The sequence below is a fragment of the Erpetoichthys calabaricus genome, chromosome 17 (assembly GCF_900747795.2).
Source record: "Erpetoichthys calabaricus chromosome 17, fErpCal1.3, whole genome shotgun sequence".
NCBI classification, from domain to species: Eukaryota; Metazoa; Chordata; class Cladistia; order Polypteriformes; family Polypteridae; genus Erpetoichthys; species Erpetoichthys calabaricus.
The window spans coordinates 78,482,542-78,626,720 of NC_041410.2; the positions used below are offsets into that span (position 1 = coordinate 78,482,542).

The window sequence follows — 144,179 nt, forward strand, 5'->3', positions numbered from 1 at the left end:
CACCCTTAGAGAAAAGGTTAATTTGGGGACTAGTGGTGAACAGTAACATAGTGATATTGGAGGTTACTGATATAGTCCAGTCCAAGGCCATTTAAAGGTTTTTAGGTTAGTGATCAAATTTTATTTTCAATCCTATAAGACACAGGGAATCAGTAAAGGCATGGCAAGATGGATGTTATTTGCTCGCTGTTGCAGATCTGGATAAGAACTCTTGCAGCCAACCCAACGTAATAATTATGTAACTATTTCAAACAACTAGGCTATTGTGGCTTTCTGTCTTCGTTAAAATTATCATTAAACTTCACTTGAAAGGCACTCAACCAAAACACTTGGTGTTCTCAAACTGAGCTTTGCAGTGACCATGCCTAGTAATTATCTTTCTTAAGTTTTTTTTTCTCTGTAAGTCATGCACACCAGATATTTAAACGGAGCTCAAATACTTTTTTTATTTTGTTATCATTACAGAATTAAAGATGTAAGTCTTCATTTTAACTTTGGGTTTTTACCATTGACATAGATCCCTGATGACATTTACTGTTAAAGTTAATTTTGCTATTTCTGCACAATCTATCTATCTATCTATCTATCTATCTATCTATCTATCTATCTATCTATCTATCTATCTATCTATCTATCTATTGATTAATTCTTTTATTTGTCCTGTGAGTATTACATAGAATTACCTTGTTTGATGCAGCTTGAAATCTAATGAATTGCTTTGTTAAGTTGTCTTCCACCATATATGGCATATAAAACTCAATGTGTGACTCTGAGCTAGTCACTAAATATGTCTGTTCTTTAACTTTAAACATATACAGTAAACAATTGTAACATAGCTCTGTACAAAGCTGTATGGGACAGTGTTCACTATGAAAGGGATTCTTTATAAAATCAAGTGTTTTGTTTGGTAATTACATTGAACCATATCAGTGTTTCTTTACCAAAAAAAAATCAATGTAATATTCTCACACCTGCCCAATCCAAGTCATGGTTGCAGAAAGCCAGAGCATATCCTGGTAACAGGCTAATTTAGAATTGCATATTTACCAAAATTCTTGTCTTTGACACATTAGCAAAAAAAAAAAAAAAACATAGACACAGGGAGAATGTACAAAAAAAAAAAAAACATAAAACACAAACTGGCACAGAATTTGAACCCAGGACAGCAGCAGTAACTACCATGATGCTGTAACTTCAGGAAGCAATGTAGAAAAATCAGTTCCTAAATAAAAAAATGAGCATACTTTTTCTTTAGTTGAGGCTTTCACACACCTGATGAGGGCTTAATAATATAATAAATATAATTAATGACATTTGTATAGTTCTTTTTCTGACTGCTCAAAATGCTTTACATAGACAATGGGCAGTCTCTGTATCGATGATGTCATGACAGCCATTCTTGCTCCAGTACACTCACAACTCATAGCCAGTAAGGGACAGAGGATAATTACAAGGGCCAGAATGGACAAAGCCATAATGGATAGTTTAGTCAGGACCTTAACAGCATTTATCTGATGTTTCTAGAATCCCTTTAATTTTTTTTAATGGAATTAACTTTATTGTTGTGCTGAGTAAAATGCACAGTAAGTGTCCACATATTTTCAAAGTTACTATATATTTTATGAAACAAATAAAACCATACACTGTGAAAAGTGTCAATATTCTTTGTATAAGGTAGCCTGTAATACACATTAGGACCTTGTTATATTTTGTCAATGACAAATGGAGATCAAATTATAGATCCAGCGTATTAGTGCACGCTCCTAAACTCTCTCTCTCTGTTCTGATAGCTGTGCATAATTTAGGTTTCATCTGCGCCAAATAACTTCTGAACCAGAGCATAAGTTAACTGTAAAGAAGGTGCATCGATAATGAGCTAATATCATTTATTCTGAACCCATATTTAAAGTACTTTACTACTGAACTTAAAATATAGTAAAATACTCAGCTTTCTTCAAGGTGAAATTCTACACAAGTGTTTTAATGTCTTTAATTCTCACATTAACTGTAACTTGACCATTTACAGGCAAGACTTGCTTAGACTGCTGCATAAGACTCGATATACTGTGATCTGTTACAAAAGATAAAAAGGTTTCTATTATTTCTGTTTCAGTACAAGATATCACAATATCATATGGGGAATTGTTTATATAGTTAAACCACTTGGTCTTTTTATTTACCAGTTTAAAAGTTTATGCTACTTGGGTCTGCTACAAGCTTTTTATGAATGTATGTTAAATGCCCTGTGTTATTAGTAAACTATACACTTAAGTGATTAGCATGTAGAATGACACAGAGTGAACTAACATAGACTGAATAATTCAATACAAACATTGAACCTTTATTTGTATGCCACATTTCTATAGAGAACACAATTTCAGAATACAATTGTTTACATCGGGCGGCACGGTGGCGCAGTGGGTAGCGCTGCTGACTCGCAGTTGGGAGACCTGGGGACCTGGGTTCACTTCCCGGGTCCTCCCTGCGTGGAGTTTGCATGTTCTCCCCATGTCTGTGTGGGTTTCCTCTGGGCGCTCCGGTTTCCTCCCACAGTCCAAAGACATGCAGGTTAGGTGGATTGGCAATTCTACATTGGCCCTAGTGTGTGCTTGGTGTGTGGGTGTGTTTGTGTGTGTCCTGCAGTGGATTGGCACCCTGCCCGGGATTGGTTCCTGCCTTGTGCCCTGTGTTGGCTGGGATTGGCTCCAGCAGACCCTCGTAACCCTGTGTTCGGATTCAGCGGGTTGGAAAATGGATGGATGGATGGATGGAATTGTTTACATATATTTCCTATGTTACGGTAAAGCACTGGTAGATTAAGTTACTTGTCCAGGATCACACAGTGAGTCAGAGGTGGGAAACATTTCAAAAAAGTTGGTAACATTGCAACAAATAATAGCATTTAAACTAGAATTTGTTTTATGCAAGATAGATGTTTTGATTGTTAAATAACAACAAAATCTAGATAAAGCCTTAAAGCACATATTCTTTTCATACACATACTGTATGTGGAGTTAGTGGGGGGCTGCATTGTTTATCTGCATAAGGAAACATTAGGTAATGGTTATTTACAAGCTGAAAAACTAGAAAAGAAGTTTAGAGTCATGAAGCACTGGTTGTATAGCTTTCAACTCATGAAAATTATAAAACGGAAACATTACGTCTTTAATTTTCGTATAGCTTTCAACTCATGAAAATTATAAAACGGAAACATTACGTCTTTAATTTTCTTTTGAAACTCATTCATAAAATATAAAGAGGCTACCTAATATATTTAGTTATTATGTATACTCAGCTGGATGCAAAATAATACGTATACACTGTATCAGTGACTTAAAATGTTTTATTACAGTTCAATGCATAATACACATGCTCAAAGATCTGAACTTAAAAAAACGGACAAGTGTGTGCACTGTCCAAACGAGTAATTCAGGCATTATTTACAGGTGTTTACTTCATTTCCCAGAAATCTGTAGCAACAGCAACAGTAGTAGAGGTAATTTCTTCAATGGTTTCTGGACGTTTGGGTTTTTTAATTAGGTTTTATAATGAGTTGCAAAAGCTACTATTCCCGATTACCCCCCTATTATAGAAAAGCGAGTTGTTCTTCGAATGATCACGGGAAATGTAGTTTTATTTTGAAAACCTCACTTCTTTTTAGCCGATAGGCGGGGGAACGCTATGCCGCGGGACTTCATTTCCCAGACTACATTGCATGGGAGGGGTGACGTCGCGCTGCTCCCTGAATCCAGACGAGACAGAGTTCCCCGTCGAGAGAGTCTGAATGCCGGCTCAGGGCACCTGGACTAGCTGAGGATTTGTATTCATCTACTGAGCTACTTCTGAGATCGGTTTTACCTCGCAGTACCGTTTCCAGTAGATATGAGCGGCACCGGGCGGCAAAGGACTAGCTCGTTCGCCGAGCCGCCGGGGGGACCTGGAGTTAACGGCGGATCTAGTACTGCCGCCGTTGGGGGCGCTGCAGGAAAGGCCGGCGCATCGCAGGCCGCAGCTGGTAGCTCGTCCGGCTCCGGCTTTGGAAACCTAAAGTTGGGAAGTGAGTGTTCGAATGATCTTCGGGGTCTGTAAATTATGATTTCCATAGGAATGGCGAAAATTACGTAGGTCTGTTAGAGGCCGACAAGGAAAGCAACAAGCTCTCTTTCCCATTACAGTCACTGTGGTTTACCGTAACATCCTGGCTAACTGGCCTTTAAGGCATAAGGAGGGCGTTTTAGTGTTGGGTCCCGATGTATAAAAAAGAAATTGCAGAGTTTAACTTTTACAAGACGAGTGCAGAATCTAAAGTATTAGTTACGTGGTAGGTTCAAGGAGATCGTGATAGTTGCCTTAAATGTAATGTGATCTGTCCATTATGAGGAGGCAAAAGTGCTAACCCGTATTCTCAATCGTAAGGCAACCTGTCTTGAAAGGGGTAATGTATCTGGCCTGCACGTGACCCGTGGTTGAGGAAAGTTTAACAGATTGGATAGAAATAGGTATAAATTGGTAACGACCAAAGTTACAGAAATGTTATAAAAATGTAATCTTGTTACGTATTAATGTTCAAGATTAGGCTTATTTTAGAAAATAAAAGAACAATACTGTATTTGCTACTCAGTTTTTAGAGATTCTGGCAATATTTAAATAATTATAAACATTATTTAATTTGCAAATATTTATTAACACCTTTCTGAAATGCTCTCAGTAAAGTGAATTGTATGAGGAAACTTGACCAACTAAGAACCTTATGAAGAGTAATTTTAACATAACATAATCATAATTTTAACAAGCTACACACCATTTAGTATGTTATAGTGTTATTTGCCTGCAAACATTTTTATTTCTTAATTTGCTGCTGAGGTGGATGAAATATCGCCATGAAGGAGAGTTTCCCAGAGAAAAAATATAATGTCTTTTACAAAGATGTAAAAAGACCTGTTTTATATCCCCTGCAGCAGTTACATGCAGTTTATAAAGTGGAGGTTTAGTGAATCCAAAAAAAGTACTTATAGGGTTAGTTTGTTCATTTTCTTGGGGTGTTACTGCAAATAATTTTACATGCAGATTTATTAATCAGCTATACAATTATGTGCACAGAATTCTTCCGGAAAAGGCTTGTATATCAATATCACAAATTATCTCATGAGATCCATCTTTTGGTAAATGTGGTTTACTGACATTTAATGTTAAAGATTTAGCTAGTGGACTTTTATCTTCATAATTTTTTGATAATGTATTCCTTTTTCATACAGTTTTTTAAGAGAAGATAAATATCAATGATTTGCCGGCACAGATTTAAATTAGTTTTGTAAATTTATTAATTGTAAACAGGAAAATTTGGATACGGATATTTCATAATGTTAAGGTACTTAAAACAAACAATCTGCTTTTTTATTTTGTATTTAATGCTCACTTTTACATGTTTTAAGTACCGGTTTGACTCTGATATATGTGACGGTTATTTTTGTGATTAGTACACTGATTTGATAATTTTATTACTGGAGATCTGGGATGTACCGTTTGCAGGGTTAAATAGTACAGTTAGTATTTGAAGCAAGGTATTCATATAAAGATATTAAATTAGTCTGCATTGCATTTTACAGGACAATGGTATAGTGTGTATGATTTCTAATGTTTGCTATTGTTAAATTATGTTAACAGTGAGCCCTCGGATTAGTATTATTTCAAAGTCATTTAAGAAAAACAACAGGCATACATCTGAGAGAAAATATAGTTGGGGGGTGTGTGTGTGTGTATATGTATAATTTATTAATAATGGAACAACTGATTTTATATTTTTTTTAGAATTAGTTTTGATATTTCGATCATTTCCTAAATTTCTATATCTCTAATTCAGTCAATGTTGATATGTGTATTTTCTTGTTATCTTTTGTTTACTGAGTTAGTTCATTAAGTTAATCAGATGATTTTGTTCTCTGGTGAGATTTGTTTTTGTTTAATTCAGTGATTGGTAAATATTAGACAACTTAATAACTACATTTAGATATTGTTTTGTGTTTTCTCCTGTTCAGGTCTTGATCAGAATGCTGTTTTATGGTGGTGATCTATTATTACCTTAAGTTTTATAATATATTTTCAATTTTCAGTGGTGTAACATTTTGACAGAGAGAGAAACAGTGCTAAAAATGGGCTGACATCTCATTTATGGGTTGGTTTCTGCTTTGTGGGTTGTGGCTGCCCATAACTATCTTAGATCTTGTAGTGAAGCAAGTTCAAAATTTAATTAATGAAAGCTTATGTGTAACATTTAGGTTACTTTATGTCTACATTCAGAAATTAATATGAAAATATTGTAGTTCTACCTTTGTGGTTTTTATATTGATTTGACTTTATTAGTGATGAACATTCTTCTGTTTCATTGGTCCCTGTCATCTAAAGTCATTAAATATCACTTGCAAGTCTGTCCACTATGGCAAAATGAAAAACTGTCTGTAAAGCAGGTGTTTTGCTAGGAGGAGCATTCCTTCTGAACTTGGATCATATGTAGAAGGCAAAGAATTGAATACATGAATAAACTTGTTAAGGCGTTTTGCAATCAATCTATAGAAAAAAAAAATCCTTTGCTGCTTACTGAGTACAGAAGGTGGTGGTGTTTTATGGATGGTTTCTAAACTTTTGGATTTAGTTTTAAATATAAATTTAAACAAAAAACGCTGCTCAGTTGGCACAGGGGAAAATGCTCTCTGATATGATGCTTTTCCTCTTTTATTAATGTCTGTTTCTGAGCCCAAAACCATTTATACAGTTTGTGTTTTCTATGTTTGCTTGTAGAAATGATATTTTGTAGTTAATTTATGCTTCACACATTTTTAGAAATTGTGTCAGATGCCTTCATTGTGAAAGTACTATTGGAAAAGGTAGTGCTTCCCCTTTTTTCAGATCTAAGTGAAAAGAATGCACCATGGTATTCTTTTTGAGCTTTTTTTTTAAGCTGGTGCATCAGTGGATCCCTTTAACAATAAATTAACGTATATTGCAGTAATACTTTTTTTTATTGTAACTGCTTTATCTAATATAAAATATCAGGAAAATGCATTAGTGTTAGCCATTTTCATTCTCATGCTTCTTATCCTAGTCCAACAAAACTTAAAACCATATCTGTAAACCTGTCAGCTTGTGAAAATGTTCAGCCAAAAATTGTAAATATTTTTATTTTAACCTATACAGTGTGTATTGTGCATTGTTTTTATAATTTTGTTAATTCTGAATATTTCTTACTTGCACTGCTCAACCAGAGTTGGCGAGTTTTCATCTCCTTTCAGAAAAGTTAAAGTTCTGTTTGCCTAAAGTTGCTCAGAAAAAGTAAAGTGCAGGATTACTCTGCCATACCCAATCTGTTATGTTTTCTTGTGTTTAACCACTATGGAATGTATTCCAACATAATTGTGTATAATTGTGCACACTTGCATGCATATGCTGATAGTCCCTTGTACCAGGCCGGTTTTGAGTTGTCAGTTAAGCCAGCAAGCAAGTCTTTAGGATGTAGAAGGAGAAGCAGAGCTCTTACAGAAAATCCATGCAGTGGAGATTGTGAAAGCTCCAGTAGTAAAAATGAGTAAATTGTATCCACTATTATAAAAAAAAAAAACAATAGTCTATCTGTTGTGTTTTCTCATAGTACACAGTAGCTGTTTATTTATTTTTACATTTTGCAGTTTTGTCTTGTTTACCTAGGCATTTTAAGTTATGCTACTGACAAAATATTGATTGTCAGCTAAATATACAGTAAATATGGAAATGCAAAGGTATACACAGGTAACCATTTTACTAGTGAACACATATCAAATAATGTATTGCACCTGTTTTGGCCTTTAGAACAATATGATTTCAACGGGGCATAGATTCTACAAGATGCTGGATGCATTGTTCAGGAATATTGTACCATTCAGAAATGTCTGTCTTGTAAAGTTTCTGCGAATTGGATGTCTTCATATGAACACCTCATCTCAAAAATGTACAATACGCTTGAGGACCAGGAACTTTGCATGTCACAGAACCAGTGAAAACTTAATGACCTGTTCCTTGGTTCGAATACTTGCATTATGATATGTTGTCTTACAGTGTCTGCCCTAGGGTGGATAAACTGTAGCCATGAATTGATGTGCTTGATCAGCAGTGATGATGCCTTTCAGACATAGTTCAGCTGGTATCTGGGGTCCTAGTATGTGCCCAAAAAAAATTCCCCACACCATCATACTGTCACAGTCTGCCAGTACTGTTGACATCTAATAGAATGGCACAAGTACTCATGTTGTTTCTGTCACCACCATGATGCGGAAGAAAACGGAATTTTTCAGTTTTTTGATGCAACATTTTGAAAGAGAGAGAGAAACTGTGCTTTTTTGCTGACAACATTGGTATCCAATTTAAGACAAAGTATTACATGATGCATTCTGAAATAACTTTATGCACATCAGTTTGAAGTCAGATGAGATTTGTCTGGTTAAGGCCCATCTGTTTGCTTTTATGATTCAAACCATTCTCCTTTAACAGTCCACAAATAAACATGCAGTTTTCATTTACAGGATTTCTGATCACTGGTAATTTTTTGCATTTCACACTAAATTTGTTAAACCCTAATAAAAGGGTATGCATAAAAAGCTTATGATGTCAACCGTTTGGGAGATGTTCCCTAGATCCTACATGCTTGTGCCAGCGATCATGCTTCGTTCACATTTAGTAAGGTCATTTATTTTGTGAATTCCAGCGCTCGGTTGAACACTACTGATAGCTAGAAATGCTGTTTTCTCAGATTTATGCCTTACCATCTCATATGACTGAAAGTTTGGAATGTAAAAATTGTGTAAACGTTGAAAGTGTATCGAATAAACTGTCAGCTCAATGTACCACAAGTATATTGCGTTCATTTCTTTCTTCTTAAAACTCTTAAGTTTTGCTGCAGCTGTATTATTGACATTTTGGAAGCTGTGAAGATTTTCCATATAGTAGTACAGTGATCCCAGTACAGTGATTATTACTAGGGGGCTTTGCTCGCCCACCCCCCGGGTTTGGTTTACCGGATAAACAATTTAAAGAGATTATTTTCATGGGAATTGTTAAATGGGCATTATTTTCAATTTTACTTTAAAACTTTTGTAAAAACAATATTTGTCCATCATTTCCTGCCCTGGACGTGGTTAAATTTCTTTCTCGCTTTGGGGGTCTGAGCACTTGCTAAAGAGATGCGATTGGTTCAGCTGCTGTCTTGCTGCTGGTGCTGGCCAGCTGTGTGTTTTGCTTGTCGCGTTTTGCGTCAATCACTTAAAAGCCTGTACAGCAGCTGTCCTTTTGCCACTTCACATCTCTGCCGAAATTGTTTCCCGGGGGTGGGTGAGGGCTGAACGCACAGCAAGGAAATGTGCTCTGATCATCTGCTAGCTAGCTGCGTGTTCTGCTTATCGTTGTTTTAAGAGCTGGGAGTGTGTCTGCCAAAAGCATTCCAACAACTGCTAGGTTAGATGTCAGTGAACTTGTTTTAAATTGTTTGTAAGTAGGGCGTGACGTGCAAAAATCACCGTCTCATGGGTTTAGCTTCCTAAGGTTGTAATGTCTAGTCTTGCGTGTTGTCAAAGTGTCTCTCCGAGATGATCTGGTCTCGATCGCTGCACTCAACCCCCCCAGAGGTGCGCTACGCTCCTGCCACTTCGCGTCTCTCCCGCTTGTGTTGTGAGGAGGGGGTGGGGGTAGCTGAGCACACACTAAGGAGAAGTGGTCGGATCAACTACTGGCTTTGTGCTGCTTCTGCCAAGATGCCTGTTCTGCGTGTCGATCATTTAAAAGCCTGTACAGCAGCTGTCCTTCTATCTCACTGCCTTGTCTTGCGTGACGTTAAAATGTCTCCTGCGGGATGTCAAATTGTCTTCCGAAAAGATCAAGCGTCGTCTCCCTGGTGTCTCTGCCAAGATTTTTTTTATAATAGAGAGATGTTACTCATATCCTTAGCCCGACATCCATATATCATATGTGTGTACAAAGAGTGTTTTAATAAGTTTACATGTGTTTAAAGCGTGTGGGAGGGGTATTTTAAGGCTTAAACTATATTAAAAAAAAAAAAAAAAAAGTTTATTTATATGGTCTTTCTATATCGCGAATTTTCACCTATCTCTGATAGGTCTGGAACGTAACTTCCACGATAGGCGGGGGATCACTGTAGTATTTTCACTTATGTGGAATATAGTTAAATTCATACTTGCATGTCTGACCAACGTGTATCACGTTGTCACCCTCCTATGCCATGATACGAGTGTATTAAAAATGCAGAACTTTATTGTGAGTTAAGCTGTAACAATATTCAGTGCATTTACATGCACCTCAATAACCCCATTGTTCACAGAAACCTGATTTCTAACATGCCATTTAAAATCATCAGGCTATCGTCTTTTCAGAAACCTGGTTCATATAGTTAGACTGCTCTGGGAATAACCTAATGTGGCCATGTAAACCCTTAACTGGGTTACTGTTAAGGATTTTGTAGTCTGCGCCTGTCCATTGCAGCTTGTCAGCCTGCATATATAGTTGCTTTGCACATGCGTTCAGCTGCCACATACAGAAGCGATTGGCTGAACATTTGCCTTTGGAAATTTGTTTTATGGATGCAATTTTACATCTCCTGGCTGAAATAATCAGTCTCAGTATTTCAGAAATTGCTAAATTTGTGTCATTGGGCTGAACAAATATACAGTGCTAAACTCTGAAACACAATCTTAAGAGCAGTTGGTTAATGTTAAAAGTATTTTGCATTATGTATTCCAATGCATTTATTGATCAGCTTTTCTTTCATACTTTGTTTTTCCTTTTCTAATTTGCAATATATACAGATTATGCAGAATTTAAATGTTGGTTAAAAAAAATTTTTTTTTTACTTTCCAAGGTTGCAATGTAGTATACTTTTTAAAATTTTCCTTTAATAAATTATTCATTGGATATTAAATTGAATACATTTTCACTAAGAGGACTGTCATAGGTCAATTCATGTCTAATTTTTAACATGGTTTTGATCTTTCAGAGAGCATTTAAATATAATATTTAATACAAATTTAAATTGAAAACTGTTCTTTTAATAAACTACCCATTTAAATTACACCAGTGTTCAGTTTTATGCTTATAATCAACATTAAGAGCTAATGTCAATTTTATATTTTAACAAATTCATTTAAGTGTTAATAGTAGGAATTGGCACACTTTGAATAGCCATTTGTGATTTTATTTATATATATATATATATATATATATATATATATATATATATATATATATATATATATATTATATAAAACATTTATATTAAAACAAAATCACTGCTTTAAGAGTGCTGTGCAGACTCATTAATATATTTTTAAAAAGTAGCTAGCCATCATCACAGGTATATTCTTGCTTGAACTTAAAGACCAAAAGCTATCTCCTCTGGCTAGTCAAACACAAATGCATTCTGCACAACCCCATTTGGATGAAATGGTGAAAAAGTGGTCTGGTCACATCTGCCTTTAGCTGGACCACTTTGCTCACATCCTGTTTCATAAGTATATTAAAATTCAAAATTGGTATACAGATTATATTAAGTATGTAGTTTCACAATAAGGGACAATGTGAAATTTACTTCTGGCAATTCTTGAGTTTTTCATCAATGTATCGTGAGACAACACAACATCCTCACAGGTGGCGCAGTGGTAGTGCTGCTGCTTTGCAGTAAGGAGACTGTGGAAGATTGTGGGTTCCCTTCCCAGTTCCTCCCTGTGTGGACAGTGCTTTGAGTACTGAGAAAAGCGCTATATAAATGTAATGAATTATTATTATTATTTATTATTATTAATACTTTAAGTAGTCTCCAATGTGGTGTAAAATGCTAATAGCAGACTCTTACAGTGGGTACGGAAAGTATTCAGACCCCCTTCAATTTTTCACTCTTTGTTATATTGAAGACATTTGCTAAAATCATTTAAATTAATTTTTTTCCTCATTAATGTACACACAGCACCCCATATTGACAGACAAAAAAAAGAATTTTTGAAATTGTTGCAGATTTATTAAAAAAGAAAAACAGAAATATCACATGGTCCTAAGTATTCAGACCCTTTGCTCAGTATTTAGTAGAAGCACCCTTTTGAGCTAATACAGCCATGAGTCTTCTTGGGAAAGATGCAACAAGTTTTTCACACCTGGATTTGGGGATCCTCTGCCATTCCTCCTTGCAGATCCTCTCCCGTTCTGTCAGGTTGGATGGTAAACGTTGGTGGACAGCCATTTTTAGGTCTCTCCAGAGATGCTCAATTGGGTTTAAGTCAGGGCTCTGGCTGGGCCATTCAAGAACAGTCACAGAGTTGTTGTGAAGCCACTCCGTCGTTATTTTAGCTGTGTGCTTAGGGTTATTGTCTTGTTGGAAGGTAAACCTTCGGCCCAGTCTGAGGTCCTTAGCACTCTGGAGAAGGTTTTTGTCCAGGATATCCCTGTACTTGGCCGCATTCATCTTTCCCTCGATTGCAACCAGTCGTCCTGTCCCTGCAGCTGAAAAACACCCCCATGGCATGATGCTGTCACCGCCATGCTTCACTGTGGGGACTGTATTGGACAAGTGATGAGCAGTGCCTGGTTGTCTCCACACATACCGCTTAGAGTTAAGGCCAAAAAGTTCTATCTTGGTCTCATCAGACCAGAGAAGCTTATTTCTCACCATCTCAGAGTCCTTCAGGTGTCTTTTAGCAAACTCCATGCGGGCTGTCATGTGTCTTGCACTGAGGAGAGGCTTCCGACAGGCCACTCTGCCATAAAGCCCTGACTGGTGGAGGGCTGCAGTGATGGTTGACTTTCTACAACTTTCTCCCATCTCCTGACTGCATCTCTGGAGCTCAGCCAAAGTGATCTTTGGGTTCTTCTTTACCTCTCTCACCAAGGCTCTTCTCCCCCGGTAGCTCTGCTTGGCCAGACGGCCAGCTGTAGGAAGGGTTCTGGTCGTCCCAAACGTCTTCCATTTAAGGATTATGGAGGCCACTGTGCTCTTGGGAACCTTAAGTGCAGCAGAAATTTTTTTGTAACCTTGGCCAGATCTGTGCCTTGCCACAATTCTGTCTCTGAGCTCTTCAGGCAGTTCCTTTGACCTCATGATTCTCATTTGCTCTGACATGCATTGTGAGCTGTAAGGTCTTATACAGACAGGTGTGTGGCTTTCCTAATCAAGTCCAATCAGTATAATCAAACACAGCTGGACTCAAATGAAGGTGATCTCAAGGATGATCAGAAGAAATGGAAAGCACCGGAGTTAAATAAATGAGTGTGACAGCAAAGGGTCTGAATACTTAGGACCATGTGATATTTCAGTTTTTCTTTTTTAATAAATCTGCAACAATTTCAAAAATTCTTTTTTTGTCTGTCAATATGGGGTGCTGTGTGTACATTAATGAGGAAAAAAATTAATTTAAATGATTTTAGCAAATGGCTGCAATATAACAAAGAGTGAAAAATTGAAGGGGGTCTGAATACTTTCCGTACCCACTGTAATTAGATACAGCATGTAAAGGAGGGAGCACATATTGTTTTGGATTTTGCAACAACCTTTAGCCATATCTTTGCTAAAGATCTTGGCTCTGATATTTTCAGAATGGGTAGCTGCATCTCTTCTTTGAATACTGAAGTCAATTTAACACTTTTGTCTTGCCAGACATGTCCTTAGGTCTAATGTTTGGTATATTTTGCAATACCAGTTGCTGTATACCCTCCAAAGTCCGTGTGTCATATTTGAACACCAGCCATTCATAATCTGCTTGTGTGAGACAGGTTTGGAGGGAACTGAACAGCACATACTATGTCTACATATGTATTAGTTAATTTTATAATTATTCATTGCAACAGAACTGTGGTTTGACAATATTCGTATTATTAATCTCTTCTTCATACTTTTCTAGTGTAATATTATCTCTGGTACAGTGCATTTAATGCAGTGAGAACGTTTGTGTCAGGGTGTCCTGCAGTAGAATTAAGTGTACAAATGTACCATACTTTTATAGTATTATGGAATTCATTACCTGTGAAGGTTCCATGTTAATGTAAATGTAAACAAGGTTTTTCATGTAATGCATTTACTTTCATAAAGAATATTTTTACATTTTTATGTTCATGCTTCAAGTCTAACCAGTGAAAATCATGCAACTTTTTTAACAAACCTTTGCCCATTCACCAAAGGTTTTCAGTGTAAACATAAAAAATAATTCATGACAATTTTACCTTTACAACCAAAGGAGCTGTTCACAGTAGTACAATCATCCAAACAAGCAAGAAAAAAGCATTTATAGGACCATTGTATATTTATTGGATTAATTTTGTCACATTTAAACAGTACATTGAAGTTCTTATTTACATGTGCTAGTTGCCACTGTCCCATGCCATGATTAGTAAGTATAACTTACCTTACCTTGAAACTTCTGTTCTTCTTACCTTAAATAACTGTTTCAATTTAATACACCTGTTCTCATTACTTTAAATAAGCCTTTTGTACATTCCTCACTTTGACATAGAGATCTACATGTCAAATATATTTCATAGATGCACTTACTTTAAAGAGAAGAAAATGGAATAAACAGAAAAGGAGACTTATCGAGGAAGAATCTAGCTACTTGAGTTATATTAAAGAGCCTTTTCAGTATTAAGGAGCCATTTCCAAAGTGTGACATGGTGGTTCATAGGTTACAGCTACTACGAGGAAGCGCTGGAGTATCATTTGTACCATGTATTTGCTGAAGTTTGCATAAAAATTTTTGTCACAAAATGTCTGCAGAGATCAAAAATGTTTAGAAAGAGAACTTTATAGAGAATTGACAATAATAGTCTTACTTATTTGGTGTATTATGTCAAGACATGGGTACAGATTTTAGCTTCTTTATACATCATTCCTGAGACAGTGTGCTTGCACACCTTTGAACTACCAAAAACGATCTATTGACAACTCATCAAAATTGATGTTGTCACGCAATAAATTTCTCAATATATCACAACCTACACGAAATCGCAAATTTCAGGAAAGATTAACTGCCTAACAAGCTTTGTTATGTGGTGAAAACAATTGTATTGTAAGTAAAATGACTGCATTTTTATGTAGAAACAATGAATTTTATCAATCTTCTTCTATAATACGCCTACCGTGGCTGTTCATTTGTCTGTCCAGGATTTTAAATCACCTGTAGCTCGCAAACCATTTCACCTTTTGACTTGAAGTTTGGTACACATACAGTATACTACATGACGTCTACTATCCTCTTTCGGGGTGATGATTTGTATTACTCTTTATTTTTATTTTATTTTATTGTTGAATCAACTCTCGGCAGTGCGCAGCAGGGCGGCGCATGCGTATGGGAGCCGTTCTCATTCCCCACCACCTTCGCTAATCATTCTTGGGGCAGATTGAAGACTTAAGTGCCAGTTTAAGTGAAAAATTAAAGAAAACGTATTAAGTAATTGCAACACAAAAACTAACTTAATCAGTTTTAACGCGAAAAGATGCCAACGAAAGAAGAGAAGCAGCGGGCCGCTACGGTTGGGAAAAGAAGAGCTGCTCAGGAAGCAGCAAGCACATCAACCTCTGAGCAAATGAATGCTAAACATACAGAGAAAGAGAATGAAAACTATGAATGCTCAAGTCAAGTGTATTTATTCACTGCATGTTATTGTGCAGTACGCCGTTACTGGTGATATATAAAAGTTATTGATTATAATGAAAAATCATCAGATTACATCGTAATGTCGGCATGAAAAAAATGACCGCATCTCCAGGCGTGCAAGTATTAGGTTAAAATACTTATGTAAGACCGTAAGAGTGCTTCCCCTTTGAAAAATCAGCCGTCATTTTGTAAACAATATTGAAGACCAATTTGAGACATGAAGGACATGCCTAAGTAGACTGTTTCCGCACAAAGTACGTACCCAATGTGAAAGTAGTGGTAAAATGTGCCCTGCACAGCACATATAATATTTTTCTCCAGAAAATTGCACTTGTCCGCGGACAATTGAAACAGAAAAACACGCTTGTCTGACGGTCAATTTACCCGTGTCGGACGAGTCGGGCGTTGGATTTCCGCACCCCTGGACATGAAGTCATGATTTTTTTTTTTTTTTTGATTCAACTCTAAATTGACTCCATTTAATAGTTTGTGTACATATGGACCACAGTGTACTGGGATCCAGTCCAAGGCTGCATTCTACCAATTGCTGTATGGGTAGGTTCTGACCCCACACACACACCTGAACTCAATTGAGTAATGATGACCTGTTTAAATTAGCTTATCAGACTGCTACTTTTAGGTACCTTAAATATATTTAGCTCCAGTCTTCAATAGGAAACATTGACTGTTTTTTCAAGTTCAGAACGAAATCAAAGCAGTGTTATAGAAATGGGAAACATCAACTAGGTGCATTGATCATTATTTTATGACTGTTTTGTCAATCCGTTTCATTGCAATGACACATAAAAAAATCTGCCTTTCTTTCACAAAGATTGGGGGCATGCAGGAGGAGAAGTAGAAGTAAATAAAGAATTCCACAGGCATGATTATGTCTAATTGACACCCCTAACTAAACAATATTACATTCATACACTCATCATCCACTTTATTAGGTACACTACTTGTAGTGTAGATATCTAATCAACCAATCACATGGCAGCAACTCAATGCATTTAGGCATGTGAACATTGTCAAGACGACCTGCTGAAGTTCAAACCAAGCATCCGAATGGGGAAGAAAAGTGATTCAAGTGACTTTGAACATGGCATGGTTGTTGGTGCCAGACGAGCTTGGCCGAGTATTTTGGAGACTGCTGATCTACTTGGATTTTCACACACAACCACCTCTAGGGTTTACAGTGAATGGTCCCAAGTTCTGTGGGCGAAAATGCCTCGTTGATGACAGAGGTCAGAGGAGAATGACCAGACTGGTTTGAGCTGATAGAAAGGCAACAGTAACTCAAATGACCACTCATTACAACTAAGGTATGCAGAAGAGCGTCTCTGAATGCACAATATGTCAAATATTGAAACAGATGGTCTACAGCAGCAGGAGACCACACCAGGTGCCATTCCTGTCAGCTAAGAACAGGCAACTGAGGCTACAATTCACATGGACTCTCTGAAATTGGACAATAGAAGATTGGAAAAATGTTGTCTGGTCTAATGAGGCTTGATTTCTGCTGCAACATTCAGATGGTAGGGTCAGAATTTGGCATCAACAACAAGAAAGCATCCTGCCTTATTTATCGACGTTTCAGGGTGGTCGTATAGTAATGGTGTAAGGGATATGTTCTTGGCACATCTAATATAGTTTGACACTCTGAGCATTATTGGGAACAGCAGCTGCAAGAATAATGTCTTTTTGTAATATCAGATTCAGTATTTGAGTATTTAATGTATTGTGCAAAAATATTAATAAATTATAGTTTTACTTTGAAAAAATTAAATGAAGTGTAAAGCTCACACACAAATTACCCATAAGCTTAATATCAGAATCACATTTATTAGCCAAGTATGCACGCATACAAGGAATTGGACTCCGGTTTTAGTGACTCTCCAAGTGTATGTTGCAAAGTCAGCATATACATAACTGTTAATCACACTCCTGAGATAAAAAAAAAAAACAGCCAGAGAATATTAATATATTTTTGCATACAATGTGCAGAGAGCAATTCAGTGCAGGAAATGCTGAAATAAACACTGAAAAACAAGTATTAATATGTAACCAGTATTGCCAGACCATGGGAGACCTGGGGAGTGTGGTGTGCAGTCTGATTAAGCAGAATTGACCGTTTGTGAGCTTGATGGCCTGTGGGGGCAAAAAACAGTTATTATATCTGCTTGTTTTGGTGTATATTAACCTAGTACGCATGGCCAATGGAAGAAGTTCAAATAAGTTGTGGCCTAGATGTGAGGGGTCAGTGATGATTTGCCCTGCGTGTTTCATGACACTATATGTCCTATAAGGTGGGCAGACAGGCACCAATGAAATTTTTGACAGACCTGACTATTCTGCAAGTTCTTTGTGTAAACTGCGTGTAGATTTGCAGACTTGGGTGTGACTGTTGATCTTAATTGAGAAGGACGACTACAAGGGCTCTGAGGGCAGATAAGGAGGCGCTTGTTAGAGGAATTTGTGAGCAAGTGACACACCGTCTATGGTCTAGCAACCCACAACCTGCTTACACAGGAATCAAAGCATTACATACATCCAAATCCGTTCCTCAGAGAGTCTCATTCAGGGCAGATAATGGAACAGTCCTTACGAATGACTCTGCAGTTGTGACCTACTGGGTTGGCTACTTTAACAGCTATGTAAAGATGATTCTTAGGCTAAGACGTTGGACATCTCTGGGTCAACAGTTCTTGAGGCTGGTCCTCCAGTTAAATGTGAAGCACCGAATCTTACGGAGATTGCACAGGTGGTGAATTAGCTGAGGTTAGGGAAGGCTGCAGGGATCTGTGTTATCTGAGGTGACCTACTCCAGGTTGGTGGTAAGGCTGCCCTCCTTGCATTGCAAACAATCTTAGCTTCCATTTGGAAGACGGGCGTCACTCCAACTGACTGGAAGAACGGGATTTGTCGTCCCTATCTGGAAAGGGAAGGGGGATCGCCTGGATTGCAGCAGCTACAGAAGGATAACACTGCTGTCAGTGTTGGGTAAGGCCCTTGTTAAGGTCATCCTTAATAGGATTCGTGATGACTTGTTCACATTTCAGCGACTGGAAGCAGTCTGGTTTTAATAATAATAATAATAATAATAATACACTTTATTTATATAGCGCATTTCCCATGCTCAAGGCACTTACTGAATATAATAAAGAACGGCAGTGTATACAGTATATAGCATTGTACAAACCAGATAAATAAATAAAGAAGATTAAGACAGTGAATTCTGGAAAAAAAAAAAACAGACAACATAATTGATCGTCTTGCACACACACACAGGTTACATTAGCAACTTGACAGAGAGGTAAACTGAGAGAAGGGTAATAAAGTCAAGTAGAGCTAAAAGCCTTCCTGAACAGATGAGTTTTGAGTTGTTTTTTAAAAGAATTCGTGGAGTCAGCTGACCTGATTAATTTCGGTAGGTCATTCCAGAGTCTGGGTGCTATATAGCTGAATGCCCTGTCACCCATGGAGTGTAGATTAGTGTGGGGCACAACAAGATTGCATCACTGCACTGAGAGTTCTCATCAGGCACAAATGTGTATGTCAGCAGTTTCTTTGCAGCCTTTGTTGATTTTCATAAAGAGTTCGACTCAGTTGATCGAGCTGCCCTGTGGGACATTCTTAGACTTCACGGGATCTCCCCCGAAGTTGCTAGATGCCATGGCAGACCTGTACACTGATACTGTGAGTGTCATGCAGTGGAGGCAGAACCTCTACATTTTTCCCAGTTGATTCAAGAATTTGTCAGGGGTGTGTTCTTGCTCCTACCTTGTTCAGTGCTTGCATGGGCTGTTGGGCAGAGTCTGGGTTCCAGTGGTTGTACAGCCTCTGTTGGTGAAGAAAGATTCACTGATCATGACTTTACCAATGATTCTCTGATCTTCGTGGAGTGAATGGAGGCTCTGATTGGGAGTCCAAGTGTCTGGGTTTGGGTCTGTCCTGGATTAAAACCCAGATCCGGGCCTTTAATGACCTCCTGGGCATAGCCATCAGCAGTGTATCTGTTTGTGGAGAGAGTGTAATTTGCATCGGGAGGTTTACTTACCTCGACAGTAACATTCTTGTCTCTAGTGACTCTTCATATGAAGTCAGATTGGGAGAGCATTGTTGAGGACCCAAACGGCTGAACCAGGCCAAGGGGAACGCCCACGTAACACCTGGCTGTTGCAGATAGCATCAAGTTCCACTCTCTGGAAGATATCATCTGTGTCTGCTTGGGGGTTTGCCAACTGGGGTCCCAAGCTGTTTCTTTGTGTGGTGGGTACAGCAACGCACTGTACCAGTACTTGCTCCCTGAACTGACCTACCCTGACTATTCCTTGTAGCCTGTTTTTTCATATTTAGTCACTGATCTGAACCACACTGTTATGGATGAGCTGAGAACAGACTTGGTGACTACTGCGTAGAACTGAATCAGCAGCTCCTGCGGAAGGTTGAACTTCCTCAGCTGTTACAGGAAGTATATTTGCTGTTGTACATTTTTTATTATGGACCCCACATTCGTCTCCCATTTCAAGTCCTGGGAGATTATGGATCCCAGAAATGTGAAGGTTTCCACAACTGGCATGGCAGTAATGAGTATGGAGAAGGGGGATACTATTGTGGGACCTCTCAAGTCCACTTGCATCTCCACAGTTTTGAGAATGTTTAGCTCCAGATGCTTCTGACTACTCCAAAGAGGCAGCTGCTCAACCTCCTGTCTGTAGGCAGACTCATCACCATCCCTAATGAGCCCAATGATTATTGTGTCATCCTCATATTTGATTAAGTTTGACAGAGGGGTTCTTAAAGGTGCAGTCATTAGTGTAGGGGGACCAGAGCAGAGGGGAGAGCACACATCCCTGGGGGTGCCCATGTTGATTGTGCGATAGCTAGATGCGAGTTTAAACCTACTGTTTCCTGTTGGTCAGGAAATTGGTGATCCTTTGAGAGGTGGAGGCAGGGACGGAAAGCTGGGTGAGTTTCGAGTGGAGGAATTTCTGTATTATTGTTTAAATAAAATGAAGAGTATCTACATTTAAAAGTAAAATGGAGCACACCCTAGGGCAGGGGTAGGCAACGTCGGTCCTGGTGAGCCGCAGTATGTGCAGGTTTTTGTTCCAACCCAGTTCCTTAACGAGAACTCAATTATTGCTGATGAAGCACATATTGCTTAAGTGACATTTTGATGCTTCATTTTAGTGGTCTCGCTTGTTAAGGTTCTCCAACCTTAATTGCTTATTTCAATCTTAAACTGCTGCATTCGGTGTTTTAATTGCTCCTTATTAGCAATAAGATGTAAAAGACAAAGCAGCCAGCAGTTCTCCAGCTAGCTTTTTTCCAATTACATCTGTGTGTGTTGTTCATGCACTGTTTGATTTAATAAAACACTTAATAGAAAAATGTGACAGACTGAAAATGATCTGTTTTAGGCTTCATATCATTTGGATGATATCTTTGGAAAGGAAAAAAATCTACGATATAAGAGCCTTACATTGCACAGACTAACAAGCCATAAAATTAAATAAGGTCTGAAATTGGCAATGATTGGTTTCTAATTAAGCAATTGGGTTGGAATGAAAACCTGTAGCCACTGCGGCTCACCAGGACCGATGTTGCCTACCCCTGCCCTAGGGCTATGCCAGTAGATAGATACCTGGCTCACCACATAGACTTACTCTTCATACTTGTGTTTATTATTTCTTTAGGTCAGAATTTTAACAATGAATCTGCTCATCCACCACTGGTAAAATGTCATTAGTATGTTGGACCTTTGAAATATAAGTAAACCTGTAGTAGACGATCTATAGATTATCTTGCTAACCATCATTTCACTTTCAAAGCAAACAATAAAGAAAATTCTATCCATCCATCCATTATCCAACCCGCTATATCCTAACTACATGGTCACGGGGGTCATAAACCTTAAAAGAGGTCATTTGCTAGTGCTGCTTTAAAAAAATATTTGTTAAATTGTTAAATGCAAGCCATTTGAAAATAGCACTCAAAATATCCCCTTTGCTTTTTTGAGGTGTGCCTCACCTTCCACAGTTGGGGGCAACATTTATGATAATTGATAAAAGCAGTTATAACTTGTTGCCTTTTATTAATGTTATTTTTGGGTCACTGCTTCCAGTGAAGTGTGTTTTAAATATAGATTTGCACAATTGGTAAAAAAATATATCGCTGTTTCTTGAAATAGAAAAATATGTATACTTCTTTATATTCTGTTGGTAATGAAATGATTTATACTGTGTAATTAAGAAAATGCACCTTTTGGTTAAATAAATAAAAATCATACCTTTTTAAAGAAAAAGAGAGCAAATATAATCTACAGATATGCACCACTTAATGTCCAAGATACGTTCTGTAAATAGGGTGATATGCGATATGGACGTTGTATAAACACCGTATTATATACAGTATACAGGTGTATCTGTTTTGGCTAAATATAGAGAAATGCAACAATGCTCCTGATATGCACAATACACAAAATTAGGTGCCACTGCCTATGAGTCGAAGCATGCACTGTTATACAGTAAACGTTTTAAAATAACAATAGCAAGTACAGTACAGTACAGTACTGACACACCACAATCTCTTTATGGTATATAAAAGACATGATATACACATGTTGCATGCGGGTAGCAGTTTGCATTTGCTATGTCTGTTTATGTCCACTACATCACATTCTCCGATTTTGCTTTCAGAACTCTATTAAAACCTTATGGAACCACAGATGTATATGCATTCAGATGTTGCCCAAACAGATGTTATGTGGAACATAGCTGCATTTGTTTTAATGAAACAAAAACATTACTTTATCCACACAGACATTGCATTCTCAGTTTAAATGTCTGTGTTAATTTTGATAGCATTACCCCTTTATCCATTCCAAATCATGCATTTCCTCCATAATATTACTAGACTCCACCCCTCAGTGTCCCAATCTACTGTTCAAACACTATTGCACATATGTTCAGAATATTTGATTCTTATACAGTAATACTGATTCATCTCCAAATGCTAATAAGTTCATACATAAGATTATAGTTGGCACAGAATTGTGCTGTTCACATTATAAGTTGAAATCAGTCTTACTATGACCATATCATTCTCCTTTCCTGTGCAAATGTCATTTACTATCTGGGTTGATTAGATTCTTTTGCTAACATGTAAAACAGTCTTAAAATCTTTCAACCCCACTTAATTACATCTAATTACATGATTACATCTTGCCTGAAGAAGGGGCCTGAGTTGCCTCGAAAGCTTGCATATTGTAATCTTTTTAGTTAGCCAATAAAAGGTGTCATTTTGCTTGGCTTTTCTCTAAACCCCACTTAATGGAATATTATGTTCCATCTCATTCTGTTTATTACAGTTTTGTATGGCCACTAGGTAGTTTGATTTCGACTCTCCGGCATATTGGATTTGGGCTTCCATTACCACTGTACCCCATATCTGAAATTCACTTGTTTATCACATCATATTCACTCGATTCCACTTCATTAAAAAAGGAATGAAAGTGTACATTTTTAAGATAGGCTTCTCCCTTTCCAAAGCCCATTGTTCCCATTTCAATTTATTTTTGTATTTTGTTTATTTTGAGTTCAGTTTTTTTTTTGTACTATGAAGTTTACTAAGTTCAGGCTGAGATTGCTTATACAAATGAACAGATATATCTAAAAAATGAAAAACATATTTTTGCAACATTTACGTGCAATACGTAACTAATTCTATTTAATCATGTTTGGTCTCCAGGTAAATAAAAACAAATTAATGCTAATATAAATTCATGTTAATGCAGAAAGTGAGATATGACTAATTGACAACAGAAAAGACAAAACCAAAAATTTCAGGGACTATGTTATTAGAAAAATAATCTCCGCTTTGGGCAGTCTTTAAATTCCTAATTTTACTGATCTAGGCCAACTGTCCATCATATTTTGAATAGCACAGTAAAGTACAATTATAGGGGTGGTCATTATGGCCAAAAATGTATATAGCGATAATAATTAAAATGATCACAGTTACAGTATATCATGGTTTTAATCAGATGATGTAATTCCAATATATCTGCACTGTGGAAAATAATGAAATAAGAACTGAACAAGAAATTAACATATATTGTATGTGCATTTTAAAACACAGAATCTTGGAAAATGTTTACTGTATAGACTACACAGCAAAAATAAATAAACAAGATTGACAATAAAAAGTATTCAAAGAACTATTCTGCCTGGTTCCTTTTGTTTTCCATTGAGCGAAAACAAGCAAGCCTAACTAGACTTTAACATTGCCTTTCAAACCATCTTTTCATCTGCATTGCCTGAATTCTCCCTCAGCAGAGGCTATCAAACCAATTCCTACAATACTACGGAAAGCTTTCACACTTCTCACACTATGGTAATTAAGTGATCTCAAGCATATGTTTCAGTTTTCACAATCCTCTTTCTACTAAAGTCTATGTTGGTAAACAGTTTAAAAAAAGACTTTCTGATAAATATCAATTTCTGTACCAAATAAAACCTCTTCCATTCCATTACTTTGTCACATTTAAGATGTATAGCATTTCAACATACATGGATCAACAGATATATAAATAATGTTGCTTGATGCTTACTTAAATTTTTCTCCTACTTTTGTAAAAAGTCTGTTGTCTCCTTTCTCTAGTTGCCTTAACCATTTGCTCATTTTGCTTAATGATTTGTGCTGGGCTTCCTAATTATCAGTATAGGCTGTGGAAAGAATCTTCATGCATACATTTAATCGCATCACAAATTTGAGGGAGGGAGAACTGACACACAGACATAAGAAGCTTTTTTTTTATTATTATTATTTTTTTTTAATATTCCTTGAAAGGACTGTATATTGGATCTTTAAGAAATGACCTTGATCAGCTCCCTCCATTAGCCTCAGGAGGGGCAGCTCTTGCTCTTCTTGGGGAATCTCTGTCCTAGCACTCCTTCTTGTCTCACAGGCTGCCCTCTTCCCTTTGCAGGGACTGAGTCAAACAGTCTGACATGCCTTGCTTTTCATCGCACCTCCTTTTAAGCTTCTTCACCGTATACGGCTCTGCCCTTCCTGCTGCAGTCTGCCATTTGAAATTTGCTGTCCATGATAATCATTATGGCATCCATTTACTGCAATACATATGTTTATATAAACTCAGTTACTGAAAGAAACACAGTTTCAGTTTTAGGATATGTGCACTAAGCGCTTCTTAATTGCATGTGAACATTCAAATTTATCTATAGCATGTTTGGACTTTCATCTCCACAGTTGTACAGGCATATGCTGCACTGTGTTACAAGGACAAGTAACAAATGTGGCTTCCTGGTGTACTCAACTGCAGAAAAAAAATGATGTATGAAGATTTCTACCGGTTGACTAATTTCTGTCACACTCGTCTTTTGCTTTTCATTCTGGGGTCACTGAATGTGATGTCATTATTAAAAGTGGAGGCCTGATTTCTCAATTTTTCATTGTTGCATATTAAAAAATGTGTTTGAGAAAGGCAGTTCCATTGTGTGTTAAGCTGCATGTGAAGAACAATTTGCTGTAGTGAAGACTAAATCTCTTCATGTCTGTAACAATGAAGGGATACTATGTGCAAGTCATCTACAGCAGGGGTCCCCAACCCCCGGTCCGCGGCCCACTGCCGGTCCGCAGCCGTCTGACAGCTGGGCCGCGAGAGAACTGCCGGCAACGGCGACTCACTCAGACTTTTCAGAACGCTTGGCGGGCGGGGCTTTGCAGCGGTGCAGAGAGAGGAGAGAGGCCGAGGTGAGAGACTATTACAACAAAGTATTTTTATGGTCCCGACAGTTTCCCCATATGACATGAGTCTATAGAAATCACGTTACTACGAAGTACATTCAACAGATGCTTTCATTACAACAAAGTGACCTTGAAATGCTTGAACGAATCATCCACAGAGCAGTTAGATCTGTGGTCGCATGCTCAGTTGTGCACGTTTGCACAACGATCCCCAAACAGAAACATTGAAAAAAAAATCTCTTTCTTCGAACTTTCCTCGTACTGTTTTTTTTTTTTTTTGCTGTTTTTGTTGTCTGTGGTTTTCAGTGATTCATTTTGCTTATTACTTGTCAACATTTGAAAAACATCCATTGGAATTTAACTCATTGTCACCCTCCTATAGAAACGGCAGACACGAAAAAAAGATAGCAGTGTTAATGTTTGTGATGTGCAATCTGTTGGATTGGCAAATGTAAAGCATATGTCTTTGTTATATGCAAAAAAAGAAGAAAAATCTCAGATTGCAACGTATGCGAACTGCTTAATAACTTTAATAATAATAGAAATGTTATGTAAACTGTGTATAAAACTGCCCCCCCCAACCAACCCCCCCGACCGGTCCGTGGAAAAATTTGCATCTAATAAAGTGATCCTTGCTGTCAAAAAGGTTGGGGACCACTGATCTACAGTATAGGTAAAAAGTACTTTTAAGAGGTAAAACTGCCAAACAAAGGTAATTTGAAAAGCAATTATTTCTCATCCTACAACTGAATTGTATCATATATTCAATATAAATTTTTTAAAATGAAAGTTTTTGATGTCACAAGGAAAGTTTACACTGGATTTACACAGTTGCATTAATTTCAGAGTTATAACACATTTAAAAGTAAAAAAGATTTACAACAAATAATTACATTTAAGGATGAAGATGTCCAGTGTGAAAGTAAATAATGTGTTTTCTGCAGTAATAAATACAGGATGAGTGAACACATAATAAAACCAGAAGTGGATCTTTTCTATTAGCTCAAACAAGGGGGTTTTAAGCCAAAATTCATATCATTTTTTTGATTCAGTTGTTGCTCTTAATTTGACTTTGATAAAATCTGAATAAAATGTGTACATACAGTATATAACTGTAATTTCAAGCAGATTTACATTTAAAACATTGAATCAAACATTCCAGTTAGAAGTATGAAAAAACAATCGTGAAATATTGTGGATTGAGAGTGTTCAGTTTTGCATCAACAGGCGACATGCATTGAGTAGGTGGGTCATTAGACTCTTTGAAATGTATCAAAACAGTCCCTTTAATTATGAGGCTTGTGAAAGCTGGTCTGCTAAGGCACTACATGGTGGTTTCTTTTGGAAATGTGTGTGTGATGTTGATAGTGAAGTTGTGGTGGCAAAGGGTAATTTTTCTTGATAAAAAGTCTGGAGTCTGACATGCATCCTCATGTGATAAGGCAGAAAATATACTTCTTAATTGATATTTTTTTTCCTGCTGTGTCTGCTTAACAGTAGAGTGTCATTAAATAATACATAGTTATAATTGTTGGTAGCATCTTAAACTTGTAGTTAAAAAATTATTTAATGTGGAGAGTTGGTCTCGTCCGTTATATTAGATGGATGTCTGAAGCAGAGCTCCGCTAAAAGCTGCTTCAAAGTCTGGACAGACATCCGGCCCAAGTGCAAGGTATGGCCTCTCGGAGACTGACCTGGAACAGGCAGATGAATGCGCAGATCTCCTTGGATCCCGCTCCATTGTATCGTCTCCAGTCGAGAGTGAAAACAGGAGCGAAGGTACAAGTGATACAGGTCGCGCTGGATCGCCGATTTCTGAGGATCATTCGAGACTAGAAAAGGCCCTGCAGGATGTGCTCTCATCTACTCATTGCGAGCCCGCAGCACCTGCTGTAACAGGAGCTGCATTTCCACTCGCGGAGCACGAAATCCGAAGCGAACTGTCCGAACTGAAAGAGATGATTGCTACACTGGCTGCTGCCATGGCTACGGCCATAAATGAGCTTAGGAAGGATAACAAGAATGAGCTTAAGAAATCTAACATTGAGCTTAAGAAGGATATCATCGAGATTAAAAAGGATAACAAAGAACGAGAAACGTGTCTATTTAAATGTTTTGATGTGAACTTTAAAGGCATGTTGGAGAAATTAGAGGAACACATCGAAGAAAATAGATCCAAACTGAAAATGCTTGCCGACCAGATTAATGACGTTACAGATCAGCTGGACGACGTTAAGCAGGCATTCACGGCTCGAGTTGAAACAGCGGAACAATTGGTGTCTAATGCCGATGAAAAAGCCACAGCTGCGAATTCCGAATGTAAAAAACTTGGAGACAGACTTGCGGCCCTGGAAGATGGGTGCAGAAGAAATAATATAAGAATTGAGGGTATACCTGAGAAACAAGAAAGCGCAAGCCCAGTGAAATTTGCAGTAGAATTACTGTCTAAAATAATTGGAGATGATTTTAAACACGACATTGAGATAGCAGCTGCTTATCGCACATACAGGTGAAGTACCTTTAAACCTATGTCTTTTATTGTCCGCTTCAAGCGACTACGATGTAAGCTTGATGTGATGGCACTTCTCAGACACAAGCAAGAGATTATATTTGAAAATAATCTTATTCGTATTTTCCCCGACTTCTCACCATCAACAGCTGCAAAACTTGCAGCCTACTTTGACATTAAAAAGTTGCTACGGAAAGCCGATATCAAATACAGCCTCTTGTATCCCGCCAAACTGAAAGTGGAAGTTCAAGATCAATATTATATTTTTTCAAGCAAGGAAGAAGCTGAAAAGGAATTAAAGAAGCTGTTTCCGACACTATTTTGAAAGTTAATAAGGAGCCGTATTCTATCAAGGCATGGGAAGGACCTATCACCTGCTCTTGGATCCAGTTTTAAAGAGACTGGTATTATAATTATACATCCTTTTCTTTATCTGGACATTATATATTTATGTCTTAATTAGAGTTATAGACGTGAGTGTGGAAGTAATTAAAGTAGGATTTGTTTTTTTTTTTGTTTTACTACCTTAAAGTAGACTGTTTAACATCATACTCTTGGTTTATTGCTATTTCTACTATTACATTTAAACTATTACTATTATACTATTACAGTAGGAATTACCATATTTATCCTAGACTACTTTTTAAAATCATTCCCAGGGTTCATTCTTTTTTTATCTTAATATCTTAAAATTGCTGAAGATTATTTTAAGTTTAAAGACTGTTAATGATTAAATTTTCGGCAGATAGTATTAAGAATTCAGCTGCAATAGATATCTCTTTGTTTTAATTCCTTAACGCCGCTGCGGGGTGGGGTTTGTTTTGTTTTGGACGTGCTCTGTCAGAGGACCGGGACATCGCGAAGTGGGATCAAGCCTCATGTGGGGAGGCAAAATGGGGGTGGGGGGATAAAGGGGGGAGAGAAGGAGAGCAGGCTATATCTAATCTATTCTTCTAATCCCTATAACTATAAATATCAATGCAACAGTAGGCTAAAATGCAATATCTCGTGGGGAATTTTGAAACTAAGATTAAAATTGCCTCATTACCAGTTAAGACTATAAAATGACATTAAAAAATCAGAATCAATGTCTCCATGATGGTACAGTTAACTTTGTGAGCTGGAATGTTAAAGTTCCGAATCACGATTTAAAGAGAAAGAAAGTATGCTCTCACCTAACAGGCTTAAACGCTAAAATAGTATTTTTACAAGAGACCCACTTACTAAGCAAGGATCAGTTCAGACTACAAAAAGACTGGACTGGCCAAATGTTCCATTCTAGCTTTATAAAGAAAACTAGAGGGGTGGGAATTCTCATATATAGAACAGTTCCATTTGTAGCATCAGATGTAGTATCGGACCCTGAAGGGAGATATGTGATCGTCATGGGCAACTTATATAACCGTAAAATGATTTTGATAAATGTTTATGCACCCAATGTCGATGATAAGGAACTCATGCAAAATCTATTTGCATCCATTCTCAATGTGAACACTCATAAAATTATAATGGCTGGGGACTTTAATTGTGTTTTAAATCCACTCTTAGATAGGACTCCAATGACAGGGGGGACGACATCTAATACTGCAAAGACAATTACACAGTTTTTAAATGATCACAACTTATCAGACCCCTGGAGGTTTCTTAACCAAAACTCAAGAACATATTCGTTCTACTCACCAGTGCATTATAGCTACTCAAGAATTGATTATTTTTTTATAGATAATAATTTCCTGCCTACAATTAAATCATGCAAATACAAAACAATTGTTATCTCCGACCATGCCCCTCTAGTCTTGGAGCTAAAATCATTAAGCCCCTCACACTCACCTCGCAGATGGCGCCTTACCCATCTTCTATTGTCAGACGAGAACTGCACAGAATTTATATCCAAACAAATCGGCTTCTTCCTAGAGACAAACACCCCCACAGAGGTTTCTGCAGGAACACTCTGGGGAAACTCTAAAGGCCTTCTTAAGAGGACAGATTATTTTATTTCTTTCCCACAGAAATAAATTAGAAACCAAGAAAGTGTCAGAGCTAAGAAGCGAAATTACTAGAATAGATGAAGAACAAGCCAGGCGTCCAAGTGAAGCTCTCCACAGGAAAAGGCAGGCCCTGCATACAGAACTTAACATCTTAACAACTAAAGAAACTGAACAACTTATTTATAAGTCTAGACATCATTACTATGAACACGAAGAAAAAGCTAATAAGCTTTTAGCTCAACAAATTCACAAACAAGAAGTTCGCAATGCAATACAAGTAATCACCAACACGAATGGAGAAGGAATTATTGACCATAAAAATATAATGCACGCATTTAGAGATTATTATAAATCCTTATATTCTACTGAGCTCAAAGAAGACAACACACAATCTAATGCATTTCTGGATACATTACAGACGCCACAAATAGATGCTTTAAGTGCTGAGGAACTGGATAAACCTCTAACGCTAACAGAATTACTAAATGCTATAAAGTCACTACAAAGCGGGAAATCAGCAGGCTCTGATGGTTACCCCGTAGAATTTTATAAGAAATTCTCCACTTAGCTAGCTCCCCTCTTATTGGCAACATTTACAGAAGCTAGAGACAACCAAATACTACCTCAAACATTTCGTCAAGCATTAATCACTGTCTTTCCTAAACAAAATAAGGACTTGTTACAATGTGCATCATACAGACCAATTTCACTCCTGAATAATGATGTTAAGATACTCTCAAAACTTCTAGCTAGAAGGATGGAGAAAGTGCTGCCCTCGGTAATATCACAGGATCAAACTGGATTTATTAAAGGCCGACATCTATCTTCCAATCTCCGACACTTGTTTAATATTATCTTTATATATAATCTTCATTTGGATCTTGATCTTTGTTTGTCCGTGAATTCCACGCATGCGTAGACCACCTTCCAGTTTAGTATGTTGTTGTTACTCGCAGATGTCAACAATGTGCCGGAATAACGAAAGGGGTGGTGGATAGTGTTACGCTGGTTAGCTCCTGAGGCCTTGTTAGAGAATGAGATTGCCGAAGATAAAAGGTACGTGCCTAAGTAACATATGAATGAAAGAAAGACAGTGGGTAAAATTAATGACAACGTAACAGCACGTTCCGGAAATTATTGTTACGTTGTAGCCGGTGAGTGCTGCGTGTCTCACAGTTGTACCCTGGCTTGCTCACATGTCAGTGAAGTGATCCCTATTTATGCTTTAAAGAGCCTGGATACCTATGTGTCCCCCTTTTATAACCATTGCTCCGTGTATATTGCCTTACTCTTTGGATTGCCACAAAGCACCCTGCGAGATTGGAGAAAGGTTGAGAAGAGATCGTGAGAGGAAACGACAACGTCGTGAAAACGAGACGGACTGTGAACGGAGAGAAGCAGAAATGCTCCTATACCACCACATAATTACTATTCGGACAGTGATTCCGAGTAGGCCGTTCCTATCGAATCAATGTCCAAGGGTTTTGTTTTATAATTTTGTTTTCCTTATAAAAAATCATAATGCTGTACGACGAAGGGCCCAGTTCACGACTGGCAGCCGCGTTTAAACAGGGAGCCCTTCACTGACAACTTTAACACGCGCAATGTCGTTGGGCGCACATGGCTAGTATACCTGTATTCATCAGCAAAATCAAACACCCCAGAGATATTACTATCATTAGATGCAGAAAAAGCATTTGATATGATTGAATGGAACTACCTTTTCACTGCATTGGAGAAATTTGGGTTTGACCCAAATATTTGTGCATGGATCAAACTACTGTATACCAATCCAGAAGCTTCAGTTTGTATTAATAACATTTGCTCAGACTACTTTAAGCTAGAACGTGGTACCAGACAAGGATGTCCCTTGTCGCCACTGCTGTTTGCAATCGCCATTGAACCACTGGCCATTCACTGCCGAAATTCTTATCAGATAAAGGGGATTGTCAGAGAAGGACTGGAACAGAAAATTTCTCTATATGCAGATGATATGGTTTTATATATATCAGACCCAGAAAACACTGTCCCTGCAGTTTTAACAGCACTAACAATTTCAAAAGATATCTGGTCTTAAAATTAATCTGAATAAAAGTATACTCTTTCCAGTGAATTCACAAGCACATAATATTAGATTGGACACCCTACCTTTTTTTTACCATAGCAGATCAGTTTAAATACCTAGGGGTAAATATCACAAGTAAACATAAAGCTCTTTATCAACAAAATTTTGCTGTCTGTATGGAAAAAATGAAGCAAGACTTGCATAGATGGTGAACCCTTCATCTCACTCTAGCCGGAAGAATTAACGTTGTTAAGATGAATATCCTTCCTAAACTTCTTTTTTATTTCAAAACATTCCAATATATATCAATAAGTCGTTTTTTAAACAGTTAGATTCAACAATAACCTCATTCATTTGGAACTCCTAACATCCACGTATCCGAAGAGCAACCCTACAAAGACCTCAGGCAGAAGGTGGCATGGCTTTACCTAATTTTCAGTTTTATTACTGGGCAGCAAACATACAAGCCATAAAAACCTGGACACAAATAAATGAACATACACAGGCTTGGTCTGCAATAGAAGTAAAATTCTGCAGTACTTCTTTATACTCCCTGCTCTGCTCTCCAATAAATGCAAGTTATCGCAAATATACTAATAACCCAATTGTGCTTTACTCACTCAGAATATGGAACCAACTTAGAAAGCATTTTAAGGTGGAAAACATTTATCAGTGGCACCTCTTTCAACCCTCGCAAACATATCCAGTTTTTAATACCTGGAAAAGTTTTGGGATTAAAATGCTCAGAGATCTTTATATTGACAACATATTTACATCTTTTGAACAATTACGTTCAAAATTCAACCTCCCAGCTACACATTTCTTTCACTATCTTCAAATTAGAAATTTTGTTAAACAGAAATTGCCCTATTTCCCCACCTCGCACACCCCACAATGCTGGAAAAAATACTGCTCAAATTCGAGGAATTAAACACCATTTCCGCATTATATAAAATCCTATTAGAGTCCCTACCTTTCAAAGATCCAAGAGGACATTGGGAAGAAGATCTCTTAATCAATATATCAGAAAAGGAGTGGAAGGTAGCAAAACAGAGAATTCACTCGAGCTCCATATGTGCAAAGCATAGAATTATTCAATTAAAAATTATATATCGAGCTCATCTGTCTCGCTTAAAACTGTCCAAAATGTTTCCAGGGCAGGATCCAACCTGCGAATGCTGCAACCAAGCTCCTGCCTCACTGGGTCACATGTTCTGGGCCTGCTCCAAACTAACATCATTTTGGACCAAAATATTTAAGTGCCTTTCAGACAGCCTTGGTATCACAATCCCTCCTAACCCATTAATCGCTGTGTTCAGTGTTCTTCCAGACGGACTTGAAGTGGAGAAGGACAAGCAAACGGTGATTGCATTCACTACACTTTTGGCACGCAGACTTATTCTGTTAAATTGGAAGAATCCTAACTCTCCTCTGATAAGTCAATGAGAAACAGATGTTTTATATTATTTGAAATTGGAAAAAGTCAAATTCTCAGTTAGAGGATCTATACAAAATTTTTTCAAAACCTGGCAGGATCTAATCAATATTATTTTAGAATAAGAGAAATAACTATCACCGCATTTAATTCCCTTCTCCATCTCTTATTTACATATTTATTTATTTCTCCCTTTCTTTTGTTTATTGTTGCCTTATTAAAAAGTCCTAAGCAATTCTCCTTTGGCTAAGCTCTCCTTCTCAGGGGTGGGGTTTGATTTGTCTTCAATTTTGTTTGGTTATAAATTGATCTATTTGTATGGAATGATTACAATAAAAATTAATAAATATAAAAAAATAATAATTTAATGTTTGTGAAATAATTATTCTACAGTAACCTGAATGCATAGTTAGAAGTTTGTTATATAAATTATTTTATTAATCTGAGTAAACAAATAATTTAGTTTAAACAAATAATGTTTTATAGTAGTACAACAATGCTTAAAGGAAAATATGACTCCATTATTAAATGTAATTATAGAATAAGTACTTTGGAAGTTGTAAGATCTAATACTAAGTTCAATATTCTTTAGCTAACAACATTTATATGTTTATACCTAATATAGTTAAATGATGTCGCTGGTGCCTGCATATAACTGTAAACTAATGTTCAAACTACTATACAATAGCAAATATTTTAGTTTCAGTGTCATAATTGTTCATTTTTTTTTTGAAAATTTTTAAATTGATTGATTCATTCCTGTTCATGTCACCTACATTGCAGAAAATAAAACAGAATGCTAAGTTTCAGCTAAAGGTCACATCACATTACATGACTTTTCTCATGATTATCAGTCATAGACATCATTTACGTAATCTTATTGTGTTGGTGACAGTCACATCTTGCTCCCATGAACCACCCCCACCCCCTAGTCGTGCAGTGTAACATACCTAGTGACTTGGTCCAACTACCCTGTAACTTACCCTGACAAAATTAGATATGCAGGATTTTGTTTCAAGTCATAGGGAACATGAGAAATGACAACCAATGAGCATTCAGCAATGCAGCAACGAGGAATAAGTAGCATGGATGTTTTAAACTTCACACACAGAAGACAGTATTATCTGTTTTTTGTCTTGTGTCTTACGTACCACAACAAAAGTTCATAGAAAGGATAGAGACTGTAGTTGAACTTACTGTATCTGTACAGCACCAGCTCAGTCAGGCAGCACTTTATTAACTGCCCTAAAATGGGGGAAGCTTATGAATCTTTAGAAATGTGAAACCGTGCAAGAAAGTTGTCTTACATGTGGGTGATTTGACGCCCCCAGCGATTTCTAGTCATATAAATTCATATACTCGGATAACTAGATTTACATTTGCAATTGTCAGATTTCAAATATCCTCTAGGTAAAAGTCATGTAATGTGACATTGGCTTAACTAGGGCTTTTTAGTTCTTATAAGTCTGTCCCAAATATTTCTCACAGTGTGCCAGTTCAGATGAGTCTGTTTCCCCAGGAAAGATGGTTTAAATGCCTCTCCCCCTAATTCATTAGTCAACAGGGCTGTCTTTAATTTAAAGAGCAAGCCCATCTGTAGGTTGTTGTATGTGAAGTGCTTTCATTTTCCAGAGTTGTTTATTTACAATATTTTAGGAAAAAATGTGTTTGACAAGTTGTATGCATTTGACTGGATGACTCAATATGTGGATTATGCAACACGAGTTAAAATTAGATTTTTTTCCTCAATGTTTTTGATATCGTTTGCTGTTGTCCATTGTTTGTCACCTTTAATGTCTATCAGAAAATGCATGTCTTTTCTCCACAAAAACGTGATCAAAATTTTTTTCTTGGGCATCACTAGAAATTACATGGTACAAGTACATATAAAAAATGCCATTTTATGCATTCACAGTCTAGTTTGGGTAAGGTACACTTGTATTTAGTAACAAGTAATCCCCCTCTAGCCACAGTGACTTCTGAACTGCTGATCACAACAGGAGATTGATCTTCCTCACAGAACTGTAATGTAACTGTAATAAAATAGTTTATTGCTATTTCTGGTATTTCTTGTGTGTATAGTACTGTTCATGTAATGTCACAAAATCTCAGTTGGTTGGGGTCTGACAACCATTCCAGATCACATATCATCTTCTGTTTAAGTGATCTTATTGTTCATTTACTGCTGCATTTTTGTTTTTTTTGTCATTCAAGTTCTGTTAAGTTTCGGGTGAAAAAAAAATATATATATATATAAAAAAGTCTTGTCTTTAGTTATACAAATTTTAATACGTATTCAGTGAAAGATTTATTGCAATAAACAGAAAATCTGATCTTTGACAAGTCAAAAAAGTTGAATGGAAATTTATATATAATTTTCGTAATTTTTCTAAACCATGTGTCTGGTAGCTCCATGCCACAGCATCTTAAATATGGAGGAAGAGCATATGATCTGATAGTAAGGTCTTTCACGAATCACTGTATCTCCTAACCACTTTGAGATACAGATCACAAGTCATGAAATAGGGAAAGAAAGAGAACAGAAGTGGGTTAGTAGCTGATAACTGCAACTGACCATATATCAGGAAAAAGATGATTTGGGTGTTGAAAGCTGTAGCTAAATGTTTTATCCGTGGCAGTATTGTTTAAGGTGATAATTATAAGAGGTCCTGCATTTAGAATGTGTATTGTGGTGTATAATGAGATATGTAAGGTAAAGAAAAACAATCTCGGGGAGGGGGGAATGCTACTTGTCTAATTTTCTCTTTCTTCTCTCCATATATTTCATTGAAACATCATAAGTACCCACAGATGCTAGATGGACAAAATTAGCTTTTGGTTCATCTGTTATCAAGATATCCCTTTTAATTGGTGAAAGAAATACATATATAATATACTCGCATCCTCTTAATCTAGTTCAGGGTCACCAGGGCCCCAGCCATATCCCAGCTGTACTAGGCATAAGGCAAGAAATGGCTACTCACACACATACACACACACCTACATTTAGCCAAGTTGAAATCACCCAGATCTTGAAGATTGAGTGTTTCTGGGTATGGGAAAAGCAAACTGGAATGACTTTAGGAAGACTCCTGCAAACACAAAGACTGCCTAGTCTCCATGTGGTCTCCAACCAGGCATGAGTTTCAACCTTGCGGCAGCAGTGCTAACTCCTGCAATATAATGACACAAATAAAAATAAAGAGACTGCAGCTTTTTAGTGTAAAAAAGTGTATTTTTGATTATAAATGCAAATACACATTTCACATTCTCTGTATATGTAATGATAAACTAAATAAAATTTAGAAAAAATGTATGCTGCTTTAGCAGTACCAATCAAATTTGATTTAAGAAACAAAGAAAAAAAACAAACAGCCATGGAAGAGGGGCAATTATGTTGCAGAGCACATTCAGGCTTAGTTTTCATATGTTATAAGCGCCTTCATGAAGAGAAATAATGTTTATTATGAGTTCTTTTTGTGGTTTGAGCAGTTGGTTTTAAATGTATACAAAGTATGAAGATGCATTAGACATCCAGAATCTGGAATGTAACAAGCTTATAAATATGGTCCTTTTTTTTTTTTTTTTTTTTAACCAGAGATCTATTTGTCAATTTAAAAATTTTGTTTTGCTAAGGTCCATTTCAGTAAAAATGGTTAATAACTAGAGAGAGCACAGTGAGAGATTACATTCTGACATTTGTTTATATTTCTAGGAGACAGTGGAAAGGTAACAACAGTAGTGGCCACCCCTGGCCAGGGCCCTGATCGCCCTCAAGAAGTATCCTACACTGATATAAAAGTGATCGGGAATGGCTCATTTGGAGTGGTCTACCAAGCTCGGCTTGTTGATTCTGGAGAGATGGTAGCTATTAAAAAAGTGTTACAGGATAAAAGGTTTAAGGTAGGTCTTTTAATACATTATTTTATTTATCAAAAGACCTTTAGAAGTGTGTCATGATAGAATGTTTAAATCCTTTTTGAAAGCATGTCACCTAAGGCCTTTTCACATTAACACTTAAGCTTTCCTTGTGGCACTGATCATATGAAGTGTAAGGATGCATACAATGATTGTTTAGCTTTTGCATAATGGCATATATTTAAATAGGGGCCAAAAACTAATCAAGCAATAAAACAAAACCACAGCAAAGGCCCGTTAAAACACTACAATCCCCGAAGCCTACTAAAAAGTTGTAATCTTGGGCCACCTCAAATTCCTTCACACATCTTCATTAACCTCTTTTGTTTTGCAAATGTGTTGATCAGCAAACAGCCTGCTATCCCATCCCACTCACCGCCGCAGCTCAAGTTGGACAAAAAGTCCTCCCAGCTCAAGTCAGTTTATCTGGGTGTGAGGTATCTGGAGTTGTATAGGGTAGATAATATATCGTTATTTGGAACACGTGCATTTCATGTGTGTTCCATGTCTACAATGATCTGGGTAAATGTAGGATGACAGGAAAGTTCCTTCATGTTATAGTACTAATGACAAAATTTTGACATGAAGTGCATAATGTGTGAAGACTGAAGTCCAAATATCAAATAAACACTTTAACAAAAGGTACAAAAATAACAAAACAAGTGCACTTTTAGGCCGGGTTTATACTTCACACGACGCATGCTGCAGCGGGCGCTCCTGCTACACAGGAGTTTTACTGTTTATACTTGAGCGCGTACTTTCTGGTGGAATCCACCAGGTGGCAGTGCGAGATATCACGGTGAGAACAGGTTCGGCTTTGCTGTGTTGTGAATTGCCTGGAGCACCCATTAAATCCCGATGACACCTTACTGCAATATCTCTGAAAAGGATGTTTAATGATTAAATCCATCAATCCAGGGATGTGTCCATTCCAGCTAACATTGGGCACGAGGCAGAAACAATCCCTGGACGAGGCATCAGCTCATCCCAAGGTGAATACAAGCACTCACATACACTAGCGTCATTTTAGTGTCACCAAATCTGCATATCTTTGGAAGGAAACTGGAGCACACTGTGGAAACCCAGCAGGAAAACATGTAAACTCCAGGCAGGGAATATCAGCGACGTGACTCCCTGCAAGACAGCAGCACTACCGCTCCACCACCGTGTCACCCCCATGTGTGTAATTATTAACAGTGTTCATTATTTAAACGAAATTAATGATTTATCTGTAAAATGTAACATACATGCTTTAATGCATTTCATCATGAAAGTGATATCAAGTATAAATCTAAGGATTCTAAATGTGCAGAGACTTGGAATATCATACATTTAATGTGTTCAGTGTGGCGATCTATTGCTGTTTCCCGCTGCTGTCAGGTCAGGAGGAAGCCACAGGAAAAAAATACGGCACAAAAGATGTATGTGAGGTATGTGAGTCTTTTAAAATGTATTGTATCATTATGATCGGGAATATGCGATGCTTGAATATAAAAGCACCACGAATGCATCTGTATGTCAGCATTTTACTTCACCACATCGAACCATTCATTAAACATCGAAGCACGTACATTGAACCTACTAGGATCCGCATAGCAGCTTTCTGTGACATATAGATAGTAAACAGAGACTCTGATGTCATGTTCTGACTTTTATCACACTGCACCCTAAACCCCTACACTCCCAACCCAAATTTTGCTGGTACTGCAACTCGAACTGTTAATTCCTGAGGACCTGCTCAGAGGATGCGTCAAATGAACGCTGAGAACACGTGGCAGCCATGATGCGTGTGTGTACGCGTTCTGAGCGTGAAGTATAAACGAGCCCTTATTCAAGAATGTAGCCGAAGAAAAAGAAATCAGTTTAGGGTACGATGCTAACACAGTTGACAAGCAGTTTATTTTTCTTTGGTTATATTGTTGAATAAAGGCACACTTGTTTTGTTACATGTGTACCTTTTGTGAAAGTGTTTATTTGATTTTTGGACTTCAGTCTTCACACATTATACACTTCATGTCAAAATTTTGTCATTAGTACTATAACATGAACAAGTTTCTGTTTTAGCTATGTGTTCAACATTTCTTGCCTCATATTTCCTGTCATCCTATATTTAGCCATATCGTTGTAGACACGAAGCACACATGAAATGCATGTGTTCCAAATAATGATACAGTAATCCCTCCTCCATCGCGGGGGTTGCGTTCCAGAGCCACCCGCGAAATAAGAAAATCCGCGAAGTAGAAACCATATGTTTATATGGTTATTTTTATATTGTTATGCTTGGGTCACAGATTTGCGCAGAAACACAGGAGGTTGTAGAGAGACAGGAACGTTATTCAAACACTGCAAACAAAACATTTGTCTCTTTTTCAAAAGTTTAAACTGTGCTCCATGACAAGACAGAGATGACAGTTTAGTCTCACAATTAAAAGAGTGCAAACATATCTTCCTCTTCAAAGGAGCAAACAAATCAATAGTGCTGTTTGGCTTTTAAGTATGCGAAGCACCACGGCACAAAGCTGTTGAAGGCGGCAGCTCACACCCCCTCCGTCAGGAGCAGAGATAGAGAGAGACAGATAAAAAAATCAATACGTGCCCTTCGTGCTTTTAAGTATGCGAAGCACAGTTCAGCATGTCGTTTCAGGAAGCAGCTGCAGCTGCACAAAAGATAGCCAACGTGAAGATAATCTTTCAGCATTTTTAGACGAGCGTCCGTATCGTCTAGGTGTGCGAACAGCCCCCCTGCTCACACCCCCCTACGTCAACGCGAGAGAGAGAGAGAGTAAGTTGGGTAGCTTCTCAGCCATCTGCCAATAGCGTCCCTTGTATGAAATCAACTGGGCAAACCAACTGAGGAAGCATGTACCAGAAATTAAAAGACCCATTGTCCGCAGAAACCCGCGAAGCAGCGAAAAATCCGCGATATATATTTAAATATGCTTACATATAAAATCCGCGATGGATTGAAGCCGCAAAAGGCGAAGCGCGATATAGCGAGGGATTACTGTATATTATTTACCCTATACAACTCCAGGCACCTCACACCCAGATAAACAGACTTGAGCTGGGAGACCTTTTTGTCTGACTTGAGCTGCAGCGGTGGGTAGGATGGGATAGCAGGCTTCTTGTACTGAGCGACTCATTTGTAAAACCAAAGATGTTAATGGAGAGATGCGAAGGAATTTGAGGTGGCCCAGGATTAAGACTTTTTTTTTTTTGTAGACTTCAGGGATTCTAGTGTTAACTGTCCACTAAGTTCTGTCTGTCAGTGTTTGTGTAAACTTCAGCACAGGTTTTCAAAATGTTTTCTCAGTATGTGGTGTTATTTTTGTGGTTTTAGCAATGAAGGTGAAATGTTTTATTTTAAAAATCCATTGCTAAACTGATAGTCAGTTCCAGTCTACAGTATATAAGTAGGCTTGGTTTTTCTTTATCACATAATTGTAAAATAATTTGGCCTCCTATCTTGGTTTTCCTTATTCTGAATTATTTTTTAGCAATAAATTACTTGTTTAGATGCACGTTAACATTTTTTAATGTTTTTAATGGCAACTGAAAATCACTTGATGACTGGTATTAATATTAAACAGCATTTCATGGTATCGCTTAAACTCAGATTATAAACCTTTTTTTTTTTATTGATCCTAAAATTTAGTACCTTAGTTTAGTTTAGCCTTTTATTTGTGGCGTGCCATTAAATTGTTTAAAACATTTCCGTTTTTTTTTTTTTAAATGCAAGTCAGCATAATGGACTATGAATTTCTTGCAAAGCGAAGTCAATGTTAGTGTTGCACATTTATTTCATTTTAGAAAGAAAAAAACATAAAAAGGTACCCTTTATTTACTGCTTCAGAAATGTTATTCAAATTCATATTTTTTATTTGCTTTGTTTTTGTGTGTATTTTTCTTATGTTCACATTTTAAATCTGTCCTGCTACATTTTGTTTTCTTAATGACCTGCTGCTTTATTTATTGTAAACTTTTGTTTTACTCTTGTTTGCATCTTCATTTGTCTGAATGGAAAAAAAGATTTCTTCACCTATTTGACTTTTCTTTTTGTCAACTGTGATGTTTTTATTAATTTGTCTTTCTCATTAGATACTCTCTTTAATTTATTCCTTGTTTAAATTGATTTTCTTATTGTACTTTGAGCCTGTAAATCATAGCTTACTTTTCTCATGAATCCTTGCACTGACTAATGACTTAATTGTCATCTAACTTTATGTACCCTAGGTTCTTGTCTATAAGCCGGACTCGTGGATAAGCCGGAGACCAAAAATCATACGAATTTTTAAAATAAAATCGTATCATAGATAAGCCGGACTCATGGATAAGCCGAACGTACTATAACCTATAACTAATAGAATGGAGGGAGGTCAGTGGTCTCACTCGCATCCATTTAATTTCTTTAAGTGGGGAGAGAGTGTGAGATATTGGCGTCTCTCTCACTCCCTGCATGGCGCGGTTAATTGGAGCGGCCGGAGCGCGTTCTTTCTGCTCTGGGCGTCAACACGCGCGCGTAGCGGTCATTTAAATTGTGATTTTGTTAAATTTGTTAAAATGGATAATGTAAAGAAGACTCGAAAATCTTATCCCAGTCATCGAAAACTTGAAGCGGTGAGCTATGCCGAAAAGTATGGCAATGCGGCGGCAGCTAAAGAGTTCAGAACAGACGAGTCAAACATCTGGCGATGGAAAAAACAAAAGCCTGTTATAAAAGCAATGCATCCGAAGAAGCGCTGCCGTCGGTCCCGAAAAGAGTTTTGGCCGGAATTGGAGTCACAATTGAAGACATGGTTTATCTCCAGACGCAATGAAAATAGAAGAGTGTCGACCACTGGAATTCGTTTGAAAGCGAAAGAATTGGCAAAACATTTAAAAATCAATGACTTCAAAGGCAGCAAATGTTGGTGTTTTCTGTTCATGAAAAGACACAACTTATCTGTAAGAGCCATTACATCTATTGGACAGAAGTTACCACAGGATTGGGAAGAGAAAATTGCTGTCTTTGGGGTTTTTGTCAAAAATGCGATCAATGGAGTCAATTTCGAACACATCGGGAATATGGATGAGGTCTCCATCAGTTTCGATATGCCCAGTGGTTTCACAGTTGAGACAAAGGGATCAACTGATGTCAGAATCACTACCACTGGCAATGAAAAGTGCAATTTTACTGTTGTCTTGTGTGCTACAGCTGATGGTGGAAAATGCAAACCTTTAGTGATTTTCAAACGAAAAACTATTCCTAAAGATGTCTTCCCTAAAGGTGTTGTTGTCACAGCAAATGAAAAGGGATGGGTTGACGCGGATATGGTCAGCTATTGGTTAGAAAACATTTGGCGTAAACGCAAGAATTCATTTTTTTTGCCAGAAATCAGTTTTAATATACGATTCGGCTCGACCTCACATCACAGAAGAAGTCAAAGAAAAGGTGAAAAAGTATTCACAATTGGCTGTTATTCCTGGAGGACTGACATCTAAATTACAGCCACTGGATCTAAGCGTTAATAAATCTTTTAAAATCAAAATGCGTGAGAAATGGGAGGACTGGATGGTCAATGGTTACCATTCATTCACTAAGTCTGGATCAATGAAAAGGGCCTCTTATGCTGAAGTATGTCAATGGATCGACGAATGTTGGAGTGAAGTAACCGCGGATTGCATTAAAAATGGATTTAAAGCCGCGAATATCTGCGAATATCCAACCGAAGTGCTAACAGCTGTGATATCTCGTGCCACTGATAGTGAAGAAGAATCCGAAGATCAAATCGAATCTGAAATTCCAGAATCTTTTAACGAGCTGTTTGATCTCTTTAATACTGAATCTGATGAAGAATTTGATGGCTTTGATTAATAAAAATTAATTTTAAAAAATGTATAACTGTTTTTAATAAATTGATTTTGTGTACGCGCTTCGCCTTTTGCGGATTTTATATGTAAGCATATTTAAATATATATCGCGGATTTTTGCGGACAATGGGTCTTTTAATTTCTGGTACACGCTTCCTCAGTTGGTTTGCCCAGTTGATTTCATACAAGGGACGCTATTGGCAGATGGCTGAGAAGCTAGATTGCTTATTTTTCTCTCTCAGTTGCGCTGCCTATCTGTGATCCTGACGTATGGGGATTGAGCAGGGGGTCTCTCTCTCTCTCTCTCTCTCTCTCTCTCTCTCTCTCTCTCCCCCTCTCTCCCTCTGACGGAGGGGGTGTGAGCTGCCGCCTTCAACAGCTTTGTGCCGCGGTGCTTTGCATACTTAGAAGCCAAACAGCACCATTGAATTGTTTGCTCCTTTGAAGAGGAAGATATGTTTGCATTCTTTTAATTGTGAGACTGAACTGTCATCTCTGTCTTGTCATGGAGCACAGTTTAAACTTTTGAAAAAGAGACAAATGTTTGTTTGCAGTGTTTGAATAACGTTCCTGTCTCTCTACAACCTCCTGTGTTTCTGCGCAAATCTGTGACCCAAGCATGACAATATAAAAATAACCATATAAACATATGGTTTCTACTTCGCGGATTTTCTTATTTCGCGGGTGGCTCTGGAATGCAACCCCCGCGATGGATGTATAAGCCGGACTTATGTATAAGCCGATATTCTATTTTTTCATTTTCACAACTTTTTTCCTTAGATAAGCCGCGGCTTATAGACAAGAACTTAGGGTACTTCAGTATGCAACTACCTGTGATTAGAGCTTTCTCTGTATCTTCCTTTGCTTTGATTATACTTTTCGAATTAATAGTTTTTTAATGTATGCAATGAGTAGTATTTGTGATGCAATGTAAGACCCTTAGGGAGTCACTTAACCCACCTCTGTTCAAAGAATTTGAGAGGGACCGAAAAATTCATGGAATTGTTTTTTGTTTTTTTTTTTTTAAATAAAAAAAAAAGTTACAAATTCCCTTTTTAGTCGCCTTCAAAATACTCTCCTTCAGATGTAATAGACTAGTCCCAGCGCTTGTTCCTTGAGAAGCAATAAACTTCAGCTTTATTGTCAATGAAAATCTTATGCTGCATATCCTCCAGTAATTAACAAGAACACACAACAATAGACCTCGGGTACAAAAAAAATGTGCAAATAAGTAAATGATATTCTCCAGGAATATTGTCTCAAGAAGGCCTTCCATCTTCCAGACACAAGCCATACTGCTAGGGGAGATGGGAGGGTCAGTGGATGGGTTTTATTTATTTATTCAAGCCTAATGGAACAAGGGAAAAAATTATCTTTCAGTCTTGTTGTCTTAGCTGCTATGCTCATGTAGCATCCCCCTGATGGTAGCAGTATGAACACTTAATGTTGTGGGTGGGTTTTGTCCTTAATAATTTTATGGGCCCTACTGAGAACTCTGGTGTTATAGATGTCCTCCAGTACAGGGAGTGCTGTTCCAATGATATTTTGTGCCAGTTTTATCACTTGCTGTGAAGCATTTGTGGTCCTGTGCTGTATTGTTCCCAAACCAGACTGTGATGGAGTGGGTGAGGATACTTTCAATTGTTCATCTGTAGAAGTTTCTGAGGATAGTATTTGGTATCCCAAACTTCCTCAGCATTTTCAGAAAATACAAATTCTGCCGGGCTTTCCCCATCAGGTCTGTGATGTTATAGGTCCAAGTGAGATCGTCAGAGATGTTAATGTCAAGAAATTTATAATTGGCCACTTTCTCCAATGTGCAGTGGTGCCTGCTGTTCTCTTTTCCACTGTGTGTCAACAATCATCTCCCTCATTTTGCTGGTGTTAAGAGAGAGATTACTATCCTGACACAACTTCACAAGGCCAGCCACCTCCCTCCTGACTCGTTTCACATTGTTTTTGACCAAAAACTCTTTGACTGAAATGCAATATATGTGCAGGTGCGGTGTCATGGTGTAAAATGCAGTTTTGTGTATGCCACAGCTCCACACATTTTTTTCCTGATGCTTTCTTGTGGAAACTTCAGCAGTTCAGTGTAACTGTAATGTCACTGATTAACAGTGAGGAACAAACTCATTATCAACAAGTTTGTCAGGTCAAAAAATGCAATCATCGTCAATCTCCTGAAAATCTGCTCAATTGTAGAATAAATGCCAGTAATACACAATTGGACAGCTTGGCACAATGCCATATGGTGGACTGTTTAACCAAATTTCTAGGCATACAATAACCAGCGATAATTACACCCTACTATTGTGATGTTGACCAGTTCTGGGAATTTTTGAGTCCCCCCTAATATATCATCAATTTTATATTACTGCTCTTATTAAGAGACTGGTAATGGTATTCAATACTATGATGGTTCTCTCACTCTGTCATCTTCCCTGAATGGTTTTCTGAAATAACATATCACTGCTTTGCAGCACTTTTGGTGTAATAATGCTCTAATACTCCCTAATTAACTAGCACTGTTTGTTTTGTATGTAACTTGTTAACAAGAATTGTCACCATTTCATCCCTGTTTTCCCTATTATTTCTCTTCCTCCTTTAATCTGTTAGTTTTAAAAAAGAAAGTATCTGAGTACAGTCTTCAGTTACAGTAGTGTTGTGTTATAGCAATTCCACAAATACGAATGACCACATACAATACAATACAGTACAATACAATTTAATTTTTGTATAGCCCAAAATCACACAAGAAGTGCCGCAATGGGCTTTAACAGGCCCTGCCTCTTGACAGTCCCCCAGCCTTGACTCTCTAAGAAGACAAGAAAAAACTCCCAAAAAAAACCCTTGTAGGTAAAAAAAATGGAAGAAACCTTGGGAAAGGCAGTTCAAAGAGAGACCCCTTTCCAGGTAGGTTGGGCGTGCAGTGGGTGTCAAAAAGAAGGGGGTCAATACAATACAGTGCAATACACAGAACAGAACAAATCCTCAATACAGTATAAAAATAAATTCTACTCCGTACTTCTAAAATTTTTAACAGTAGATGATATCACATAATATGATTTGGATTTGTTTAGAGTCCTGGAGACCTCATACATCAAGCTGCCTCCCCCATTTGGCCATTCCACAGCTGACATAGTGCTTATCCGATGAAAGGACCCCTCTACCCACAATTCCTGTGATCCTCCATCAGGGATGACTTTACCTTAGGCAGGCAATACAACTTGACAGGTGGGCCATGGCACCAAGTGCCACATTTGAGTACCGAGAAGAGAATATATAGAAGAGAAACACATAAAATGCAAACTTTTCTTTTCAACTGAATTTGAACTAAGTAAGCTACTTTTGACATGGATGTATTCATAGCAGTCGTCATTAACGTTGAGCAATAGTACTGCACATTACAAACTTTCACTGTTTTCTGTCATTTTATTAATTTGTGCTAATGTGTCACTGAATGTCAGCGGCAGCATGTGCAACCATGCAGTATGATAATTAACAGGTTTACAGCTTGATGGGATGCTGGTTGTCATTCCAAGTGTCCTAAGTACTTGTTCAAGCCAAGGTGTTTTGGGAAATAAAGCTGCTGGAAATTGAAGGTGACACTGTTGCTGATCCATAAGTAAAGGTAGCATATCTCTGCTGAGGGATCAGTCATCAGTTAGTAGTGGGTTTTCATGCCATCTTAATGCCTTCTACAACTCTTATGAGATACTGTGTCATTATCAAAAACTGTAGGTTGTTTAACCATAAGATCAATGTATTGTAGATACATGAGGTTTTTGAAATATTTGTGTTGTGTGATTCTAAGTACAGTAATGTTGCCTTTATTATTTTATTTTTAATTTTAAATCAGTTTTCTGTAAAATAAGTAATAAACACTATGTATTTTTTTGCTGATTATTGCCATTAACTGACATTTTCCGTGTAAGTTTTGACTTGCATGCAAAATCGAGTTATGAACGTCAGCAGGAATGGAACTTGTTCTTTATACTAGAGCCACCTGTATTTCATTATAGATGTCTATTGATTTCTAGGATCCTGGCACTTCTCTGGCATTTTCACAAGTCCACGCCTAATACCAATTTGTAGGAATTTACCAGGTATATGTGCATGTGGGCAACGTCAGAAAATTGTCAGTTTAAGCATGTGAGAATGGTCACTTGTGAGGCACACTGATAATAATAATGCAAGTGATCAATCTAAAAGAGATTTGACAGAAAACGTTTAAATGTCTACATCTGTCCGTTTAACAGTAATTTGCTTTATCTTCCATTTTTGTTTGAAAATATTAGATGCTGAAATAAGGGAGGTCCTTTCCATTCAAGCCAAGAAGTAAAAATGTTGAGCCTGTTTACCCTATAATATGGTCATGTGTAATGACAGACACAATTTTCCACAGAAGTGTGTGCTAGTTAGTTGGCTGGGAGAAATTAAGCTTTGTGCTGCATTTACAGTCAATAAAAATGCAGTTTAGTTACCAATGATCTTTTGATCAAACTTTAGTATCACTGTATCAAAACCATGAATCAAGAAACTCCTGACTTACCCCTAAATGTGTGAATGAGTAAATAACAGTACATTATTGGGTAAAACTGGGAATTTTCTGGGTTCTGTGTATGAAAAGGACTTTTGTTCTGGGTCTGTTTCTTCAGCCTTCTTTTATGTTTACAAGCATTTTCTGTTTAAAAATACATTTTTTTTTCTGCCTCTATTGATTATATTCAAATTCTGAAGTAACCTTCTTTGTAAGTTTAGTTCCTCCTACCACTTCTGCCCCAATTTTATGTTTAAGCATTATGTGGAAAAAAATATATTTCTTTCTATTTTCTTGAAAAGTTTCCTTAGTTGTCACCTGTTTTTTCTGCATAACTATTGTCTGTCTTCCAAAATAATATCAACCAAGTTCTTGATTGTTTCATTTTATCATCTGGTATGCTAATTCACAGATCACCATAGAATTACTGCCTAGATTTTTCTGAATTAATAAATGTTTCACATTCATGGTACTTGTCAAACTTTTATTGTTCTCCTACTAGCTGTTCGGTTTATATAGGTATTGCATTAACCCGATCTTGTTCTCTAATTTTGCTAAATTACATGTAATACTGATATATCCTGATTTAATGTGGATGTCTGTTGCATAGGTTCAGCGCAGAAAATTGTAATGATAAAATTGGTTATTTGTCAACAGACACCAAATTCAATGAATGATATTTGCTTTCTGTGTAAGCATTCTGATCCAAGTCCCTATCCTGGAAGTAGACAGTACAACACAGTTGAAGACAAGGCTCCAGTCCATTGTAGGGCCCACTAATGTGTACACTCATACATTAACTTGCACACATAGCCAGATGAGAATCATCAGTTAATTTTACACGAGTCTTGCAGAATATATAAGATGTACCAGAGTACATTTGAAGAATGTAGAAATTCCACTTGAGCAACGACCAAATATAGGTCATTCCCAAAGTTTAGACAACCCTGCCAAATTACATATCTTGTCAACATTATTAAGTTAAAAAAAAATAATCAATACAGCTTCAAGAGCAAACAAATTAAAAACACTGAGATTGTTATAAAAATAACTGTTCATTAATATTTATTTGAGGAACTGTTATGCTTTGAGGTTGTGTGGCAGCTAGTGACACAGGAAGCATTGTGTGAGTACAGATAAGAATTGATTTGACTAATTATCATCAAATCCTCGAATGTCAGACATTCAGTGAAGAAACTGAAGCTCAAAACAGGTACGCTTCTATAACAAGACAATGATCCAGAGCGCACTTTGAAATCTATTTATAAATGGCTACTTCAGTACCAAAATGTGATTAAAAATTTGGGTAGATTTTAAAAGAGGCATGCATGCTGCAAGACAACCCAAGAACATCTCACTGCTGGAGGTGATCTGCAATGAAGAATTACCAAAAAAATTATTCGTAAAGTCATGGCAGGGTTCAGAAACCTTTCCAAGCACTGTTCCTTACCAAAGGGGGAGTTACTGAGTACGGACTTAGTAGACAAATGTCACATTTACTTTTATATTTTTTCAGTTCATCCAATAATTAGTGACTTTCGATGTACATTTTCATAACAATGCCAGTGTTTTAGTTTGTTTGGATCTGTCATCCACCAACATTTACACATTTTTAAAAGGTGCATATAATTGTGCAAGGCACGCAACTTGATCTACATTAGGTTTGTTGGAGCAGTTTCAATCTGTACTTTTTGTAGCCAGTTACTGTGTTGTTGAAGCATCAGTCTGTTTGCCTTCACTTTGTACTGTTCTGTTATTTTCTTCATCTTCCTTTATGTTTAAGCTTACTGTACATCTATTGTAGGAAAAGCTCTTCTTCAGGCCTATTTCTCCAATTGCTTTCACATTGAGGGTCTGATTCTGATAGGCAATTTCATGCAAGTACTTTGCATGTTGGCAAAATCAAAGACCTTGCTTCCTGCTAGAGTGAATCTTGGTTTCATATGGCTCAAGCTAATGATGTTAGGCATTTTTCTGTCAATTTTATGTTCCTACGTATTGCCAGTGACCTTTATATTACAGTCAAGGTGATAAGGTTCTTTACAAGTTCAATGCTTTTCTGTAGGGATTAATCTGCATTTCTTAAAGCAGATTGAAGATATGTGAGTTGTAATCTACTGTATAACAGTTTATTCTGAGTGTTCCAAATTATTATTATTATTATTTTTTTTTTAGAATCGTGAATTGCAGATCATGAGGAAGCTGGACCACTGTAACATTGTTCGGTTACGCTATTTTTTCTATTCCAGTGGAGAAAAGGTATTGGTATGCTTTAAAACTAGTCCTTTGAAAATGCATCATCTTTTATTCTATCATAAAAATGTATCCCCTGTCTATTTTCAGAAAGATGAGGTGTACTTGAATCTGGTGCTTGACTTTGTTCCAGAAACAGTCTACCGAGTGGCTCGGCACTTTATCAAAGCAAAAACGACCATCCCTGTTATTTATGTCAAGGTAAGACAAGCATTTTGTAGAATATACATTTGGAGAAACCTTGGATAGTTGTTTGGGGTATCACTTTCTCTGTGTGTGTGTTTTTCCATAATTAATGGAAATTATGTTTGTATGATATTTTCCTTAAATACATATTGCTGAAATTATTAGGTATTTTTCTGTTTTTTGTTTAGTTTTGACAGATACAATTAATAACTTAAAATTTCTTTTACTGACAATTATTGAGTAAATGATGTAATCTCATTAGTGAAAAAAATGTATGCTGTGGCATGTCCTGCATGTAACTGTCCTCTTTTGCTTAGAATATATTATTTATTCATTAATATTTTTCTTCTGTTTGTGGGGTATTGTAAAGTGTTCATGTTACATTAGCCAATAACAGCATAGAAATGTGTTATTAGACATCAAATATACTTTTGAATGAAAAATATTTTAAACATGTCTAATATTTGGATTGGAGTGATCTAATATTAGTAGTACTATCAAGAGTATAGTGAAATTCTTTTTGCATGTTCAAACAGCATGCAATACTTTACCACTCTCCAGCACTTGATTAAAATAATTTTTAAAAAAAATAGTAAAATGCATAATTTTATTTAACAGGAATCGGCTTGCCAAAGCTACTCCTTAACCCTGTTTCCTTTAGAATTGTTCAGCTATCTTCAGTTATTCTTAGTATTTCACCAGCATCAGTGCATCCAGCATATGTTTTTGACCACTCATTAAAATTTTTTGAAGCATATGCTTTTACAATTCAGACTCAAGTCATCAGTAAGAAAAAGAGCCAACTTGATAGCAAAAAAAGCTGCTCATATTTTTATTAAAAGAATTTACACTAATACTTTGTTCAAATTTTCTTTGGATATGTCAACTAGTCACAAATTAATTTTGGTGTTTTAAATAAAATTCAGTTAAATTTTTGGCTAAAATGCAAAAGATGGGCAAATACTTTATATTTCAGAGAAATTTGTGACTTATTTTTCCTCTAATGTGCTTTGCAATTGGTCACACCCAGATGAGGGAGCAAAAACAACTTTATTCTTTCACTAACATTAAAAAAATATATTATTATATAGGTAAAGTCACCATTTACTGACTATGAATATTTTATATATGTATTTTCTCATAGTTTGCGTGTCATTCTGCTCATCTTAGGCAGTTGGGAGGCATAAAGCAGGAATTTTTCTAATATTCCCAGTATCTGTTGCTTCTGTGAGAAGTGAATCTGTACTCTCTGAAGTAACTTGTTAGACTTAATCTCCAATTTGTGTTTCACTTACACTGCTGTAAATAAACCCACATTTCTTTCCTTTGGTGTGATGCTGTTTAATCACTTTGTGATTATTGGCATTTGCCTTTTATTGTCTGTGTGTTTGTAATACACTGTGTTGTAATTCAGAATGACTTCAAATATCTAAGTTGTTGTCGGTAAAATTCAATATTAATGTATTTGATTTATTGCAAGCTTTATACTTAATCAATTAAAATATGCATTGAAAATATTATTATGTAGTTTGTTATTCCAGTGTAACTGAAATTCATACCTTTCCTATCTTTCTAATAATTCTTCATATATTACTGAAAACATCATTAAAGTATAAATTCCATTTTTTGAATCATTGGTTTTCATTTGTAAATTTGGATCTGATGTTTTATTGAGTTTCCTTTACATGTTATAACCACAAGGGAGTGCCCTTGAGCACCAAACCTCAGACACAAACACAATTCCTTTGACACCTTCTTTACAAGAATGCCAGAAATGTACCATCCATCCATCCATCCATTTTCCAACCCGCTGAATCCGAACACAGGGTCACGGGGGTCTGCTGGAGCCAATCCCAGCCAACACAGGGCACAAGGCAGGAAACAATCCTGGGCAGGGTGCCAACCCACCGCAGAGAAATGTACCAATTCATAATTTTCTTCTTACATCTTCTAGGGTGTAGCCTGCTGATTCCCAAATCTGACTCGATTAAGTGAGGCGGCAGGCTTTCTTTTAAACTTGACCAGAAAATTACTTCCAATGTCATGCCCAAGTTATCCAAAGAATTTCTGGTTCATACGGAAACCAAGGCAGTTCTGCCTGGCAGTACCCTCTGGCTACACTCAAAGATCCCAACAGGGCTGTTTTCCTGGACCCTAACTCCCATGGTCATCCTGCAGGTGTCTTAATGAGGGAATTAACTGCTCCTGGCATGTCAGTTTGTTCTGTCCATCCATTATGGCCTTCTGGCCAGGATGCCCATCCTTCCTAGCAATTACAATGTACTTTTGATTTCAAGTTTTTTTTTTTCTTTTTTTTTTTCATTTGCTTTATATAGGTTTTGTTCAAAATGGATAGCATCTTTTTGTAGTTGTTTGTACATTTATAGCTTTATTTTTGATAAACTTTTTAATAATAACTGATTTTTCTCATTTATAGGTGTATATGTATCAGCTATTCCGAAGTTTAGCATACATTCACTCACAAGGTGTTTGTCATCGGGACATAAAGCCACAGAATCTGTTGGTAGACCCAGAAACAGCCGTCCTTAAGCTATGTGATTTTGGCAGGTGTGTTCTCTTTTCTTAAATGTTTGTGTTTGGTTAAAAGAGAGAATTATTTATACATTGTTTGAGGACTTTGAAAAAAGAATTACATTTTTGAAAAAAGCATGATGATTTAAAATTAGAGAAGTCTTTAAACATCACTAGAGTTTGGCAAGACATTGTGATTAAGATTAGACATCATCATAATTTTGTGTTTTTAATTTGTAATTTTTTTTTTTTTTTTTTTTTTTAGTGCAAAGCAGCTGGTTCGAGGAGAACCAAATGTGTCCTATATCTGTTCACGCTATTACCGTGCTCCAGAGCTCATCTTTGGAGCTACAGACTACACTTCTAATATAGATATCTGGTCGGCAGGTTGTGTGCTAGCGGAGTTGCTGCTAGGCCAGCCAATCTTCCCTGGGGACAGTGGAGTGGACCAGCTTGTTGAAATTATTAAGGTAAATATCTATTTTAAACTTTCCTGTTACTAGGGAATGTATAATTTTGAGATATATATGTATTTTTATTTTTGTATTTTACAGGTTTTGGGGACCCCTACAAGAGAGCAGATACGAGAAATGAACCCCAACTATACAGAATTTAAATTTCCACAGATTAAAGCACACCCTTGGACAAAGGTAAGCAGACTAATTAATGCCACTAAACTATTATAACATCCTAGCAGCACTAGGCACAAAAATATTTTGTTAATAATATATATATATATATATATATATATATATATATATATATATAATATATATTTATTAATATATATTTAGCCTGCTCTCTCTTCCCCATCCAAAAACTAGAGGTTAAAGTTGGCTATTCCTGGCAATCGGAATATTAGTCTATTTCCTGCCAGTACATCACCCTGCAGCTCTTGTATTGACCTTCTTCTGATCTGAACTGAACTCTCTTGTTTCTGACGTAAAGACCGGCTTTTATTCCAGGTCAACCATCACCTGACCCAGGTCTAACACTCCTCACGCGCCTAGCCTAAATGTTATCTGTGCTAATTACGCTTTGCTTACACTCCGCACCACAACCTTATGTTATGCTCGCGACCATCGTTCGCCTTGTGCCTGTCTGTTACTCTGCAGCCTCTAAATACCACAGCCTTTCCACTTGTGCACCTGAGGAACAAACCTGTAAATAACCAAAGTTTGTTTTTTTTTTTGTTTTTTTGTTTTCCTTTTATTACAAGGATGATGCATGCAAACAAATACGGAGCAAAGTACCTTTAAATGAATACACTGGGGGGACATTTTCTCACAATGCCACAAGAGCAATTACATCAAACAATCATCCATCAATCCATTTTATAGCCCATGAGAAATAAATGGTTAAAAAAACTAAATAAGTAATACCTGTAAAATCTTTCAGTTTCATATGAATTCCCTACTGGACTTGTAAGTTATGTTATAGATGTATGAGTTGTCTGCAAAATTGAGCAGCTTCAGAAAATAAGAATGCTATGGATTTTTACAAATCTTGCCTGAAGAAGGGGCCTGAGTTGCCTCGAAAGCTTGCATATTGTAATCTTTTTAGTTAGCCAATAAAAGGTGTCATTTTGCTTGGCTTTTCTCTACAAATGCAAAAGAAATACAGTATGTAGACCACTGCATTATTTTGAAAACTGTACTGAATAATTTAACATGATTTGACGAGAGAACCGGTCTGTGATGAGACAACTCTATTTTTTTGCTCTGATGCCAAAACAATAGTAAGTTTTTTGTTTTTCAAACACATGTATAATATCTTTCCACCTCTATTTAGGCTAATCTTGAAAATATCAATAGACTGAAATTTTAAATCACTCTTTAAAAGATTTTGAAAAATCTTGTTGACATTACTGGTAGAGGTGAGTGATATAGGCAAAAAATTCTCCATATTTTCCATTATTTTGATAGGAGCAATAATTTGGTGGTGATTCTTGTATTATAAATTAATCTGTGCCCTTTAATAAATTGGCTGAAATTTACATTTACAAGAAAATAATTGTTGGGTTTGTTTTATTTTGGTCTTGTAGAGACTTGTTTCTGCCATCCGTGCTCTTTACTAAATGTGCTGCTGTGCTGGTCTGTAGCAAGATGACACTAATGACATTTTGTTTAGCCTAATTCTTCTCTAAAGTGTAGAAAAGAATACAAGGTTCTCTACTTGTATATTTTGGATTTTTAAAAATTCAAACAGAACAATGGAATGTCCCAATCGATGGAATTTCAACCAAAAGCTTCATTTCTGTTGAAGCAAGCACCAGCACTGCTTTGGCAAGTGAGTTGGCAGCTTCTCTCTTTCCTCACAAAATTGTGTCTGTGTGTCATAAACAGTGGCCGTCTTGCCGGAGTCTGGTCACTTGCTGATTATCTGTTTATAATGCTATCTATCTAATTAAGATATGTGTAACCTAAGTGATAGCATTATATGCAGCTAATTGTAAATTCCACTCTACTAGCGTAGGTTTTAAGAGTTCAAACAGCAATTGAACACTAATGGTGCATACACCTCAAACGGGGGTATTTCACACACTGGTTTAAATTTTTATAAGGCTATGTATTTTATGTAATTAAAGCTTTCATCTCATACAAATTACACATCCATCTCTAAACTTTTCAGAGATTGTTGAATTCATCTCTCTCGATGAGGTGAATTGTTGCCCTTTTTTTTTTCTTTTTTTTTTTTTTTTTGTATTTTAATTTGTGACAGTATTTGTTGTGTTCTAACAATGTTGGTTATTTTTCTTGTTATTGGGACATTTTCTGATAAATGATTCAGCTAATGCTTTCTTAGCAAGATTTTGTACAGTCAGATTGGGTTCCTTTAGAGAACCAGATGACTCTCAAAGCATTTTATAAATTGTTACAAATGTCCTTCCTGCACTTGTAAATCAAACACTGCTTACTATTTGTATGATGTCAGATGTTGCTTTAATGTATATGGGGCAAAATATCGTTGTACGGTTTTGATACAGACTACATTGATGCAATGTAAAAAATGTATTTCATTAACACAGTACACGTTCGTACTTTTAACAGTTTTTAAAAGAAACAGTCAGAATACAGCATTTAAGTACGAGGTTGGAAAAATGGACAGATGGATGAGTGGCAGATAGGCTGTTCAGCCTCAGCAAGCAAAACTATTATAACATATAACAATATGTGCTACATGTGAAATATGTCTGTCAATACAGCTACAAGAAGGAAAAGGTAATTAACTGAATGACCATTGAAATGTGATTGATGTAGTGTTTAGCACTGTAGCTGTACAGTTTTAGAGGCATTTTAGGCTTAACTCTAGTGATTTATAGCAACCTTAGCTGGCATATATTTTAACAGAAAACCCTCAAGAAAGCAAAAACAAAAAGTCCTGATGTGGGCTCAGATACACTCTGTCAAAATTACAGGTAAGAAAGAATTTGTCCCATCATGGAAGCATGGAGGTGTTTAGGAGAGATGGCAGTGGAGTTTTTAACCAGATTGTCTAATGCAGCGGTTCTCAAACTTGTTTAGAATTTCTTGTAGTGCTGGGCGGTATACTGGTTCACACCGAAAACCGTTTTTTATTTTTTTTATGATATGGATTTTTCTTATACCGCAACACCGGTTTAAATTGCCTAAACGACTTTCGGAACTTGGCGCAGCGGGAAACTGTTCAAGTGGGGACCTTTTTCACTGCTACACCGCTAAACACAGATTTGTTGCACTAGGGCTCTTTATCACTGCTACACCACCAAATAGTGGGCGGTAGCATAGGAATGCTGCGTGGTGAAAATGGACAGAGAGCCTGGAGATACTTTAGTTTTAAAAGGTCAGATGTGTAAATACTGTTTCTATACTACTGGATAATACTGCAAGCCAAGTTGTACTTGTTTTATTTGTTTTCAATACAGTGTAATGTACCTGGGTACTGTGTAATAGTGTGATGACATGTTTTCAAACCCCGTCATAAGTTATATAGCACATTAAATGCTTTGTGTTAAGTGATTCTTAAACTGACTTCTTCTTGCACTAAGAGGAGGCGCCGGCAGCGATCGCCGCACAGAATACATTCACTTCATGATCTTCCTTCTCTCTGAACATTTAGAATGCTAAACTAAATGCTTAATATAATTTTCATGGTGAAATGCATTAAAGCGTGCATTAATCATATGGGGGCACGGCGGCGTGCCTGCCTTGCATTTGCATGTTTTTCTGGTGGGTTTACTTGGCGCTTCAGTTTCCTTTCAAAGTCATGTAGGATGTGGGGTTTTGTTGTGCTATATTGACCCTGCTAGTGTATGTTTTGCTTGTATTCATCCTTCGATGTGCTGGCGACTCATTCAGAGATGGGTGCAACTCTGAATGGATGGCATAATTAAACATGTATAACAAAGATATTTTTAAAGTTCTGAACACTCTGTGGGCTAAGTTTATAAGTAGTTTTAATTTCACAAAGATGTTTATCGTGTGGTGATTGGTTATGTGGAGAAAGAAAAAGGACGGATAGGAACAGGGGTTTTAGTTCGTCAGATAGAGACAGCACACGTGCAATAAAGAGAGCCCGCTCAGAAGAACATGCATTGAATTCTGTGTTCATACATCCAGTTTTTTGGAGCCTCGTCACACCTGCCATAAATTTCTCTACACTGAACATACACCTGGGGACCCCTTACTGCGAGGGAGCAGCACTACCGCCTCGCTACTGTGCATGTGTAATACCTGCTTTAATGCATTTCATCATGAAAATGATATCAAGTATTTATCTTAGCATTCTAAATTTTCAGAAAGCAGGAATATCATGAAGTGAATGGATTCTTTATGGCAGCGTTTTCCAAACTGGGAGGCGCGCCTCCCTAGGGAGGCGTGGACTAGTCTAAGGGGAGGCGCGAATATTAGCCAGGATTGACAAAAAAAAGTGCACGTGCAGCTAATACGATACGTAACATATAGGTACATATTAACTACTATGCTGCTGATGCTACCCTTACCCCGTAGCAAACAGTACGGTTCAGAAATATATCAGCACCGTAGGCCGTAGGGCTTGTATTGTCTATGCGCATACGCGAAAAGATTTGGCGGCTGCGTATTACTGCGTAAATATTCAGACGCGTTGTCGGACTTCTCACTTTCTTACCTACGATATCCACTCATTGCAAGGATAAACCACCAGCGGTATGACACGTAACTTGGCCGACCAGTAACTCTCCAAAAATCGAGACAATATCGACTTCAGTTTAGCTCAGCAGTGTTAGATTGTGTTTCTTATTTTATTTTGACGTACCTAATTACTCATTGATCACAATAGTAAGTAATTTAATTAAGTTTAATTTTTTTAAGAACAATAAATTAATTATCCTAATATTTTTAGAGAAATGGGTAAGTTCTTGACTGGTTATAAGAGAAAATCCTCTAATAATGAAGAATCTGATGTTGGCACAAGTAGTAGGAATCAGGAAGGAAGAACTCCCAAGACAAGAAAATACGATTCGTCTTATTTATCGTTCGGATTTACAAGTGTTATTACTGATAATGTGGAAAAACCAATGTGTTTGTTTTGTTCGAAAGTTTTGGCTGCTGATAGTATGAGACCCGGAAAATTAAAACGCCACATTGAAACTATGCATTCTCAATACGTTGGCAAGTCCCAAGAATTTTTTCAAAGAAAATTGGATGAGTTCACTAAACAAAAGCAAACGTTCAAAAAAATAGTTCATATTCCATCAAATGCGTTACTAGCATCGTACTTAGTATCTTACAGAATCACGAAGTGTAAAAAACCACACACAATAGGAGAAACATTAGTTTTGCCAGCAGCTATTGATATGGTCAAAACAATGTTTGGCGAATCATATGCAAAACAGTTGCGACAAATACCGCTTGCTGATAACACTGTTGGCAGAAGAATCGATGATATATCTGACGATCTTTGCGATCAATTAGTTTCTCAGATGCGCACTTCAAAATTCGCCTTACAAGTAGATGAAGCAACCGATGTAGCTAAAGACGCACATTTAATTGCATATGTTCGATATGTTGAAGAGAATAATATAATTGAAGATATATTATTTTGCAAACCCATTCCTGGCAAAGCCACATCCAGTGAAATTTTTAATATAATCGATAATTTTTTTGATGAGAACGGCATATTGTGGAATAATTGCATTGGGCTTTGTACAGACGGTGCACAGTCAATGTCAGGACACAAAACTGGCCTTCAAGCACTAATTAAAAGGAAAACACCCGATGTTCTCTGGACGCACTGCATGCTCCACAGAGCAGCTCTCGTATCAAAAAATATGAGTGAGGAACTTAACTACGTTTTTACAAAAGTAACGAAAGTTGTAAACTACATAAAAACAGTCCATTAAAAGTTAGGTTATTTGCAAAGCTGTGTGAAGATATGGAAGCTGCTTACACCTCACTTTTGTATTATTGTGAAGTGCGCTGGCTATCTCGTGCAAAAGTGATTCAGAGGGTACTTGAACTCAAAGAAGAAATTGCAATTTTTCTCGAAGAAAATCATAATGAGGATGCAAATATGTTTAGGGATGATAATTTTATTATTAAACTTACCTATTTGGTGGAAATTTTTGGAAAATTGAGTGTTTTGAATAAATCGATGCAAGGGCCACAAATGCATTTATTGATTCAAAAAGATAAAGTGAAAGCATTCATTAAAAAAATGGAGATATGGAAGACAAATTTGGAAAAAAATAGGTTCGACATGTTTCCACTTTTAAATTTATGCGCCCAAGTTAATATAGAAGCAAACAAAAATCTATTTGTTGAACACTTGGATGGTTTGTTAATTCATTTTTCGAATTATTTTGATGATCTTGATTTTACAAAATATGCGTGGATACAGAATCCATTTATCGACGAAGAAGATGACGAATTTGAATTAACAAGTATTGAGAAAGAAAACTTGATTGAACTATCTTGTGATACTTCTTTAAAACAAAAATTTCAGAATGTATCTCTGATTCAATTTTGGCTAGATATTAAGAGTGAATATAATATTTTGTCAAATAAAGCTTGAAAAGTATTGCTGCCATTCGCAACATCTTATTTATGCGAAACAGGATTTTCTGCATTAGCTGCAATAAAATCGAAATATCGTGCTCGTTTGGTTGTAGAAAAGGAGCTTCGTGTAGCTATCTCATCAATGACACCGAGATTTGATAAACTTTGCGCTAATAGGCAAGCACATCCATCTCATTAAGCGACAATAATAAAATATTGTTATTCGTTTTTCTTGTGTATAAGAGTTTATCTTAATAAATTTTTTAGTACTAAAAATTTTTGTGTTTGTAGTATTTTATAAAATGGAAGAGAGGCGCCATATGGTCTAATATTTTTAAGGGAGCCGTGATAAAATAAAGTTTGGAAACCACTGCTTTATGGTGATCGCTGTCTCCTCTTAGTGCGGAGGAAGTCAGTTTAAGAAGCGTACTGATTAACAACTGGGTCGGGGAACGCAATACAAAGCATTTAATGTGCTGCATTAATTTATGACGGGGTTTGACAAAATCTAGTAAATTAAACATTGATTTTAGGAAGAAGTTTAGTTTACGACATTCTACTTTAATTATGAAGTAAACTATGAGAATAAAATGGAAATGTCGACTTTAATCTCAACATAAACGGCGAGAATAAAGTGGAAATGTTGACTTTATTCTCGACATATAGTTTGTTTTTTTCTTCCCTGTGTCCGAATTATTTTTTTCTTCACTGTGGCCCTAATACGATTCCGTAGGGCTATACCACAAATAGCAAGTTGCAGGTATATTATTTATGCATATAGCTTAGCTTGAAGCAAGGTCCATATTAATGCAGTTTGCCTAAATGATGGTTCAGTTGGTAAAGATGTCATCACCAAGTTGCACTTGTTTTATTTTATTTTAATTTGGTGAATACTGTGTAATGCACCTGGGCTTGAAGTCTTGAAGTAATAGTGCAACTATCAGTAATAATACTATTATTTATTTTATTGTTATTATTTATTAGTTTAAATATTATGCAGTTTAATGATGATAAAGTTGTTTAAAAAGTCACTTTAACGTGTCAGTGGACAGAGATTGTTAACATTAACAGAAAGTGTAGTTGGTTTACAAAAAATATTTACAATTTATTCCTTTTCTAAGACATATTCAGTGCAATACAACTTTTGACAAGCACTTCTGGATATTTTGCTAAGTCTAAATGCCTCTTTGTATGGTTGAAAATATGTTGTCAAAATTATAGTTTAAGTTTTTGCAAAATTTGTTCAATAAAAAGGTTCTATATTTTGACTGCATCTGTCATGCAATGTGATACCTTCTCCATTAGTGCCACCCCCTTGAAAACTATCACTTTATGGGGCAATGCAAACCTGTATTAATACTTGTGTGCACATTAAAATGTTTTTTTTGTACAATGTACAATACTCTTGACAGTGGAATAGGTTATTCTTAGCCAGTAATTCCAGTGGAAAATGTGGTTAACATCCACTCTATGCATGGGGAAAAAAATACCGTTGAATACTGTGAAACCGGGATAATTTAGAAAAATACCGTGATATAGAATTTTGGTCATACAGCCCACCCCTAATTTCTTGCATGGCGGTCCCTTTAAAAATTGTTCGATAGCTCGCGGACCCTTTTATTAAAAATTAAAAAATCAATATTATTTCAAGAAACTTGGGGACGCCAAATACTTTGCACAAGGGTGCCACATACCCACTGCGTGGCAGCATAGGTACAGGCTGCTGTGAATAAAACATTTTTTGACAATTAAGTTAAAATTTTAATGGGATGGATGCATCTGCTTTGCCTTAACCAGTTCTTCTATGTTTGGGTTTGTTTTGGCCAGTGCAACTCTCATATCATTTGTCGCGTCTAATCTGTTTTGAGATTTTGTTTTGATAGTAAGTAGTGTGGAAAAAGCCGTCTCACACTCATAGGTGGTTGCGAATGGAATCAGCACACTTGGAGCCACCTTAAAATTATATTCAAATCAAGATCAATGGAACGAACAGATCATCAAGACTCATTGTCGATTTTTTTAAACCGCCTCTTAGCAATCACTTTATTTTAATTGTCTCATTATGAACACTTTTACTTCATTGCGTTGAGCGGGCAATTTCACTACTTAAAAACACAAAAAATATAAAATATGTTGTTTGCTGATTATCTGTATCCAACTTTAGCGCTCTTATTTGCTTCTAAAATATACGAAAACTGTTTGCGAGTGTTTTGATTCTACGAAAGAATCGGTAATTTTTGATTATGATAAAAATAATAAGGGCTGGTTTGTGCCTAGCGATAACGGTGGGAAAACAATGCGGTGGCAGTGAGTAACGGAACAGCGGATTAGTGGTTGGGTCTAGGTGGTGGGGGTAACGACGGCGCTCAGTCACTTACTTCCCCTCAGATGGTAAAGGTTAATAATTATAAAAATATAAATAGTATAAATATGCAATCATTTCTCACGGTCCCACCGAAACCGCTTCAGACCGCAGACCCCAGTTTGATAACCGCTGGTCTAATGGAATCTTGGAAAGTGAGAGGATGCCTGAGGAGTGGAGAAGAAGTGTACTGGTGCGGATATTTAAGAATAAGGGGCATGTGCAGGACTGTAGTAACTACAGGGGGGTAAAATTGATGAGCCACAGCATGAAGTTATGGGAAAGAGTAGTGGAAGCTAGGTTAAGAAGTGAGGTGATGATTAGTGAGCAGCAGTATGGTTTCATGCCAAGAAACAGCACCACAGATGCAATGTTTGCTTTGAGGGTGTTGATGGAGAAGTATAGAGAAGGCCAGAAAGAGTTGCATTGCGTCTTTGTGGACCTGGAGAAAGCATATGACAGGGTGCCTCGAGTGGAGTGGTATTGTATGAGGAAGTCGGGAGTGGCAGAGAAGTAAGTAAGAGTTGTACAGGATATGTACAAGGGAAGTGTGACCGTGGTGAGGTCTGCAGTAGGATTGACGGATGCATTCAAGGTGGAGGTGGCATTACATCAGGGATCGGCTCTGAGCCCTTTCTTATTTGCAATGGTAATGGACAGGTTGACAGACGAGATTAGACAGGAGTCCCCATGGACTATTATGTTTGCTGATGACATTGTGATCTGTAGCAATAGTAGGGAGCAGGTTGAGGAGACCCTGGAGAGGTGGAGATATGCTCTAGAGAGGAGATGAATGAAGGTCAGTAGGAACAAGACAGAATACATGTGTGTGAATGAGACACAGGTCAGTGGAATGGTGACGATGCAAGGAGTAGAGTTGGCGAAGGTGGATGAGTTTAAATACTTGGGATCAACAGTATAGAGTAATGGGGATTGTGGAAGAGAGGTGAAAAAAAGAGTTCAGGCAGGGTGGAATGGGTGGAGAAGAGTGTCAGGTGTGATTTGTGACAGTCTGATATCAGCAAGAGTGAAAGAGAAGGTCTACAGGACGGTAATGAGACCAGCTTTGTTATATGGGTTGGAGACGGTGGCATTGACCAGAAAGCAGGAGACAGAGCTGGAGGTAGCAGAGTTAAAGATGCTAAGATTTGAATTGGTGTGACAAGGATGAATAGGATTAGAAATGAGTACATTGGAGGATCAGCTCAAGTTGGACGATTGGGAGACAAAAGTCAGAGAGGCGAGATTGCGTTGGTTTGGACATGTGCAGAGGAGAGATGCTGAGTATATTGGGAGAAGGATGCCAAGGATAGAGCTGCCAGGCAAGAGAAAAAGAGGAAGGCCTAAGAGAAGGTTTATGGATGTGGTGAGAGAGAACATGCAGTTGATGGGTGTAACAGAACAAGATACAGAGGACAGAAAGATATGGAAGAAGATGATCCGCTGTGGCAACCCCTAATTGGAGCAGCCAAAAGAAGAAGATGGGATCTGTGACACAAGACCAAATCAATCAAACAAATGTGATATAAATGGAAACCATTACAACATTCAGCAAACTACATAATTTTAACTGGCAGTAGTAGTATAGGTGATGTGAAAATAGAATAGAATAACAAGAGGCTGGACGCTACCTAGTACTATACATAGATTAAGCAACATTCTTGGAGCAATTCTACTACAATGACCTTTCAAAATGAGATGTCATGCTGCACACCTCCCCAGGTGTGGGTTTTTGCATAATAAATAATTATTACAAGATATTGGTTGAATCAACAAACTCTACAAGAATCAAATGAATTGTACCACAGCTCCAGACAGTTAAACAGCACAGACCATTTGAACAGTTTCCAAATGTGAAAAACAAACCCAGAAGTTAAATAAACATTACCAGTTGTAACAGTTATCCTAGGCTCCAGGTTTAGTTTCTCTTTTTTTGAATAATGGTAGTTTTGATGATATTGTTTGACATTATGTTCCAGATATTCATTTTACAGTCTGTTGTACAGAATTTGTTTCATGGTTGTGAACTTCATGCTCTGCAACTTTGCAAATGTGCAGTGTTTTCCTCAAATCATGTAACTTACTGTAGTCTGACAGAGTACATATCTGTTAGTGACTGCTTGTGTAATTTTAGTATTCTCGGTATGTGCATTTTTTGGTGATGATTTTGCTACGACAATATTTGTTATTGAAGATGCTCAAAACCAAGCAGTATACACAAGTTTTGTGTTTTGATAAAGTTTTATAAACCTATTAAAATATTTATTGTTTGCCGCCATTATAGGCCACAATTTACGATGTGCCGTAAATTATGATGATAATGACTGTGGTAGTTAATTTTTCTGTTATCTTGACAATCCAAATGTTACCTAGGGTCACCCTTTTTGCAGCCCCCTGTGTCAGGATACATTTTTGGCTTTCTAGGTTGTCTGCTAATTTGTGCTTAATCATTTTATTTTTAACTGTTTTAGAACAGTGGTTTTCAACATGTATTACTCCAAGGTCTCCTAGTACTGTATATCACATGAATATGTGAAAGCCTCCGAACTACACAGGCAATGGTTTTTTCCATCTTGTTTGTACTGTTGCTACAGTCTTACTAGTGATGCTTGTTTTTTGAACTTACAAAAGCATTTTTCCTGCTAGTGTTGTTACTCTGCTTGTTTTTTTTTAAAGCATAATACAAAATTAATAGGCCATAAAGAATCAGCCTATAATTTTTGTAACTAAATTTATTTTTTATTATTGCTTGAATTTCTTAATCATAACATAAATTCCTTAGCCATTTTATGGGTAAGTAATATCTAGCAATTACCAAAATACAGAAATGCTACTGCAGATATTTTGATAACAAGAGAAGCTGCTAACCACTTACTTGGTTTATGTATATTTGTTTAATAATAAAATGATTATCTATTTCTGAAAATAAGTGTAACTATTAAAATGCAAAATTATTTGTGGCAGGCGTGTTTTCGTAGCTGAAGCTACTTTCTTAGCCTGTAGACTGGAGCAGTCCCATCAGTGATAACGAAAGTTAGCACAAGCTGTAATACAAATGCGTTTTCCACATACAACTTGATTATTGTATGTGGAGAGAAAAGATAAAAGCATCATGTCGGACTGTGATAGCAGTCAGTTAAGCTGCTGGAGGCTGGGTAGCCCTGACATATGTGTATCTTCAAAAAACTGAGCGGAGTGACTACAGTGCCATATGAGATTATCATAAGTCTTTCAGATCTTTGCCATCTTTCCAAAAAAATTGTTCTTTTTTGGCAATGTGGATTATCACCTCCTTTTCACTTTTTTTTTGTTTGGGTCATTACAAGCAGTCTCTTGCCATTCTAACTGTTGGTTAGTAGCTGTAGTGCGCTGTGATGCACAGAAAAATATGAGCAACAACTAAATCCAGAATTGCTGTGAGTAAGTGGGGAGTCCATTTGATCTCTGCCTGGACTGGAGACGCATTTTAACGCCAGGTGTAAATGTAATCCAACTAAGCTTTATATGGAAACAGTCCACATATTGTAGTGACCTCTTCATAGGTAGAGGAAAAGAAGACACGCAAGTCTTCAAATGTAGTCAACCAAGAAAGAACAGTGTATTAGAATGTGAGGTTCAAAACTGGAGGGAAGTAAGGACTGAGCAAGAAAAGAACAGGTTAAAAGAAATAATGTTGTGAACTGTACATTCTCCCCCATTGTTCTGTCTTTGGGGGATGCCTTAACTGAGTGGTAGCTAAAGGCAGACACCGCTCCAAGCTTTTCTCAGGTTTAGACATGCCACTTAATCCTCTTCTTCTCTTTCTGCCTTTTATCTCCAGGTATAGCTACACCCACACTCAACCTCTATATAGCACTCTTTTTTTTTTCTGATTCTACATCCTTTTCTCCTTCCACACCACAGTTCACTTTCCTGTAATGGTGAGCTTTTTGCACCCCACCCATCACTCCTGCTTTTTTTTTTTGCTGCATTGACCATGTATGCGTTGTACGCAGTAGCATAGGTGAGACGGTATGAGATGCACTTTAAAGTGGGTCTTTGAGGTAACAGACATTGCACACCGTAAGTATTTGATGAAGTGGTCCACTTTAAAAACTTCAATTTGACACCCCTGCTGTAGCTGAATATTTAATGATTTTAAATATTTTGCTGTTATTTTATAATTGTTTTCAGTTAATTTGTAGTCCCCTGCAAGTTTACTCCCCACCCACCCCAGGTACAAAAATATCTTGCACACGCAACCAATTATTTTGCAAAATAACAATTCTTTTTTTCATAGTAATTTTTTTTTCTCTGATATAGGAATAATCATTACAGGAATAAAAGTGCCACATAAATTGCATTTTAAGGTGTTCTATAGTGTGACATGTATAAAGCAGTTTACAAGTAGCCTTCAACTTTTATCCTACTGTATTTATGTGGTGTTCTAGGCATAAAGTAATGAGGATACAATTACTATAAGTGAAGAGCAATTGTCTTAATTTTAGATTACATTATGTAGTTTATACTTCATATATTCATGGGTTTTACCCCAGCTACTCCAGCCCTCCACATCCCATATACAGTCAAAAATTATGTGAACCCTTTGGAATTATCTGGTTTACTGTATGAATTTGTCATAAAAAGTGATCTGATCTTCATCTAAGTCACATGTACTGATAAACACAATGAGCTTAAGACAATGACACACACAAAGTTCTATTCTTTCATTTCTTTATTATACAAACGCATTCAACGTTCACAGTGGTAGTGCAAAAAGTAAGTGAACCTTGGGATTTAATAACTGGCTGACCCTCCTTTGGCAGCAATGACCTCAACCAGGCGCTTCCTGTAACTGCAGATCAGACCTGCACATCGTGCGGGGGGATTTTAGCCCATTCTTCCCTGCAGAACTGCCTTAACTCCTCCATATTCTTTGGTTGTCTTCTGTGTATGGCTCTCTTCAAGTCATTCCACAGCATCTCAATAGAATTGAGATCTGGGCTCTGACTGGGCCACTCCAAAAGGCGGAGTTTGTTCTTCTGAAGCCATTGTGCTGTGGATTTGCTGCAATATTTTGGGGTCATTGTCCTGTTGCATCATCCAGCCTCTTCTGAGCTTAAGTTGATGGACAGACACCCTCACATTATCCTGGAGAATTTGTTGATAAAACTTGTGAATTCATTTTCCCCTCAATGATGGCAAGCTGTCCAGGCCCTGATTCAGTAAATCAGGCCCAAATCATGATGTTCCCACCACCATACTTTGCTGTTGGGATGATGTTTTGATGTTGATATGCAGTGCCCTTTTTACACTAAATGAAGTTCAGCTTCTTCCTCCCAAATAGTTCAATTTTGGTTTCATCACTCCACAAAAGATTTTCCCAGTACCATTGTGGAGTGTCCAAGTGGTTTGCATACTTCAGGCGTTCAGCAATGTTCTTTTTTGATAGCAGTGGCTTCCTTTTTGGTGTCCTGCCTTGGACTCCTTTCATGTTCAATGTTTTGCGTATAGTTGACTCATGAACAGAGATGTTAGCCAGCTCAAATGACTTCTTTAAGTCCTTTGCTGTCACTCTAGGGTTCTTCTTTACCTCCTTGTTGACTTTGTGTTGTGCTCTTGGGGTCATCTTGGCAGGGTGCCCAGTTCTAGGCAGAGTAGCCACAGTACCAAATTGTCTCCATTTATAGACAACTTGCCTAACAGTAGACTGATGAATATCTAAAATCTTTGAGATGATTTTGTATGTAACCCTTTCCAGCCTTATGTAAATTAACAGTTCTCGATCGTAGCTCTTCAGACAGCTCTTTTGTGTGAGGCATGATTCCCATCTGGATATGCTACTTGTCAAAAAATCACTTTATAGTGTTTTTTATCAATCAAAGTAATTCTAGGCAACACTTCTGAACTTGTTTAATTAAATGGACTCCAGGTGTACTAAATTCTGACTGCAATGAGCTTTTTAAAAAGTCATTAGCTTAGGGTTCACTTAGTTTTTCCAACCTTCAGTTTCACAGTTTGAATAATTTATTCAATATGATCAAAAATTCTCTGAAAATCTATGTATCTGTGTTTGTTCATTATTGTGACTGACATGAAGATACGACCATGTTTTATATGGGAATTAGACATATACATAATTGCTAGGGGTTCACATACTTTTTACTTTGACTGTATGTGTGTTTGCAAATTGGCAACTCTAAATTTGCCTAATGTGTTTATGATTGGGCATTGCAAAATATTGACATGTAGTCCATGGTAGACTTCTTCCACATGCTCAGTGCTGCAGAGATTTTGAGTCAAACCTTAATTGGATTAGTGGTTTTGAGACTGTTAAAGTACTTTGATGTGTGTCTGTGTTCTACTTAAACAGAGTGGGTTTTCAGATTAGTGTGCCCAATGACAGATATGGCATCCTATTCTCTATAGTTTTTATTCTGCTTTGATGATGATTATTTTCAGAAATAGTTGAAAATGTAACAACTTTTGATCATCCAAGGTTTCCTTATCTTGCATGTAGTTTTTTCACAGAAGAAAATTGAAATATGACAGTATAAAAGGCACATCCTTTCCTAACATTTTGCACAGCCATTAACAGTAATAATAATAATAAATTCTTTACCACCTTTTCTAGTTCAGTTAAGTTTTCTGCCATGTTCCCAGAGCATAGCTTCACAAACTATGTGGACTCCATGTCAAATATGAGCAAAACACAGCTAATGCAATTAATGTTTGAGTGCATTTAAGTAGTATCGCTAACATAACCTGTTTATGATTGAATGCTTTCACCTTTTTTTGCAATATTGACCCAAGACCCATGTTTGTACAGTTGCCACTCCAGATTCGTGAATGTGACATTCATAGGTTTGGTTATTTACGAGTGGTCATAAACAAGTGAAAATATTTTTGGAGATTGCTGAAAGATCGCTGAAGCTTGCAGATGATGCACAAGCCAAAAATATATAAACAATACTGAAAATAATTTGTATAAAATAAAAATAATATATTAATGGTTATTTTTGGTTTAAAAAAATACAACAGTGGGATGTATGCCAGCTACCTTCCACTTCACTGCTCCCTTAGTTATTTAGCAGATCCAGACATTTCCTTCAGCCATTTCACAGTTATTAAATTAAACCACAAAAATAATCTACTGTGACATGCTTTGCCACCATTAGGGGAGGCTCTAAGTATTATTCGCAAATGTTCTCATTCAGAGGGGTCAACCGCCCCCTAACCCTCTTGAATGTGAAGGGGTAACTTTTACATTTATTGACCACACACAACCCAATAACTCATTGAGTTTTATTATGACCACTAGCTATAGTGACTGCTGGTTTCAATTAATAATAAAAGCTTTTTGTATGCCTTTTCTTCCCAAATAAATGTTCATGTTAATGTACTTAAAACTATAGAGCAACAGAAAAAGTATTCAATTTGGTGTAGATTGCAGTGCTACTATAAAAAATTTTATTTTTAAATGAAATTGTAATTTAATTTGCACACTTTATTTTAAAATATTTTCTCATATTTCTTCCTTTTCTAAAAAACATCTTTGGACTGAAGACGTTTATTTCATATAGTCTTCATTAAAAAAAAAAATGCTGTTTGAAATGTCAGTTTATTTATCCCCTAGTATATTTTCTGACAGACTTTCTCTGCTCGAAATTAATATCTGCAATCAAGTCCAGTCTGTTCTCTCGGTGTGTACATCTTAACAGGAACTGCTTGGCTGGTGTTTAAGGTTTGGCCATGAGCAGAGCACAGCTGGACTAATGATCTTTACTATACATTTAGATCTTAGAAATTCTTGCAGTTACACAAATTATAACCAGTGATCTTGTAGGCCAAATATTAGCAGCATAATTTTTAAGAGTTTATAATGTTAATTTGTTTACTATTTTATCGCCTGCTCCTTCATGAATGCTATTTCACTATTTAGGAGAAAAAATAGCATCTTGCAGTCTGTGGTCCAGACATTTGGTTTCAAACTTGCTGGAACACTGTGGCAGTGTGCACATGCTGAACAAATTTTAGCAAGTCTGTAGACATAATTTTATGCTTTTTTTCTCCCTTTAAACTTGGCTTTTAGCTTATTCATGCTGTGGTGTGCATGCAGTGATTGCTAGCTTTTAGTTCATTCCACATCATACTCAGTTATATTACTTACTCAATTATTAACCCAACCTGCATATCTTTGAGATACGGGAGAATGTTGGAGTACCTTGAGAAGAGGAGTATTAAAAAAATGCACAGCAGGACAGACTGGTATTATCCATCCTGGTCTCCCTGGAATACAAGTCCTTGGCTTAGCAAGCCAATGCCAGACTGTACATATCATCTAATAAAAAGGGTCTCCCTTTCAGAAATGCAGCTTCCTGTGCCTTATCAGATTAGATGATTGATCCCAGAACAATTAACATCACTGAGAGATCTCTTGGAGGCACCAGTTTGACACCCAAGTTCAAACAAAACTGATGGACAGAACTTTGTGCCATTTATCTACTAAAGGATGGACTTATGTGCATCCAAGAAACCAATAGCAAAGCCCAGATCTGCTCTATTCTAATCGTGCTAACTATGCCCTAACTGGCTGTAACTTTAGCTCCTTTGTGCATGGAGCACAGTTATGCTGGAATGGAAATTGCCTTCTCCAAACTGTGGCAGCAACATTGGAAACACAAAATTGTCTAAAATGTTTTTGTATGCTGTAGCATTAACAGTACTCTTTACTGGAACAACACAGCCTAGCCCAAACCCTGAAAAACATCCCCAGAATTTTACATTGGGCAATATTCAGTCTTCTGGCATCAGTGAAACCTAGATTCTTACATCAGACTGCTAGATAGTGATATGTGATTCATCAGTCTAGAGAACAAGTATCCACTGCTCCATAGCCCAATGGTGGTATTCGTTACACTGCACCAGTTGATGCTTAGTATGGTACATTATAATTTTAAGCTTGTGTGCAGCTGCTTGGCTATGGAAACCCATGTCATGAAGGTCCTGTTGTGCAGTTCTTGTCCTAATGTTAATTTCAGATGCAGGTTGGACCTCTGTTGTGAGAGATGCAACAGAGGGGTAGGTGTTCTCTGCACTATGTGCTTTAGTACTCGGCGACCCTTCTCTGTGAGTTTAGATGATGTGCCACTTCATGACTGAGCTATTATTGCTCCTTGAAGGTTCCACTGCATAATAACAGCTCTTACAGTTGACCGGAGCAGATCTAGTATTATTTGTGGAAAAGATGATGTCCTATGGCTGTGACATGATTTAAGTTACAGCGCTCTTTAGTACGACCCATTCTACTGCTGATGTTTGTCAATGGAGATGGAATGGCTGTGTGATTAATTTTATATACCTGTTAATGATGGGTGCAGCTAAAACTGTTGAATTAATTAATTTGAAGGGGTGTCTACAGACTTGGCCAAATAGTGTAGATGCACTAGTAACTTGTTTATGAGCAAAAGGAAGTGGTGGAGAGGTTGGAATTAATCCAATCTAAAATTGCAGACTTAATCTATGGATATATGCAGAAAGTCAAACTCAGGCAGTTAAGTAGTTTTTGTTGCCTGCTTGCTGCACATTTATTTGATTTGCATTATAAACATAATTTCCACCAATAGGGTGATTTCAAAATAATCGCATGTCACTTGTGTTCAGTTTTCTTGTGCCATATGTGTCATGTGTGTTTGTCACAAATCTAAACAAATGAAATTGATAGATAGCTGTTTTAAGCCTTTTGCAGTTGGTCCTGCAAAATGGGTAAGCACTACTTTACATTTTTTGATTGCAGTAGTCTTTTATCTAATTGATTTTAAAACTGTCAAAACTACTTTAAAATGCATCCACAGTCAACATGTCAAATATGTTGACAACTTGTATTTTTCTTGTTACCTTACTGAATAATGGAATTGAATCCTTCTGCTAGTTGGAAGATTGTAAGTCCCTTTAATCTAGTAATGTTGGGAAAATTAAGCAAAACTGATTTAATGTTGAATGGTCCAGGTTATAAAGCAAATTCAAAGCAACTTAGTGATAAACTGTGACTTCCATCATATAATTTTATTCATGCTAAATGCCTGAATCATTTTCCCTGCTTTATTAGAGTAAAACAACAGCTTTTTTTATCCCCTCCTTGTTTTGAAGATTAGAATCTTTGTGATATCTAGATGTAAAAGTTGGATGTTTTTTTTTTTAAATTTGAAAGTATTGTTTTATACTATATACACTTGTCATCACTTACATTTCCTGGGTAGATAATAAAAATGAATGATGTGTAGCATTGCAGTATTTTTCAAAACAATAATTGGCACACTGAGAAGTAGGTAAGATTTTTTTGGCCAGTTAAAGTTTTCATTACTACATATTTTGTTACATAAAATTCCATATGTATTTAAGTCAACTATTATTCTTCCATTTGGTTTTCAAGATGCTACAGGTAAGAAAGAGCTTGATATGAAATTTGTAAGCATTGTCATTTGAAAATAAAGTATTCTGTTTCATTGTGAACTTGGACTGCTATTCATTTTCAAATTTTATGTGTATTGATAAATTAGAATGAAAAATTTTGAATGTTTCCAATGAGCATCACATATGGCTGTGGATATAGAATGCAACATTGCAGGATTTTCATTGTGCCACTTAATCCTCAAACATATCTTTGAGGAACGGCCTGTTCATTATTTACTTTTGATAGCTTTATATTCTCTTGACCTCAAAAAACTTACAGCCTTTTCATTTTCCAATAGAAAAGTGCCATTATGGTTTGATCCTTGCCTTCAGCTGAAATATTTTTACTGGCTAACATTAAACCTTCACCTCTAACTCAACAGAGCACCAGTGGAGCTGAAGTTTAGATTCTAAGCATATAAATGTTGATAATATCAGAGAACATGGTGGAGAAGCATATACTTTACCCTGTGGGTCTCTCTCTTTAATTGTTGCACATGTGAGTTGCACAAAACAAAACATTAAATTGCTTGACATATTCATCTGCTGTGTTCACACATGTCCTGTTGGGTACATTGTTCCAACCCTCCAGTCCCCATCCATGTCTGTTAAAGTGGGCTTGCATGTGAAGTATATGAAGTATAAGGCTCCATGGGCAAAAAAAAAGCACCACCACTACCTGATTGAGGCCCTATGCAGCCACCTGTGATGCTCAGATGAAGACTGGTGCCCTAGCCATCCACGACACCTACTGCATTGAATCCTCTGGGACGAAGACTGGAAGCAGTGAGGTATTAGTTGAGAACATTTGTGTTATGTAGAATGCCCAGTGGAGGCTGTGTGGTCTTTTGACTTTGGAACTCCTGCAGATTTTGTTTTTCTCTCCAGCATTAATAGAGGTTTTTTGTTTTGTTTTTCCAACCTCCCAGCCATCTGACCTTATCATTGCACTCCTCTTTAGAGACTTAGATTATGATGATTTATATAAGGACTTTCTACTAATTACATATATGTGTGTGTGTTATGGAAGCTTGTGATGATATATTTTTATTCATTTTTTGCCTATATTTAACTTGTTGTTCTTTTTTTTTTTTTGTAACAATTTCTTTTACATCTCTTAAAACACTTTGAGCTACATTACTTGTAAGAAAATGTACTATGTAGTAGTGTTGTTGTTTAACAGCAGTCAAATTTGCAAAAAGGCAACAACAGCATATATTACATAATCTAATCACAAAATGGAAAAAAATTGCATTTTTATTTATTTATTTATTTATTTTTTAATCTTGCCCCAAGTAAATTATGTCATGGAGGTTCTGTAAATCTCCACATGAAACACACACAAAGTGTCCAAGGGATAGGGCTCCCTTTTTTATCTTTTGTGCAAATCTTAGAGGCAAGGTTCTGGAAACATACCATAGGGAGTTCATAGTACTTAATAGAATCTGGCAATTCCTGAAGTGCTATAAATCTCCCAGTTCACATAATCCCAACAGCACAACATTGGATTGAGATTTGAGGACTGGGCAGGCCATTGAAGTAAACAGAAGTCACTGTTATGTTTTTGACAATTAATTTTTGTTTTATAGCATAATTTCAAGCTGTGTCATTTAAATTAAGCATCCCCAACTCCGGTTCTAGATGACCACAGTGGCTGTAGGTTTTCATTCTAACCCTTTTCTTAATTAGTGACCCGTTTTTGCTGCTAATTAACTTATTTTATATTAATTTTAATTGACTTTTTTTTTTTAAATTTGTTCCCCTGAATTTCTTCACCATTCCTCTGAATTGTTTCCTTTCTTTCCTTAAAAGGCACCCAAACGGAAATGAAATGTGAAATGAGTGAGCCAAGAGATGGCCAACTAAGTCTGGGCCTCAAACTCCAACCAGTTGCTTAATTAGATGCTGAGACTTGTCGTTAATTAAACCCATTCTTTAATTCCATGTTTTGTTGTTGCTCTCATTCTGCAATTGTATACATTTCTGAAATTCTTGATTTGCTCTTTTCTAAGAACACTTAAAATGTTTTGGGGACCTGAGTAGATCAACATTCCTGAGACCTTCATCTTTCTTTATTTTCAGATATTGTATGAAGACAGTTTGCTGGTCACGTTTTTGCTCATTTTGTATCATTATTGTTCGGCAGCTAATTAAGGATAAAGCTGCCTGAGTCTTCAAGAGCAAGTCAAATAAAATTAATTAAAAAAAAAGTTCGTTAGAAGTAAAAATAGGTCACTAATTAAGAAAAGAGTTAGTGTTAGCCACTGTGGTCCTCCAGGACCAGAGTTGAGGACCCCTGATTTAAATGACCCTCTGTTGGTGTGGTGCTCCTAATATGTGCCAAAAAAAAAAATACACCATTACACTCCACCAGCAGCTTGTACCATTGGCAGAAGTCAGAATGGATCCATGAATGTTCGTTGTTTACTCCAAATTCTGACCTTACCACTTGTTTGTCTCTGCAGAAAATTTTTAAAACTCATTCCAGACAAACATTTATTATTCTTCAGTTGTACAATTTTGGTGATCATGTGTACGTTGTAGGTTCATCTCCCTGTTTTTTAACTTGCAGCAATGGAATCCAGCATATTTTTCTGCTCCTGCAGCTCATCTATGCACCAGTATTTGAGCATTTGTAGTCTTTGTATTAACTTGAAAAAGATGCAAGTTGCATTGCAATCAATATCAGCATGCTCTATAAAACATGTACGCAGCAAATAATAATGCTGTTTTGCTATGTTTCTTAAATTAAGGGGAATAGTCTTTTGGTTATTTATTGACTTAAAGGTATAATGAAACACATGATGTATGTGATATAATAGATCTTTTTTTTTTTTAAATTAGCAGCACAATGGATACACAAGTAGTATTTTGTGGTGCTATTCCACACTCAATTCAGCCCATGGTTACCAAGTGAATGGTATTTAAATGTTTTGCTATTGTATGTTCACCAAGTGCTTAGTTTATGTCCTGCAGTGTAAAAACATACTGTTTTGTTAATGATTGACTATAAATTCTTCTGTTAGATTTTGCATGTGACTTTGTGTACCTGGATGGTTTGTTGCCCTTATTTACTTGTGTTCATTGCTTCTGAGTTTGAACCTCATGCCCTTGACAAATCAAGGTCTAAAACTTGACATATTGATACTGTTTACAAATCTAAATTGTTTTTTAACTGATTCTTCAGTGTTTGCTGATTTTCCTAGCTTGCCAAGTCTTGAATAGCATTTTTAAGAATATTTCAGTTCAGTTCTAATCTGTCATGTTTTCATATACAGGTATTTAAGCCTCGAACACCACCAGAAGCCATTGCACTGTGTTCACGTCTGCTGGAGTATACGCCTGTTACGCGTCTCTCACCTCTTGAAGCCTGTGCACATTCATTCTTTGATGACCTGAGGGAACCAATGGCCCGGTTGCCTAATGGTAGAGAGCTACCTAATCTGTTCAACTTCAGTCCTGTTGGTGAGTATACTTTTTTTCTTCTTAATACTCAATATTTCATCATCTTCATTGAAAGCATTAATACCCTGGTGTAGCTGTGTCTATTCTAGGTTTTCAAAATTTAGCTTCTACTGAGTTGGCAAAGCACGATCCACTCTAATTCATACATAAAACTCGACAGTCCCATAAAGTTTGTTTTTAAAATTTAGAGAAAATTCAAAGAAAGAAATTGCAAAAAACTCTGGAGAAAGTTATTTAATACACAAAATATAAAGGGATAAAGGTTTCTTCTGTGTTGTTGTACACTTTGTCGTGTTACGCCTCAATTATTTTCCATTCTTAAAGTTACAATTCTTTTGTATAGCATGTAGGGGTGGGCGGTATGACCAAAATTCTATATCACGGTATTTTTCTAAATTATCCCGGTTTCATGGTATTCAATGGTATTTTTTTCCCCATGCATGAGTGGATGTTAACCACATTTTCCAATGCAATTACTGGCTAAGAATAACCTATTCCACTGTCAAGAGTATTGTACATTGTACAAAAAAAACATTTTAATGTGCACACAAGTATTAATACAGTTTTGCATTGCCCCATAAAGTGATAGTTTTCAAGGTGGTGGCACTAATGGAGAAGGTATCACATTGCATGACAGATGCAGTCAAAATATAGAACCTTTTTATTGAACACATTTTGCAAAAACAAACTAATTTTGACAACATATTTTCAACCATACAAAGAGGCATTTAGACTTAGTAAAATATCCAGAAGTGCTTGTCAAAAATTGTATTGCACCGAATATGTCTTAGAAAAGGAACAAATAGTAAATATTTTTTGTAAACCAACTACACTTTCTGTTAATGTTAACAATCTCTGTCCACTGACACGTTTTTAAACAACTTTATCATCATTAAACTGCATAATATTTAAACTAATAAATAATAACAATAAAATAAATAATAGTATTATTACTGATAGTTGCACTATTACTTCAAGACTTCAAGCCCAGGTGCATTACACAGTATTCACCAAATTAAAATAAAATAAAACAAGTGCAACTTGGTGATGACATCTTTACCAACTGAACCATCATTTAGGCAAACTGCATTAATATGGACCTTGCTTCAAGCTAAGCTATACTGGGAAGAAAAAAACAAACTATATGTCGAGAATAAAGTCAACATTTCCACTTTATTCTCGCCGTTTATGTCGAGATTAAAGTCGACATTTCCACTTTATTCTCATAGTTTACTTCATAATTAAAGTAGAATGTCGTAAACTACTTCCTAAAATCAATGTTTAATCAATTACTTAATTTACCCCGTCATAAATTAATGCAGCACATTAAATGCTTTGTGTTACGTTCCCCGACCCAGTGGTTAATCACTACGCTTCTTAAACTGACTTCCTCCGCACTAAGAGAAGACAGCGATCACCATACAGAATCCATTCACTTCGTGATATTCCTGCTTTCTGAAAAGTTAGAATGCTAAGATAAATACTTGATATCATTTTCATGAAGAAATGCATTAAAGCAGGTATTACACATGCACGGTAGTGAGGCGGTAGTGCTGCTCCCTCGCAGTAAGGGGTCCCCAGGTGTATGTTCAGTGTAGAGAACTTTATGGCAGGTGTGACGAGGCTCCAAAAAACTGGATGTATGAATAGCTATCGCACAGGTTTAACTTAAATATTGTGTAAATGTTGGGTTTATGATCTGCTGGTCGGAGACACGAACACAGAATTCAATGCATGTTCTTCTGAGCGGGCTATCTTTATTGCATGCATGCATGCTGTCTCTATCTGACGTACCAAAACCCCAGTTCCTACCCTTCCTTTTTCTTTCACCACATAACCAATCACCACACGTTAAACGTCTTTGTGAAATTAAAACTAGTTATAAACTTAGCCCACGGAGTGTTCAGAACTTTAAAAATATCTTCGTTATACATGTTTAATTATCCCATCTCTGAACGAGTCGCCAGCACATCCCAGGATACACTAGCAGGGTCAATATAGCACAACAAAACCCCACATCCTACATGACTTTGAAAGGAAACTGAAGCACGCCGAGTAAACCCACCAGAAAAACATGCAAATGTAAGGCAGGCACGCCACCGTGCCCCCATATGATTAATGCATGCTTTAATGCATTTTACCATGAAAATTATATTAAGTATTTATCTTAGCATTCTAAAAATTCAGAGAGCAGGAAGATCATGAAGTGAATGTATTCTGTGTGGCGATCGCTGCCGGCGCCTCCTCTTAGTGCAAGAAGAAGTCAGTTTAAGAATCACTTAACACAAAGCATTTAATGTGCTATATAACTTATGACGGAGTTTGAGAAAATCTAGTAAATTAAATATTCATTTTACGATGAAGTTTAGTTTACAATGTTCTACTTTAATGACAAATTACGAGAATAAAGTCAACATGTCGACTTTAATCTTGACATAAACGGCGAGAATAAAGTCAACATGTCGACTTTATTCTCGTCATAAGCGTCAAGATTAAAGTGGAAATGTCGAGAATAAAGTCAACATGTCGTCACACTATTACACAGTACCCAGGTACATTACACTGTATTGAAAACAAATACTGCAAGCCAAGTTGTACTTGTTTTATTATCCAGTAGTATAGAAACAGTATTTACACATCTGACTTTTTAAAACTAAAGTATCTCTAGGCGATGGACATGCCTCCTTTTTTTCGGCAAAAGTTCTTCTGTTCATCATGTTCAACTTTATCATCTGCTTCAGTTTCGGAATGCTACCTATTTGGTGGTGTAGCAGTGAAAAAGAGTCCTAGTGCAACAAATCTGTGTTTAGCGGTGTAGCAGTGAAAAAGGTCCCCACTTGAACAGTTTCCCGCTGCGCCAGGTTCCGAACGTCATTTAGGCAATTTAAACCGGTGTTGCGGTATAAGAAAAATCCATATCATAAAAAAAATAAAAAGCGGTTTTCGGTATGAACCGGTATACTGCCCAGCACTAATGGCATGTTCTAATAAATTTATAGTAGGAAGGTACAGATTAGTTAAGTGACATTACATAACACTACCGTTTGCCCTCCATGCCTTGTCAGCTGCAAGGCAAAGCAAAAAACAGAAAAGGCTTTACTCAGAATGACAAGAAAATAAGTTACAATAATCCATTAAAATGTTAGCTTGTAGGAGCTGAGATAAGACCTTCCATTGTCTGTTTGTCTTTGTTCTGTGTAGTAATACAAAGCCAGACAAATTTACATAACTGGATAAATACATAAATTAATTCAACATAGCATTAACTTAATAGAATGTCTCTTACATAAAGCTGTTTTTCTTTTCTTGGTTTCTAATACAAATATTCTAAACATCCCAGCTGATTTTTTTTTTTTTTTCATTTTTCATTCCAGTTGAGTGAGACATTATCCAACTTTAGGTCCTTTACTTACTTATCTGTTCCAATGCACTCAGGACCTCAGTAACTAACTGAATGAGCCTCATGAAGCTTAAGATGCATTGACAAATTCTGTGACACACATGACTTTATATAATAAACATATGAAGAACTGTTAATTTCTAAAGTTTCTGTTGCCAAATCTGAAGCTGACCAGAGAATTTCAATCAACAGATCTTGTTAGTAAAATTTACAACAAACTTTGATTAAATCTCCAATTTCAGATCTTAAGAAATACTATAGTACCTGTTGTTGTGTTGGCTAGTTCCAATACTGCATTTTATAAACCACTCTTAAAGTTACCTTGATTTATATTTAAAATATTGTATATCAGTACAAACATTTGTTTTTAAATTTAAAGAATTGCATGCTAATCCTCAACTATGTTTGTGAAATTTTTCACTTGTAATAATGTAACTAATGTTTCTGTAGTAAGAAGTTTGCATTTTGTACATTTAGTTAAAACTGCATTTGATTAGAAATAGGATACTTTAGTGTGAGTTGCATGTAACCTTTAGACAAAATATTCTTGCAAAAATGTAAAAGACCATACAGTTATTCAACTCATTTTTATATACCTTTTGCTTAAAAAAAATTGTTTTAATAATTAAAATACTTGTTGAATGGATCAAAGTTAAAAAAGAAAATATATTTTATTCAAACCATCGCTCAATTAAAGTTAGTTTCTAACTTTTAATACAGTTTTTATCATTTAGATAAAACTGACAAAGATTTAGAGTCCTGCTTTGAATTATTGTGACAGTACTATTTATATATAGTAGCTTGTAGCTATTTATTTTTATGTTTACATGGTCATGTTTGGATTTATGTTATCTTTGAGTTTTTCATCGACTTTGCACTTTTTTCGCTACTCTTTACACAGAGATGTCTATTCAGCCGCAGCTGAACTCAGTCCTCATTCCTCCTCATGCACGTTCACAGACTGCTGCCACATCCTCGCATGGTATGTTTTCTTCAATACTAGAGCTACAGTGGGTAAAATGAGTGGAAAGGAATTTGCCTTTTTAAATATATCAACCTTAATAATTATATCTGGATTGTGTATGTGCTTTTTATTTTTTTTCTTCACTGCTTACATGTAAGATGCAAGTACTCTGTTCATGAGTTTCTGTGTCCACCCTATATGCTATGGGATAATGTGAAAGAAGTAGATACTTGCAAGAACATTTGAACAGAGCCTTTTCTGGCAACAGATCTATAATTAGGGACTACCGTCACCTTTCTTCTTTGATTACCCTTCGCCAAAGACCTTAATGCTCAGAACATATCAGTGGAAAGCATTTTTGACAATACCTTCTTACCTTGTATGGCATAAAATGGAGAGTTTAAATAAACAGTCTACAGTAGGAACAGTTCTGAGTTATTATAATTCTGCCAAATGTTTTGTCAACTTCAAATGCCAAGATCAACACAAAAATTATCAATGTCCTTTATTCAATATAATTTTCTTAACTCCTATGTCATGAGCCTAACTGGCAGGTTTGAGTGGAATACCTTGAAAGGTCTAGGATTTTTTGATCAAAATGAAAGTGGCAAAGGGAAAAATCATAGCTGAAGGGGCTACATAACTTTAGAAATTTGCCCTGTGTTTATAGTAATGGCTGAGAAAAAAATAATCTCATGCCTTTATGGATTACAAAGTTCCTGACACAATAGACTTCTGTGGGGACCAAGGCTGAACAAACCACAACTAAAATCTCAGTTTACTTGTGTCACATGCGTGCAAACTCATTTATTTTGGCCAAAATATTATTAAATGAACCACTTTCATAGATTCTTCTCCTCGTTGGCTAGGTAGTGTATTTGAATGGATCACGCTTTTGAACTGAACTATAGTGTACATTACTGGTTACCATACAAAAGAAATTCACAGCATCTTTAAAAGTTGTTCAGACAAAGGCAGCCAAGTAGATTCTGGAACTAAAGGACATATCCTACTCTTGATGGGCAAATAAAATTAAATGTCTATACAAGCATTGAAGGCTGTGTGAAGACCTAATCCAGGTTGTTAGTATACTCAGAGATGCTGATAGCATATTCTAATTGATCAGATTTAGTTAAATAGTGATTTATGTGTTTACAAACTCTAATGTAAATTAAGGGAATGTATATGTAATATTAGACACAGGAAGCATTTCTTTAACCAAACCATTGAAGTAGAAATCTTCATAAATTTAAAAAGGATTTTAATGAGATGTTGAGACAATGTACCTAACCAAAATCTTGTTTACGTCATATGGCTTTCTCTGCTTTATTTGTTAAAGAAATGTTCAGACAAATGTCTCCTAGTTCTGAAACTAAGAAGCTGTTGATTGGTGTTCATTATGGAAACGTCCTGTCGTGTATACAATAGCATTCTGAGGTACTATAGTAGTAGATGCAAAAAGAGTACAAGGACAGAATGAAAGGTGACAGAAATCATAAGGCTTTTTTTAAACAAAATAATCCGCTTGTTGCTAAGCTTCAAGGTAACTCTGACCAAATAGACAAACTAGTCTAATATATACACACCTGTTCAAAAATTTGCAATCTGCCAGAAACGTCCAATGTTTTTGATAAAAATGTATACTTTTTTAATTAAGATACCTTTAAATTGATTTAAAAATATAGCCAAGACATTACTAGTGTTGCTAATGGCTGTTACTGCTTGAAATGACTGATTTTTAATTTATTATTCTTGTAAGACTGAAAAGTCTTATTTTCAGCATCCATTCCCTTTCCCACTGTTAAAATAAAGACTAAATAATGTACAACAGAAATAAAAGACAATGTGATTGAAATCCATAAACTGGGAAAAGGGTTACAAAAAATATCAAAGTGCTCTGTGGGCATAATTAGATCCACCATCAGGAAGTGGCAGGTTTATAACATTACTCAGCCAGTGTGTAAATAAATAAATAAAAGCAAGCAAGCAAGACATACACTGATATGGGAAGCAACAATAAAGCCAGACATCACTTTGAAGGAACTATAGAATTTAGTTGCTGAAACTGGGACACATGTATTTGAGTCCACAATATCAAGAACTTTCCATAACAGTGGCTTATTTGGCAGAGGGATTAGAAAGAAGCCATTATTCAGAAGTATCCTTAAAAGAGTTATGAACTCCTGCCATATGAGAGGTACCCAGCCAGGATATGGGAAAAGGTTTTGAGGCCAGAATTGAAAGCATTATGTATGGTGCAGACACAGCAAGGCACATGCCTCAAAAAAGATCCACCACCCCAACATTGAGGTAAGGATGTGACAGCATAATCTAGAGGAGATGCATTTCATTTACAGGGTCAGGGAATCCTGCTGAGGCCAATGGAAGAATGGATCTAACTAAATACAGAGAAATATTGGAAGTGACCCTGTTCTAGTTGGCTGAGAAATTAAGGCTTGAGAAGAGGCTAACCTTCCAGTAAATCTACAATCTCATGATCAAAACAAATGGAATGGCTTAAAAAAAAAAAAAAGTTCTACAATGACCTAGTCAAAGTCTTGACCTCAACCCCATTGAGAATCTCTGGCTTTCTTTGAAAATTACAGTCCAGATGTGCCAACCAGCCTAAATGAGCTGTAGAAAATTTGCCAGGAAGAATGGGACAAAATCACAACTGAGCGGTGTAAAAAGCTGGTTCAGACTACCCCAAGAGACCTAAGGCTGTTAATGTAGCAAAAGGAGTCCATATTAAATATTGATGTGTGGGTTTTGAATGTTTATGTAAACAGCTTTTTTCAGCGTTTATTTTTAGTAATATGCTTTTCACAAATGATTTACTTTGGCTTTAAAATAAATTGTTAGGTTGTAAATAAAATACGTAATTGGAGAGATATGTATCTTTAGAAATTCAGAGAATGTGAATAACTACTTTCCAGGGGATTCAATGCTTTTGCAAAACTAAGTAATTTTAATGCAGACTCTCAAGATATGCCACATAAACAACAAACAAGACATTCCTGTGCTTTTTGTTTTGATGTTTCAATACTATTCCATTCAGTTCATTTCAAAATTTTGTGGCCGACATTCTAGTAATTGAATCCCTTTACCTAAGTGTGTAGTCAGCAAGGATAAAAATAAAATTAACCAGGAGCTGTGTGTGCTAAAATGATCCTTGCAGCTTGTAAATTGCATTTTTGCTTATTTGATATGCATTTTTAGATGTACCTGAATATAAGCAAAAATTAGTTGCAAGGTTAATCCATCCATTCATCCATTTTCCAACCCGCTGAATCCGAACACAGGGTCATGGGGGTCTGCTGGAGCCAATCCCAGCCAACACAGGGCACAAGGCAGGAACCAACCCTGGGCAGGGTGCCAACCCACCACAGGACACACACAAACACACCCACATACCAAGCACACACTAGGGACAATTTAGAATCGCCAATCCACCTAACCTGCATGTCTTTGGACTGTGGGAGGAAACCGGAGTGCCTGGAGGAAACCCACGCAGACACGGGGAGAACATGCAAACTCCACGCAGGGAGGACCCGGGAAGCGAACCCGGGTCTCCTAACTGCGAGGCAGCAGCGCTACCACTGCGCCACCGTGCCGCCCGCAAGGTTAATCTTGTTTGCTTATTGTTTTGCTTTTTTTTTCTCTTCTGTTAAAAATAGAAAATTAAAAATAAGACTATAGAATTAGAACATTGCTTTTAGTGTATTTTTGTTATTCAGAGCAATGTATCAATGTTTTTTTTTTTTCTGTTCTCAAAGCCTTACAATCATAGCACACATACAGAACTGCCCATCTTTTATAATTTTAAGATATTGTATTCGGATAAGAAACTTCAGTCATCACTATAATCCAGAATAGTATAATTCCATAATTATAAATGGAAATCATCAGTGCCATTCTGTTTACAAGCAACATGTACATGCTGTAAAATTGCGGAGTGCAAATCTTTTAGATTATCATTTATTTTTATCATATATTCCAATAGGCAAAAATACCAATCTGTTCCACATACACAGATTGTGTTTCCCTCTGTGAAGTATTAATATGGGTTGTTCAAGATTTAGATGGACATATCCTGGTGGTATTTTAGTTCGGCATAATTTAAATGAATTTTAAGAAAAAGTTATACTATGTCAAATAAACAAATGCATTTCATATTTATATGTTAGTTTATATAACATGATGTGTTGAGTACAAGTCCAAGAAGGTTTTACTCTTGTAACGTACTGGTGAGGCCTGATCTGCAGTACTGTGTGGTTTTGGTCTCCAGGCTACAAAAAGGACATAGAAAAAGTGCAAAGAAGAGCGACTAGGCTGATTCCGGGGCTACAGGGGATGAATTATAAAGAAAGATTAAAACAGCTGAACATTTTCAGTTTAAACAAAAGAAGATTAAGAGGGGAATGATTGAAGTTTTTAAAATCATGAAGGACATTAGTCCAGTGGATTGAAACTATTATTTTAAAATGAGTTCATCAAGAATATAGGGACACAGTTGGAAACTTGTTAAGGGTAAATTACGCACAAATATTAAGAAGTTTTTCTTTACACAGAACCATAGACACGTGGAATAAGCTATCAAGTCGTGTGGTAGATAGACACAGTAGGACTTTATGGACTTCCAAACTAGACACGATGTTATTTTAGAAGAATTAAGTGGTTAGATCTGGTGAGCTATGTTGAGCTGAATGGCCTGTTCTCATCTAGACTGTTCTAATATTCTAATCTAATTCCAGCTTACAGCACTCCTTGCTGTCTTCACTTCCATTGGCAAAATAGTGAGGTATACTCTAGTTAAAAAAAAAAAAAAAAAAAATTAGATTTATGCAACAAGTGGAGAAAAAATAAATACATCAGTCTGACATTTTATTTCTCAATCCTCTATGCTACATGTTGCAAAAATTAAACAGAGTTCTGTGAAGAATCCAGATCTCTACTTCAGTCTGCATACAGCCAGAACTGGCTGAAAAAATTCTAGTGAAATGGATGTGCAGCCAAATAAGTGAAGGGCTAACACAACTTACATGGTCATCTTCTCTAACCAGCTAGCAATGCAGAAGAAATAAACTTTAAGTGCTATAGCATATGAGATAATTAACAGGCAGGTTCTTTCAAATTGTGGATTTTTTAATGGCAAAAAAGCAGTATGAAATGGATACTGATGACGCACAATTTTTATACTCAAAATGATTATTTTAAAGCTATATTCTTGTATTCAGCCTTTACTTTGAATAATTGAACATAAAGGTGTATGACAGAGTAAATCACTTCTTGGTCATTGCTTTACATATTTAGCAGTATAATTGCCATAACATATCAATGTACTTCATCAAATGTATAAATACACACATTTTTAAGGTTATGCACATATTACACAAAAGACTGGTTGAAAGAAAGTAAAGATTAATTTCTCCTATTTCAGTATATCATTCCGTATCACCTTCATCATCAAAAGGGACATTAAAATATTGATAGTAATTGCAATGTGTACATTAGTAATTCATTGCTGTAATCTGCACATTAAAATGCTTTATTTGCATAATTTATATCTGGTTAACTAAACTTCTAATGAGTAACAGCTTTTTTGTTTTGTGTTATAGGGGAAGGCAGTTTAGCTGCAGACAGCGGTTCATCTCCACCCAACAGTGCATCAGGACCTGTCGCCAATACCTCCTGAGTTTAGAGACCTCATCATGAGTCTTCTGTTCCCCTTCATTGTGTTCAATCTGCTGTCCACATGTATCTAGCTATGTCTTACTCCTCCATCCTGCTGTCTGTCTGGCCCCTTTCATGAACAGGCAGGAGCTACAGCAGCAAGCTTTTTCTCTGCCAGTTATCAAGGGGCGCTTTGAGCAACACAGGGAGATCTCCCATAGCCAAACCTGAAGTTTCTGTGAAAAGCACAGGAACTGAACACCAAGGGGCATTTTGAACACAGGAACTGAACTTGGCTGTCACCTCAGTTGCCATCTTGTGTTACTGTTGTGTTGGCATAAACGGGGGAGGAGACTTATTTTTTCTTTTTTTTACAGTCAGTTGTAAGTGTATAAATATAATTTTTTTTTTTAAACAAAAGGTATGGTGATTGTTGCATTTTGGAAATGTATATTTTGTTTATTTATTTGTTTTATATATATATATATATATATAATTATATATCTTTGAATCTTTGATCTGTAGATTTATTAGATGATGGGGACCCAGTTCCAGTGTATTTTCTGAGACTGTAGGGAGTGCCACTATATATTCTGTAGATCTGATCATTTTGAGTCAAAATGTAGCAGATGCTGGTGATAGTCTGAATTCTGTTGCTTTTTATGCCTACCCTGGCAATACCGAGTTCAGGCATTCAGCAGACTGTCTGTATAATGCACTACAGATTGGACTGCAGTAAAATTACGCCGAGTTTAGTTGATCGAGACCAGTGCCTTGATTGAGCTGTGCTGCCAGAATGAGGTTCCACAGGTTCATGAATATGTTTTACATATCATAGGCCTTTGTCTTAGCACCTCTTTACCTGGCAGATTCATATTGTATTGTGCTGTATTTAAATAATGTGCTGGCAAAGCAGTCTGATCAGGCATTGGAATGATAAAAGCAACATTTCAGTCAATACTGCTTTTTTTTTTTATCTGGTGATATTACCCACCCACTCTGTCTGTCCCTTTAAAAAATAGCCATTGTCTTTGTTTTCATCTGTTTTACTACTTGATCTGAGAACCCATCTCTGGATTGATTCAAGAGATTTTGTGTAAATTTTACTAAATCCAGACATTTATCTGTCCCCTGCTTTTTCCCCAAATTAAAAAAAAAAATGTATGATAGTAGGTGTGGGTTTCCACATCCATATGTGCAGCAATCAGCTATATTTCTTTCACTTGTAGGCTTTTATTTGATAAGCTAAAATTTTTATCTTTTCACTCTTGTAAATGCTTGCTGTAATATAAGTGTAATATGCTATGTCACAAAGAAATGTCGTGCAGCTGTTGGGAGCGTTTAATGCTAGTTTAATAGACAGTTGCAGGCTTGCTTTAGTTAGAAGTTTATATCCAATACAAAATTTTGTTTGTAGATCAGCCTTTGGAGCTGAATACAGTTTTCCCTTTTTATCCTTGCTGAGGATTTTATGGTTTTAAGTTGCACAAATGCTTGAATTTTTGTTGTAGAGCGTGACTTTTATGGAGAAGCTAAGAAACTGTCTTCCTAGTAATTACATTTCTGCATTAATAACTGTTCTCTACTGACAATTGCAAGTTTCTTGCCCATTGAGGGAATTAATTGTGCAGAAATTACGTATCTCTGGATGCAAAATAGTCTATTTTCCTTGGTTAAAAAATATATAACCAAACCTATACAGAAGGTTTTATTTTTGTTTGTGTGAGACCCCTTCTCAAGATCTGTAAAGTGGGTTAATGAATTTGTTGGATCAGACATGCTGATTAAGACATTAGTGTTTCAGGTAGTTCGAAAATTTGCATCAGTTGTCCTGCATTTTTCTTTGACATTCTTTTAATGCTGTGCTTGAACTTCAGATTATGGAAACTCATTTGCTGTAATTTTTGATCTCTGCTGTTCAGCCCAGTCTGCAAAACAGTATTTGTGAATTTGCAGTAATTTATTATGATTACAACATTTGATTGTATAGAGGAATCACTTGTGATCTTTGCTAGCCCTGTTTCTTAGTTTTTTTTTTTTTTTTTTTTTAATTATTTCAATTTTAATGGAAATGGTTGCCTGTCTGTACAAAAAAAAAAGCAAAGCAGACATTTTTTTAATATATATATATATATTTTTGGATGTGGAATGCATGGCTCCAAAGTTGTTTTTTTTTGTTCGTTTTTTTTTTTTTTTTGTATGTGTGTGTGAGTATATGTATATATACACACATACATACATACATATAATATGAAAGATTAAACCTATTAAAATGTATGATACAGGGTTTGTAAATGGGCTTTAAGGGGTGTCTGCAGAATCTTTTGTGTTCAGTACTCAAAGAATATTGCAATTCTGAATACCGTTAACTTAGATTTTATTTTTAATATGGGGGTCACTCTAAATTGAACAGTAAAAGAACTAAGAACAAAGGAAAAGCAGTTCCTGCAGACATAGCTGAAAATGGTTATGTGGGTTGGTGGGGTTTTGCGTCAGAGTTTGCACATTTGACCTTTTGGGCGGCACCAATCTTTCATCATGCCCTTTGTTTAAAATTTCAGTTTTCAGAATTTTATGTCCCCATTCCACTTTTAATTTATTTTATTGTTTTAACTTGTTTTCATATTTGCTGCTAGTTGGGTGAAGGTTTTTTTTTTTTTGTTTTAATTTACTCGGATTAAATGACATTTTGTATAGACTTTCAGTTTCTTGTTGTAAAATCTCCCTTTGAGTATCTCCGCTAGTGTATATGCTGTCTCATTCTAACTACCATCCATCTTATCGAGTGCCTGGCGGGCTGACTAGTTAACTAGTCGCTACATAGCCTCTCTTCCAGTTGCGGCAGGGTCTGATTTTTTTTTTTTTATTTCATTTTTTTTTTATTCTAAATGACTGACTGCTTTGCATTCCGATTGTGTGATGGGTCATTGGTCAATAGTTAAATGCCATGCCTAGTTCTTGCATAAAGGGAGGTCCAATCTGCCTGTGTTGTTCACAGCGCCCTGCTACTCTTGGCCTTCAAGTCTGCAACAGGAAGAACTCCATTCACAAGAACTGACGAAGTCCCAAACTGCATCCCTATTACAATGTTGCTGTCATTTATTACTATTGTTGTTATTATTCTGCTGAAATTCACTTTTAAAATGTTTTTATTTCTTAAACGATTAAAGAAAAACTCTTGAACCCCAATGCCACTGGCTTATTTGTCCATTCAAGTACCTGGCATCTGGTTTTTGTTTTACTGCTTTAAATTAGTGGTGTTATTAAAATGATTGATTATACAGACAGTGACCTTGCAGCAGTTATGTTTTCTGTAGATGTTGCAGTTATCGAATATCAATCAATCAGGTTCTTTCTAATCTTTCATTTTGGTAGTTTTAGAGCAGATCAGGTCAGGCTGGGAAGCAAACACTGATACAGTGAGCTGAATCACCCATAGGGAATTGCGCCACATGGCCTTAGTGCCGTAACTGATGCTCCTTCACAATGCAGGTAAGGTGCCTCATTTGGGACTCTATGAGCAACCACTCATTCAACACAAAGTCAAACCAGTGGTACCCAAGGATTCTCCATAGAGACACAGTACTGAAGGAGTCCAGTCTTCATCTCAGGTCACTGGATAGCGTCCATGTCTCACAACCATATAGCAAAACAGGAAGCAGCAGGACAACTCTATAAAGACTTGGACCTTAGTTCTTTTGCAGAGATATCGGGAGAGCCACACACACCCCTTTCCAGCAACCTCATGACCCCCCATGCTCACCCAATCTATCTAATGACTTCATAGGAAGAGTCATCAGAGACATGAATGGCGCTGCCGAGGTAAGTAACCCTCTCGACAAGGTTGACACACACTTAGGCACAGCCATCAGCAGTGTGTCTGTTTGCAAAGAGGTCATTAAAGGCCTGAGTCTTGGTTATTATCCACGACACTCGTAAGCCCAGACACTCGGACTCCTCACGCAGTCTCTCGAGTGCCCTGATCAGAGCCTCCATTGACTCCATGAAGATCACAGCAAAGTCAAGGTCAGTGAATCTCTTTACCAACAGATGCCCCAGAGCCGCCAAACCCCACGACCCTGCCCAACACACAGTCGATGCAAGCATTGAACAGAGTAGGAGCCAGAACACACTCCTGACGAATCCCAAAATCAACTCTGCACAGCACTCACAGTACCAGTGTACAGGCCAGCCATGATATCCAGCAACCTTGGATAGTCTCAGAATGTTCCACAGGTCAGCTCGATCAACTGAGTCAAATGCTTTATGAAAATGGACAAAAGGCTACAAACAGTGCCGATATTTGTTTTTGCGCTCCATGAGAACCCTCATTGCTAGAATGTGGTTGATGGTAGACTTCTTAGGCGTAAAACCAGACTGCTGCGGTCGCTGGTAGGTCAGCAAGTGATCACGGATTGTATCGAGGATGATCTTAGCAAGGACTTGGATCACCCTTTCCAGATAGGGACATGTCCAGTTTTCCAGTCAGTTGAGCTGACACCCCTCTCCCAAATGAAAGCAAAGATTGCATGTAATACCAGGAGGACAGCCTTACCACCAGCCTGGAGAAGTTCATCCCAGATACCATAGATCCCTGCTGGCTACCCTATCCTCAGCTGGTTCACCACCTGTGCAATCTCAGAGGCTGGGTGGATCAGGTAATTGGAGCATCAGCCTCAAGAACCGTGCAGGTTACTAATGATGTTGTTATTATTATAAAGATAGTATCTAGAACCCAGCCACAGGGGGTGCACAAACCAGTGTGTTTGTTCATGACGGTCCCAAGCCCAGATATATGGGGAGGGTTAGGTCAGGAAGGGCATCCGGTGTAAAATTTTGCCAGATCAACATGCAGACAACAATAGAGACTTCCATACCAGATTGTTCGAGTCCCGGGTTAACAACGACCACCACCAGTACTGTTAGCCAAAGGGTGCTGGTGGAAACTGAGTTACTGTTGTCCAAAGAAGGAGGAAAGGGGGAGACGTGTCCGGAGGAAAGAAGAGAGGAGGAAGGTAAAGAGAGTGGAACTGAGGGTCGGAGCTTTGAATGTTGGCAGTATGACTGGTAAGGGGAGAGAGTTAGCCGATATGATGGAGAGAAGGAAGGTTGATCTATTGTGAGTGCAAGAGACCAGATGGAAGGGGAGTAAGGCCAGGTGGATCAGAGGTTGATTCAAATTGCTCTATCATGGTGTGCATGGGAGGAGAAATGGGGTAGGGATTATTCTGAAGGAACAGTATGTCAAGAATATTTTGGAGGTGAAAAGAGTGTCAGACAGAGTGATGATTATGAAGCTGGAAGTTGAAAGTGTGATGATGAATATTGTTAGTGCATATGCCCCGCAAGTTGGGTGTGATGGATGAGAAAGAAGATTTCCGGAGTTGAGTTGGATGAAGTGAAGAACAGTGTACCCAAGGGACAGAAAGTGGTGATTGAAGGGAACAAAGGAGGTGATGGATAGGTATGGTGTCAAGGAGAGGAATAAAGAAGGTCAGATGATAGTGGATTTTGCAAAGAAAAGGATGGACATGGCTGTGGTGAATACATATTTTAAGAAGAGGGAGGAACATAGGGTTACGTACAAGAGTGGAGGAAGATGCACACAGGTAGATTATATCCTATTCAGAAGAGTCAATCTGAAAGAGATTGAAGACTGCAAGTGGTGGCAGGGGAAAGTGTAATTGGACAGCATAGGATGGTGGTCTGTAGGATAATGTTGGAGATCAAGAAGAGGAGGAGAGTGTGGGCAGAGCCAAGGATCAAATGGTGAAAGTTGAAAAAGGAAGACTGCAAGGTTGAGTTTAGGGAGGAAGTGAGATGGGCACTGGGTGGCAGTGAAGAGTCACCAGACAGTTGGGCAACTACAGCAGAAATAGTAAGGATGACAGCTAGAAGGGTGCTTGGTAAGACATCTGGACAGAGGGAGGAGGAAAAGGAAACCTGGTGGTGGAATGGGGAAGTATAGGAGAGTATACAGAGGAAGAGGATGGTGGTGAAGAAGAAGTGGGATAGTCTGAGAGATGCAGAAAGTAGACAAGAGTTCAAGGAGATAAGGTGCAAGGTGAAGACAGAGGTGGCGAAGGCTAAAGAAAAGGCGTATGATGAGTTGTATGTGAGGTTGGACACTAAGGAGGGAGAAAAAGACCTGTACCGATTGGCTAGACAGAGGGACCGAGCTGGGAAAGATGTGCAGCAGGTCAGGATGATAAGGATAAAGATGGAAATGTACTCACAAGCTGGAGGGTGTGTTGAGAAGATGGAGAGAATACTTTGAGAGGCTGATGAATGAAGAGAATGAGAGAGAGAGAAGGTTGGATGATGTGGAGATAGTGAATCGGGAAGTGCAAAGGATCAGCAAGAAGGAAGTAAGGACAGCTATGAAGAGGATGAAAAATGGAAAGTCTGTTGGTCCAGATGACGTACCTGTGGAAGCATGGAGGCGTTTAGGAGAGATGGCAGTGGAGTTTTTAAGCAGATTGTTTAATGGAATCTTGGAAAGTGAGAGGATGCCTGAGGAGTGGAGAAGTGTACTGGTGCAGATATTTAAGAATAAGGGGGATGTGCAGGACTGCAGTAACTACAGGGGAATAAAATTGATGAGCCACAGCATGAAGTTATGGGAAAGAGTAGTGGAAGCTCAGTTAAGAAGGGAGGTGAGGATTAGTGAGCAACAGTATGGTTTCATGTCAAGAAAGAGCACCACAGATGCAATGTTTGCTTTGAGGGTGTTGATGGAGAAGTTTAGAGAAGGCCAGAAGGAGTTGCAGTGCGTCTTTGTGGACCTGGAGAAAGCATATGACAGGGTGCCTCGAGAGGAGCTGTGGTATTGAATGAGGAAGTCTGGAGTAGTGGAGAAGTATGTAAGAGTTGTACAGGATATGTACGAGGGAAGTGTGACAGTGGTGAGGTCTGCGGTAGGAGTGACGGATGCATTCAGCGTGGAGGTGGGATTACATCAGGGATCGTCTCTGAGCCCTTTCTTATTTGCAATGGTGATGGACAGGTTGACAGACGAGATTAGACAGGAGTCCCCGTGGACTATGATGTTTGCTGATGACATTGTGATCTGTAGGAAGCAGGTTGAGGAGACCCTGGAGAGGTGGAGATATGCTCTAAAGAGGAGAGGAATGAAGGTCAGTAGGAACAAGGCAGAATACATTTGTGTGAATGAGAGAAAGACCAGTGGAATGGTGAGGATGCAGAGAGTAGAGTTGGCGAAGGTGGATGAGTTTAATACTTGGGATCAACAGTACAGAGTAATGGGGATTGTGGAAGAGGTGAAAAAGAGAGTGCAGCCAGGGTGGAATGGGTGGAGAAGAGTGTCAGGAGTAATTTGTGACAGTCTGATATCAGCAAGAGTGAAAGGGAAGGTCTACAGAATGGTAGTGAGACCAGCTATGCTATATGGGTTGGAGACACTGACCAAAAAACAGGAGACAGAGATGAAGGTGACAGAGTTAAAGATGCTAAGATTTGCATTGAGGGTGACGAGGATGGACAGGATTAGAAATGAGTACATTAGAGGGTCAGCTCAAGTTGGATGGTTGGGAGACAAAGTCAAAGAGGCGAGATTGCGTTGGTTTGGACATGTGCAGAGGAGAGGTGCTGGGTATATTGGGAGAAGGATGCCAAGGATAGAGCTGCCAGGCAAGAGGAAAAGAGGAAGGCCTAAGAGAAGGTTTATGGATGTGGTGAGAGAAGACATGCAGGTGATGGGTGTAACAGAACAAGATGTAGAGGACAGGAAGATATGGAAGAAGATGATCTGCTGTGGCAACCCCTAACGGGACCAGCCGAAAGAAGAAGATTATTATAAAGATAGTGTCTAGAACAGGGGGTTCTTAAACTCGGTCCTGAGGACCCCCTGTGGCTGCAGGTTTTTATTTCAGCCAGATTCCTAATTAGTGACAACACCTGATAACACCGATCTCATTTAATTAGCTGGTATTTTTTTTCTCTTATTCTAAATTCAGAAAAGCACAGCAGCATGATTTTTACATTTATAAGACATTTAGAAATGTTTCTCCTTTTGCTGTAGATTTGAATGCTTAACTCTCTTTTGTTGATTTCATTATATTTTGCCCTTTCACTGTGCAGTTTTCCCCCTTTGTTGTATCTTATTAATGACATTTAAAAACGAGCAGAGCAGACACCCAGGCAAACAACACGGAATAATCAAAGGCTGCAACTACTTTAGTGTCAGACCCACTAATTAGTAAATTATGGATTAATTAAAGAATTAGAACACCTGGAAACGTAGAATGAAAATCAAGATGAAAATATTGTTAAAAAGAAAAACAAATACTGTACATTATTCCCATATAACTGCTTGGTACTTGGGTCTTGTTCAAAAAGCGGACGCCAAAAGCCCCTATTACAAACCCTGAACTTAAGGTTTGTGGGAGTAAGGCCAGGTACACCAGGGTCCCTAATCTTAAAATAGTGTAAGGGTGCCCAATCTTAAAGTTGAACCCTGGTGTATACTGATGGTGTCCACTTTCTAATTTCTATATTGTTCCCAAAACACAGAACTTGGGATATAACAGTTCACTTAATTAGCCCAGGAGTCGAATTAAAAACAGAAGCTGACTGGAACAAAAACCTGCAGCCACGGTGGGTCCCCAGGACCGAGTTTGGGTAGCACTGCTCTAAAAGCATTTCTCAATTCTATGAGATTTTTGCAATAACAAAATGTGCATTTAGCACACAATGTAAATTTCTAATATGTTAAGCACAATAGATTTGAGTTATTTACATGTAGATGAAGGAAATAGTTAAACTTCTAAGCAAAGAGAGTACAAGAGGTTAAATCTGCTTGCTGTGTTGCTTGACTTAATGTATTTAATCTTATAGAGTGATTGTATGGTCTTTTCTGCTCTATCTCAAGGTCTCATTGGTGCTCCTTTTATTGCATCTTAAAGCAAACTTAATGTGTTGGGACATACAGTGCGTCCGGAAAGTATTCACAGCGCGTCACTTTTTCCACATTTTGTTATGTTACAGCCTTATTCCAAAATGGATTAAATTCATTTTTTTCCTCAGAATTCTACACACAACACCCCATAATGACAACGTGAAAAAAGTTTACTTAAGATTTTTGCAGATTTATTAAAAATAAAAAAACTGAGAAATCCCATGTACATAAGTATTCACAGCCTTTGCTCAATACTTTGTCGATGCACCTTTGGCAGCAATTACAGCCTCAAGTCTTTTTGAATATGATGCCACAAGCTTGGCACACCTATCCTTGGCCAGTTTCGCCCATTCCTCTTTGCAGCACCTCTCAAGCTCCATCAGGTTGGATGGGAAGCGTCTGTGCACAGCCATTTTAAGATCTCTCCAGAGATGTTCAATCGGATTCAAATCTGGGCTCTGGCAGGGCCACTCAAGGACATTCACAGAGTTGTCCTGAAGCCACTCCTTTGATATCTTGGCTGTGTGCTTAGGGTCGTTGTCCTGCTGAAAGATGAACCGTCGCCCCAGTCTGAGGTCAAGAGCGCTCTGGAGCAGGTTTTCATCCAGGATGTCTCTGTACATTGCTGCAGTCATCTTTCCCTTTATCCTGACTAGTCTCCCAGTCCCTGCCGCTGTTAAACATCCCCACAGTATGATGTTGCCACCACCATGCTTCACTGTAGGAATGGTGCCAGGTTTCCTCCAAACGTGACGCCTGGCATTCACACCAAAGAGTTCAATCTTTGTCTCATCAGACCAGAGAATTTTCTTTCTCATGGTCTGAGAGTCCTTCAGGTGCCTTTTGGCAAACTCCAGGCGGGCTGCCATGTGCCTTTTACTAAGGAGTGGCTTCCGTCTGGCCACTCTACCATACAGGCCTGATTGGTGGATTGCTGCAGAGATGGTTGTCCTTCTGGAAGGTTCTCCTCTCTCCACAGAGGACCTCTGGAGCTCTGACAGAGTGACCATCGGGTTCTTGGTCACCTCCCTGACTAAGGCCTTTCTCCCCCGATCGCTCAGTTTAGATGGCCGGCCAGCTCTAGGAAGAGTCCTGGTGGTTTTGAACTTCTTCCACTTACGGATGATGGAGGCCACTGTGCTCATTGGGACCTTCAAAGCAGCAGAAATCTTTCTGCAACCTTCACCAGATTTGTGCCTCGAGACAATCCTGTCTCGGAGGTCTACAGACAATTCCTTTGACTTCAAGCTTGGTTTGTGCTCTGACATGAACTGTCAACTGTGGGACCTTCTATAGACAGGTGTGTGCCTTTCCAAATCATGTCCAATCAACTGAATTTACCACAGGTGGACTCCAATGAAGCTGCAGAAACATCTCAAGGATGATCAGGGGAAACAGGATACACCTGAGTTCAATTTCGAGCTTCATGGCAAAGGCTGTGAATACTTATGTACATGTGCTTTCCAAGTTTTTTTATTTTTAATAAATTTGCAAAAACCTGAAGTAAACTTTTTTCATGTTGTCATTATGGGGTGTTGTGTGCAGAATTCTGAGGAAAAAGATGAATTTAATCCATTCTGGAATAAGGCTGTAACATAACAAAATGTGGAAAAAGTGATGCGCTGTGAATACTTTCCGGATGCACTGTACTTCTGATTAGCAGGACCTCATAATACAAGCAGTAGAAACAACAGAGTCCTTAAGTATTAATTAAACTGATAAACACTACGTTTCTGATTATAATAATGAGTCCAATGCTATGGCCAGGGTGGAAGGAAAATAAAAACTCCAGATGCTGGAGAAAATAAATGTGCAGGGGTTCCAATGCCAAAAGACCAACTATGGGCAACGTAGAAGGTTAGCCTGTTCTTTAGATTTTTAGTATGATAAGATTATTCTTCTTGGTTCTTCTGAACAGTTTTGCAGCTGACTAGAATAATTCACCCATTCACTCCACCTCCTAAAAGGAAATGATTTGCTAATCTTGTAAAACCTCAACCAGGTCAGAGTCCACAGTCCTCTGCCCCTGTTGTGCCTTTGCTGGGTAGCCAAATGGCCTTGACAACCTACCACAAGTAGACAGGTTACAATGAGCAGTAAGACAGGATTCACCAAGACAAAGTTTTATCATGTTATCTGCTCACCTAACATGAAAGGTACCAACTAACCTCTTTGATTACCGTATATACTCGCAGATACAGTATGTCAGGACTTGCTACCGTATAATTTCTGGTATTTTATAATGTCGGTCGAATAAGTCAGATGCGGAAAACTCACGCTATTGGTCCATGAGATTATGATATGCTAACGCCCACCTGAGAGAGTAACCATAGAGCACACGGCCTCAGTTATACCCGAACTATTTCGAAGCAACGTTTGCACTGATTTGTGTTTTTTGTATCTCACACCCTCATACACCTCTATCGTAAGAGCATCCCTTACCTGCAACAGGGCGTCCGTTCAGAAGAAAATATGAAGCTGGTTTTAAATTAAACGTTGTTGAAGTAGCGAAAGAAATCGGTAACTGCGCTGTTGCAACACAATTCGATGTGTCTGAAAAACTGATGCGAAATTGGGGGAGGCAAAAAAAAAACGTGTCTCATTTTTGAACGGGCGTGTAAGTCGGGGTCTGATTTTATGATCGATTTTTCGGATTTCAAGACCCGACTTATATGTGAGTATATACTGTAATTTCTTAACGTGAGACAGAAAAAAAAAAGTCAGAAGTAGCCTGTAGTCTCTGACCTGTCTCACTGTCCATATTGTACATCCCCTATTCAGCCTTAGGGGGCTTCTAATGGCAGGCTGTTCACTGACTGGGGTTGTCTTTACCTTCAACCCAGTTTTACTACCAGTAGAGGGCTTCTCAAAGGTGTCCTGTTGAGCTCTTAAGGGACTGCGGCTGGACAAAGAATGAAGTACCAGTACTAGTTACTAGTACCAGTTCCCGACAGAGATGGTCAGTGCATTTACATGCACATCAATAACCCGATTATTCATAGACACCTGATTTCTAAAATGCACTGTTAACTCTTATTCCGGTTAAAGTAATCAGGTTATTGGCCTCTGAGTAACCTGGTCAACAGAGGTACATTTCTCCACAAATAACCCAATTACGTGGCCATGTAAATCCATAATTAGGTGACTGTTACAGATTTTGTAGTCTGTGCATGTATTTCCGAAGCCATGGGTAGAAACATCCCCAAAATAAATTTCCAGAGGCAAATTATCTGTCTCAATATTTCAGAAACGGCTAAATTTATATTGATGAGCTGAAGTTATGGTGCTTAGCTCATCAATACAATCTCAAGAGCAGTAGCGTAACATGTTAATAGTAATGAGCATTACGTAGTCAGATTACTTTTTACAGTAACAAGTAACCTATCACAATACTTATTGAAGTCAACATGCCAACAAATTTATAAAACACAAGAGAATGATCACAAGCATCACGTTGTTTCAGAATCACGGTGACCAACGGTAATTATTTTTTGCGCTGTTTAATGACGTCAGAGTGTTTTGACAAAGGAAAACTCTGTAAGATTAATTTTCCACGTACACTTAGATTTTTTCGAAACCGGGCTTCCGCCTTAACCGGTTTATTCACTTTAGCCTGATTATGAGTGTGCATGCAAATGTACTGAGTGAGTTTAAGCTTTTACTTAAAAATGAAAACCAACCTTGTTAAAGTCTTCATACCAGCAAGACACTTCAGGTGGTCCAGTTGCTTCATTACTAATTATATATTCTTTGTTGTAAATGAAAAGAAAGATTTTCTGTTCAAGACAGAGCTCCTTGGAAAGTGTATGAATCATGAAGTATCTGCATTAACAGAATGTTTCTAAAGAAATGAGAGACAAGGGAAGGACCATGAGGTGCAAATCTATTGCAGACCACAAAACCTATGGTTAATGTTATCAGAAAACAAACAATCTACAATGTGGTAAAGACTTGCCTTGGGAGAATGGAAGTACTAACAAGCCATAGAATTAAATACCAAGTTTCATTATCTGCTATAAGAAACTGGTGGGAATGAAAACCTGCAGCCACTGCAGACCTCCAGAATCGAGCTGTGGATCCCTGAAATAGAAGATATTTTAAAACTGTTCACGTAAAAGATCTCTGGGCTTCTTTGTGTATCCAGCAGGGGCCGTTTGTTCCCTGGGATGGTGTTCTTTATTGATGCAGAACAGATCTGAGCCATACATATCCCTTTAATAACCATGGTGGAAATAATCAAATTTGAACAATATGGTACAAAAAATGGTCTATGTGTTTAACTTGCTTTAAAATGTAATTTCCACTACAAAAAATAAAATGCAGAATTCATTTATACATACATATCCAGGTCAGAGAGAAGCCGATGGAACGTACAGTCATCATTCAGATTTCAATTAGTTGGCTTCTACCTTCTATATGGTTTCTCTTCATTTTATATACTCGAGCTTTTATTAACCGTACCAGGTACAGGCAACTGCCATCACAGCCGTCTGTTATTTCTGAACTGTGCCCAAACAGCACCTTCCCCTGTTCTAAGCTCTATTGTTGGCATGGAGCTGGACAGCTTGACATCTGTGGCAGAGCGACGGGCGCTCAGCAGGCTCCTATCAATTATGGAAAATCCACTGCATCCACTAAACAGGATCATCTCCAGACAGAAGAGCAGCTTCAGCGACAGACTGCTGTCACCGTCCTGCTCCACTGACAGACTGAGGAGATCGTTCCTCCCCCACACTATTCGACTCTTCAATTCCACCCAGGGGGTAAACGTTAACATTATACAAAGTTATTGTCTGTTTTTACCTACATTTTTATTACTCTTTAATTTAATATTGTTATTATCAGTATGCTGCTGCTGGAGTATGTGAATTTCCCCTTGGGATTAATAAAGTATCTATCTATCTATCTATCTATCTATCTATCTATCTATCTATCTATCTATCTATCTATCTATCTATCTATCTATCTATCTATCTATCTATCTATCTATCTATCTATCTATCTATCTATCTAATCAGTCATGGACCAAATAGAACAACTAGCCTGCCTTCCAGTTGTCACCTGTCCATCTCTCTGGCAGATTCTCTCTGTCAGTTTATTTGTGCAGTTTGAACTATAAGATGATGAATTTGAAATAAACCCCACAGATTACAGTGACACACTTCAAACCTATTACTACACTTAGTCTGAGGTCTTGTCAAGCTGCAAAAAGACCAGTGCATTATTTGTATACTTTTGCTTACTGGGAGAAAACCGGCCTTGAGCTGATACCAATGTCTAAAGCATTTTCATGTGTTGTGATAAACCAGAAAGGATAATGCCAACATGCCTTGGTGCCAGTGTCTCCTGTTTGGGTGAGAGGGGTGAGCTGATGCTGGAGGGTCCCTCTTCCTTCCTTTATTCAGCTGTTGTTTTAAACCTGCCAAAGAGTCACCTATCTTTGCTTTAGAATTCACAACTTGCAAGATAAGAAGACACCTGAAAATGGAATGATCATTGGCAGCTTACTACTTCTGTTTGACCTGAATGAAGATTTAAAGCACCCAGGCTGTATGATTTTGTGCATTGCTTTACATACATTATGATTAGCTTTAATGCAGATAAATATAATTTACAAGTACAATCTTAAAAGTGAATGCCTTTGTTTAATTATTAGAACCAGCGATCCAATGGGCTGGAATGTCCATTCTCCATCATTTAGGGCATGAGAAGGTGCTTTTTAGAACTTCCCTATTGGTGGTAAAACTGAGTTGAAGTAAAGGTTTGGAAATAAAATGCAATCCCAGCCAGCAAGCAGCCTAACATTATACATTGGGTGTATCATGTGCAGTGGGACAGGTAAGCGGCAGCAAGTAACAGCTGAACCGAATAGGTTTTGACATTTCTTCTTGCGCCTCATTTAGAGCCTAAGAGGTTAGTTGGTACCTTTCTAGTAAGGTGATCTAATAGCACAACAAAACAGTGATATTCTTTGTTCAATTACTCATTTCTTTTGCTTAAACTGTGAATCGTGTACTCAAGGACACTGGGGAATATTAAGGAAAAGTGATTTTAAGACTGAAGCCAGGAAGCACTTCTTTACGCAGAGTCATGCCAAACTAGGACAAAGTATCAATTCATGTAGCTGAAGCAAAAACTTGAACAGACTTTGGACAACCTAGCTATCATGCGTATCTTACCCCAGTGGTGTCCCAAGTTCAGTTCTGATGGCCACCCGTGACCAGGGCCATCTTAACAGCTTTATAGGCCCCCAGGCAAAGCAGTGCACTGGTGCCCCAACCTACACAACCACTCAGTAAGTCACAACATACATAGATTAGCATGGGGACCCTATGCTTGTGGGGCCAATGGGCAACTGCCCAGTGTGCCCATGTGTTAAGACAGCCCTGACCGGTGCTGCAGATTTTTGTTCCAAATTGTTTTGCAATCAGTCTGTGCACACATAAGATGAGTAACCTGGTTAAGGCATAAAACCGGTTCCTTATAAATCTACATTTACATGGGCAAGTAATCTGGAGTTTCTCTTTGACAAAATGCTCAAACGTCATTAAACTGTGCCAAAAAAAACCCCCAAAAAACGTTGAACGTCATTATCGGCCACCCTTAATCAGAAAACAAGCACAAAGCTTGTGATAATTTTCTTGTGTTTTATAAATACATTTACTCAATCATGTGTTGTGGAGTGAATAACTTCCATCATCTTTTCACATCTCCAACCTGAGCCCCTGATAAAATGCCCTATGACCACTGGCCGATGCATCACCTGTTTCAACATATCCAGAGTTAATAGCTGGATGAAAATTAAATGAACAGTGTATTTATGTTTGTTACTGGATCGCATGCAGTACACTCTTTACGGCATGACTATACAATTGAGCTCTGAAAACGACCTGTACTATACGTGTGATTCTTGCCCTTACACCCGGTGCTGCTGCTGTGATAATTATACTCAATAAAATAAATATTGTGTTAGGTTATTCGTTACTTTAAAAAGTAATCCAAGTACATAGCATGCGAATTACTGCTCCAGACAAATTGTTGCTGAACTTAGCACTCTACTTTAAGCTCATCAACATAAACTTAGTGATTCCTGAATTAGTGAGACATATTTTTTTCAATCAGTAGAAAGAATACTGCTAGCGCCTAAGCATTTACCCCTGGAATCTGATGTTGTGGACGCTACTACCCGTGGCTACTGAATGTGAGTGCAAAGCTAACAGAGTGCAACTGACATGCGCAGACTACAACATCCTTAACTTTAATCCTGTCAAGGGTTTACATGACCACATAATCAAGTTATTAGCGGAGACCTCCCTCTGTTAACCAGGCTACTCAGTAGAATATCTCCTGTCAAAAGTAACACTAATTTTAGTCACACAGTTTATTCACTTAAACACTATATCTAAATATTTTTAAAATACAACACTAAAATAACAGGAACAAATTAAATATTACAAGTTGTATTTAGCAAACTGTACATTTTTTATCTTCAATACATAGTGGAAGTGCTCCATCAATACTTTTAGGAACATTTGCATCTACATCTATCTACAGGAGAGATCTCGCTGTATTCTGGGATTAACAAATCCTTGATACGCAGGTTACAGTTGGTCCAAAATGCTGCCGCTCTCTTTCTGGTTGGGGCAAGAAAGTATGACTCTGTCTCTCCTATTTTAGCTTCATTACACTGGCTGCCTGTCAGTTTTCAAATTGATTTTAAAATCTTGCTGCTAGTTTTTAAATCTTTACATGGGTTTGCTCCTGCCTATTTATCTGAACTGTGTGTTTTACATCAGCCATCTAGAGTGCTTAGATCTTCTGGTCAGCTGTCTCTGGTTGTCCCTCGTACCAAGTGTAAAACCTAGAGGGACAGGGCTTTTGCAGCTGCTGCGCCTCACCTGTGGAACTCTTTACCTCATCATATAAAGGAGTCGTCTACAATTGAACTGTTTAAAACAGGATTAAAGACTCATTTCTATTCACTTGCATTCAGTGACATTCAGTAATACTGATGGCTTCCTCTTTGTTATTATATTACATTACTTCTATTTTTTATGGATATAACATTACTTCTATTTATTATGTATTTTATTTTATGTTCATATATTTTATTTCTATTTATGTTTTATGTTAATTTGTTCTATTTTTGTAAAGCACTTTGGCAACAGCATTACTGTTTGTTTTAAATGTGCTATATAAATAAATTGACACTGAGAGTTTCAAACCATGAGAGTAAAATTCAACATCCAATAATGATAACATATTCTTAAAAGATTTTGCACAAAGATGTAATTGTTAACAGCAATAGTGTTCTTTCCAAGATGTTTGTCATTCTAATTTAGGATGTTCTTTGATTTCAAGTATTCTGCCTTCCATTTTCTGAACTCTGTTTCTTTTGCAGTATAGACAATGATGTCCTTTTTCCTGAGTTTGCAACTGCCTATGGCCAAAAGCCTGCATGCTCCTCTTCATATGACAAACTCCTAAACCCTGAGTGCACCACCTGATTCTAGTCTGACATATGCAGTTCTTTCTATAGAATTATATCTACTGCAAAAGAACAAAAAACTATGATAGATTGTTTGTGCCAAAATTAAACACAATCCAGCATGTTAACTACATTGCAATGCAATGTATACACACGTGGTGCATTTAATTTTGGCAGGTTTTTATTGTGCCATAATTTAAAACATAGCCATCAAATGACCAATTGCTTTTCACTGAAGCACACTATTTTCATGTCAGTATAAAATGCAATACAAAAGCCTACTGAATTTTAGTCATTGTCAAAAGATTGCATGTTGTAACTAAAAGCAAAGCAAACATACTGCATTTTGTTTAGCAGCTACTCTGAGTGTACTGCATTTCAATTCAAGACCACACATTAATCACGCCAAAACTGAATGTAACCACAATGACTGATCAGTGTTAAAAGGTGAGGCACATGGGAGCTCCACTTCGAAACATGTCTGTGTCCAATGTGGAGTGATTAAATAAGTATGTTTTAGGTCTTGCTGAAAAACACTTACTCTTATTTTGTCTAAATAATATGTCATGCCTGCCTTAAAGCATATTGTTCCATTCTTCATCTGACAGCCCTGACCCAAGTGTCAAGAGGTTTAGCAATAGCTGGTACTGTCATCCCCATCTGCAGGTATTTACAAACCATATTTAGGGAAGTATTGGTGTACGGATGCCCCAGATGATCATCTATAGTAGAAGCTGGAAATTCTTCTCCCATTGCTGCTTTCCAATAACAAGTTAACATGGAAGAGAATGGAATCATCATTTACACCACCAGCTTCAAAGTGTTCAATAAGACACCATATCTCCTGCCTTATAAACTCCTGTTTTCTATCTTTAGTACACACACCCATGATTAGAAAACCACTTACTCTGCCTGTTGACACTCCATACACCTCTTTTTGATGCTGACTAGTTATTTGACTGCATTCAGTTTTTGTGTGATTAGTACTACGCAAAATGCAATACGTTTGCTTTGCTTTTAGCTTATGACATGCAATCAATGGTCATGAATCAAAATGCAATAGCCTTTTGCATTGCATTTTAAACTGACATAAAACTTGTGTACCATAATGAAAAGTAATCAATCTTTTAGTTAATATGTTCAGAAAAAAAAAGTGCCAAATCAAATGCACTACATGCATACATATTGCAATGTGATGTAGTTAACACATTGGATTTCATTTAATTTTGCCGCAAACAATCTCTCTATATTATAATAAAAAAATCTTGGGAAATGAGATGAGACGTGACTTTCTCAGAGAGACACTTTCATGTCCCGCAACACAAGACTTTGTGCCAAAAGATTTAACCACACCCAGGGCCGGAAATAAAAGACAAAGAGTAGATGACAAAGTAGAACATCGTAAAGAATTCATAAATGTTGGCAAGACACAGATGCAGAGCAGGTTATAGATAATGGAAGTACGAAAATTCAAAATTCTCAAAAAAATGATAGTATAGATCGCATTAGCGCAAACAAATGGAAATTATTACTCTGTGAAATAACGGAACAGCAAAAAGAGATTGAAAATATTGTTCAGATTTAAACTTTAAGAACTTGTAGATCGTCTAATTCGTGTTGCCATCAGGGAAAAGTAGTGTTTCTTCCCAATGAAGAGGCGTATCCGCGAGAATTAAAAGGTTTGCTGTTTGGTGAAAGTGAAATCCCGCGAGAGACAATTTCAAGCCCGTGAGACAAGACTTTATGCAAAGAAATTTGGAAAAGTCCTGCCCACATCTAAAACATTTACAACCACGCACACTGTTCAACCATTTCTCATTTGTGTGAATGCTATTGTCAGACACAGTTCGTGTAGAGAGAAAGAAACGATATTCACTCACAGGCAGTTGTACGTTGCGTTGTCATGATGTAATTCCAAACACGGAATCAAAATTCAATGCGATATTGACGAAAAGGTAAAAGCGAAAAGAGATTGAATATATGGACATAGGTGATATGACAGAAGTATGTAGATATTGTTTGGCTTTAAACTTTAAGTTGGAGACTTGTAGATTGTCTAATTTGTGTTGCCATCAGGGAAAAGTAGTGTTTCTTTTAAATGAAGAGGCCTACAGTGGTGTGAAAAACTATTTGCCCCCTTCCTGATTTCTTATTCTTTTGCATGTTTGTCACACAAAATGTTTCTGATCATCAAACACATTTAACCATTAGTCAAATATAACACAAGTAAACACAAAATGCAGTTTTTAAATGATGGTGTTTATTATTTAGGGAGAAAAAAAATCCAAACCCACATGGCCCTGTGTGAAAAAGTAATTGCCCCCTTGTTAAAAAATAACCTAACTGTGGTGTATCACACCTGAGTTCGATTTCCGTAGCCACCCCCAGGCCTGATTACTGCCACACCAGTTTCAATCAAGAAATCACTTAAATAGGAGATGCCTGACACAGAGAAGTAGACCAAAAGCACCTCAAAAGCTAGACATCATGCCAAGATCCAAAGAAATTCAGGAACAAATGAGAACAGAAGTAATTGAGATCTATCAGTCTGGTAAAGGTTATAAAGCCATTTCTAAAGCTTTGGGACTCCAGAGAACCACAGCGAGAGCCATTATCCACAAATGGCAAAAACATGGAACAGTGGTGAACCTTCCCAGGAGTGGCCGGCTGACCAAAATTACCCCAAGAGCGCAGAGACGACTCATCCGAGAGGTCACAAAAGACCCCAGGACAACGTCTAAAGAACTGCAGGCCTCACTTGCCTCAATTAAGGTCAGTGTTCACGACTCCACCATAAGAAAGAGACTGGGCAAAAACGGCCTGCATGGCAGATTTCCAAGACGCAAACCACTGTTAAGCAAAAAGAACATTAGGGCTCGTCTCAATTTTGCTAAGAAACATCTCAATGATTGCCAAGACTTTTGGGAAAATACCTTGTGGACTGATGAGTCAAAAGTTGAACTTTTTGGAAAGCAAATGTCCCGTTACATCTGGCGTAAAAGGAACACAGCATTTCAGAAAAAGAACATCATACCAACAGTAAAATATGGTGGTGGTAGTGTGATGGTCTTGGGTTGTTTTGCTGCTTCAGGACCTGGAAGGCTTGCTGTGATAGATGGAACCATGAATTCTACTGTCTACCAAAAAATCCTGAAGGAGAATGTCCGGCCATCTGTTCGTCAACTCAAGCTGAAGCGATCTTGGGTGCTGCAACAGGACAATGACCCAAAACACACCAGCAAATCCACCTCTGAATGGCTGAAGAAAAACAAAATGAAGACTTTGGAGTGGCCTAGTCAAAGTCCTGACCTGAATCCAATTGAGATGCTATGGCATGACCTTAAAAAGGCGGTTCATGCTAGAAATCCCTCAAATAAAGCTGAATTACAACAATTTTGCAAAGATGAGTGGGCCAAAATTCCTCCAGAGCGCTGTAAAAGACTCATTGCAAGTTATCGCAAACGCTTGATTGCAGTTATTGCTGCTAAGGGTGGCCCAACCAGTTATTAGGTTCAGGGGGCAATTACTTTTTCACACAGGGCCATGTAGGTTTGGATTTTTTTTTCTCCCTAAATAATAAAAACCACCATTTACAAACTGCATTTTGTGTTTACTTGTGTTATATTTGACTAATGGTTAAATGTGTTTGATGATCAGAAACATTTTGTGTGACAAACATGCAAAAGAATAAGAAATCAGGAAGGGGGCAAATAGTTTTTCACACCACTGTATATGCGATAATTAAAAGTTTGTTGTTTGGTGAAAGTGAAATCCACACACACGAGCAGCAGAGACGTGAAGCTGCTGGCGTGTAGCGCAGGCATGGGGGTTGACGAGCGAAGTGAGCAGGGGGCGAAGCCCCCCAGTCTTTAATAAAAACAACTGGAACGTCACTGATGAGCAAGGCTTTTATTGATGGTTGACAACTATCCCAACACACCAGCTCATGAAAATCATAAATCTCTCATTATATCACTCCAATAGGATGTTAAAACTTGAACCCTTACAAACTGACAGTTCTGTGCTTAACACACATTTGAATTTTTATTATATTAAAAATCAAAATTGCAAGAAGGGGCCTGAATAAATTCTAAATACACTGTATTTAATAAAAGCACTGCCATTATACCTTTTAAATTATTGGACATCATAACTTTACAACCAAAATGTTTGTAAATTGTGTAGTGTACAGGTAGTTAATGATTTTTAGTTTGTGCTCAGCCATTCATCGCTACACATGGCAATCAATACCATCACACAAATGGTCACATTCATGCAACTGCTTTCCTTACTCTAAATAATGAACAAAATAATGCAATCAATACCAAGTTTAATTCTATTAATTTATTTCAATTTGCAATTCCAAATGTTAATTCCTAGTCTAAATACACCATTATTAATCTATAAAGATATTATGCATCAAAATGACAAAAAGTGTTGTCTGTCTACAAAATCTATTAAAAGCTCCAGTGATTATACATGATCTGAAATATTTTTCACATATTATGTAGTTTTATTTATATTTATTTACACAGTCCTAGTAACTAATATTTGCTTGTTTTGGACCCACTGAAAAGTTGCTAGAACTTGAAAAATGTTTAATTTCCCATAATACTATTTACAATGTGTTGTCTCAGGTTTTTAAATTTAATGTGGGATGATCTACATGGTTATGTCCTTCAAGACAAAATGCAAAGGATAAACATTAGTCAATAATTTTTACAAACTTAAAAATGGAGACCATCAGATTAAAATATTCATTCCTTTTATATCTTCAAACGTGAACTTGCTCAGATAAAATGCATTACCTTGACAAGTTGTACAATATGTTAATGGACTTCACCTGTGTGAGAATTTAATGAATCAATTGTAAGCCAGCAGGAGATCGCACTATGGGGAGTAACAGTCTAGGGGAAAAGTACATCCCTAAGAGCTCAGTGCAGACAAAGTATGAAAATACTGACCCACTAGCAACATCTGACTACTGCCATATAACAATTAGGGCTATTCTTAGCAAAGCCACGACAGGACCAACTGAAATTTTAAATCAGTTATAGAAGTCAGTGGTGGTAGTTAGCAATGATGTTACACATTTCAGCAATCTTCAAGGAATTACACAGGAAGGAAATTTGGTTAAAAACATATACTAGTCCACAGACATTTTACAAAATGTCACCATTGTGAAAACTGTGTTGTGATCTGAATGCTGAATGATATGAAGGCTGCAAATCATACACTGCAGAGTTCTGCCTGTTAAAGCATTCACAAACTTAAAAAAATGGTGATAGTTTCAAAGCACAAAGTACATCCGCTCTAAGTGATCTACTTCCATTAACTTTGTTTTTTCTTTTTCTTACATCTATAAGGCATTGAAATATATTCACCCATTTTACAGTGAAGAATTGCTGTTTATTTGTAAAATGGAAATTCTTATGTATTAACAAATTAACTTGGTACTGGAATTTTAAATACGTTTGGAATCCCACATAGGATGGTTTGATAGGCAGGTTCACCTCACTGTCCTAAAACTGAATTAAGTGGGTTACTCATTTGGCTGTTAATGTGAATAATAACAACTGAACATTTTGCGAATGGAACCAGACAGTGTGCCGTAGGTACTCAATACCCTTTGCCATTGCTATTAAAATACTCACCATCTGTATTTCTAAACAAGAGGGTATTTGTGGGATTTTATGAGAATGACTGAAACAGAAGGCATCTCTTCAAGCAAATGGCATGCTACTTTATACTACTGATCCATATTTATCATTACTGAGCGTAACTGTATATTGGAGGAATTAATGGCACTGTTGATATTTCGTGCCCAAGCTACCAAGTAATGGGCCATAGATAAAAATTATATAGTAGGTCGATAATCTGACATATGGTGTGAAACATCAAGTGTGTCAAATTTCAAGTCTGTGGCTTAAAAAACAAGTTGTGCATAAAGAACAAAGAGAGATTGTGCTTTACATATAAAAAGATAAATGTGAGAAAAAACAAAGCTTCTGAACTAATTAAATCATACATTTAGAAAAAGAAAACAACCTCAAGTGAATATATTTTATATATGGGGATGGCACAATGATACAGTGGTTTGCATTGCTGCTGTATGTATCCTGGGACCAAATCCCATGCCCTGTGTGGAATGTGCATTCTCTGCCCATGTCTGTAAATATTTTCCTCCATAACCCATAAGATATGTGATTTTTAAATTGACTTATGTGAATGTGAGTGAGGGTGTATGCATAAAGACACTTGAAGAAAGTGTGAGCTCTTGTTTTTAATGTCCATCTGATATTCATCTTAGTGATGCTTTGAACTGCTTTGTCTTTACTGAAAATATAACAATTAGCAATTGTGGACAAAAATTGTGTATATCTATATATATATTTAATAATTTCCTGTGAAATTAAAAATTATTTAAATATTTTATTACACTGTAAAATCAATATGAATGAATTGATTTGGCTAAAATCTTTTTTTTTTTTTTTACAACTGGTGCACACTCAGGTAGAGCGACATGTTCATCGTCGCACAGTCTTGTCGGGATGTGAACCCTGAACCTCAGCAGTCACAGCCATTGTAGTATCAGAATCACGTGCGTTCGGTATTTCAGATGTAAATTTCCACATCATACTGCTGTAAAAGACACTGTGTAAACTACAGGCAGGCTGGTGTTACAACATCGTCTCTCTTAAGTTGAACCCGTTTTACTCTTTAACTTGTTTTATAAAGAAAAGTCAATCAAATGAAATAGGGAAAGTAGAACTAACGAAAAAAGTACATTTAAAAAATCTATACACTGATGTAGTATTGACGCTCCGTCTTTCATTTTCCAATAATACTTCTTTGATCTCCCTGCAGCCTTTTAGGACACCTTTCTTTTCTAGTATATATTGATAATAATGAATACTGTATAGTCAAATGTGAAATTCACTTTGACTTGCAGCAGTTTTTCTCTCATTTAAGTAAGAGAGAACAGAGTCACAAACAAAAACAACGGGTGAATTGCTTCTTATTACTGGGTTGACAGATTGTTGGGTTTTTCCAGCGTATCAATTTAAAAGTAAAATGTTGCTTTCGGTCTCTTCTTTTTAATTTATTGAGCCGCCGTATTGACATTACTTTTCCTTTCAAACGTTTAGAAGAAAACTGGGACGGGACGTTTTGTCCGAGACGCAGGACTTAATTTACAAAACCGGGACGGCTAGTCACCCTATGGATTACTGATGTTTAAGTTGATGCTTTATATCAATAGTGCCGACTCTCATTACCGTTGTTTCACAAGTCATATACAAAACATTGAGCTACAATGAAAAACGCACAATTCGCCACTTCTTACGACTTTTTCTTCTACGCCACTGGGAACAAACAAGCACGTCTTCTTAAAAGCGGCCGCTTTTACTGTAGATATTTCCAATTGGTTAACGCTACAGGAGAAGCTACCAATGAGCATGCTTTTAGTTGGGAGGTGTATGGCAGCCATCGAAGTACATTGAGGCTAGAGCGTGAGTAAATAAATAATATCTTATTACAACTGCCTTTATATTAAAGTGAAGTAATAGATACTGTTCAGATGAAGAACATCGAATTGCATGTTCTGGGTAATCTACCCTCTTTTTGGTTTTATATAAAGGTATAATAAGGCAAACCAATAGACATCCCGAAGGGTCGTATCATAGAGCTGCTGAAGGGGGCCTAGATCGTGAGGCATCGGGAGGACTGAATCGCCTCCCTTCTACGGGGCATAAAAGCAGACGTGCTAAGCAGCAGAGTACGTGGGTAGTACACGATGGGATAGTAAAAATAGCACATATTGGTGGTCTCAGTGAAACAGGACTTTCCATGCCATCCGAGATGTAGTTTTCTAGGGTTGAGTCAATTCACTGGCACTTCTACAAAAACGTGTTTGTCGAGAGACTTGTTTGTGTTTAGCTCACAAGACAAAGAAAACCATTTTAATATTTTAGTCCACGTCGTTTGTATTTGCATTCCCAAACAGTGAAATGGTGTTGTCGCACTTGACAATAAATAGAGCGGATTTTTTTGTTTTATGTTTGTTAAGCAGCTGTTACACCAAAGGGCAGAAATAATGGGATTTGCTAAATGCTTTGTTTGGTTTTTGTAGGTTGAAATGCTATTTAGCGAGGGTCTTCAGATAAGGATGCTGGACTGAATCGTCATTTTGTTGTTTCTTGGGAATTTATTATGAAGTAGTATCCCCATTCAGTTTTTTTTATTGCACAGTTATTGCGTCATTTCTTGTCCGTTTTATCGAGTCGTTGTTCTGTTAATCTTCCAGAGACCTGATTAAAAATGTCTTTAGTTTTTCACAGCCTACAAGAAAATACAAATTTCTTTAAATTTTTTGTGCGCAGTAATTGGGGCATGTTTAGGTAATTGACATTCGACACATACCCTGGCACATGAGTATTTCTTTTTCTAAACAAAATTGATATTCAGCTTCTTCCTAAGCTATTAATTAAAATGATTGCTTGCTATTTCTCTTTCATAATTACAAATAAATAACCATAAAAAATAAAATGAGGGTAGTTGCATTCATCATAACCTAGGACAGTGATCTTCACCTATAATATAATATAATATCTTCATCTTCACCTACCTATAGCTGTAGGCCACAACTGCTTCAGGTTTTCAATAAAGATTTCTGCATTTTATTTGACATATGTGCACACTCAAGGGTATATAGTGAAATGCAGCTCAGTGAACAGCCTGTACTATCCAATTAAGTTAAATAGTATTCATTGAAAAAGATAAAATATTAAATGCAGATAGAGGTATAATAATTCTTGAGTAATGTTACTGGTAAATAATAGAGCAATTTTGAGGAATGTCAATTAGTTGTTCTTACCACCATTTCTATACCAGGCAGCGATATATCCTGTCAGTATGCCTTTAACTGCCATGTGATAGAAGGACTTCAGGACTCTTTTTGACACTCTGAATTTCTTAAGTTGGCTGAGATGACAAAGCATCGCATTGTCTTTCTCACCAGAATGTCTGCGTGTGTGGACCGTGTTAAGTCACTCCCGATGTTGATTCCCAGGTATATGAAACACTCGACCCTCTCCACTGCATTAATTGTCAATGAACAGAGATGTGCACTCAGTTTTTTGATTCTCATTCTCCCTGCTGAAATTCACTATATGAACTCTTTTGTTTTGCTTAAACAACGGACAGACTATTTCCTTTACATTATAGCGACAAACCAGCCACTTTGTCTCATTGTTGATGATGAGACCTACCAGAGCTTTACCATAAGCAAATTTCACAATGATGTTTGAGCTGTACCTGGCTACACAACCATATGTGTATAGTGAATACAGCAGGGAACTATGAACGCACTGCCCGGGGAGGGTGCTGCCAATGTACAGGGTAATTGAGCTGGAAGTGTGTTTTCCCACCTAAAAATGGCTATGTAAGGCAGTTGTTAGCTCAGCCTTCAACACAATTGCCCCAACCACACAAGCAACAAAATTACAGATTCTGGGTCTCCAAGTGCATAGTGTGGAACTGAGACCCAGATTCTGTTATTTTGTTTTGTTCAAGTTGGAAAAAGTGGAATTAATACCTGGTAAATGGCATCATCTGTGCATGTGCTTGCCCAGTCTGGGAAATTAATTGGATCCATGTCTTTAGGAAGATATCAGTTGATGTGGTCCACCTCAATCTGACATTTGAAGCATTTCAAAACTACTGAGGTGAGAGCTACTGTCCGGTAGTCATTCAGACTGGATGGGGCATTGTTCTAGTAGTTAGAAGCCAGGCCAAGTATATAATGAAACTTGGTATTTAACATACATGGCTTGTTAGAGCTTTCATTCTTCCAAGTTAAATTTTTATCACATTGTAGATATTTAATTTTTTAAGAACTTTATCCATTATATACTATGCTTTATCATTATCCATTATATGTTTTGTAGTCTGGAACAGATTTGTACCTCTTGGTCCTTCCTTTCTTTCTCATTTATTTTAAAACATTTTACTAACACAGTTACTTAGCTTGTGGTTACTTTATCATTTGCATCCCAATATTAATTGATGGCTGGTCAAGAAATCAGGCAACAATTAAACTAAAATAGGCACTTACGGATTCTGAATTATAGCAACACAGAGAGATAAAACTAGACCAAAAAACTGCTTTAGCTGTAAATAAATGGGTTCCAATTAACAAATTGGTTAAAATGACAATCTGCAGCCACTGTAGACCTCCTGCGGTGGGCTGGTGCCATGCCTGGGATTTGTTCCTACCTTGCCCCCTGTGTTGGCTAAGATTGGCTCCAGCAGACCCCTGTGACCCTGTTTTCGCATATAGCGGGTTGGAAAATGACTGACTGACTGACTGCAGACCTCTAGGATGTAAGTGAGAAGCCCTGACTTAGTAAAAATGGTCATGTTTAATAAAACACTTTGAAACCTAGTGAAGCAAACGATTATCCCCATACATTAGGGATATCAAACTACCATCTTGGTGGGGTGCAGTGGCAGAAAGTTTTCATTCTATCCATTTTTTAAATTAGTGGCCAGGTTTTTTGCTTCTATTTCAGTTTTTTATATTAATTTTAATTGACTTGCTATTTAAGACTCAGACCCCTTAGTTGTTTCTTTTTTTTTCTTAATTAGCAGCCAAACAATAATGAGATGCAAAATGAAGAAAAAAAAACAGATGGCCAGATAACTTGTGTCCATCATACAATATCTAAAAATAAGCAAAGGTCTCAGTAACGTTGATCTGCTCAGGGCCACAAAACATCTTGACTGTGCTCTTTCATGAAAGAAAACCAATAGTTCTGGAAATGTCTACTGTGGCAGAATGAGAGCACCAATAAGCCATGCAAATGGAAAAAATTTTATTAATAGGAAGAAGCTGGAGTATGAGGCCCCAACTTAGTTGGTTATGTTTTGGCTCACTTCACATCTCATGTTTTTTTTTGGCAGCCATTTAAGTAAAAAAGAAGCAATTCAGAGGATTGAGTCTTAAAAAAAAAACAGTGCAGTTAAAATGAAGGGAAATGAAGACAATTAACAGCAGAAATTGGTCATTAGTTAAGAAAATGGCAAGAAGAAAAACCTTCATGTGGGGTGGCTGTATGTGACCAGCCTTCTCTGTTCTCGTCTGTTGTACACTTCCTCACCTAATACCCCTTTCTCTCCTTAGAATCCCCTTCACACAGTCCGTCCACTTACTCTTTGGTCACCATCTTCACCTCTGTCCCAACATCTGCATATCCATGATACTTCTCGTGACTTGCCCTTAGCACTTCAACTTTCTTTCCTGTATTTTAATAATAATGGTAATTTTACTTATATAGATCCTATTACATTCTTAGGGCGCTTTCTTTTGAGACTCCCCCAATTTTAACTGTACCACTGATTTTCCCATTCCTGATCTTAAGAAGCTTTGCTACTCCACACATCTATCTTAAACATCCCCATTTCTGTAGCATCCGGATTTCCTTTCATGATCATTTTTAACTGTGCAGGTTTCTGATTCATATAACAATGTTGATCTGACCACTTTTGTATACACTTTACCCTTCACTCTTGCACTAATTCTTTGGTCACATAACAGTCCTGATACCTTTTTTTTCCTATTTTTCAACTTGATTGCATATTATGATGTATTTCTAGTTCTAGCTAGAGAAGGATACTGTGACAAAATAAAGACAGTTTCAATCTCCAGACATTGCTAAGTTCACCTTTTTATCATCATCTGCTCTAATTTTTTTTTGGATGATAGGGGGCACTCTTGTAGCATCTCTAAAGCTAAATTGAGATGAATGAAGGAACAACCACAAACCTAAGGTGTATTTATAGATACTTAAAAGGTAATTCTACAATTCAAAGGAAACAAAGTACAAAATAAAGAGAAAATAATCCTGCTGCTGGTCTACATACACAGTGCCTCTTAACAAAGTCCTAAAGCATGTACTCCTTTTCTGGTCTTCATTTCTGCCAGTTAGGATTTTATCAACAAGATCTTGTTATCCCTACTCCATTTTAACTGTGTCGTGGGCCGTATTAAGCTTTAGTTCCCATTCTGGGGACAATTCCGGTACTGTCCAGAACTATGCCTAGTTTGGGGCTGATGTATGTTTTAACTAGGGACACCAGGCTAGAGTTCCATTAAGTGGTTCTGTATGTCCCTACACCTAATATGGCCATTAAAGGACCAGTATTTCGTTTAGCCACCTGCCTTGGAGAGGTTGGTGGGGTTGGGGGGGGTCTTAGTATGGTTGCACATGGATATATCCCTGAGTTTATGTTCCTTAGCCTCCTGGGAAAACAGTTTTTACTTCAGGTCTTTCCTTCCATTGACCAGTGCAAGGTTTCATATCTAGCAAACATTTAGGACCCCTTGCCAAAACACAAGACACACTACTTCATTGTGAAGCCTGACATACGAGTTACACTGGTAATGCATCTTGCATGAATATCTCTTGTCACTACGTAACTTTTTGAATTAACAGAGTCTTGAGTGGCCCTGTCCCTATTCTGTAGCATTGGCTCGCTCTTGTAGTTTTTCCCTCCTCTGCCATGTCACCTCATTAGAAATACTCTGTTGCCAGGTTTCGAACACAGATATAACATGACAATGCTTGTTACTGGTCAACTGAATGAAGCAGAGCTGTGTGTGCAATTGTGTTTGCAAGTGTTTTTGAGATGTGGTTGCCATAATGCAAGCATCCAAAATTTTAGATAAATAAAAACAAATTACATACTTCGTAAGTCTTTGAAAATTATTTAGCAATAGAATATGTAGATAGTTAGGACTGACATTTTTTGTTTAATGTTCTTTAAATTTCATTTTCCATTTTGTCTACTGTGTTTTTTGACTTTTCCATTTTGACATTAGACTGTTCACAAACTATTCTTTTACTTTGACCCTCAGTGCTCTGTTTTTGTGTCCAGTTCACTTTCTGCAGGACAGTCTTTCTTTTTCTCCCTGACATTACAACATCTAATACATGAAACAGATTTGAGATCCACATTCTGTTTGATGTTATTAATATTTTGAGAATGTGACCTGGGTAGGAATGCTTGCATTGAATATTTGAAGTTAAAATTATTTTTTTCACAAAATTTTTTGTGTGGCATTGCTTTGGTGTTAAACAAGTTACATTTGTTAGTTATTTAGGTTATGTTACATTGATAGAAGTATTTTCTTAGTTTTACTAAAATGTTTGCATATATATTAATGTATAACCTGTGGGATTTCTATTATATCCCCCACAAGCTAAACTGAAATGGAATATTCTAATTACAGTTGTGCTTGAAAGTTTGTGAACCCTTTAGAATTTTCTATATTTCTGCATAAATATGACATAAAACATCATCCGATTTTCACTCAAGTCCTAAAAGTAGATAAAGAGAAACCAGTTAAACAAATGAGACAAAAATATTATACTTGGTCATTTATTTATTAAGGAAAATGATCGAATATTACATATTTGTGAGTGGCAAAAGTACAGTATGTGAACCTTTGCTTTCAATATCTGGTGTGACCCCCCCCCCCTTTGCAGCAATAACTACAACTAAACGTTTCCGGTAACTGTTGATCAGTCCTGCACACCGGCTTGGAGGAATTTTAGCCCATTCCTCCGTACAGAACAGCTTCAACTCTGGGATGTTGGTGGGTTTCCTCACATTAACTGCTCGCTTCAGGTCCTTCCACAACATTTCAATTGGATTAAGTTCAGGACTTTGACTTGGCCATTCCAAAACATTAACTTTATTCTTCTTTAACCATTATTTGGTAGAACAACTTGTGTGCTTAGGGTCGTTGTCTTGCTGCACCTTCTCTTGAGATTCAGTTCATGGACAGATGTCCTGACATTTTCCTTTAGAATTCTCTGATATAATTCAGAATTCATTGTTCCATCAATGAAGGCAAGCCGTCCTGGCCCAGATGCAGCAAAATAGGCCCGAACCATGATACTGCCACCACCATGTTTCATAGATTGGATAAGGTTCTTATGCTGGAATGCAGTGTTTTCCTTTCTCCAAACATAACACTTCATTTAAAACCAAAAAGTTCTATTTTGGTCTCATCCGTCCACAAAACATTCTTCCAATAGCCTTCTGGTTTGTCCACGTGATCTTTAGCAAACTGCAGACGAGCAGCAATGTTTGTTTTGGAGAGCAGTGGCTTTCTCCTTGCAACCCTGCCATGCACACCATTGTTGTTCAGTGTTCTCCTGATGGTGGACTCATGAACGTGAACATTAGCCAATGTGAGAGAGGCCTTCAGTTGCTTAGAAGTTACCCTGGGGTCCTTTGTGACCTCGCCGACTATTACACGCCTTGCTCTTAGAGTGATCTTTGTTGGTCGAACACTCCTGAGGAGGGTAACAATGGTCTTGAATTTCTTCCGTTTGTACACAGTCTGTCTGACTGTGGATTGGTGGAGTCCAAACTCTTTAGAGATGGTTTTGTAACCTTTTCCAGCCTGATGAGCATCAACAACTCTTTTTCTGAGGTCCTCAGAAATCTCCTTTGTTCGTGCCATGATACACTTCCACAAACGTGTTGTGAAGAGCAGACTTTGATAGATCTCGTATCTTTAAATAACACAGGGTGCCCACTCACACCTGATTGTCATCCCATTGATTGAAAACACCTGACTCTAATTTCACCTTCAAACTAACTGCTAATCCTAGAGGTTCACATACTTTTGCCACTCACATATATGTAATATTCAATCATTTTCCTCAATAAATAAATGGCCAAGTATAATATTTGTGTCTCATTTGTTTAACTGGTTTCTCTTTATCTACTTTTAGGAGTGAAAATCTGAATTCTAAAGGGTTCACAAACTTTCAACCACAACTGTATTTTCTGTCCCTTACACTACCGATTAGTCCCAGTTTATGATCAGCCTTGCAGTTGGTAAGGCATGAAGGGCAGACAGTTTTCAAACTGTGTTCTGTATCGTATTGTATTGACCAAATTGAATGTGCCATACATATAGAATGTGCTGGATGTAATAAATAAAACGTATGTAAGTTTTCCATAGAGAAATAGCGCAACCTTTAAATATAGAAAGTAACTGAAGTTTAACAAGAAAAAGTTAAGATTGTAGCAGAAACATTTTTTTCTTTTTGTCTTTTATCCTGTGGGTCTAATAACATTTTTTCTCTATTTTTGGGTGAACTGTTTTGCTTTGAACTTTCACTAAACCACTTTTAAACAAACTTTATTGAACTGAGAAATTTCTTTTGTTTTGTGTCTGACTCATACTGTATCCTACCTTGCCAACTCAGTAGCCGCTCAATTTTGGGAATCTGGAAAAGACACAGCTACAATAGTCTTCAGTTTAAATGATTTTAATAAAACTGACTTAAGGTGTATTTCTTAATGAATAATGGTCCAAGATTATTAAAAAATGACAATTTGCAGAAATACTTTTTGTAGTATATGTTTGATTTATGCTGTTAGCCTGTAGGATTAAACCTGCACTCTACAGTTTTCAGTCCCAGTCTCTGTCTGCTAGGTGACATTGGTTTTAGTTAAGGGCTATATAGTTAAGACCTGTTCAGTTGTAACATTTATTTTAGTACTGGAATGGCCCTAGTGCGTGCTTGGTGTGTTTGTGTGTGTCCTTCGGTACGCCCTGTGTTGGCTGGGATTGGCTCCAGCAGACCCCCGTGACCCTGTGTTCAGATTCAGCGGGTTGGAAAATGGATGGATGGATGGATGTTTTTATGAGTGTTTTAATTAAACTGCCATATGTTACTTGGTTAGTAGCTGGTGTATGAAATTCAGTCATTGTTTAAATATTTGACTTTTTAAAAGTCACCAAGATATCAGGTTTACCTACATGACTCATTAGTTTTTTTCCCCAGATGCTTATGACTCTTTGTGTGAATATTTTGTCTTGTATGCAGTTTCCTGCAATCTCTACTGGTGTCCTGTAGTATACGATAAACTTTTTAACTTAAAGAAATCTGGTGAAAGTTCTTATTACTATTGCCTTTTACAATTTTGAAGACAATGATAAGGTTCCCACATGGCCCCCTCTGCTCAAGAATAAACAGGTTTAATTCCGTTAGTCTCTCTTTCTGTAGGACATATCCTTTTGCCTGGGGATGCCCTTGAATGTCGTTCATGGCACAGCCTTTAGAGCTGTTCTGTCTTTTTTGTAGTTCGGTGACCAAAATTCTACACAATATTCCAGGTGCAGTCTCACTAGCACATTATAGATTCTGAGAATAACACCCTTTAATGTATTTTCAGCAGTTTTTGCAATATAACCTAACCTTTTAGTTGCTTTTTAACAGCTTCTACGCATTACCGCAATGATGAGAAGGTTGATTCGGTTTAAACAGTTTTTCATAGTATGCTTTATGTAGGTCACAGTCATCCATCATGTATATATAATCAGTTTTTCTTTTGCCTACATCAAGTAATTTGTACTCATGTACATTTTTAGTCAGCACAAAGCAAGCAGATAGTATTACAAAATACAAGGCAAAAATGCACAAATTGGTAAATTTTATACTACAGATACAGGGAAATATCCAGTCCTGCAGCTGATGTTTATCCAAAAGGAAGTGGATGCATGGAGGCAACCATCTCTGATTGGAGATGGCAGACCATCACAAGGCACCCAAATGTACATACTGTAATCAAACCAGACTGAAACAGAAAAAGGTCTCCAGTCTAATGGGATGTCCCATTTAATGTCCCGGGGTAGTTAAACAAAAAGAAGTTTAAAGAAATGGACATTTTTTGACAGTCTCGCACTGTCTTGCAAGAGTTTAATAAGCTTTTTAGGACAGACTTTCCTTCATGGAAGCAGGCACAACAGTGAATGCCTACTACTGATTGTGGGTATAATTGGGGACTGGACTGGAAAAGACTGATGTTACTGGTCATCTTGGTTCTCCACCTCCATTCCAGAGATGGAAATGGAGAAACAGTTAGTGACTATGTATACCGCTTACTCTTTTCACCTGTGTTTCTCTTTATCATTGCCTGTGAGGCACTTCCCAAGGCCATGTGGCATGGTAGGTACTGCCACACTGAGCAATTTAAAATTGCCAATTAACCCAAAAGTATCCCAAATAATCCACATAAACCCCATGTAGATACCGGAGGATATACAAACTTTATTCACACAGTAGCTGAGGAAGAATGTAAATTTAAAACTCCAGAGGTAACCACTGTGCCATCCTAGTTGTACTGTTCAGTCAATAAAGAGTTTCCCTTCAAAGCAGAAATGTGCCTGTATTTAAGAGATTTGTGGCAACTGCAAGTTTTAGCCACTGTGGCACTCCTAGGTATACTGTAGATTGATTGTCCCTGATATGTGAATTTACACTGCTTGGGTTTGTTAAATCAGCAGCTCTTTATGTATCTTTCCTGACTCTCCCTATACTTTGTAAACAGTCAGCATTTTTTAAGTATCAGGTTAATCATTTCTTTTTATTTGTACATTTTCTGCTACTGTGAGCATCATATCTTTTCTTATCTAGTGTCCAGAATAGCTGAATGGGTTATGCTTTTGAATGACCAATATTTTCGTATTAATCATATTTGCAGTATAAGAGCAGAGCAGTATAAATACAATCAATTTGTCTATTAAATGAAAATCTGGCGACTGTGCGTTTTTAGATAGATAAACTGGGCAAAGCATGAAGATGAGGCACTAACCATTTTCAGTATATTTATGCCATAAAAATATATTTCTGCGCCACGTCGTATCCCATTTTAACTATATTTGTTTACCATCGCTTGTGTATACTCTAATCCATGGCCTCACTATCATTAGTGTCTAGGGTGGGAGACGCTAAATATAGAAGCAGATGTGGAGGTTATTGACTTGGTGTATAAAAAAATAATATGATCACCATGGGCTGTCTTATTTATCTTACATGTGGGCATAGAAAATTGTTTCACTGGATTTTTTTTGTTCAGTATCTAAAAGTACTGCAAATACTTATCACAAATCAATAACAAAATAAACATTTTAATATTATATCAGTGCAGCATTAATTAGTGAACATCAAAATTACAACAAAAGTTGCTTTTGTAACAGCACACATTTCAAATTGGGTTTGTCTAAAAATTACTTTGTCTGATTTGTGACATTTGCAAGATTTGATGCTTGCATCCATATGCAGAAAAGACATTAGCTTTTTTTAATAACAAAAGAGTAACGGTTAATGGACAAATTTCAAATGTCACAAACATCTAATGCTTTAATTTATGACGTCTCCTCCCGTTTTTTTACATTGGTTCCAAATTTAATGTTATCTTTTGAAATTAAAATTGTCAACTTATTTTGGAGTTGTGCCCTTGTTTTGTTGTTTACAAAGTGTCTCACATACAGTAGGTAATCGTACTTTGTTATTGCTTATGCCTTTATACTAATCCAGAGTTATCCACTGAACCGGTCTGACTGTAACTCCCCTTCACTCCAGTATCATTAATTATGTTGTTAATTAGGTCAGAGATTTTGACAGCTCCCCTCTCCTTTACTGAGTTTGCAGGCCTTTTTGATATATTTAGGCCTTTTTTTTTTTTTAAAGGTTTTTTCACTGAATGTTAACAGGTAGGTTCCTGCCTCATGAATTGTGTACCCGTTGTACACAGCCTGCGCTTACAACTAAAGGCAAAATCAAACCTGTATGATTTTATCATAGTGAATCTCAGTCTAAGTAGTCTCAGTTGCTGGCTATGCCACATTCGGTGATTGGTAGTGTGCCACCGATTATGTAAATGAAGGCTACAACTGAAGATTGCTGGAAACATTGTGTAATGTGACATAGGTTGAAATTGACAAGGTCCAGCAATGAGATCAGCAACTGTGGGTGGCAAATCTGACATGCTCCACAACTAGAAGTTGCGTAATATGATGTCAGCTTTACTTGAAACCTGGTTAAAGGTTTATTAGGTAAGTTTTATTTTAGAATTAACATTCTCACACCTGCTTATTTAAATTTGCAATATAATTTTAAAAATCAGTTGTAAAATTTGTTATTGTGTAACTAGGTAAATATATATGCAGTCATGATTAAACCAGTAGACAATATATGAATTTCCACAGTCAAGATATTATGGTAAGTTAAAAGGCATTAAATAAAGAATACATTTAGTTTGCTTTTAAGGCAGCTCATACTCACATATCAAACAGCTCAAGAAAGCCCATTCATAATGGTTTAGGATGTCACAGGGAGATCTCTGATGATGAAGCATTTATTTCGGTGGAGAAGGAATCAATATTCTAGGCACTGTGATGACCATCCATGAATGTTTTTGAAATTCCACGGAGTAGTATAGGCTATTTTATACTCTTGTGACGGTCCTTTGGTACCAGTCATTTACAAAAACACTGATTACTCTCTCATCATTGGTCATGAGCAGATAGATGCCATTAGCCTCCTCTGCAATATTAGTCCGCATTAAAGCAATTATGCCTTAATGGGAAAATATCAATTTTCACTGCTAAATGCTTAAATATATAAATACTTAAATATAAAAATAAATATTTTGAGTAATAGATGTGTAATTAGGCAACTGCTAGGCTAAAATTAATTAAATTACATATAGGCCTGATTAATAACTTACATTTTATACTTTTTTTCAGATTGATGAAAGCTTCAGCAGATTAGATATTCATGTCATTGGTTTTCTTCCAGCATGATAGGCTTTTATCTGTATGAAAAGGTTTCCTTGTGCACAAAGTGTCCAATGTATCTATGTGTTTTCAAATCTTGTATTTAAGTAATGCAATATGAATGTGTCCCTGCGGTGGGCTGGCACCCTGCCCGGGGTTTGTTCCTGCCTTGCGCCCTGTTTTGGCTGGGATTGGCTCCTGCAGACCCACGTTACCCTGTGTTAGGATATAGCGAGTTGGATAATGGATGGATGGAATATGAATGTGTAGGGGTTTTAAGAATATTATCAAAAGGAAGAAACACATTCAACTATCAATGAAAAGCACAGATAGTAAAATGAAACCCTTTATCTACACTAAGGGTGTGTTGGACATCAGACCATATATTTGATAGTAATTACAAACACAAGTAGAACTAGAAACTGGAAGCAGTATAATGAAATGTTTCCAAAAATATATATGTACATACTGTATATGCAGAATACATGTACTGTATATGCTGTACATATATATACTGTAATTACATGTATGATGTATGTTGTGTATATATACTGTATAGTAGCTGCAACATTAAAACCACCTGCATAATATCACCTTGTGCCACCAAAACAGCTCTGACCCTTTGAATCATGGACTCTAACAGAGACCTGTGAATGTGTCTTGTGGTATCTGGCACTGAGATGTTAGATAGATAGATAGATACTTTATTAATCCCAAGGGGAAATTCACATACTCCAGCAGCAGCATACTGATACAAAAAACAATATTAAATTAAAGAGTGATAACAATGCAGGTATACAGACACACAATAACTTTGTATAATGTTAACGTTTACCCCCCTAGGTGGAATTGAACAGTCGCATAGTGTGGGGGAGGAACGATCTCCTCAGTCTGTCAGTGGAGCAGGACATTGACAGCAGTCTGTCGCTGAAGCTGCTCCTCTGTCTGGAGATGATCCTGTTCAGTGGATGCAGTGGATTCTCCATAATTGACAGGAGCCTGCTCAGTGCCCGTCACTCTGCCACGGATGTCAAACTGTCCAGCTCCATGCCAACAATAGAGCCTGCCTTCCTCACCAGTTTGTCCAGGCGTGAGGTGTCCCTCTTCTTTATGCTGCTTCCCCAGCACACCACTGCGTAGAAGAGGGCGCTCGCCACAACTGTCTGATAGAACATCTGCAGCATCTTATTGCAGATGTTGAAGGACGCCAGCCTTCTAAGGAAGTATAGTTGGCTCTGTCCTTTCTTACACAGAGCATCAGTATTGGCAGTCCAGTCCAATTTATCATCCAGCTGCACTCCCAGGTATTTATAGGTTTGCACCCTCTGCACACAGTCACCTCTGATGATCACAGGGTCCATGAGGGGCCCGGTCCTCCTAAAATCCACCACCACCAGCTCCTTGGTTTTGCTGGTGTTCAGTTGTAGGTGGTTTGAGTCGCACCATTTAACAAAGTCCTTGATTAAGTTCCTATACTCCTCTTCCTGCCCATTCCTGATGCAGCCCTCGATAGCAGCGAACTTTTGCATGTGGCAGGACTCTTGAGTTGTATTGGAAGTCCGATGTACATAGGCTGAACAGGACTGGAGAAAGTACAGTCCCCTGTGGCGCTCCTGTGTTGCTGCCACAATGTCAGACGTGCAGTTCCCTAAGGAGCATAGGTTGGATGGTGTTGAAGGTGCTAGAGAAGTCTAGAAACATAATTCTTACAGCACCACTGCCTCTGTCCAAGTGGGAGAAGGATCTGTGTAGCATGTAGATGATGGCATCCTCCGCTCCCTCCTTCTCCTGGTATGCGAACTGCAGAGGGTCAAGGGCATGGCAGACCTGTGGCCTTAGGTGGTGAAGCAGCAGCCACTCCATGGTCTTCATCACATGTGACGTCAGAGTGACAGGCCAGAAGTCGTTCAGCTCACTAGGACGTGATATCTTTGGGAGGGGGGTGATGCAAGATGTTTTCCAAAGCCACGGGACTCTCCCCTGTTCCAGGCTCAGGTTGAAGATGCGCTGTAAAGGACTCCCCAGCTCCAACGCACAGGCCTTCAGCAGTCGTGGCGATACTCCATCTGGATCCGCTGCTTTGCTGGCACAAAGTCTCCTCATCTCTCTGCTCACCTGCGCTGCTGTAATTGTGGGTTGGGGGAACCTCTCTCCTATGCTGGTATCCGCAGAAGGATGGTTGGAGGGTGCAGTACTCTGAGGTGAGAGTGGGTTAGGGTGGTCAAACCTGTTAAAAAAAGTTGTTCATCTGGTTTGCTCTCTCCACATCTCTCTCGATGGTGGCACCCCGCTTCGAGCTGCAGCCAGTGATGATCTTCATCCCATCCCACACTTCCTTCATGCTGTTGTTCTGCAACTTCTGCTCCAGCTTTCTTCTGTACTGCTCCTTCGCTGCCCTGAGCTGGACTCGGAGTTCCTTCTGCACGCGCTTGAGCTCATGCTGATCACTGCCTTTAAAAGCCCTTTTCTTCTGGTTCAAAAGGCCCTTGATGTCACTTGTAATCCATGGCTTGTTGTTAGCATAGCAGCGTACTGTTCTTACTGGAACTACAATGTCCATACAGAAGTTGATGTAATCGGTAGTGCAGTCAACAACCTCCTCAATGTTCTCACTATGTGACCCCTGCAGGATATTCCAGTCCGTAGTTCCAAAGCATTCTCTCAGAGCCTGCTCTGCCTCAGGGGACCACTTCCTGAATGAGCGTGTGGTTGTAGGTAGCTCTCTCACTCTTGGTTTGTAGTGAGGCTGAAGCAGAACCAGGTTATGATCTGCTTTCCCAAGCGCAGGCAACGGGGTGGTGCTGTATGCATCTTTAACGTTTGCATACAGTAGGGCAATAGTCCTATTTCCCCGGGTGTTACAATCCACATACTGGGAGAAGGCAGGTAATGTTTTGTCCAGCGTCACATGGTTAAAGTCCAAGGGTTTAAAGGGATGTAAACAGTAACAACAATGACATTTCCAAACTCTCTGGGCAAGTAATAGGGATGCAAACTTACGGCCAACAGTTCGATGTCCCTGCAGCAAGAGGAGATTTTGACGTTAACATGTCCAGAGTTGCACCATCTCGTATTGACATAGAGTGCGAGTCCACCTCCTTTGTGCTTCCTGCATGTACCTGCGTCTCTGTCCGCTCTAACTGTGCTAAACCCGGGTAGCTCCACGTTAGCATCTGGGATGTTAGTTATTAGCCACATTTCAGTAAAACACAACAAACTGCATTCTCTGTAGGTCCTGACATTTTTCACCAGCGCAGCCAGTTTATCGATCTTATTTGGTAGCGAGTTCACATTTCCCAGGATCACAGAAGGCACCGAAGGTTTGTATCACCACTTTCTTTCAAGACGCTTGGCTTTTATCTTAGCACCGGCTCTGCTGCCACGATACGGCCTTCTTACCTCGTCAGGTAAATAGGGGACTACACCGGCTCGGGCATTTGTTCTCAGTGCTTGAAGTTGACTACTTGAATAGACAAGTCTCGGCTTGTAAAAATCCATTTCCAAGTAGTAAAGAGTAGTAAAAAAGTGTAAAAAGTGTCCAGGGAACTAGTCCACATAAAAGAAAGTGGTAGGAGTTGACAGTGAAATAGAGAAAAATACAGAAAAAAGGTAAAAAGATAAAGTCATTCACGGAGCTGCTGGAAAGGCTGCCACTCGCTGCAGCGCCTGAGGCTTGCAGCGGATTCTTTAAGATCTGAAAGTTGCAAGGTAGGGTTTCCATACATGCTTTTTCAAATTGAGATCTGGGAAATTTGGAGACCAATGTAAACACCTTAAACCAGGGTTGTCAAACTCCAGTCCTGGAGGGTCGCAGTGGGTGCAGGTTTTCATTCTAACCATTTCATTAATTAGTGATCAGTTTATGCTGCTAAATAACTTTTGCCTTTGTTTTAATTGACGTGACTCAGACCCCTTTGTTGTTTCTTTTTCCTTAATTAGCAGCCAAACAATAATGACACACGAAACAAGCCGCCACATGACCAGCTAACCTGTGCCCATCACACAATACAAGAAAATAAAGAAAGGTGAAAATCTCAGTAAAACAGAAAATCAACAGTTTTGGAAATGTCTGCTATGGCAGAATGAAAGCAGCAACAAGTCATGGAATTAAATGACAGGTTTAATTAACAGCAAGAATCAGTATCTCATTAAGAAACTGGTTAGAGTTTGAATCCCCAGTTTAATTGGTCATCTGTTAGCTCGTTTCACGTCTCATTTCTGTTTGGCTGTCATTTAATGAAGACAAGAATCAATTCAGAGGGACTGGATCTTTAAAAACAGGGCTAAAGAAAAGAAGTTAATTAGCAGCGAAAACTGGTCACTTATTACGAAAAGGGCTACAATGAAAACCTGCAGCAACTGCGGCCCTCCAGGCCTGGAGTTTGACACCCCTGCCTTAAACGTTTTCAGTCAGTCATTGTCCAACCCACTATATCCTAACACTGGGTCACGTAGGTCTGGTGGATCCAATCCCAGCCAGCACAGGGCGCAAGGTAGGAACAAACCCCGGGTAGGGTGCCAGCCCACCGCAGGACACAAACACACACACACACACACCCAAACACCAAGCACACACTAGGGACAATTTAGGATCGCCAATGCACCTAACCTGCATGTCTTTGGACTGTGGGAAGAAACCAGAGCACCCAGAGGAAACCCATGCAGGAAGGACCCAGGAAGGGAACCCAGGTCTCCTTACTGCGAGGCAGCAGTGCTACCACTGCGCCACTGTGACACCCCTTTAAACACTTTATGTTCCACTTCTGAGTGAACTATAACAGAAGCCAGCGACCACCACTCAGCAACCAGAGTTGGGTGGAGGAGGACAAGGTTGCTTGGGAGGAGTGGTGGTGTCAAGGAGAAGAAAGTGCTTTTGCTTTACTGGTGTGCTTAGTGCTTGGGACTGTGTAGTGTCTGTGGGTACGGGGAAGGTGTAGCCCACAGATGAAGAAAAATAAAAGTTTGGACACGGGAGGCACGTGTAAAATAAACAATCTGTGTCGGGTCAGGTGCTATATAGCGTCTTCTTACAATAGTCAATAATGGATACAAATCCATACGTCCAAAAGTATCGCACTTTACACAAAATTTATCTGCAAAACACGGACAAAGAAATGTTCTTAGATTTCTAAAAGAATCCGAAAGATCACAGTCGCATTTATAATAAACCAACATGTGACGAATTGTCAGTGAAAATAATTTGTAAATTATTGACATATTAATGTTGAATATTGTGCATCGGTTATGATTATTAAGTACATTCATAAAGGGCATGATAGAGTACGAGTAACTTTATCAAAAGAACAGTCTGAGGACGAAGTACAAGCATATTTAGATGCTCGGTATGTCAGTGCAATGGAAAGCGGGTGGCATTTAATGGAATTGCCAATGCACGGTCAAAGTCATTCTGTTGAATTATTACCGATTCATTTACCAGGTTAGAATTTGATTCAATTTAAATAGGGTGAAGAAGCAGAAGCACTAAAGGTAGCGAAAAATAGAAAAACACAGTTATTGGCTTATTTTGAACTTAATAAAACAGATGTAAATGCAAAAGCATATACGTATGCGGAAATTCCTCAACATTACACATGGAAGAAATATAAAAGAGTATGGCATCCAAGAAAAATTAATTGCAAAAGTGTTTCTCGATTAAATATTGTATCACAAAAAAGATATTGAGCAGTTTCATTTAAAATTGTTATGTGAATCAAAAGGATCAACGTCGTATAAAGATGTTCTAACTATACATGGAACTATGTACGGTACCTTTCAAGAAACGGCACGAGCAGCTGGATTATGTAAATCGGATGACTATATGTTTGAAATGATGTCTGATGCCACTACTGTAATGATGCCTGACAAATTAAGACACTTCTCCGTGTACTTAAATATGACGGGTGAAGTTGATGCTGTACAATTATGGGAAGTGTTCAAAGGACCATTATCCAAAAAGTCGAATGAACAAACGGCTCTTTCGATCATCAAAGAATTGTTAGAAGCAGAAGATTTAACGATGCAGCAATTTGGACTTCCACAAGAAATTAATGAATCAGAGGTAAAGAAAGAGATTACAGCACCATCATTGACACCGTTAAGTATTCCACATACCATATTACTGTTGAATGAAGGATGTATCTTGATGTTATTGCGTAATTTATGTATGAGTGATGGGCTATGCAATGGGACAATATTAGTTGTATTGAAAATTGGTAGAACAATTCTAACATGTAAAATTTTAACAGGCGACAAGAAAGGTAATGTAGTATGTATTCCGCGAATAACATTAGACACAAAAGGAGATCTTGCTATGCCATTCGTATTAAAACGTTTACAGTTTCCTATGAGAATAGCTTTTGCAATGACAATTAACAAATCACAAGGACAAACATTTGAAAAAGTCGGTTTATTTATAAGAGAGAAAGAAACGATATTCACTCACGGGCAGTTATATGTTGCATTATCATGTTGTAAGACCAAACAAGGAATCAAAATTCAATGTGATCTTGAAGAAAAGTTAATTCCAAATATTGTTTTTACTGCAGTTTTAAAGTAAAAGTGAACACAATTCATATGTAACAATTTCCATGAAAAACACAATCTCTTTAAATTGTATTTCTGGTTAATCAAACATGGGGGTTTGTAAGCAAAGTGAGCAGGGGGCGGAGCATTCTAGTTTAACAAAATAAAATATATATAAAAAAAAATTCTGTATTAGTGTCATATAATTGAAAATTTGAGGAAAATGCTGCATCTTTTGAATTTATGGATATAGAGGAGCCTCATTGTTTACCTTTTATTGTCATTTTCGGTAGGTTTAAATTGCTTGGGTAACTTTGAGATGATTAATTTTAACTCTAGATTAACAAACCTAGGCTGTGTTCATTTTAAAGTGTAACAGATTGATGCATCACCACGGATCATCTTAAAAGGGTTAACCCACCAATCGTAGTTTTACAAAATAGGGTGTCCAAAACTAAATTTGTGCACAAATGTTTTGTTATAGACATACAATTCAAATATACAAATTATATCTGGATATACTGTATGATATGTGCACTGTGCATTTGTAGCAAACAAAGGCTTTGTGAAGTGTGCAAGACCATACAAAGTCCAAATAACATAAATAACTTTGCTGTATGCTAACATTTATATAGCTTTATTTAGACCATCACAAAAATCATTTTCAATTTGATTTTTCTTGAAATGTTCATAGTATTGAAAGACTGACTCCATAATAAATGTTTAATTTATTTAGTTATGTGAGGCAATAAAGGCAGCATTAATGTTTGTCTGCATTAATTGCCTGAGAAGAAAATTGACAGAAATGTTATACTTTTAGAGGATTTTTACAGTTGATTTCCAAAATTTAATCTGCCACCTGTCACTTAGGCACATTTCCAACTAGTGTGTTGAAAATCCCCCTTGGAGTAGTTTTAGTGGCAGACAGACAGAGGGAGCTGAGCTTTATCAGACTAGATCTTTTATTGTACTCAGAATCCTGGATCTCAATAAAATAAAGTGGACAGCTATACATTGAAGTGTTCACATATTTTACAGCACAGTCTAATGACAGATATTTAACCTGGATTGAATTGGAAGATCATCTCCACACTGCATGTGATATTTTTTTTTGTGGCCAGTCAAGCATTACTGTTTAAAGCTATGGTTTAGGGCAGTGGTTCTGAAATTTTGACCAGGTGTAACACTGGTACTGTAGGTTTTTTTTTAACTGTCTGTGTTTTTAACTTTTAATTAGCTAGCCATATGTCTTCTCATTTTGTTCATTTTTTTAAGTTAGTGTTAGATCTTTATTTGACTCTCAATATGGAGTTTAAGGACACTGCATTTCTTTTTCTGTGGGTTGTTTCAACAAATGTTCAGTTATTTGTAAGATATGAATCTGGCAAAAATGAAAACAAAGCCTAACTTCTTAAAGCACCATGCATTATTCTACTTACCTAGTCACTGTGTGTCATACTTGACAATGCTAAAGATCAGATTAATCCTTTGAGATCTCAGAAAGCACTTATTGTTCACTTGCCATTAAATATGTTTATGTTATTTTTGATTGAATGACTGACAGTCTGAACTAAGCCTGCTAAAGGAGCCTTTTCTGTTTTCACACTGTTAGATGTTAATTGTTGTACAATTTCAGACTTCATTGCCATTTTGAAATACAGTAAATTCACCATTACAAGGAAAGATTGTAGCATGAACTTTTAAAGTCTGACACTGTTTACACAAAAATTAGCTTGAATATTTTCAGTAGTTTTACTTAAAACAATTACTGCATATTTTCATTTTATTTTTCTTTGTGGAATACTGTATAAGTTTAGAGGAACATTTAGCTGTGATATATACTGTTTAAAACAGCTTCCAACAAGTTGCATCTGCTCTGGTACACTTGTGTAGGCGCGGAGGAATATTATTGGGAACGAGTTCCAGACGTGTTTGAGCACCATTCAAACACAAGAGCTGTTGTAATGGTGTAGGATGCTGCTTGGAAAAGTGTCAGCCAATGACTTGTTTTTCATTTGTGAATACTTAAATTCTGCTGGGTGCATACTTATTACTCAAAAAGTATTTGCAATCAAAGAGTAATTATTACATGAAAACTGAGTTCTCTGTCTGGCCTTTTCAATTTAATCCATCTTATCTGCCCACCCATATACGCATATCATTATAAAATCTCATAAACTATATATAGTCTTTAGAAATCTGTTATATTCTTGTTTGAGTCATGGGGTAGCAGTAGGAGGAACCATCCCTGTGTGTGGGCAACTAGTGCATCTATGAGCACTGGACATTTATAATAAAAAATACTGTATGCTTGTTTTCACTCTTTACAGTTTACATTTGAATGTCACAGTTTATTAATTGTCAATTTTATATTGTTTCGTGTTATGAGTGACATTTGTTATAGGCTGGTGTCATTTTCAAGGTTTGTTTGTGCCTTCATTCTGATGCTGCTGCAGCACACTCCTGTTTTCTTTGACCCCTATAATGGTAGATGTGGAAGTCAATGTCAAGCTCAATATGTGATAGATACAGTGCATCCGGAAAGTATTCACAGCGCATCACTTTTTCCACATTTTGTTATGTTACAGCCTTATTCCAAAATGGATTAAATTCATTTTTTTCCTCAGAATTCTACACACAACACCCCATAATGACAACATGAAAAAAATTTACTTTAGGTTTTTGCAAATTTATTAAAAATAAAAAAACTGAGAAATCACATGTAGGCCTACATAAGTATTCACAGCCTTTGCTCAATACTTTGTCGATGCACCTTTGGCAGCAATTACAGCCTCGAGTCTTGTTGAATATGATGCCACAAGCTTGGAAGAGTCCTGGTGGTTTCGAACTTCTTCCACTTACGGATGATGGAGGCCACTGTGCTCATTGGGACCTTCAAAGCAGCAGACATTTTTCTGTAACCTTCCCCAGATTTGTACCTCGAGACAATCCTGTCTCTGAGGTCTACAGACAATTCCTTTGACTTCATGCTTGGTTTGTGCTCTGACATGAACTGTCAACTGTGGGACCTTATATAGACAGGTGTGTGCCTTTCCAAATCATGTCCAGTCAACTGAATTTACCACAGGTGGACTCCAATTAATCTGCAGAAACATCTCAAGGATGATCAGGGGAAACAGGATGCACCTGAGCTCAATTTTGAGCTTCATGGCAAAGGCTGTGAATACTTATGTACATGTGCTTTCTCAATTTTTTTATTTTTAATAAATTTGCAAAAATCTCAAGTAAATTTTTTTCACGTTGTCATTATGGGGTGGTGTGTGTAGAATTCTGAGGGAAAAAAATGAATTTAATCCATTTTGGAATAAGGCTGTAACATAACAAAATGTGGAAAAAGTGATGCGCTGTGAATACTTTCCGGATGCACTGTAAGTTCAGATTTTTTTACTTAATTAAGGTTAAGGTTGGGACATCCTTGCATTAGAACAAATCTTGGTATTCCTTTCTAAAGAACTCTCCCTCTCTCACTCCATTTATCCATTCACCTATGACTAAAAATGTGTTTATTTATGTTCATATACTAATTGAGGTACTTTTTATCTACACATAGTAAATAAAATTGATACATGCTTAGCCAGGAACTTAATGATATTAAACCCAAGGCTATTGCTACTTGCAATGAATGGGTGAGTTGTTCTCCAGCATTAAGGAGATGAAAATGACTTGTGTTCTCTGTGGTACTACACTGGGACCTGCTGTTTCTTACAATGTCATGTTTAAGACTACAATATTGTAACTGTGCTAAAAGTCTTAAAGTACATGGAGATCTCAGGGCACCTGCTCAATTTACTGCATTATGGAGTAGCCTTGTGTCACTGCTGGGTATCTGAGTCAAAGTTTAATGGTGTTCATTTTGTGTGAGGCAAAGACCTGGATATTTCCTTTGCAACACTTTTTTTTTGCCTGTGGGTTGCTTTTTGCAATGTTACTGACATTCCATGTACTTCTTTGCTTTTCAAATTTCTGCAGAGTGATATGTAATCAGTGTGAGATCTATTACAGATCAGTTTATTCAGAGAAACATTTATTCAAGAGAGGATTTAAAATCAAACTGCTGTAGTATTTTTATCTCTAAGCTGAAAATTGTCAAAGTCAACATAATGTAAAAACTGGATTTAAACCAGAATAATAAGCAATAATGATGCAAGATAATCTCTGTCTAGAGTGTGATTGGACGAGGAAAGCATGTTACTTGCTTGCTAATTTTTAATTTAAATAAATAACTATTTAGGAATCTGGAAAAAAGGAGTTTAGTATAATATTTATATTGGTAGAATATGGAATAAAAAGAAAAAAGGAGCACTCGTGATCGTGACAGAGTACCTATAGTATATAGTAGGCACCTTGTATAATTTATGTGCTGGAAGCAATCTACAGGGATTTGGTTGTTTACTGATATGAATGAGTTATACATTTCCTGCAGATGTTTTATCCACACATTCATATTATGAACATCTAGTGTCATATCATCCCAAAAGTGCTCTATTCAGTTGAGATCTGGGGACAGTGCCGGCTATCGGAGTAACCAGAAGTGATTGTCCTATTTGGTAAATCAGCATTATTTGATGCTGTGTGTAGTGGTACTTTATCTTGCTAGAAGTATTCATTTCAAAAAAGGTAGACTGACACGGTAAGCAGTGCTTGGTCAGCAAGAACAGCTAGGTATGCAGTGACATTCAAATAACAGTAACTTGTTTGTAAAAGGCCTAATGTGTGCCACGAAAACAGACGTCACACCATCACCCACCATACCAGTCTATAGCTTTGACACATGACATGATTGATATTAATTTTTAAATCACCTGTAGATTGCAGTAGATATTGAGATTTGTAAGACCACTAGCTCACAATCCTGCAGCTGGAAGATCTGCAGGACTACTAACAGTGACCTCACCTCTCCCTCATGTTTGGGTGCCCCATAAAGGTGGTCTTTATTGAGAACAAAGTGCAGCCCTAGTGGCATTGGATGGTATGTAAGTTGGCCATTTACCAGTACTACTGCATTTCTGGCAAACTTAAGGGAATCATCATTCCACTGTTCTCTTTTAAAGGAGGCCGGTGTTTGCCTGAATTGAAAAAGTAATAAGGAAAGAGGACCAACCTCAATAGTCCTGGCCTGCAACACCGACGTCACAGCTTTGACTAAGGAATGTCATCCTGAAGCACAGGAGTGCCTACCACATCATACTAGGTGGCCACGTGACTTCTCGAAGTGTCCAACTTTGAACACTGTGTGGAGACAGCGCAAGGTAGATTTTCTGCATCCATAAAAAGGCTCATCACAATATCACCAAGTAGGGTGGATTTGGGAGGACTGTGACTTGGATTGCTTGTATGGTTCTTCCGTAATTGATGAAACATGAGGCCAACCTGACCATCAAGTTTCACAGTGAATAGGTCAGACTGGTCTTCCCAGCGAGCCACTATGGTTGGAAGCACAAAACTGCAAGCAACTATAGAAATGTTGCTGCCAGAAGCAATCAATGCAGTAACCCAATGCCTATTTACTAATACCACTCCTGTACAGGGATAAGACAAGGGGATAGCAACTACACAGTACCTTCCTCCCTTCACCCAGGTGCAATCAATCAGCTCATCGTGGTGAGAGCAGTTAGGGATGGTATACCCAGCCTCCCCACCCCTGAAACAGCCCTGGGAGGATATGATTTTCTTCTTCACTTTCAAACATGGACTCCGTGACAGCGGAGGGGCTCACGATGGGCGACACGTCCCATCCAGGTTTGCCGAGTGGACTGTTCCGCATGCTTGCTTTGTGAGGCCACCCAATGCCGCTCAAGAGTGCCAGTTAAGGCTTCCATATTTTTTAAATTGTTCCCACTGGACCAGAATGGCAAGACATTTAGGGAGGGCATTCAATAGGATGTCACAAGCCACTGGTTGTACGAATTTCTTCAGAGTCTTTAATATCCGGCCTTAACCATCTGCCCACTTTGCCCCAGATGGCAAAGGCTTGAGAGTGTGACAGCCACTCTGGGTCGAATTTCCACTCTTGACAAAGCCTTGCCTGCTGGTCTGGAGAGGTACCATACCTCGGCTTTCAAAGGGTCATAATTAGAGGCGGCCTACTCATTGAGGTTGTAGTAAGTCCGCTGAGCCTTGCCCTTCAAAAATGTAGCTAGTATGTTAGCCCACTCCGCTCACTCCCAATGGTGTCAGATGGTGGTACGCTCAAAAATAAGGAAATAAGATTCAGTGTCATCCTGTAATAGCATTAATACCCAGGACAGATCCTGAGATTGATCCTGTTAGAGAGCAACACATAACAGATTACCAGCCTCACTTTCGGCGAGTTGTGTTCTCTGCTCCCCAAGCTAGACTCGCAAGGACTGGATGTCAGCTGCCATATTAGTGGTGATGGTGGAAAGGTTCTGCTGTCCAGTCATTCTTCAGTATAATCTTGCCGACTACGTCACTGTGAAATAAGCACAAAACAAAGATAAAGGTTTGGGTTTAGCAACCCCATATACTTGAAAATCATTGGCAAAAGAAACAGTCTTTACAGATATGAGTTCAAAATGGAATTGAATACAATGAGCAAAGATGGCGTTTATGTGGTAAGAGGAAAGGAAGAGGTGGGCCCAGAGTGTCAGGAACTGGAAAGTGACATCACAGGAAACAAAAGTGATGTCAGAGGAGTTGAGTTCAGTCTCCAGATCTGCAGTTCAGATCTGCAGATGGAAAAAGAGAGAAAGGATTAGTGGGCAGCACCAACCCCTGGCCTGGCAGGTAATTACAATTACTCAAGCCCATAAGCTGTCTCCCATGTGCGCGTGTGTGACTACATACAGTATATAATACAGGTATTATTTTGCACCTAGATGGTTGGCTGCTTAGAGGAACAGGCTGTTTGTAGTAATGAGTAGACATACCTAATAGTGCCCACTTATATTACAATAAACCTTACATATATGGAGCCATACCAATATAAACTTGAACCACCCATAAAAATAATTCCTGATATTTGAGTGTCTGTTTTTTTTTATAGGTGGTTTTTATATTTTTCAATGCCTGTACATGTGACAGTAAACTTGGCCTTGACCTTATAACAGTGTCTTGTGTGGCTGTCGGGCAAATTCCACTTACTGTATGATGGAAGCATTGCAGCTGTGTGGGTGAATAAACTGTGCTATTGGGGAAAGTCACCTCTCTGCATCCTCCTTTGCAAGCGTGTATGCTGCAGCAGCAGCAGCACAATGGAGAAATGCTAATTGGGATTTTCAAACTTGGCAAAGAAAGCAACCTATGATAACCTTGTCACTTATTGTAAGTTACTCGTTATTTAATAATACTAATTATTATTAAGTGAAAGTATGAAACTTTAATTTACATTACATTTTGGATGAAAAATGTATGGTTTCCACCCTAAGAAAAAATAATGCATCACATGAAATATGTTTTGGCAGCTTATTTTTAACTCAGTTTTTCTTTAAATGATTACAGTAATTCACTCTCAAGAAATTTGCTCTTGAAAACATTTCATCTTTTGAGACCCTGTAATGGACAAAGAGAATTTAAAAAATGCATGGATTAGAGATTTTCATCCTGCATCAGAATGTTTTAGAAATATGACCATTTCCTTCTGTACCAGATGCATAGACTAATACTGTAACATATTATATTCAGGTTGTTCAAATCCTTCTCTCATTACCTGATGATTCAAAATGTATTGGGACATGTAATAAAAACATCTTAGAAGTATGACAACATTTTCCCATTGTTCCATCTGTTTAACTTATTAATTAATTTTTGCTGACCATTACGTACCCAAATTCATGAATGCACCTGTTTATATTTTTTGGTCTCGTTGTGTGGGGTAAGGATAAGCAAAACAGCTGTATGATTTTTTTACATATTGTGGCAAACGGCTGGGGGTGGCACCCAGCCGGGACGCCCAGGAAGACAGGAGGAGGGCTCATGCCTCCTCCAGACCACGAGTGGGCGACCGCCCTGGTTCCTTGAGGGGCCACAGGTGCAGGGCTTGGAAGCCCAACCCTGTAGGGGCCCGTGGTCTCCACCAGGGGGCGCCCCTATGCCTGAAGGACCTGGAACCCCAACACTTCCGCCACACTAGGAAGTGCTGGGGGGAAGAAGATTGGGAGCACCCGGAGGGCTTCCGGGAATACAGCTGGCACTTCCGCCACACAGGGGAGTGTCTAGGGAGTGTCGGGGATCACCTGGAGCCCATCCGGGCACTTATAAAAGGGGCAGCCTCCCTGCAAAGGAGGCTGGAGTCGGGTGGAAGAGGACGAGGTCTGAAAGTGAGAGATAGAAGAGAGAAGGAGGCGGCCTGAAGGCATTGTGGACTGTGAGACTATTGGGGTGATTGGTGCTGTGGCACTGGGTTGTGCATATTTGGACTTTGTGCATTGTGTGAATAAACGTGTGTTGGGACTTTAAAATGAAGTCTGTCTGTCTGTCTGTGTCCGGGCTATTTCCTACAATATAAAATAAATTTTGCAATATCTATAAATGTCATGAATGCTCCATTAGTTTCAAGAAGCTACTCTTACTAAATTTCGTGGTGCTAAAATAAATGATGCATTGTTTTTCTTTAAATATGTAATCAGAGGAGGCTCTACACCAAGAATAACACCAAGGAAACCAAAAGATAACTAAAATAGTGTCTTTATTAAACAATTAAAGCATAAAGAGAGATAACACAAAATGTAAATAAATTGAAAACAAAACTACCACCACTCTTACATCCTCTTCTATCAGGTGGGCAGGCTTGCCTACCTGCCTCTCACAGTACCACACAAACTCCCATTCTCACCTCATCTGTGTCTGTCTCTCTGTTGACTCTTGTCTTCTTCTTGACAGCTGAGCTTTTAGCACATATTCTTCTCCCAACACAGGCCAACACTCTCGCTTGCACTGGTACCCAGCAAACATATAAGATTTATTTCGAGTCTGTTTGGAGCTGAGCCATCCGGTAACATACAGATTCCTAAATAAAGATAATCTGTTTTTACAGCTGTGCTGTGTGAATGTCCTTAATATTTTTCTGAAGAATAGCACTAGTGTGCGTGTGTGTGTATGTGTGTGAGTGTGTAACATATTGATCTGGTTTCTAGAGAGTTTTGCTGACCATAGGGATTAAATTGAAGAATTAGACAGAAACATTTAGGAAGATATTGATTAATCCAGTGTTCTCTGAGTGAAACTGATCTGGACTCATCACACTATTTGCATTGTATACATTCTTTCTGGAGTGAATTTTAAATTAGGACTGTATCATGCAAATGATTGCAAAAGTTTCTGGGTTGCAATTACAGGTAAGTTAATTAACTTGGTCAGAGTTACATAGTAAAATATCAGAACTTTCAACCTTTGTAGTTTAATAGACAATAGTCATCCAGTTAGAACAAACTCCTTTAAAAATCAAACATATGAAGGTTCTTTTAATAACATCTCTTTCTTGTGGGGCCTCATTTTGAACAAAACGAGATACCAAATTTCTGTAGGCTTTAGATCTTGAAGTAACTAGAACAAATAGTTACATTATTCAGTCATTTAAAAAATCTGCTAGGAATATAACATTCCTCATATTACTAAACACATTTATATAAAATTAAAAAGTAGTGTTCGCAAAGTGTCCCTCAAGGGATTTCTTTGCAATTACTTATTACTAAAATGAGGAAGATTGTTTCTTTGTTTAATAGTAATGTACTGTGACCATTTTTGAATAACTAATGCTAATTGCCTGGGTTTTATATTATAATGCTAAGGTCTATTTTTGTTTGTGAGGGCAGTGAGAACTGGAAAACTAAACATTGTGTGTAAAAAATGTTCAAAATTCAACATCATTCACCATCTACCTTGATGATTATATCTCTAGAATTATTTTTGTTTTCATGGCCGTGTAGTTACTAATCTCCTAGGGATCTTGAGAAAGTTGCTCATGCTTTTGCTTGATTACTGTAACTCGTTGTATTCTGGGATCAATAAATCCCTGATACGCAGGTTGCAGTTGGTTCAGAATGCTGCTACTTGTTTTTTGGTTGAGGGGAAAAAAGTTTGCCTTTGTATCTCCAATTTTAGCCTTTTTAAACTGGATACCAGTTAGCTTTAGAATTGATTTTAAAATTTTGCTGCTGGTTTTTAAATCATTTCATGGTTATGCTCCTGCCCATTTATCTGATTTGTGTGTTATACACCAGCCATCCAGAGAGCTTAGATCTACCAGTTGTCTCTTGTGGTCCTCCATACTAAGTGCAAAACTAAGGGGGACAGGGCTTTTACAGCTGCTGCACCTCAGTTGTGGAATTCTTTACCTTAATATATTGAGCAGTCTCCTCAACTGAACTGTTCAAAATGAGATTGAAGACACATTTCTATTCTCTAGCTTTCCATGACCTTCAGTGATATTGATGGTTGCCTCCTCTTAGTTCATATGTTTAATTCAATGTACTGGTAGTTGTATTGTGTTTTATTGTATTTTATTCTATTTATTTTATGTTTATTGTATGTTTTAATGTAAAGCACTTTTGGCTACAGCATTTCTGACATTGTTGTAAATGTGCTGTATAAATAAATTGACATTGACATTGTTACTTGTTCACATTTTCCATATGAAAATTACTTGTTCTGATTTTCCTTCTGCTTCTCTTGGTGAAGATGGTGATGGTAACAAGCTAAACAAAGCTTACTAGACTTTCCTATCAATAATACCTGTATCAATTTGATTCTGAGGAATTCACATGCATTTCCAGTTACCTAGAAAGAGTATCCCTCTAAAATAAGTCAGCTTATAGCTCTTCTCCCATATGCCTACAACAACTCCTTCAGAAGGGCTTTCAATTGATGCCAAAATCACCTTAGGTGGTTTTCTTGCTCATTTCAGTCTGCAGCATCAGTGATTCTCTAATGAGTTCCTGCCCGATTATTGGGCTTCACATCCTGTCCTGGAGGTCCCAACAAACTGTTGCATAAACTTATTTTGGGCTTTTCATGTGTTTTTTTAATAACAACAACTATTGACTTTAGGTGGGGATAGCAATAAACATTTATGGGTAGTTCAGGAAGAACAGGAAAGACGCAATACAGCTTTGTCAGAGCTGATGCCTTCTTTAGGCATGTAGTTGAAGCAGAAACCTTGACAACCTTTAAGAAGAATCTGAATGAGATACTGGGACAGCTTATGTATTAGCTAAACAAATGGGCTTGATGAATTGAATGGTCTCCTCTTGTTTGTCAAATTTCTTATGTTTCTTAAAATGGATTTGACATCGTGGAAGTGGATGTTGTTCTTTCTCCACCAACACAGGGTGAAAAAAAATAGTAGTATTAGTAATGACATACACTTGCAGTGCTTCCCTCTAGATGCCATAGGTTAAGCCTTCCTTCAGAATCACAACGCTCTTGTACAAAGAACTGAGAAAGTCTCATGTCTCCTCAAATATTTGTTCCAAAACAAAGATTTGACACACTCTTTCTTACTCAGGACAGAACCTGTCTTGCTTTTTATTTCTTGTCATATTTTTGTCAGAGTGTCCTTCTGTGCCCTGGTGTATACTGTCACAGGAAAAGTGACATATTCTGTGGAATTCAGAAACTCAGACAAAATATTTAGGTGCCAACCTGGCCACCCTATTTACTTTGAATAATGGTTAAAACAAAATTACAATCGCACAATGTCACTGAATATAAAAGAATCATAATTCGGCTATTATAGTGTTCTGAACTTAAAGTTGTCAGGCTTGTCATCATATTTCGGCCTTTCAGGATGGTCATCTTCCAAATGAACCACCACCTCCTGGGAGAACACCCTGTTTTTATAGCTTCTGGACCAGAATGGGCATAGTTGGTTTCCCTCAGTGGGTGGCTTCTCCAACGTGTGGGTGGAAAAGCAGACAAGGTGGTTAACAATTGCAGTCCCCCTGGTGTCCTGAGGTGGTAGTGCTCATCTTTGATGAGCCCGGAATGTGACCCTCTGAAATGCATGCCTGACAGCTGTATATAAATATTTTATCATTTGACCCCTCTTTTACATAAAACATTCACAGTGGAACCTCGGGTCACGACTGTAATTCGTTCCAAAACTCTGGTCGCAACCCAATTTGGTCATGACCCGAAGTAATTTCCCCCATAGGATTGTATGTAAATACAATTAATCCGTTCCGGACCGTATGAGCTGTATGTAAATATATATTTTTTTAAAGATTTTTAAGCACAGAAATAGTTAATTATACCATAGAATGTACAGTGTAATAGTAAACTAAATGTTTACTTCTTCTGTAATGTTTACTTCTTTTGCTTGGGCTCTCTCGCTCGCGCTGTCGCTTGCTCACTCATGCTCTCTCTCTCTCGCACTCCCTCTCTCGCTCACTCATGCTCTCTCTCTCTTTCACTCACTCACTCGCACTCTCTCTCTCGCTCGCTGCACAGGAAATTCACAAGGAGAGACTGAAAACATGCGGAAATCATCGGCGCATACGAACCGGAACGGAAACTGGCTTGTTCGTCACCCAAGTTTGTGGTCATGAACAGATGCAAAAGTTTGCCGAACTTTTTGGTTGTAACCCGATTTGTACGTGGTCTGAGACGTTCATGACCTGAGGTTCCACTGTATTTGTATTTCATCCAGTTATATGTATAGACATAATGAAATGATGACATGTAGACTAAGGTTTACATACAAATGATCCGTTTTGTTCCGAATTCATGAGTGCATCTAGGGAAAAAAAAGAAGATGGATAAAAGATACTTTTTGGTTTAAGATGTCAGAATATCCATGCACAGAATAGGAAGCACACAGCTAATTATTCATAATCTACAATCTGGTCATATCTGAACAGCAGTGGGCAGTTCTAACCAGCAGATGCCAATAGGATTTTTGAATAGCCAATAGGACTTTTCATCTTGACTGTGTGGTTCAAGAGCTAGAGTTGGAAAGTAAATTACATTCACAGTGTGTGAACCTGAGCAAGTGTTCAAGTTGTATTAAATTAAAGTTTTTTTTTTGGTAAAAACTGATTTTAGGAATAGATTTAGTACTGTTAGTTAACAGTCACCTACAATGCAGTAGAGTTCTGATTTCTAAAAAAATCTTCTTTGACAAGTTCTGTATTGTTGACATCAAAGGTATTTTTTCACAACTGAGGCATGTACAAGTCATTTGATCCAGAAACTTGCATTGGTAGATAAATTTATATTTACGAATTGAAAAACCTCAATAATCCAGAGCAGCTTACAGATGTGGGCAATGAAAGACCAGAAGAAGTATGAAATAAAATGTGAATGTGATTTACTTTCCTTGGGTTTGCGAAAGGCGCTCAATAAATGTAACCTATTATTATTATTATTACTTTCCAACTCTTTAGCTCTTAAGACAGAGTCAAGCTGAAAGCTGACGACAGCATGTCCTACTGGGATGTCACGTGCATGTTTTTAACAGTTGATTTCTTTGCCACTCTCCAATTAAGCTGGTACTGGTGAAGCACCCGGGCAATAGTTGTTGAATGCACAGTCTGTCCAGTCTTAGCCACTGTGGCCTGTAATTCCTTCAGACTTCTCATAGGTGTCTTGTTGGCCTCCTCAATAATCATCTTCTTTCACAATCGCTCTGTTTTTGTGGACGGTCTGCTCTAGGCAGATTTACAGCTGTTCCATACACTGTGTTTCTTATTGATTGCTTTAGCTGGGCTTCAAGGGATATTCAGTGTCCTGGACATTTTCTTGTGTCCATCCCCTGACTTGTGCTTTTCAATCGCCCTTTCACAGGGTTGCTTGGATTGTTCTTTTATCTTCAATGTGTAGATGTGTGACTTTCCAGCTAAGGTGCATTTATATTAAAGTCACTTCAAACCCATCCATCCATCCATCCATTTTCCAACCCGCTGAATCCGAACACAGGGTCACGGGGGTCTGCTGGAGCCAATCCCAGCCAACACAGGGCACAAGGCAGGAACCAATCCCGGGCAGGGTGCCAACCCACCGCAGGACACACATAAACACATCCACACACCAAGCACACACTAGGGCCAATTTAGAATCGCCAATCCACCTAACCAGCATGTCTTTGGACTGTGGGAGGAAACCGGAGTGCCCGGAGGAAACCCACGCAGACACGGGGAGAACATGCAAACTCCACACAGGGAGGAACCCGGGTCCCCAGGTCTCCCAACTGCGAGGCAGCAGCACTACCCACTGCGCCACCGTGCCGCCCCACTTGAAACCCTTTAACTTCAAATTGGTGATCTCCATTGAACTAATTATGTTAGCTGCACCAGTGATGATTCAGACATGTCATATTAACAGAAGTTAATTACTTTGTGTTTTATGTTTGTAATTAATTTGGACCACTCTGCAGAGATCTGATTTCACTTGGACATCAGTCTTTTTCTGTTGATCAGTGTTGAAAAAGGCAGATTAATTACACTGTGACTCGATGTTCAAAAGGTGGTGGTTATAGGCATTCTACTCTGTTGTTAAAGATGTCCAGTGTTCCTTTTCACTGTAGATGACAACCATTAACTCTTGGTGTGTAGCTAGTTCTCAGAATGATGAAAATTCTTGTTTTTTTTAATTTTAA

The 144,179-nt window shown here is 37.6% G+C and overlaps 2 protein-coding genes across 4 annotated transcripts in view; both read left to right on the forward strand.

The window, feature by feature from the left end:
- Positions 1–3,715: 3,715 nt before the first annotated feature.
- Positions 3,716–89,215, forward strand: gsk3ab (glycogen synthase kinase 3 alpha b). Its single transcript, XM_051920923.1, has 10 exons — positions 3,716–4,057; positions 37,155–37,342; positions 49,926–50,009; positions 50,094–50,204; positions 52,627–52,757; positions 52,987–53,191; positions 53,276–53,371; positions 75,809–75,995; positions 80,297–80,377; positions 85,978–89,215. The coding sequence occupies exons 1-10, from the start codon at positions 3,883–3,885 to the stop codon at positions 86,052–86,054; spliced, it is 1,335 nt and encodes a 444-aa protein (XP_051776883.1). The 5' UTR covers positions 3,716–3,882; the 3' UTR covers positions 86,055–89,215.
- A 21,655-nt stretch (positions 89,216–110,870) lies between these two features.
- The window catches only part of znf574 (zinc finger protein 574), a 42,126-nt gene continuing 8,817 nt past the window's right edge, over positions 110,871–144,179 (forward strand). The window contains exons 1-2 of one of the 3 annotated variants that reach the window (XM_028823003.2): positions 110,882–110,948; positions 113,011–113,162. The gene's annotated coding sequence lies outside the window, so the exon portion shown is untranslated. Of the gene's footprint in view, positions 110,949–113,010; positions 113,163–143,819 lie in introns of those variants that run through there. The other 2 variants (XM_028823004.2, XM_051920879.1) reach the window with 2 other exon arrangements.

What these genes read in the sequence shown, in the direction of transcription:
- gsk3ab (XM_051920923.1), top strand. Translation starts at nt 3,883, where the DNA reads ATGAGCGGCACCGGGCGGCAAAGGACTAGCTCGTTCGCCGAGCCGCCG. An exon ending in TGGAAACCTAAAGTTGGGAA is followed by an intron (nt 4,058 to 37,154) that starts GTGAGTGTTCGA and finishes TTATATTTCTAG; the next exon opens with GAGACAGTGGAAAGGTAACA. An exon ending in TACAGGATAAAAGGTTTAAG is followed by an intron (nt 37,343 to 49,925) that starts GTAGGTCTTTTA and finishes TTTTTTTTTTAG; the next exon opens with AATCGTGAATTGCAGATCAT.